At 44.8% G+C, this 126094-nt stretch overlaps 1 protein-coding gene and 1 pseudogene across 6 annotated transcripts; one reads left to right on the top strand and one right to left on the bottom strand.

Moving 5' to 3' along the window:
* Window positions 1-13860: 13860 nt before the first annotated feature.
* Window positions 13861-123271, bottom strand: SLC35D4 (solute carrier family 35 member D4). Of its 6 annotated transcripts, XR_014075065.1 has the most exons (16): window positions 123126-123271; window positions 120793-120839; window positions 115482-115559; window positions 98145-98226; window positions 84665-84742; window positions 81255-81280; window positions 76886-76937; window positions 74418-74466; window positions 73630-73675; window positions 71825-71860; window positions 68196-68230; window positions 61664-61733; window positions 56701-56794; window positions 31672-31768; window positions 27141-27205; window positions 13861-16372 (listed from the first exon to the last, which is right to left on the bottom strand). XR_014075065.1 is itself a non-coding variant. In XM_081563282.1 (15 exons), exons 1-15 carry the CDS (start codon window positions 123195-123197, stop codon window positions 16312-16314), a joined length of 891 nt encoding a protein of 296 aa, XP_081419408.1. In that variant the 5' UTR covers window positions 123198-123271; the 3' UTR covers window positions 13861-16311. The 6 variants fall into 6 exon arrangements, 4 of the variants coding, with proteins under 4 accessions (XP_081419408.1, XP_081419409.1, XP_081419410.1 ...); XR_014075066.1 differs by lacking the exon at window positions 81255-81280 and having other exon boundaries at window positions 84642-84742; XM_081563282.1 differs by lacking the exon at window positions 31672-31768.
* On the top strand, window positions 96155-97158 carry LOC145534822 (dynein light chain 1, cytoplasmic pseudogene; annotated as a pseudogene).
* Window positions 123272-126094: the final 2823 nt, after the last annotated feature.

Genomic DNA, 126094 nt, shown 5'->3' with positions numbered 1-126094 from the left:
ACTGGAGTGGGCAGCCATTCCTGTCTCCAGGGGATCTTCCCGACCCAGGGATTGAACCTGGGTCTCCTGCAGTAATATGACCAGGGCCCCAAAAATATAAAAATTAAGGGGACTTCTTCAGTGGTCCAATGGTTAAGACTTAACTTTCCAATGCAGGGAGTACGAGTTCCATCCCGAGTTGGGGAGCTAAGATCCCACGTGCCTCGTGGCCAATAGACCAAAACAAAAAACAGAAACAATATTGTGACAAATTTAATAAAGACTTTAAAAATGGCCCACATAAAAAACAATCAAAAAAAGAAAAGAAAAGTAAGCAGGAGATCACTGTGAAGGTAATATGGTCAGGATGGGTGTCCGCCAGCATTCAGCCCATCAGCTTCTCATTGTGCACATGTGTGTGGCTTTTCCACAAGGCAGTACAATTAACACAAATTCTCTTTGCCCCTCTGCTCCACATGTTCCTTGGCTGCTGTCCCTCCAGTCAGTGTGTGGCTAGGAAATGCACATTTGTTTTGCTCTGAGGCGAAGCCAAGTTCACCTCGGGCAGACCGTCAGCTGGCGGCAAGACCCACTTCACAAGGTAGAGCCAAGGAATGGCTTAGGGGTTACGAGCTCTTGGAGACAATTTGTGCCTCAGCCCCCAAGCGTCATGTACAGCACTTGGGCCCTCATCAGAGGTGCAGAGAGGCCCTTTCACAGTCATTAACTATTACTCTAGACCACAGGGATCATGAGGACAGGAATGGTATCTGCCGCCATAGCCCTACGCACCCAGCACAGTACCTGGCACATGCAATTTGCCACGTAAACATTGGTAGCGTCAAATAAACCATCACGAAAGAGTCACCCCCCTGGGCAGGTTGTTCTCAGCATGTGATGATGCTGATGAGTGCTTGCTTAGTTGTGTCCAATTCATTGCAACCTCATGGACTGTAGCCCCCCAGGCTCCTCTGTCCATGGAATTCTCCAGGCCAGAATACTGAAGTTGGGTAGCTGTTCCCTTCTCCAGGAGATCTTCCTAACCCAGGGATCGAACCTGGGTCTCCTGCATTGCAGGTGGATTCTTTACTGTCTGAACCACCAGGGAAGCCCATTGGAAAGAGAGGCAGGAGCAGTTTTCTAGAGGAGATGGGGGCAAGAGATTTTTCTGGGAAGAGCAGCAGCCAGAAACAGGAGGGCCCAGATCAGAAAGGATGACTTGCAGCAGCAGCAGCCCATTGGAAGTCCAGAGGGGGTGAACTTGGGAGAGGAAAGCAGAGAAGCAAAGGAGAAGACTCTGGGGCCAGCAGACCAGGGAACCTCCAGCCAGCCACTGAAGGGTGCTGGCCTGCTAGGGGGCCTTAATAGCTCCCATCAGAGGGGCTCAGGAGGATCAAATGAGATGCTGCAAGAAACACCTGTAGGTGCTCCATAAATGGCCATCATCAATTTTATAACTGAATTTAACTGAGTTAGCAAAAAATATAAAGTTCTGCTCTATAGGGGAAGCTATTGGAGCATAGATATGACATCTAGGACCAGAGAAGGAAGGTATACTGACTCATTTGGGTTCCCAGGGTAGGTGACCCAGCGTCTCCATGGAGGGCACAGCTGTGTGGCTGCACCCTGCCCAGGAGCCCAGCTGAGGAGGTGCTGGGAGGCTGCGATTCAGCCGTAGCTTCACTCACCAAATTGTATCCAAGGCACAAGTGTGGAGAAAGGGACATCTCTCTGACTGTCGTGCTCAGGCAGCTGGGTAAAGGTAGGTCTGCTCCTGACCCTTCAGAGGAGCTGGGTGATGGGAGGGCAGCAGGCAGAGGGTAGGGGTGGAGGGATTCCCAGGGTCCCTATGAGTCCAATGAGATGAGCCCCACCCCATGGGGCAGCTGGCTGCTAGAGCCCTGGGGTGCAGCTGGGTTACATGTCCCTCAGAGGACCAGGAAGCCATGCTATCTATGGTCAGGGGTGTAGAGCGTGGACGAGCTCCCTAGAAATCCAGGGGAAATGGAACAGCTCTGAGCAAGGCGAGCAGGGGCTGGGGCTACAGAGCAGAGACACAGCAAGGACCCACCTGCCTACCTGCCTCGGCCACCAGCCGGGGGGAGAAGAGGGTGGTGGCAAGGCCAGAGCAAGGTGGATATGAAGGAGTACGGCAGGGTGCAGCGCTCAGCTCGCGAACCATCTTTACCTGGTGGAGGCCGGGCAAGTGGTCAGCTCTTGGAAGGCGGTCAGTGTAAGGAGTTTGGAGAAGCCCAGTGACACCTGGGAGTCCTATTTCACCTTGACTTTCATACGCTCTCGTAGCACTTCCCCCTTTCCACACAAGGTCACTTTCCTAAATGCTAAACGAGGGAGAGACAAAAACCTGAAGCCAGCACTTTACCCCCTGAGACTGAGGTGGAGGCACGGATATTGTCAAGGAAGGGCCTTCTGCTCAGTGAACCCCCAAAGCAAAGCATGTGCTGCACTTGGCCACTGGGTCACTTTCACCCAGAGTTCCAGGATCCACTCACCAGCTTTGGCCTGAGTCAGACTAGCCAGGCCCTGGGCTGCAGAGGTGGAGTAAGAGGCAAGGGCTGAGGCCGCCTGCTCTTGCCCACGATGGACCCTAGGCATGAGTTCAGATCTCAGGAGACTGGAAGAGATGACAAGAGTGTCTTTCGGCAACAATGCACCATGTGCTGATTTCATTTCCTGCTCCCAGCCGATCTGTTTCGTTCCAGCCGGAAGTGTCCTCCTGATTCCCATGGCATTTCACTCACTGACTCTCCCCCACTCACCCCCAGAGAGTCGCTCCTTTCTTGTCCCCACTGCTGGGCAGGCGCTGGTGCTGACTGCCCTTTGGGGACCCAGGACCTGGGAGAGGCGGCAGATGGGCGCTAGGTGCTTTGCTGCTTCTTTAAACCCAAATTACCCACAAGCGCTGAGCTCCGGTACTGGATGGAGAGATGATGAGGCCTCTGCGGCATCCAGGCTTGGCTCAGTGAGTCCTGCTTCCCAAGGCAGGTTGCAGGAATGAGTAGGAGGGGAGGAAGTGGCATCAGCAGGCAGAGAAGAGGTTTTTTTGTTTGTTTCTTGGTTTTCGTTTGTTTGTTTGTTTGTTTGTTTTGAGAAGTGGAGTCATGAACAGGAGGAAGGAGCTAGGGCTGAAGTTTGAGGCTGAGAACCAAACCTTCTACCTGCACTCAGCCTGGACAGAGGGAAGTGAAACCACACCTTACTGCCTGAAGTCACAAGTCACAAGATGGGGCCCTTCCACTGTCTGTATTAGCATTTCTTTACTCTTAGGGGACTGTCCTCCCAAGCAAAGTGTTTCCTATGGAAACCTCCCCCACCGAAGACAGCTGGTCTGTGAAAAGGCACCTGTTTGTACCTAAAGATTTTTCAAACCCCTCACCTTGCCATTTCCACCCAGACTGGACTGTGGGATTCTGATCCAACATTGCTGTTCAGTGGCTCAGTCGTGTCCGGCTCTTTGAACTGATCAATCATATACCTGATTCTACTCCCCACCTGAGATACCCTCATCAAACCAAACTTGCAACTCTTGGCAAGCTCTGACTTTGTCTTCCTGGTTTTGAACTCCAGGCATTGCTGTTCTCTCCTCCCAGCCAGGGCAGCAGCTGGCACCCTCAACTTTGTCTCATTAGTGGGTGTGTTGGTGATACCAGAGGAGCATGCTGATGACAGTGGGTTAAAGAAAGAAGTCAAGTTCGGCAATTGTTCTGTTCTCCTGTTTTTTTTTTCTGTTGTTGTGTTGAAAGACTTGAGGGTGTTTAAAGCCAGTTGTCAGGGAAAGTATAAATAACCAAGAGAGGGCAGCTCGGCCTTCTGAGGAGGCAGCGGGGGCTGGAATCAAAATGACCAGCGGGGAGGGACTTCTCCACAGGGAAAAGCAAGGGTGAGGCGAGCTCAGGGGAGCAGGTTGGTCCAGAAGAGATTGGGAAGGCAACAGTTCTCATCTGAAAGTTTCCATTTTCCCTTTAAATAAGAGGTGGGTGTTGTGTTAAGTCTCCCAGTCGTGTCCGACTCTTTGCGACCCCATGGGCTGTAGCCCGCCAGACTCCTCTGTCCGTGGGATTCTCCAGGCTAGAATACTGGATACTGGAGTGGGCTGCCATTTCCTTCTCCAGGACATCTTCCCGACCCAGGGATTGAACCTGGGTCTCCTGCATTGTGGGCAGATTCTTTACCATCTGAGCCACCAGGGAAGCCCAAAAGACTGAAACTGTTTGCAAAAGTTGGAAACATGAACCAGCCTGAGCATCCATGGTTTCCATGGTACAGACAGCCATCTGAGACTGGTGCTCGTGAACGTGTAGAGAATGTAATCCACCCTGTTCTATGACTTCCTGAAGGAATGAATGAATGAATGAAGGTTTCTAGGGAACTGCCTCCTCCACACTCACTTGGATATGTGAGTGCTAAGAAATTTTAAAGTCACTTTACCTCGTTGTCACTCTCCATTTACTCGGACGCCCTGCACAGAATGCCAACCACTAGGGAAAGTCCCAGGTGATGATAAGGTTCAATAGTAACATTTATGGCTTACGACGTGCTGGGTGCCATGCTAAGCCTCATACATTCACAGATGGTCTATACATGGTACACGTACATATACATACATACATACATATGTGGTGAATGTATGTTTACACATACTTATCATACACGCACATATAACTTTTTCCCATTTAAGTATTTCCACAAACCTATGAGGAGACTCGTTTATCCCTCCCGTTTTAAAGAACTGGGGCTCCGTGGGGCTCCTCCACTCCTGCCCGGAACCACCTGTCCAAAAGAGGCAGCCGTGCACCCCCCTAACCAAGGGGGAGGGAAGGCAGGTAGAGAATTCTCAGTATTGAAGAATCAGCTTCAGAATGAAAGTGAAGAAAGAAAATAAATTCCGCGTCTGAGGACAAAGTGGATTTACTGTCTGGTCTCCTACTGGGGGCAAAGTTGATGGAAGGCCACCAAAGAGTTCCCGGGGCGGGGTTGGGGGGGCTGGACACACAACAACAAGCTGCCAGCCCTTCCCTTCCCCCACTCCTCCCTTCCCCCACACCCCCTCAGCAAAGCACAGGCCCTCAAGCCCCTTGAGGCTGCCTCCTCACCTCAAGGGCCACCGCAGCCCCTGCCCACAGGCCCCCAGGGACTGTCCCCAGTGTGCTGAAGGGCCAGAGCAGCACTGTACCCTCTAGGAAGTTGCGAAAAACTCCCTCTCTCCCTCTCAGGGTCACCTTTGATCCCACTGTTCATGGCCCCCAGGGTCTTCTAGAACACATTTTTGATTAATAGCTGGAGCAAACCTCTCACCTCAGGCCTTAAAAACATAAGTCCCTGAAGCAGGTGTGCATGAGTGTCTGTATGTGAGCAAGTGTGTGTGTTTGTGTGGGTGTTAGGATGAAGGAGGAGAGCAGAGGATGGAAACTTAGCAATATTCTGCCTCTTCCCCAGCATCTCCTTGACCTCACCAACTTGGACAGACAAGGTGCCTACAGGCCTCAGATTCCATCAGGTTGTTCCGGTCCCACAGGGCTGGTCTGATTTCAACTCACCTCAAGTCAGGGCTTCTGCTACCGAAGCTCAACTTACTCTTTGAGCTTTTGACCTCACACTGGGCGGGCCCCTTGGAGCTGCTCAAAGAATGTGGACCCTACTCTCTGGGGGTTGCTGAGACAAACCTGAGGCTCATGGTGCCCTCCATGCTCTCCATCCACCTGCAGCGGGAGCAGCCAGGGCTGCAGAGGGCATGGTGAGAACAGCTGGACTCAAAGGCAGAGAAGAAAATGCAGGGCGGTGTGTCCTCCCAGCCCTGCTCAGCATGACCAAGAAGAGTGACTTGTTTGTTTTGTTTGGGGATTTGATGGGAACAGGGACACCCCAAGGCCAAAGTCATGCAACCCAACTCTTGCAAGCCGAAGGAAGGGGGATGGGTATTAAAGAAAGTACAAGAACTTGCCTGGTGGTCCAGTGGCTAAGACTCTGCAATCGAAATGCCAGGCTCCTGGGTTCAATCCCTGGTCAGGGAACTAGATCCCACATGCAGTAACATGTGGCTGATTCATGTTGATGTATGGCAGAAACCAGCACAATATTGTAAATCAATTAATCCTATTAAAAATTTAAAAAAGAATAAAGTGCTGGAGAGACGCAAAAGGGCAAATATATGATTCCACTCACGTGACATACCTAGAATAGGCAAATCCACAGACACAGAAGGTTGAATAGAGGTTACAGGGGGTTGCTGGGTGCTAGGAGACAGGGAAGGAATAGAGGGAATGGGGAGTTATTATCTAATGGGTACTGAATTTCTACTTCAGATAATAAAAAAAAAATTCTGGAAATGGACATCAGTGATAATTGTACAATCCCTTTTAGTTCAGTTCAGTCACTGAGTCATGTTCGACTCTCTGTGACCCCATGGACTACAGTATGCCAGGCTTCCCTGTCCATCACCAACTCCTGGAGCTTGCTCAAACTCACGTCCATCAAATTGGTGATGCCATCCAACCATCTCATCCTCTGTCATCCCCTTCTCCTCCCACCTTCAATCTTTTCCAGCATCAGGATCTTTTCCAATGAGTCAGTTCTTCCCATCAAATGGCCAAAGTATTGGAGCTTCAGCTTCAGCATCAGGCCTTTCAATGAATATTTAGGATTGATTTCCTTTAGTATTGACTGGTTTGATCTCCTTGAAGCCCAAAGAACTCTCAAGCGTCTTCTGCAACACCACAGTTCAAAAGCATCAATTCTTTGGCACTCAGCTTTCTTTATGGTCCAACTCTCACATCCATACATGACTACTGGAAAAACCATAGCTTTGACTAGATGGGCCTTTGTTGGCAAAGTAATGTCTCTGCTTTTTAATATGCTGTCTAGGTTGGTCATAGCTTTTCTTCCAAGAAGCAAGCGTCTTTTAATTTCATGGCTGCAGTCACCATCTGCAGTGATTTTGGAGCCCAAGAAAATAAAGTCTCTCACTCTTTCCATTGCTTTCCCATCTATTTGCCATGAAGTGATGGGACAGGATGCCGTGATCTTCGTTTTTTGAACACTGTGAATGCACCTAAGTATACACTTACAAATGGTTTAAAATGATAGATTTTATCTTATGTATCTTTTACCACGATTGGCCAAAATAAAAAAGAAGAAAGGGCTGAGGAGGTGAGAGAAGCTGTGGGGAGAACAGTAGGTCCAGGTTGGGGGAGGAACAGACTGGGAGAACATTCAAGGGATGACATCAACCTGAGGCTCTGCTGCTGCTGATGCAGACTTCTTCGTCTGCTATCAACAACTTAGTCCCACTGCCTTCACTTGAAGGGATTTGAAATATAAGACTTGATCGCTTCCCAGCTGGCACATCCCAGGAGGGCAGCCCCAGCGCTAGCCGGTCCCTTCCTGCCCGAGGCACCTCTCTCCCTCCCTTCTCTGTTGTTACCCGGTGGCTGCAATACCCACACAGTCAGTTGCAGCTCTATTCCCTCCTTTCCGGGAACGGCGGCCAAAAACACAGCTTTGCCCCCTCACTAATGCTACAGGAGAAGGCAATGGCAACCCACTCCAGTACTCTTGCCTGGAAAATTCCATGGACGGCAGAGCCTGGTAGGCTGCAGTCCATGGGGTCACTAAGAGTCAGACACGACTGAGCGACTTCACTTTCACTTTTCACTTTCATGCATTGGAGAAGGAAATGGCAACCCACTCCAGTGTTCTTGCCTGGAGAATCCCAGGGATGGGGGAGCCTGGTGGGCTGCCGTCTATGGGGTCACACAAAGTCGGACACGACTGAACTGACTTAGCAGCAGCAATGTTACAGGACCCCTAACACCCTGCAGGATCCACGGTGCTCAGGGCAGAGGCTCTTTCTAAAGGTCCTTCTGCTCTGCTTTTCTTCTCTGTGAAAGTGTTAGTCGCTCAGTCATGTCAGACTCTTTGCAAACCCACGGACTGTAGCCTGCCAGGCTCCTCTTCTGTCCATGGAATTCTCCAAGCAAGAATACTGGAGTGGATTGCCATTCTCTTCTCCAGGGGATCTTCCTGATCCCAGGGATCAAACCCGAGTTCCCTGCGTTGCAGGCAGATTCTTTACCATCTGAGCCATATCGCTGCAAATCAATTCACTGTAAATTATTGCAGGGTGAACTATGGGACATATACTATTTCTCAAGAGCCTCGGGGTCCATCTGATCTTGACCTGGCTTGTTAACGTGACTGCAGTTACCTGAGGGTGGGTGGTCTAGAATGGCCTCAGCTGGGAGGACTTAATTCTGTTCCACGTGGTCTCTCATTCTCCAACAGGTCGTCCGGACTAATTCTCACAGTGGAAGTGGTCAATGAAAATATGCATCGGGGAGAGTTAAACAGGCAAGAAAAACTTAATTTAAGGCTATTGCAATAGGAGTCAAGACAACTGTAACAGGAGATAAAGACTGAATGCAACTCGGAATACAATGGAAGCAGCTAGGGATTTACAGCCAATGGGCAGGGCAAGGGAGTCAGTGGATGGAAAAATACCAAGAGGAAATTCGGTCAGGTACCAAGTAGAGGGAGGGGGCATTCTTGCTAAACTGGCCTGGCAGGATTCTTGCTGAACTGGTCAAGAAAAGGGTTCAGAGGGGAAGTCCAAGAATGCAAGTGGAAATGTCCAAGACTTCTAATAAGGCATTAATTCAAAATGGGCAGGGACACTTCCACTGCATTTATCATCCAGAGCAAGTCACAAGGCTGACTCAGATCTCAGCAGCTGGGAATTGGCTCCATCACATTGCGAATGGCCTGGGCTCTTGGAAAAGTGGGACGCTGGGGCCATCTTTTCTCCTCTCTTCACGGAAGACCCTGTTGGTCCCTGTCCTCTGTCACCTGTGGGCATGAATCTGTTCTGTAGGAAGTGAACCCTCAAATGGCCATGTTGGTTCTCTCCTTCCTCCCGGGAGAGAGCACTTTCCTTAAAGAACACGTGATAAGTAGTCAACACATACAAATATAATGACGAGTTTTACTCCATTGCACCTTCAAGACCTCTGGAGAGAGGAGGACAGTTTTGGGAGCTGAAAGCTTTTCAAAGTGGAGCCACTAGCTGGATAGTGGTGACCCCTCCTCCTCTCCCCTGTCCAGCTTCACCACAAATGGGAGACTCTGGCCCTTTATTCCCCGGAGGACAGCCAATAGCTGGCCGTGATGGGAAACAGACTTTACTGAAGGCCTGAGAATCATAAAGGGCATTGGCTAAAAAATGAACCTTAGATGTGGCCACCGGGCTCTGCAAGAGTGTGGACCACCTCTCTCCTGCTGCCTCTCTGGAGCTCGCTCACCCACCTGCAGATGCCTGGGCAGCCTTCTTCCCACCCCCAGCTTTTCTCCATGTTCAGGACGCCCACCCCACCCGTCCAGGCAGATGCATAGCTACCAGGGAGGGCAGCTTTGATAGGACAGGAATTACTCCCAAACCTGATTCTAACACAAAAGGCCACCTACTGCATAATTCGTGTTCATAAAGAATCTCCAGAAGAGGTAGATCTGTAGAGCTAGAAAGTGGATTACCTGGGTCAGCAGGAGTGAGGGAGGGAGAAAGGAGTGACTATGGGTACAGGGTTTCTTTCGGGGCTAATGGAAATGCTCTAAAATTAGACAGTGGTGGGGCTTCTCTGGTGGTCCAGTGGCTGACACTATGCTCCCAGTGCAGGAGGCTCAGGTAAAATCCCTAGTCAGGGAACTAGATCCCACGTGCTGCAACTAAGACCCACTGCAGCCAAGTAAATAAACCAATTGCTGTCACTCAGTCCTGTCTCTTTGTGGCCCCATGGACTGTAGCCCGCCAGGCTCCTCTGTCCGTGGGAGTTTTCCTAGGCAAGGACACTGGAGTGGGTTGCCATTTCCTCCTCCAGTGGATCCAGGAGATTCCTGACCCAGGATCAAACAAATAAATATTTTTAAAAATAAAAATAAAATTAGATAGCGGTGATGGTTGCAGAATTCTGTGCATATACTAAAACCCACTGAACGGTATGCTTTAAATGAGTATATTTTAGGGCATGTCAATTAATCTCAATAAAGCTGTTATTTTTTTAAATTAAATAAATAGAATTTAAAAAATTTTTACATTTTTAAAAATTTAAATTAAAAAAAAAGTTCAGTCTTAGGGTCTTCTGGTAGACTCGGGGCATCCCTGAGAACAGGGAAGATGTATCTGCTGTAGTTTACAGTCAGGCGGAAGGTCACCAGAGCGCCTCCCTCCAGAACAAGGGAGCTCCTGCCTCCAGGACGACTTACAGCTGCCCCTGTGGGAAGCTGACTCCACCCACAGCCTCACCTGTGTGAAGAGCCAGGCCTCGCCTGCAGCAACAGAGATGGCAGGTCAGCTCTGCTGGAGGACACGGGGTATTCTGGAGACACCTGGAGAGAGCAGAGATGAGTGGCCAGCAGGCATTCAATGGCACTTGATGAACAAAGAGAAGAGGCGATCAATAAAGAATGATCAACAGCACTTGCCGGGGTGGTGAGAAAACAATGGACAGAACCTAGGGGTCTGTCCCCACTAGCTGCCCTTTTCACTCACAGCTCCCTTTAATCCACCATGCAGACCCACGGACCCAGGGAACAGTGCCTGGATTGAATCCCCACATCTCCAAGGTCTCCACTTCTCTCCTGGGGGCTCCCTCAGAGTGACGGGTGTGAGGACAAACGGGCACAGCGGCCTTGCATGCCCCAGCCCGCGGCCTCTTCACACAGTCATCAAAATAAATGACTCAAAAGCTCCTTTTGGCTCAGGTGGTTGTTTAAATGGGATTCCACCCTCCGCAGCCAAGGGAAGGGGAGCTGGGGGGTGGAGCGGGGCGCTGTTCCTTCAGACCCCGGCCCAGTGTGTCCTGGATGGAACTGGATGAAGGCCTGTATGCTGATGTTTGCTTTGCCAAGGGCAAGCCGCTGCTGGTCAGGCCACTGAAAAAACCAGCTCATAGCGGGAGCAAAGGATCCCTCATTTCACCGAGAGCACAGGATAGCCAAGTCTCTGAAAGTCTCCAGAACACAGGGAGCCTTATGCAAGCTCCACTATGGGCTTGGCCTTCCCAGTGGTCCACTGCCCAGGTCAGAGGACCTGGGAGCTGCCGGAAAGACTGCCTGCGTGGGGCCGGGGTGGCCGACGCCCATGGGGGACAGCACTCCCCTCGGCCCTGCAAAAGGGCCGCCAGTGAGGGGGCTTGGCTCCTCTGGTTTGTTCAGACCCCAGTGGTGTGGGGTGGGGCTGAGGTGGGCAGAGCCCATAGACGACCAGTGACACAGGAGGGGCCAGGGCAGAAGGGTCATGAAAGCCGCCTTGGAATCTTGGTTCAGGAGCGGTGAGCAGGCCGAGTTCTCTTGCCCTGTCAGGCTCTCAGAGGTGTCATTTTTAAGTCCAGGGGTATGAAAAGCAGGCAATATAATACAGGGGAACACCTGCACCCCATCTGGAGCATCACTGCTGCTGCTGCTAAGTCGCTTCAGTCGAAACACCTCGGCCTTGGCCCAACCCACCTCCTGGCCTCTTGAGTCTTGGTGCGCCGGCGGCCACTCCCTGAGCGTGGCCAGACTTCCCAGGTCCGTCTCTGCTCCCTCCAGCCCCTTATCACCTGCATGGGGAGCGCAGACTCCGTGGATGCTGAAAGGCAGGGCTGCGAGGTCACATAGGACCCTCCAATCCTCGCAACCCCAACCCCCTGAGGGAGGCGACTTAGCTTCTGCATGTCTGCCTTCTCCTCTGAGAAACGAGGCCAACGGCAGCTCCTCCACCGGCAGCTCCTTTGAGGGTTAGGTGAGAGGCCACAGGAGTTAAGGCCTTCGGGCGACACTCTGAGAGGCCCACAGTGAGTCTCAATGCTGGGGCCCCGCCTTCACTCCTGGGCCTCACAGCTGGACGTCTCCACCCAGCATTGCCTCAGGTTCCTACCAGGTGCGTCATGTCCTCGAAATTGACCACAAAATCCACCTTCAGGTCTGCACATCCCTCCCACACCAGCTGAGAGCGACTCTGAGGCAGGGCCGAGCCTTCCATGGCACCGCTGTCTGCACAAGACCCATCTGGTACCAGTGATCCGGCCTCCACTCAGACTAGTGGGGGCCTTTCCACTATGGGGACAATCGACTATACCCCATGCCCCCAAAGAGGTTCTCACTCCTTTGTTCTTAATCAGAGTCCAACAGAGGCCCAACAGATGGACTTCAGGGAGAATAAATCCCCTGACTACATGGTTAATTGTGTGTGTGTGTCAGTGTGCATGCATATATATGTGTGTGTGTGTCTGTGTGTGCACGCAAGTATGAGAATGCACATTTTGGAAGAGATATCCCTTACTTTTCATAAGATTTTCAGAAGACTGTGCTTCCCATCTGGGCTGTATTTCTTCAAAGCACCTAAGTCTCTCTGAAATTTCATTATTTACTTGTTTCTTATCTCTACCACTAGAAAGTAGGCTTCAAGGCACTCATCTTATTCACAGTCGTATCCACAAGCCCCAAAACAGAGTCCAGCATATAGTGGGCTCTGGGTATCTTTTGAATGAGTGAACATGAGGTTCTTTGATCCAAAGGCACAGATCCTGCTCCGTAACGGGTATCTGGGCAAGCCTCGACAGTCAGCGGGGCCCCCTCCTCAGGCCAGCTCTGGGGTGGAGGGCACCTGGGGCAGACGCTGGTTCTGCAGCAAGAGTCCATTCAGGGGAGGAAATGACAGTGCTCAGACTGGATCCACCTGAGAGGAGGCGACTGCAAGGCTCTCTACTGTGTGATGCATGGGTGTGCATGCTAAGTCGCTTCAGTCATGTCTGACTCTCGGCGAGCCCATGGATGTAGACCACCAAGCTCCTCTGTCCCTGAGATTCTCCAGTCAAGAATGCTGGAGTGGGTTGCCATGCCCTTCTCCAGGGGATCTTCCTGACCCAGGGATCAAACCCACATCCCATGTCTCCTGCATTGGCAGGCTGGTTCTTTACCACTAGGGCACCTGGGAAGCCCCTATTGTGCGATGTTTCCCCAAAACTTAGTGGCTTGAAACAATTCTGCTGTATCACATGATTTTGTGGTCAGGCATTCATGCAGGCTCTGATGTTTCCGCACCACGTGGCACTGACTGAGGTCACTTGATAGCATTCGGCTGGTAGACTGGCTGGGCCCAGAGGGTTCAGGGCAGCTCCCCTCACATGTCTGGGAACCTGTGTGGCAGGGCGGGTAGGCGGTTAGAAGGCTGGGTGCAGCAGGGCTGTCTGTGGGGCTCCTGTTCCTGGTCTCTCCAGCACAGCCGCCTCAGGGGAGTCAGACCTTTACACAGCAGCTCAGGACTCCCAGAGGCTGTTTAAGAAGATCAAGGCTGCTTTTGACTCTGCCTTGGAAGTCTGGCAGCGTTGTTTCTATCACCTCCTACTGGCAGCCAGTATGTCAGAGCCAGCCCAGACTCAAGAGAAAGAGACAGGAACTACAAGGTGTGTAAACACCATTGGTGGATGGGTGGGGGCACCGTCACAGTGCTCAGCAACCACACCTGACTGGTGGTTACCCTACGGGACAGGACAGGTCTACAGGAGGAGCTGGGTGGAACTCACTCTGCAGAGATAAGTGGCCTGGACGCTGGTAGAAGTCTGGGCCTGTGATTTGGCTTTATTATTACTATTGGTGTATTTCGATTTCTTTCTTTCTCTTTCTCTCTTTCTTTTTGGCTATAGGGCATGCAGGATCTCAGCTCCCCGACCAGGGATCAAACCCACGCACCCTGCAGTGGCAGCACAAAGTCTTAACCAGGGGACCACCAGCGAAGTCCCTAGGTCTGTGTTTAAAATGTAAGAACTCACTCCCCCAGGATAACATTTTTTTATACTCTACTCTCCTGTTGACATTGAAGAGAAAGGCAAATTACCAAGAAAATAAATGGTTTATTTTTCTTTATATCCATAGCAGATTTGTAATAATACACCACCAGACAGAACCGTGCCTCTCTTGACAGATATCATATTCATTATTTGGACAAATTAAAAAAAAAAAAAAACTAAAAACACCCTGGCTTTGACTCGCAGCCAGCAAACACATGCCCCAGATAAGTCTTGACCAAATGGATCATTTCAGGTAAAAAAGAGTGCTGTGGTTATCTGTGGATTCCCTGCCTAGGGGCCCAAGGACCCAGAGAGCCACAAAGAATAAGAGCTAGCTAATGAGACAGTAGTCCCTTGATTTACAGAGCTCTAGGCTCATCCTCCTAAAGAAAATCAGTCCTGAATACTCTTTGGAAGGACTGATGCTGAAGCTGAAGCTTCAATACTTTGGCGCCTGAAAAGAACCTGATGCTGGGAAAGACTGAGGGCAGGAGGAGAAGGGGATGACAGAGGATGAGATGGTTGGACGGCATCACCAGCTCGATGGACATGAGTTTGAGCAAGCTCTGGGAGATGGTGAAGGACAAGGAAGCCTGGCATGCTGCAGTCCATGGGGTCTCAAAGAGTTGGACATGACTTAGCAACTGAATAACAACAGGCTCATCCTCAGATCAGAGCTGAGCATGTGAACTTGGGCATAAAAGACGGTGGTTAAAGAAAAAAGCCCACCAAGAAATGGAAGCTAAAGGAAACAGAATGATATATTGAGGAAACACCTATCCTCTGCCTCTTGCTGGTGTCAAACTAAGACCTGAGATTTTAAAAACAATGGAATTCTCAAACACAGTTTTTTAAAAAAATCACACAAACAAAAATCCTTGCTAGAGATTCTTTAAAAAACAAAACAACTTGCTGCAAAAGTTTTTGAGGTCAGCTCCGCTAGAACAGGGGAGGGGGCTTGATAACTGTGCACAGTTCTTTCCAGCCTCGGGAATCTCCATTTGCTCAAAAGACACTTGGAAGGACAGACATAAGATGACGTTTGGACAGATGTCACTTTCTGCAAACAGGGAACCAGACTCAGTAGTACATAGAGGGTTTTACAGGAGCAAAAGAACAAGGAAAATTCTAAACCCAGATTTTCTATGTGATCCTGAGTAGCAACTCTGACATCACAGATTAGGAACAAAAAGCAAAGTGCAACTATATATGTATAAAGGTCACCCTGAACATCTTTACCTTAAATGACAAGCAGAGACCAGGAAAAGACAAGGAAATGAATTTAAGGTACTCAAGGGCCACATATACTAATCCCTTCCTATTTGTTTCATCTGTTTTTTTTTGCAACAGCTTGGAGAAAATGTGTGGGAAGAACGTCCTGATTCAGCTGACCTTAGTCTTCACAAGACCAGGAATGGATAAGGCTTGTTTCCCAGACATTGGTTCGTTTCTGACACGAGTGTCCAATCCTGCAAGGCCTGGATCCTGCCCGGATAGGACTCTGGACTTCACTACCTTCGACATCTCAAAATGACCAAAACTGACACCTAGTAGAGTATAATGTGTTCAGAAAACCTCTTCTGAGCAGGAATATTTACAGTTAGACATTATTTTCTGAAACTATCATCAAGGTTCAGAATCAAATGACCATTCCATGCAAATTTCTTCAGACTCCCATAAAGGCAAGATTTAGAGTTTTAAATTTTTAATCTGGCCTGAAAAATATATTTCAGATTCCAATGATTTGAAACCTCTTCTGAGATGCCAGGGAATTACATGGGTTATGAATAAAAATATGTGTGTGTCTACATACTTATGTTTGTTTCATCCATCAGTGCTTATTCATCAGTGGTAATCATTACCCTTGGGTAATCATCAGTACCAATTTAACCTGATGGTGGGCCCAAAAGGGTGTTCAGAATTCAACACAACACACAACCACAGAAAGTCTTCAGTGCTCCAGAGAAACAGTGTCCTTGCTGGCGTCTTACTTGGCCCAGGACTCCCATTTGCGCCCCCCACTCGGCCCCCAGAGGAAGCCCCCTCTTGGAATTCTCTGTGTGCCCCTAAGTGAGTGAGTGTGAGTTCGAGGCAAGCCAACCTGACAGCAAGGAAAGGGCATCCTCAGAGAAGCCTTCAAGGTTGTGAAATCACAAAACAAAACCGGAAACACGATACAATACCTCCACTGCCCAGCAGTGAAAGCTTGCTTGCTGAAGGATGTTGAATAAGGAGCATGCGCGGCAATCCAGGTGGGCGGAGCCATCCCCACGCAGGTGAAACCCTGCATCTCTCTCTGCACACCTGGGCGCGGGACACAGTCAGCTGGACCTGGGGAGCCTCTCGACACAGTCCATTCCCTGAAGCATCCTAGAGACCCCAGAGAGTTCTCCTTGCTGCAGCGAGCAGCGGCGCCTCTCCGTCCTTTCTTCTTTCTACCACCTGGACAGCGCGGTGTTCTCCACTACAGCCTGGGCGTCCACTTTCCCTGGGTTTAGGAGCCCTTCCGCTCTGAGAAAACCAGCAAGGCCTCTCCAAATCCGCCGAGCAGGAGGCTACGAGAAACAGCAAGAGGTCAGCTTTGCCCTCTCTGGAGCCTAGAGGCTATGGACGTGTGGAGTTGCCTGGTGTCCACCTACCGCAGGGCAAGTGAGGCTCCCTCATCGTGCAGCTGAGCATCCTGTCCCCTGCCCACACTGCCTGACTTCAAGTCAGGTCCTGGACTACCCAGTTGTCCAGGGTAAACCTCAGCCGTCCCTCAGGGAGAAAGGTGATGTGTCCCAACCATCCTGACCAGGTGATGGTGACTGCACTTCCTTACTGCTCTCTGGCACATACATAGAAGGAGGGCTTCCCACTGGTGCATTTTGCTACAGTGATGGATAAGAAACCATGCATGTATCCATAATCCTATGATTACTGACAGTCTCTGAATCCTTTTATTTCATTTAGACTAACAGAACATTTAAAGACAAAATACAAATGGGGACTCATGAATTTCCCACCAGAGCAGAAAGATCTATGGTCAGTGAAAATGAGAATGAAAAATGGCAGAACGGAAGGCTGTGAGAAAGAGGTGGATTTTACATGCCTAAAATGTAACACATTCGAAGGTTTGCACATTTTCTGTTTTAAACTTCTCAGTAGACACTCTCGTATCTGTCTGAAGCCCCCATCATTCTTCCCCCAAAGCACCTCTGAGGCCTGGGCTGGGCCAGGAGTAAAGGCTTGTGACGGGCCTCCCTGAGGATGAAGTGCTGTTGTTCAGAGGTGCCGACAGCCCTTTCGATGCCATCTTCTTCTTCCTTTATTCTCCATTTACCCCCCAGCATCCCACTCCTCATACATACCCACACACAACACACTCATACATGGGTAGTGGTGTCCCCATGGTCCTAACATATGTCTAAGGCATCAAATGTATGAGATACACTTGGGCTGTGTATATTCTGTTCTCAGTGAAAAAAGTCACCTATGGGGGTGACTATGACCCAAAGATGACACCATGAACCACTTCCAATAAAGGCGTGAACTAAGTGGGGACAGGAAAACAATAAGCTGAGTTCAAACTGTGCTCAGGTGTTTCTTGTTTTGGGGGGTTTTCTTTTTGGCTGCACCGCATGGCATGTGGGATGTCGGTTCCCCAATTAGAAGTATTACAAATGGTGACAATAAGTCAACAAATTCTAACACACACTGAATTCATAATAACGTAGCTGAAGTTTGTTACAAACCAAACAAATTTCATAGGACTTTCCTCGATCTATACTCGTCATTTATAGCATTGCTTCTGGGAGAAACTGGGGACCGAGTTCCAAAAGACTGTTTTTTTAAACATGACCCCACTGGGCTTGTCCCTGGTCTAGTTCGGGGACAGACCTAGATGCTGGTGGGTTCTATCACCTCTTCTTTTTGGATGAAGAAGGACCCAGGAAGGGGAAGCCATTTGTTCTGTACACAGTGAGTGTGTGCTGTCATGTCTGAACTCTGCGACCCCATGGACTGTAGTCCACCAGGCTCCTCTGTCCATGGACTTTTCCAGGCAAGAGTACTGAAAATGAAGTGAAATGGCAAAACTGCCATTTCCTCCGCCAGGGAAGATCTTCCTAATCCAGGCATCGAACTTGCATCTCTTGCGTCTCCTGCATTGGCAGGCAGATTCTTTACCACTGAGCCACCTGGGAAGCCCGTTCCGTACACAGGCTCACCTCTAAAGACCCAGTTTTGCCTTCTAAGCCCATCTGCTGTTTCCTTCTGCATTCCTTCAAGAACACACACACCGTCTTCTTAAACCCCTGGACGAGCACAGAGTCACCGTGACCTGACGCTAGATCAGTACAGAACTTCGACTTGGGAAGAGTTTTATTTCTGCAAATGTAACAGAGGGTCAATCATTTCCACTAATCTTCCTTAATCGCTGGGGAGAACAGGGTTTCGGCTGGCTCTTTGCCACCCTCCTTCCCCCAGCCTTAGAACAATGCTGCTGCATAATAACCTTGCGTTGCATCCCCTTGGTTTAGCGATTTAATGGAACACCGAGCGGCTTTAGGGAATGCTGACATGAAAACAAACCTGGTTCCGTTTACTGTTAACAGCGCCAGGGAGGTGAGCTTTGATGCTGTTTTCTAAACAGTGGGAGACGCTGACACGGGGTGCAGGAATCTTAATAGCATTACAGCTGTTTAAGTCAGAGCTTTACTGAACTGTTTGCAAATCTTGTAATCCCCATCATTCCTGAAATGAACAAACTTCATGTAACGAAGGCATAAACATTCAGATTGCAGAGCCAGCCAGAAATAGTCATCACTCAATTCTCTTCCAGGGGGTTATTTATTTTCAGCGTCTCTCCACTCTTTTTCTTCTCTCTTATCAGGAGCCAAAGGACCCATCTCGAACTTACATTTATTATTGTGGTGATTCAATGAATTCCTATGGAACTTTCCAGACTGAGGACAGAGACTGTATCCTTTTCTCAGCTGTAGGCCTAGCACTTAACACAACACCCAATAAATATTTGCTCAATGAGTGATGGAATTCTTATACCTGCTCCCCATTTTCCCATCCGGATTCCAAACTATTTTTTTCTCTCTTTTCCTCACCAAAATGAAGGCACCACTCCCTTGGGGACTTGCTGAGTGACGATTCACAATCAGATTAATTACTCTGTGTGGAAAGGTAATGAGTGTAGTTATTCAGAAGGCTTTTCTCAGCATTTTAAAGAAGAGGTTTCAGATTCTTAATTCAACTGAAAAACTGCAGACACTGTGATCCTAGCTGCACTTTGGGGTATGTTGGAGGAAGTTCTTTCTTCACTCTAAAATTCACTCTTCCTACAGATAGATTTTGGCAGTCTCTAAGCATTCCCCTAAAACTAAAGGCAAATACATCTTTACTCAGAGATGATATAAGACCATTCTCTAAAGATGAGGTTGAGACTAGGATCAAGTTGAAGTAACCACCATGTTTGTAACCCAGGGTCAATGGCAAGCCCAGTGAATGATGGGCAAAAATGAGAAGCTGATCACCAAATCCTACAAACAAAGAGGCTGTGTTTTGGTGATTCCTTCTCTCCTTGTACTTAAACTATTTCACAGGGAAAAGCGACTCTCCTCATGTAAAGAGCATTCAAAGAGGAGGCACCGACAACTATTAATAATTCTACTCGACAGAAACACCACTCACAGTTCAGAATTTTTTTTTTTTTGAATGTGTTGAGTTCCCTTTGTCAAAATTTTGGAATACAGGGAATTCATATTGATACATAACCTGCTGCTGCTGCTGCTGCTGCTAAGTCGCTTCAGTCGTGTCCGACTCTGTGCGACCCCATAGACGGCAGCCCACCAGGCTCCCCCGTCCCTGGGATTCTCCAGGCAAGAACACTGGAGTGGGTTGCCATTTCCTTCTCCAATGCATGAAAGTGAAAAGTGAAAGTGAAGTCGCTCAGTCGTGTCCGACTCTTCGCGACCCCATGGACTGCAGCCTACCAGGCTCCTCTGTCCATGGGATTTTCCAGGCAAGAGTACTGGAGTGGGGTGCTATTGCCTTCTCCAGATACATAACTTAGAATGTTGTTAATTTAAAAACAAATAACTAAATATGAATCTGGATATTTAAATTACTGAGGTTGCAATAGATATTAAAGTGCTGGGCTTTTATTGTTAAAAAGAAGATAAGATAGCAGGACAAGAGCAGTTGCTTTTAATTAAAGGCTTTAAAAGTTGACTGACATTGGGGGTGTGGGTTTATCATTTTTCTTGAGTACAGGACCCATTGATTGAGCTAACAGTGCCAGACAGAGAGACGGAAAGGTGAATGAAACAACCCTTTCCTGGAGGATCTTCAGCCAGCAGGTAGGCAGGAAGTGCACACTTCCTGTGGTACCTGCTGATGGAGGTGCACAGTGGGGGTGGCAGGGGCTGCCAAGGACCTGAGCCTGGAGCTGATCCAAATCTCTAGTGAGGAGATAAGCAAGTTCTTTAAGATCTTGCTGTAATTTCAAATGGCGTTTTCTCCATGAACCACCACAAACCTTTAGATCCGTGATTCCCAAATGTGGTGATTCTGCCAACAAGAGGACCTCTGGCAAAGCCTGGACATGTTTTTTGGTTGTTGGCATTGAGGGAGTGTTACTGCCACCTGGTGAGCTGGGGCTTAGGCTTTGCTGCTAAAAACTCTACCTGGTACAGGACAGCCCCTCACAACAAAGAGGCCAACAGCACTGAGGGCGGAAAACCTTCTTCAGACAAGGAGCTCTTTTGTGCATCTAAGCTGCTGCCCATCCAAGGAGATGGACGATGACACGTACCCTGGTCTCCCAGATGGTGACCTCGCTGGGGTCTTGAACTGTGTCTACAGAACCCAGTAAGCACTTCTGGTAGAATGAATGAACATACAAGCAATGGAGGTGAGGGTGTCAGTGAATACAGGGTCCTCAGCCTCAGCTGGACTGCAGGAGGGTGGCTGTACAGCTTCTACCCACCTCCATCCACTCCCGCAACTGCTGCCATGTGGGTGTGCAGGCCTAACTTAACAGCTGCTCCATATTTTTGAAAAAATCTGGAGATCTGGACTTTCACGGGGAAACCACCTGATTTCTAAATGTTGAATAATTTGAAATTTGAAAATCAAAGGAAAAAAAAAAAGAAACGATAACTATGCAGACAAACACAGTCGGTCCAAACCAAACAGCCTTTTGTGACTTCTGATCAGCCTAGGCTCCCACGGGGCAGAGATGGGCCGTGGATTCCTGCCCAGGATCCGATTAGCCAGTCACCCAGTCACAACTTGAACACACCCAGTCTACGGACAATGCAGACCAGCTCTGTGCAAAAGACAGGAAATCTGAAACACAGTCTGACACTCCTCTTCTGGTGGTTCACTTTGTGGTCGGAAAATTCTTTGAGGCTGAAAACACACCATCCTTAAACTCAAGAGTTCTCAAGAATCAGGAAATTCCAAAGTCAAGGTTCCTTTTGCAATGATCACACATGCTGTTTCCTTGACTTGGGTGCACACTGCCCTTCTTTCCATCGTGTTCAGGGCATAGCATGAAGTCCACAGGATGTGGGACAGCCTGTAGGCACGGCTCCCACAGACAGCTGTGGGAACCTTCAGACTAAGCACGTCCTCCTCACTGCAGAGCATCTCATGCTTATTTCTTAGTTCAACACCTGGGTTTTTTTTTTTAGTTCATTCTGAAATTATGTACAAAATATAGTCAATGAGAATTATTTGAAAAAAAATGCCATGAAGAATTGAGATAGTCACTATAAAGGTTGCTGTTGTTGTTCAGTCACTCAGTTGTGTTCGACTCTTTGTGACTCCGTGGACAGCTGCACACCAAGCTTCCCTGTCCTTCACTACCTCCCAGAGTTTACTCAAACTCATGTCCATTGAATTGGTGATGCCATCTAACCATCTCATTCCTCTGTTGCCCCCTTCTCCTCCTGCCCTCAGTCTTTCCCAGGGTCTTTTCCAATGGGTTGGATCTTCGCATCAGGTGGCCAAAGTATTATAGTTTCAGCATCATCGGTCCTTCCAAGGAATATTCAGGGTTGATTTCCTTTAGGATTGACTGGTTTGATGTCCTTGCTGTCCTAGGGACTCTCAAGAGTCTTCACCAGCACCACAGTTCAAAAGCATCAATTCTTTGGCGCTCAGCCTTCTTTATAGTCCAACTCTCACATCCATACATGACCACTGGAAAATCCATAGCTTTGATGATACGGACCTTTGTCAGCAAAGTGATGTTTCTTCTTTTTAATATGCTGTCTAGGTTGGTCATAGCTTTTCTTCCAAGGAGCAAGCAGCTTTTAATTTCATGCATGCTGTCACCAGGCACAGTAATTTTGGAGCCCAAGAAAATAAAGTCTGTCACTCTATTTTTCCCCATCTATTTGCCACAAAGTGACAGGACCAGATGCCATGATATTAGATGAAGGTTAAGATATAGAAACTGGGGGAACAGTCTCAAGGATGCACCAAGATACCTTGGTGGCTGGGTTTCTGGATGTCCACCTGCCCACCATCTGTGTCCTGCCTTCTCAGGAGGACAGGTGAGGGGAAGGAGGAGGGACTGTAGGGTCAGCTCCTGCCCCCTGCCCCAGCTCTAGTTCCAAATCGCTAAGTCTCGCCATAGGCACCTCCTGCCCCTCTGTTCTTCCCTGTCCTCCCAGGGCCAGAGGGACCAAATCCTCCTCCACCCACAGCCTGGCTAAGCCTCTCCCTTCTGCATCAGGTCCAGTTTCAAGCCCCTCCCTATCACCCCGGCCTCTCTCTCTCCTCTGTTTTTCACACCCACTTTGTTTACAAATACTTATTATCCAAGACTTCCTTGGTGGTCCAACGGCTTAAAAACAAAAAGCAAAACCACCACCACCAACAAAAACTCCACACTCCCAATTCAGGGAGCACAGGTCTGATCCCTGGTTAGGAAAGATCACACACGCTGTGTGGTAGTGGCATGGCCAAAAATATATATATATATATATATTTTTTCAAAAAACAGTTACTATCCTACTTCGGAAATTATCTTTATGACTTCTCCTGAAAACTCCTCAAGGGCTGATGATGTCTTATGCTCCTTAATGACTTCCACATGCTTTGCATACACCAGTCACTCAATACATATTTTTTTGTAAATTCACAGAAATATAACTTATAGTACTAAAAATCTAAGGCAGTGAGATCCTTTTCATAAAAATGTTCCACTGGACATTCCTGGTTCACTGTGTTAGTTTCTGAACAAGAAATAGGGCTGATGTGTCTTGGGTAACGCTCCTTCTGTATTGCTGCCAAATCATCCAGATACTCCTTATAAATGATCAGACTGTTGGGAAGAGAAACATTAGAGGTTGCCTCAGATGGTAAAGAATCCACCTACAATGCAAGAGACCTGGGTTCGATCCCTGGGTTGGGAAGATCCCCTGGAGGAGGAAATGGCTATTTGCTCCAGTATTCTTGCCTGGTGACTCCCGTGGACAAAGAAGCCTGATGCACTACAGTCCATGGGGTTGCAAAGACTCAGACATGACTGAGCAACTAATACGTCCTTTCCTTTCTTTCAATCACCTAGTAGCTCTAAAATCTTGGGGGAAAAAACAGTTAAATGTCTGAACCTCAGCTTCTCCATCTTTAAAACAGGACTAGGGAACTTCCCTGGCAGTCCAGTGGTTAAGACTTCTTGCTTCAAATGCAGGGGGTGTGGGTTTGATCCCTGGTTAGGGAACAGAGATCCCACATGCCATGCAGCACAGCCAAAAATTTTTAAAAAAATTAAAACGGGGGCTAAATTGGAGGGTTGCTGTGAAAGTTAAAGGGATATATAATATTAATATGAAAATGTCTGAAATATAGTAGTTGCTCAATAAATGGTTAGTTATTATTAAAAAGAAGAGAAGAGATTAGGAGGAGGAGGAAGAGGATGGCGTAGAAGTATTTCTTAATTTTTCTTTTCCTTCCATTTTTCTTCTTAGGGCAGGAAGTGCCCCATTAGGGGCCCTTGAGAGAGGCTGAAAACCACTTTCACAGAATGCCATGAGCAAAAAGATTTATTTCTGTCAGTGTGGATGGTTTAGATACAGACCTGCTCCCTGGAGAAGGGAAGGGGATGGCAACCCACTTCAGTATTCTTGCCTTGAGAATCCCATGGACAGCCTGGTGAGCTATAGTCCTTGAGGTCTCAAAAGAGTCAGACATGACTGAGCAACTAACACCAGGCAGGAAGATAAGTAACTACTGACATCCCAGGGGCAGCGACTTTTCACTTTTATCCAAGAGTTGGCCCTGGCACATACTGGGTCCCAGGAAATATTTGTTTATTGAACAAACCCCTTCTAGCCCAAAGCCACAGGAGATGCAAAGTTGCCTCTTGGACTTCCTCATCACGGTGTTCCCAGAGCCTGGTCCTGCCCCTCACGTTCACCCTGCAGGAACCTCACACTGATGTTTAAACCTGACACCATTTGTGTGTGTGTGTGTGTGTGTGAGAGAGAGAGAGAGAGTTGGGGCAGGAGGGCTATGACAGCACAAGATGGGAGATTATTTACAAGTTGTCCTGGGAGACACATGGAACCCAGTGCTGGCCCCCACCAACCTGCACTGTGGCCTTGGAGCAAAAGGTGACAGTTCTGCAGGTCCATTGTGAAAACCAATGCAAAAATCGGGGGAGGAGGTGGAGGAAGCCAACCCTTAGGAATACTCTCACTCCAAGCGGGAGAGGCACTTCCCGTAGCTCAGTGGTAAAGAATCCACCTGCCGATGCAGGAGACACAGGTTCGATCCCTGGGTCAGAAAGATCCCCTGGAGAAGGAAATGGAAACCCATTCCAGTATTCTTGCCTGGAGAATTCCAGGGACAGAGGAGCCTGGGAGGCTACAGTCCATGGGGTTGCAAAAGAGTCAGACATGACTTAGCAATTCAACAACAACAAGCATGAGAAAAAAATACGGCTTTTCTAGGACTATGCCTTATTTCAGCAAAACTAAATAAAATGCTTTTCTTTCTGTCATGCTGGTAAAGAAAGGTAAAAAACCCCCAAAATTTATCTGCAATTCAGTTCTGGAGTGCCATTCTTGGTGCTGGGAGTGGGGGCAGGTATTGCCAAACAATATACTCAAACTGGAAAGGAAATAAGCATTATATAACTTCAAGTGGCCCTAGACTTGTTTTTCTTTTTAAAACAGAGGTTAAGAGACAGTAAGTAGCGAGAACCAACACGAATTATTCTCCTTAAGGTGCTGCATTAGCGATTCAGGCCACATAGCAGGCAGTCGTGGTCACAGGAAAGGAAAGCTGTGGGTCAGCAGGCCAGCGGCTGGCAAGCTGGGTGAAGACTTGGGAAGGACGGACCCATGTCCAGGTCATTGAGAGGCTCGTCAGGCTCGGTTCGACAAGCACCACTCAGCGTGGTTTCACTTTATAGACAATTGAGCCCGCCTCCCTCTGCACAGACTTCCCTGGCCAAACACTGCATTGTCCTCACCATTAGACCAGACTCGTGTGATTTCTGGCAAGTGGAGACCATGGAAACAGAGGATCTATACTTTTTACTGGATGCATTTCTGTATTGTCGTTAATGTCTCCTACTGAATCTTTATTCATTAGGAACTGATCTCTCCCTCAGTTGATGGATTCTGATTCTGAGAATTGACTCGGGTTTGGAAACTGGCCAAGGATCGTCACTTTAAATTAGGTAAATGACCTCTGCCTTCTGCTTATCCATTTTTGATATATTTCTATTATAACTTGTTAAGCAACAGTCTTGATGCCTCTTCATCCTTTTCCTAAGTCAACCCTACACTGACTGCCTTCCAATTTTGCTGCCTATTATAGTAGTTTTGACTACCTTGCTTATGGTGCAAATAGCATACATTACTATATAGATTTAAAATACATAAGTATAGGGACTTCCCTGGTTGGTCTGGAGGTTAAGAAACTGCCTTCCAATACAGGAGATGTGGATTTGACCCCTGGTCCCAGAACTAAGATCCCACATGCCACGGGGCAACTAAATCTGCATACAGCAACCAAAACCCAGCATAGCCAAAAATTATAAAATAAAATACCTAAGTATAAGTGTGCGTGCCAAGTCGCTTCAGTCATGTCCAACTCTTTGCAATCCTATGGAAGATAGCACGCCAGGCTCCTCTGTCCATGGGATTCTCCAGGCAAGAATACTGGAGTGGGTTGCCATGCTCTCCTCCAGGGGATCTTCCCAACCCAGGGATCGAACCCATGTCTCGCAAGTCTCCTGCATTTGGCAGGCAGGTTCTTTACCACTAGCGCCACCTGGGAAGCCCTACCAAAGTACATACCCCCAAAAATAGCATGCCCACTGATTGAGGGGAGCAACAGCAGTCCTAACAGTGTAAACTCACCATCATTCCCCACCTCACTTTCCCCTCCCTGAAGATGACAACCACAATCCTTGGTGATCATCATGTCAGCTGGTTTGAATATTAGTAAGCTGGAGTAGATCAAAGTCTTAACGTGGTCAGTCACCAATCAGCAGTCTGTGTACAGGGTTCAGGGGCAGAACCCTACCACCTTACCTTCCACACAGCAGACCAAGGAACATGATTTTAAAGTAGGAGTGTGTGGCTGCTCTGCTCAAAAATCCTTGGATCACTGCTCCCCGCCTCCACTCATGGTAAAGCCCAGCCCTTATAATGGCCTTTAAGAACCCACATGGTCAACCACCTACTACCTCTCCAGCCTCATCTCCTACCACTCTTGCCCAGCAACCTGCTGCAGTCACGTTGCTCCTTGAGGAAACCAAGCACTCTCCCACCTCAAGTCCTCTGCAATTTCTGTTACCCGCCAGTGTCCCCAGGGCTCACTCCCCCACTTCTTCAGGTCTCGGCTCAAATATGGGAGAGAGAAGCAGTGCTGTCTTTAAGCAAATGGGTGAGTGCATTCTAAACAAGGATCGTTTGGAGCTTGTCTAAGAGAAAAATGAATTGAAGGATCAAAGGGAGAAACAAAAACATAGTTATAGTCACAGTTATAGTTACATATTTATAGACGCAGTTATAGTTATATATACACACGTAATTAGTGGTTCACCCACAGTGATTACTCTTGTGTGGATGAGTGGCTGAAAGGTGTCCTGGTGGGGCTCTGCTTCCTGAATGCTGGCTGTACCAGATATAACATATTCAGTTTGTGAAAATATTCCTGATATAAGCACTCTTCTGAATGTATATTTATATGTCCATAAGACATACACCCCAAACATGCACACTAACATTTGACAGCAAATATTAGTATCCCAAGGAAACCCAAAGAACTTATTTTCCTCTCCTCTCTCTGCTAAAGACTTACCATCCCATGGTTTCCCTGGTCAGAATTATATCAAACAGCAACATCGATAAGCCAGACGTGATCACCTGCAGAAACAATTTCAGCAAAAGGTCATCAGAGCAGCAGGACCTTGGTGACCTTCTCCAAAGCCATTTTTCACACGTTTAGTTGGCGGCAGTTCAGATCCCAGACATCAGCTATGTCTTCCCACTCTGGGTCTTTTCCCCCCACACACTTCCTAGTCCCCCGTGTTTCATGGAAAATGCTAAGTCCCTGTCTATTTTGAGATGAGACTCTTCAAAGAAACATTTAATTTCCAAATTTTTCAAAAGAGGAGGCACACAAATAAGATCACACTCCTCTCTCTCCAGGGCAACGGCAGAGCAAGAATACCTGTTTCCATCTTGTCTCAGCTGCACAACAAGAATCCCCAAGGTCAAAAGTATCCATTCACCCATTCCCAGATCCTCCAGCTAAAAACCGAGCTGCCGACCCACCTTTGCCAACAGCACTGTCTCTCGCCCTGTCCTAATTTCCCTATCTTTCTGGCCCAATGCACACATTCTGAGAAACCAGGTTCTTCCTAAGAGAGGGAGCAATGAAATCATTAATTATTTGCAAACATCTAGGAGGCAGTAAATGGGCTTCCCTGGTGGCTCAGCAGTAGAAGACCCACCTGCAACACAGGAGACACAAGAGATGTGGGTTCGATCCCTGGGTCGGGAAGATCCCCTGGAGGAGGGCATGGCAACCCACTCCAGTATTCTTGCTGGAAAACCCCATGGACAGAGGAGCCTGATGGGCTATGATCCATGGGGTCGCACACAGTCAGACATGACTAAAGCAGTGCCTGAGCAGAACACAGAAGGCAAAGGAGAGAAAAGAGCTACTCCACATTTCTCAGAGCTAGAAATTCCAAAAAAACCTCTTAGAAGTGGCAGTAACGGGACTCAGACTCCCAAGATGCCTCTAAAAAGTCGACACAAAAAGTTTTGAGAACCAAAGACCAACTGTGAAATGCCTGCTCAGGTAAGATTTTTTTTTTTTTCTCCCAGAATTCTGCACTCTGGAATGCAAAGCAGCTTCTGTGAGGAAAGTTACCCTAAGCACTTGCTTCTCTGCAATGAGAAGAAGTAAAAAGCAGGCCGTATCAGGACAGGTCACTCAGGCTGCGTGTCCTCAGAGATATCAACTGCCATCTCACTCAGAGGGATGTCATGTCCTTTTGTGGAGGCCTCTTCAGATCCCAAGATGGGAACAAGGCAGCAAGCAGATGGTCAGAAGGAGGGAGTATGGAGCATGGTGGTCCAGTGTTTAAGAATACACCTTCCAATTCAGGGGACATGGGTTCAATACCTGGCCAGGGAATGAAGGTCCCACGTGTTGTGGGGCAACTAAGCCCGTGCAACCACAATGAATGATCCTGTGCACCACGACTAGAGAAAGACCACGCTGCAAAGAAGACCCAGTGCAGCCAAACGTGTTTTTAAACAATTTAAAAAATAAGAAGGAGGGAGTATGTTTAATGAGTTTCATCTTCACTCATTTACCATCTCAAAAAGAAGTCTGGAAATATAAACCTGGAACTCTCAGTATAGAAACCTTGTGAGATCTTAGAACCTTTGTAATAGTTTGTTCATTTAAGGTCACTTTGTATTTGCTTCCCTTTATCGATTTGCAGCTAAAAACCTTGACAACAAAAAAGAACCTGTGGTGTCTTCAGGAACAAAAATGAAGTGACAACAAAGTCAGAGAGACAGTTGCAAAGCAGAACGCAAAGGACAAGAGGAAATATTTCTCAAAGTGAAAACGGAGTGCTGGCTTTTATCTTAAAGAGCTTTTATCTCAAAGAGCAGCTCTTCTTCCCCCATCCTCCCTTCTTCTTGTTTGACATTTTATTTAGGACTTTTGCATCTATGGTCTTAAATGAAGTGGGCCTAAAATTTTATTATCTTGCAATGTGATTGTCTAGGTTTGGAAACAAGGTTATACAAACCACATAAGTTAATACATCAGCCTCCTTGCTTCTTTTTCTGTAAAGGATAAAGACAGTCTTTACTGGGGTCTCCACTCAGACCTGACGGCCCCTGGACCTGGAGGTTCTAGTTGAAAGTGAAAAGTGAAAGTGTTAGTCACGCAGTCGCGTCCAGCTCTTTGTGACCCAAAAAGCCCATCAGGCTCCTCTGTCTATGGCATTTCCCAGGAATAATACTGGAGCAGGTTGCCATTTCCTTCTCCAGCGGATCTTCCCAACCCAAGGATTAAACCCAGGTCTCCTGCATTGCAGGCAGATTCTTTACATCTGAGTCACCAGGGAAGCCCTAATTGGGGTGGCCTTTAATGGCCACTGTCCTAATCAAATCCTCTCTTTCTCTTGGATTCGTTTGTTATTTTCATCTTTTCCAAAAATAGTTTTCATCTAGGTTTTCCATTCATTAACATTCAGCAGTTTGTAGAAATATTATTCTATCTCATTTGTGCCCATTTTCATCATCTTCCCTTTTATTCTTACTTTTATTGTCATTTTCTCATACTTTTTTTTCTCTTTCCTTCTTTAGTCTCAACCAAAGTTAATCTTAATCTCATCAATCCCTCTTTACTTTTGCAACTTCGTGCACATTTCCTGGGAGAGTGCCAACAGAGATTTATTTCTTGGGATTGCTGAAAAAGCCTCTGTTGTACTGAGGGAGGTTAGCGATGGCAGCTTGGCATTAACGGAACAACTCATGAAATTTCTGAAGCCTTTCTTAACTCTTCACCATTATCTTCATCTCCTTTACCCTTTTTACCAGCTCTTGTCTTTTTTTCCCAACTTTATTGAGGAATAAAGTTGGCAAATGTAACTGTATATATTTCAATTGTACACCATGACTGGGTATACATATACATACATGGCCTTCTCTGATTGGCTTCTCTAATGGCTTTTTTAACGTTCTGGGAGAATAGCATTGAAACATGTATATTATCATATGTGAAACAGAACACCATTCCATGTTCGATGCATGAGACAAGGGCTCAGGGCCGGGGCAATGGGATGACCCAGAGGGATGGGATGGGGAGGGAGGTGGGTGGGGGGTCCAGGAAGGGGAACACGTGTAAACCCATGGCTGATTCACGTCAATGTATGGCAAAAACTATTACAATATTGTAAAGTAATTAGCCCCCAACTAAAATAAATAAATTTATAAAAAAAAAATTTTTATTTATTTGATGGTGCCAGGTCTTAGTTGTGGCATGTCAGATCTAGCTCCCTGACCAGGGATGGAACCGGGGCCCCCTGCCTTGGGAGCTTGCAGTCTTAGCCAATGGACCACCAGGGAAGTCCTTCTGGTGGCTTTTTCCATATGACTTTCAGTCTCCTCTGTGACACTGTCACCTCCCACATGCCCTGCAACAGTCACAGCTGAGGACTTACGTCTCTAGCCCTCTGCAGGTTTCTTTCAGCTCAGAAGGAATCTCGTCTGCCGTGAGATAGACAGCTGGCTTGCTTGTTCCTATTAACTGCACCTTTTGCCAAGAAAAACACCTCTGAAAATTTTCAAACCAGCCCTGACTTGAGAATAAGGTTGGTTTAGTAGCCAGATTGGTGCCTTTCCATCTGCCGCTTCCTGGAAACGTTTGCATGGTCTCCTGCCTTTCTCCTGGGCCCCTCTTTCAAACATCTCTATATTTTCCCCTCTTGTGGAGCAAATTTTCTTCTGGCTGAGACACTCAGTGAAATCTCACAAAGATATCTGTCTTATTTCTGTAGGGAACTTATAGTGACCTTGTTTGTCCTGTAGTGCTTTTGGGGAGTTAGATGGGCCACTTTTTAATCTATTTCCAGAAGGACCCTTAGTTTCTTAGGCTTCTCTGCTTTCTAGGTTTGGTTTTTTTTTTTTTAGATTTTTTTTTTTTTTTTGATGCGAACCATTTTTAAAAAGTCTTTATTGAATCTGTGGGCTTCCCAGCTGGCGCTAGTGATAAAGAACCCACCTGTCAATGCAAGAGATGTAAGAGACATGGGTTCTATCCCTGGGTCAGGAAGATCCCTTGGAGGAGGGCATGGCAACCCACTCCAGTATTCTTGCCAGGAGAATCCCATGGACAAGAGAGCCTGGCGGGCTACTGTCCATGGGGCTGCAAAGAGTTGGACACTACTGAAGCGACAACGTGCTCACATGCACTGAATCTGTGACAATATCGCTTCTGTTTTTTATGATTTTGTTGGCCACAAGGCATCTGGGATCTTAGCTCTTCAACCAGGGATTGAACCCCCACCCCCTGTATTGGAAGGTGAAGTCTTAACCATTGGACGGCCAGGGAGATCCCTTCTCTGCTTTCTCTTTCCATCACCAGCCTCAGTCATCAGCTCTTTTCAAAAACATTTCTCATTCCCCCTGCCCCCCGCCCCATCCTGTGTGTGTGTGTGTGTGTGTGTGTGTGTGTGTGTGTGTGTGTGTGTGTCACCAAAGTTTGACCACTTCACAAAAGTCACTGTATAAGGGATGAATAGTAGCCGGTCACACTTCACTGAGGGGCGGACACTGGGCAGGTGTCCAGCCCAACTTACCCACACACCGACCTCACCCCGTATGAACTTCAAATTCACGCCTCAGCAAATCGACAGATTTCCATATGCCATGGGCCTTCAGGGCTGCTCAAAAACACTGGAAAGTGTGAATGATAAATTTGCTTGTGCCAAGAGTCCACTTCACTTCTAATTCCACTGAGGAACAAATAGAAGTCAGGAATAGCTGACTATGCAGGTCTGGGTACTGAATTTCCCATGCAGGGGAACCTGAGGGCAGAACTTGAGAGGTGCAATTGACTCCCTAAGCTCATAGGTGGGGAAACCGTGACCCAGAGACAGTGTGTGACTTGACTCCAGGGCCTGGCGACTTCATGTCAGGAAGCTGTGGAGCCCAGGCCCTGACTCCCAGGTCAGTTTCCTCTCACAGCCAGAGAGGACCCAAGGGAGCTCCATATAGCCTTTTTGAAAATAAGAATCCACTAAAAGCCAGGAGTCAAATATCTGCAAACCCATGTTTGCAGCAGCGTTATTCACAATAGCTAAAATCTGGAAGCAACCCAAGTGTCCATCAAGGGATGAATGAGTAAGCTAAACACAGTATATACATACAATGGAATATTTTTCAGCCTTAAAGAGAAAGGAAATTTTGACATATGCTACAACATGGGTGAACCTGGAAGACATTAAGCTCAGTGAAATCAACCGACACAGATAAGGACTGTATGATTCCACTTATATGAGGTACTTAGAACAGCTGAACTCATAGAGGTAGAAAGCAGTATGAATTTTACCAGGGTCTGAGAAGGACAGGAGTGGGAAGTTAGCATTTAATGGGTACAGAGTTTCAATTTAGGTTGATGAAAAAATTCTGGAGATGGATGTCAGTAAAAGCATAAACTCTTTTTTTTTTTTAACCTTTAAAATGGCTAAAATATGCTCATGAGAAAGACTCCAAGTTACTCTTGGGACTTGCCATTCAAGAGATGGGAGTAGCAGCCATTACTGCCAATTATTGTTCTTGCGTTCGAACAGCATTTTAAAAAATACAAATGTTTCCCCAAAGAAGAAAAGTCCTGTGGTCTCCGGAATGTCTCCCTTGCGCACATGCAGACCTGAATGACAAACACCAGGACCCGCCACAGTCTGGGCTGCCAACAACAGCATAACTCAATACATTGTGTCAACGGCGGGGCTTTGAACTTCCTGGCTTTGTCAACGGATGTCACAACCTCTGTGTTCTTTAAACAGATTTTGGTATTTAAAGCAGATCAGGTTTGTTTTTTAAACATTCATTTCGATGCAGAGACAAATTTCCTGTTTGTTTAAAGGAAAATAAAGAGGAGCAGTTGTTAGTGGGAACCTGCCAGAGTCAAGGATTTGGAAGAGAATCAGAAATTTAGCTTTATTGTTTATTATTGTTTTGATGTTGTTGTTGTCTGTTGAAATACATATGACTTAAGGAAAATGTGACCAAGGCAACACGTGTATGAGGCCCTTCACCATAACTGCCCCAGTTTCAGCCAGGCACCTCCCACATAAACAGGTTATAGTTTTTCAAACACTGTTGCATCCCATCTCTTGCCTTTGCCCAGCAAGTTCTCTCCACTTGGAATAGTTTCATAGGCTTCCTCAAACAATTCCTACTCATCTTTTGAAAATCCATTTCTAGAAATCTTTTCCTGACCCTGACTGCCATTCACAGATCCGAGTGGATCAGGAGCTTCTAGGGGCTTCCATAACCCCTTATCATTGCACATGCCAAATTCTACTGAAATGGTAGCCTCCCCAACCAGGATGTGAGCTGTTCATCTTCTTATGTTCAGGGCCCAGCAACAGAGACTTGCTTATGGTAAGTGCCTGAAACGTTTTATGCAAATACACTCAATCATCAGAGCTGCTAACATAACCCCAAAGGTCACGATGTTGTTGATGTTCAAATCAATTTTCATACGTTAGGGACCATTGGAACCCAGACCTGAGAACCATGAAGACAAGCCCTTGGTCTCTCATCTGTGCTTCTTTGACTAATATCTCCATTGAGAAGATCTGAGACTAGCTCTCTGGTTCCAAGTTTAAAAATGCCAGAGAAGATTCTGATTGGTCCCTGAACCACCTGACTATGGCCTGGGAAACAGAGTAAGGTAATAATATGGAAGCTCACCCTTGAACTTCACGGTGGGACTGGAGGAAGGGACATTTCTCTGGAGGAAGGTAGGGAAAGTGCTGGGCAGAAAGAAGAACAGCTATCTTCTATACTCTTACCATCAACACCATCTGGGAGCCTGGAGGAAAGGCCGGATCTTGGGCCCCACCCCAGACTGCCTGAGCACCATCTACAAGGGAACAGCCCTTCCTCCCCTGGTGAGACGCATGCACACTAAAATGTGAGGAATTCTGCTCCATGCTGTCCAGCTCCAACACTGTCCAGATGGTGCTGTCCCATCTCCAGAGACGGGCGGACTCCAGCTTTCTCACACGCTGTAGACACATGTGTCAGACCGTCCTGGAGTCCATCTGTGTCACAGATTCACATATGAATGCTACCAACCACACCTGTCTTTTAAGTTCAAGAGTAAATCTAACAAAATGTATAATCTGAGGGCAGGCTCTCTTTTTCGCCTAGGACCAAAGAAACTATTCCAAATCCATTAGACAGAAACCACAGCTAAAGCTGACAACTCTGTTCGTTGTTTTTAAAATACTGAATTAATTTAATATCAATCCTGTGATTTATTCCAGGATCAGTGTAATTATTAATGACAGACAAATCATGCTAAACTCCAGGCACAGCTATTAACAGTGTCTGCTATCACCTCATTAAAGTATACAATTCACCATTATTTTTCCAGGTATCGAAAAACAACACTGGAGATTCCCCTGGTGGTCCAGTGGCTAAGACTCCGAGCTCCCAATGCAGGGGGGCTAGGTGCGATCCCTCGTCAGGGAATTAGATCCCACATACTGCAACTAAAAGTCAGAGCAGCCAAATAAGTAAAAATAAACAAATATAAAGTAAGAATAGAGGAATAGAGTGTTCAGATTATCTAATTTCTCCCCTAAATTTCAGCACTTTAAAGATGTCATTCCATGTCTGTTGGTATTCATAGTTTCAGTTGAAAAGTCAATTACTTGTTAAATTTAAGGTGTCTTTTTCCTCTGGTAAATTTTAAGATTTTCTCTATCTTTGGTTTTCAACAGTTTAACTAGGGTATGCCTACAGATACTTACTTTTCTTTTTTCCTAAGTATTTATTTACATATTTGGTTGTGCGGGGTCTTAGTAGCTGCATGTGGGATCTAGTTCCCCGATCAGGGATCAAACCCAGTCCCCCTGCATTGGGAATGTGGAGTTTTAGCCACTGGACCACCGGGGAAGTCCTGATACTTACTTTTCTTTGTATTTTTTGTTTGGGGTTAGGTGAGATTCTTGAAGCTGTGGGTTGCTGTCTTTCAGCAGTGTTAGACAATTCTCAGCCATTATTCCTTCATACATTGCCTCTCTCGTTATCTTCTAGAACTCCAATTACCTATATATTAGACTTCGAGAATTTCCTTCATGTCTCTTATGCTTTTTTTGTACTTATGAATTTTTTCTCTCTGTACTTCACTAATTCTGTAACACTAAGTCCAATCTGTTCTTAGACCCATCCACTAAGCTATTAATTTGACATGTAGTTTTTCAGTTCAGTAATAACTTTGATTTTTTTTTTACAGATTCCAATTTTGCAATGAAATTCTACCATTTAATTCATATTTTCCTCAAGTTTCTTTAACATATTATTCACAGTCATTTTAAGTTATCACTAGCTCTAAAATCCAGATCCTTTGTGTTTACATGCTCAGTATTTTTTTCACTTATCAGTCAGTGTTCCTGCCTCTTCACATGTCTACAACTTTGATTTTTTATTTATTTTTTGACCATACCAAGCGGCATCCAGAACTTCTCTGACTGGGGATCAAACCTGAGCCCTTGCAGTGGAAGCATGGTATCTTAACCACTGGATCATCAGGGAAGTCCTCTACAACTTTATATGTCAAACACTGTGTATAAAGGAACTATAATCAAGGATTGAGTGAATCAGATGGGCTGTAGCTCTAGTAAGGCTTAGTCCACCTCTTCTTTACCTAGTGCTTCAGGTGTGGCCCTCCGAGACTTACGCTTAAGAGCTTGGTCTGTCTTCCTGTTCCTGTAAGTTCAGCCTTTCAAAAATTTTGACCTTAGCTTTTTAGTTTCTCATCCCATGTAGATTTAAAATCTGGCAACAGTCTTCAGGTGAAGACTCATTATATATTTGCTTCAGGCTCCTCCTTCTAGCAAGATTTTGTCTCTCTTAGAGAAGGAACTTATGGTTGCCAGGGATGAGGGGAAGGGACAATTAGGGAGTTTGGGATGGACATGTGCACTCGGCTATATTTAAAATGAATAACCATCAAGGACCTACTGGATAGCACAGGGAACTCTGCTCAATGTTATGTGACAGCGTGGATGGGAGGGAAGTTTAGGGGAGAACGGATACATGTAGGTGTATGGCTCAGTCCCTTTGCTGTCCACCTGACTATCACAACATTGTTAATTGGCTATACACCAATACAAAATAAAAAGTTAAAAAAAAAAACGGAGTTCGAATGCTGCAAAAAAAAACAAACAAACACAGAATTTGTTTCCTAGTACCCTCAATATTATGAGCTTTTGCTTTGCCTTCCTGGGCAAGCCTGCAACCCCCAGAAATGTTTCAGAGCTCAGCAAACGTCTCGTGGGAATACTGGACTTGCCTTTGGGGCTCCTCTCCTTTCTAACCCATCAAGCCAGTTCCACACGACTGCCAAAATATCTGCTAGCTTCTCCTTCCCACAGAATATTTCCTCTTCTTGGACCAAGTCAGATCCTTAGGCCACACCCAGAATCAACAATTATCCTTCACCCTCCAACCCCACTCTGGGAAAAACAATAGCCTGTGTTACTTAGTGTACCTAGGCAGGGTTCTTCCTTCTCTGGAAATGTATCTAATTTGGTTCTCATTGCCTTCATAGATCTCTGATTTCTTTAAAAATATGATATTTGCAATTGATTTTCCTCCCAGTTGTTTCAGTTGAATGTTGGCCTGTCACAATGCACAACATTCTACTCTGAAGCAGAGGATTTCCCTTTGTTACACAGACGAGAAAACTAAGGTGCAGAGAGACGGTAAGGTAGTGCTTTTCAAACCAGGTTTGGCTGACCACAATTTCCCTAGAGCCACCTAGGATGTCATGGTGGGGCGGGGCGGGGCGGGGGGGTGTGTGTTTAAGAAATAATTTTATTTATTCATTTATTTATGGCTATGCTGGGTCTTCATTGCTGCTCGGGCTTTTCTCTAGTTGGGGTGAGCAGGGGCTACTCTTTAGTTGAAGTATGCAGGCTTCTCACTGCAGTGGCTTCTCTTGTTCCAGAGCACAGGCTCCAGGGCATGCGGGGTTCAACAGTCATGACAAGTGGGCTCAGTAGTTGCAGCTTTCTGGGCTCTAGAGCACAGTTTCAATAGTTGAGGTGCATGGACTTGGTTGCTCCTTGGCATATTGGGTCTTCCCTGATCAGACATCCAACCCCTGTCTCCTACACTGGCAGGCGGATTCTTTAGCAAGGTGGGGTTTGATTTGTTCTGAACACCTTCCTGATCAATAACAATCATATTAACTCATCATTACAATTTTAATTGGCTTTGTCTTTTTATTATAGTCTAGGATCTTGTATGTAACAGCCAGCAACAACAGGACTTTCTCAAAGGCCTGGTCTTCTCTTCAGACACAGAGTCAGATATAACACAACTGACAATAATTAATCGGGCAAACTGGAGGTGAGAGGAACACACAGTTTTCTTTTCTCATGATTCTCTCTGCCTGGACGGAGGAAAATCTTCTGCCTTTCATCCTTTCAATCTCTTCCAAGATCACTCCAGTGGGAAAAATTATTCATCTGATTGTACCCTTGATGAGGCTCATTACGCTAGTTAGTGGGACTCCAGCGCTTTAAAGGCAAGAATCCAAACTCCATATGGTTTATTTCTTCTCTGGAATCCATGGAATAAAATTCTCTTTACCCTCTGTCTCCACCTGTTGGGATGGGAGTGGAGGGTGGAGAGGAAGGCATGCCTCCTATAAGGAACAGAAAGCCTTATGTCTCTAAACCAAGGCTGAGTTTTTCAATTCCACATTGTTTCCCACTTGCCTACTATTCCTTGTCCATACGTTCTCTTTCTTTTTTTATTAATATAATTTATTTATTTATTTTTGGCTGTGCTGGGTCTTTGTTGCTGTGCATGGGCTTTCTTTTTTATTAATTTATTTATTTTATTTGGAGGCTAATTACTTTACAATATTGTAGTGGTTTTTGCCATACATTGATATGAATCAGCCATGGGTTTACATGTGTTTCCCATCCTGAACCCCCCTCCCACCTCCCTCCCCCTCCCATCCCTCTGGGTCATCCCATTGCACCAGCCCTGAGCATTTGTCTCATGCATCGAACCTGGACTGGCGTTCTGTTTCACATATGATAATATACATGTTTCAATGCTATTCTCTCAGATCGTCCCACCCTCACCTTCTCCCACAGAGTCTAAAAGACTGTTCTATGTGCATGGTCTTTCTATAGTTTCAGAGAGCAGACGCTACGTTCTAGTTGCAGTATGCAGGCTTCTCATTGCAGTGGCTTGTCCTGTTGCAGACCACAGGCTTTAGGTGCACAGGCTCAGCAGTTGCGGCACATGCGCTTAGATGCTCCGAGGCATGTGGGATCTTCCTGGATCAGCGATCAAACCCGTGTCTCCTACACTGGCAGGCAGATTCTTTACCACTGAGCCACCAGGGAAGTCTCATATGTTCTCCTAGTCCACATCCCAAGAAGGGAGGACAAATGGACAGAAGAATTCAAATACCAAAACTCTGACATCTTTAACACATGCTGTGTGCTGAAAAGACCTGTGTCTTTTTATACCATTTGGCACTGGTCCTTTGGTTTCACTTTTAGAAATCTATGGACCTTTGGACCTTTTATCTGGGACCTGCAATCTTCCTGGATCAGAAGGGCCAGAAAGTATTGGCTCTCCCTGAGAGCTGGGTGTCAGACTTTTCTCTTGAGTACTCAAACATTGCTCAAGAGGCCATATTCATATCATGTCTGCTGAAGTGGTATTCCTTGGCACATTTGGGGTGGTGCCTTTCATCTGTCTCTGTGGGCATTCCACTTCTGCTTATCCTAAAATACATGATTTTGTTGGTTGCTTTGTTTTCTATAGCATACTATAATTCTTTAAATAAAGGGGCTCTTGGGACTTCCCTGGTGATCCAGTGGTTAGTGGAAGGTGATCCATTTCACCTTCCACTGCAGGGGGTGTGAGTTCAATCCCTGGTCAGGAAGCTAAAATCCCACATGACTCAGGGCCCAAAACCAAAAACATTAAACAGAAGCAGTACTGTAACAAATTCAATAAACACTTTAAAAATTGTCCACATTAAAAAAAAAAATCTAAAAAATAAATAAATAAAGGGGCTACAATTTGCCAAGTATTGCTTCTTTTTTTTCCCCAAGTATTGTTTCTTTGCAAGAAGTATAAAGGGCAAGATGATATACTCAGAACGCCCAACTGTTAAAGACAAAAGAAGAATTTGAGACTACTCTAATTTTCCTTAAAATTCAATTCAGTGACAGCCTGGTATAGACTCGATAGATTCTTCATTCTAGTACTTTTTTTCAACTTTCTCAGTCTCATTCTATTCAGTGTGTTAGTCGCTCCGTCATCTAGGACTCTTTGCAAGCGCATGGACTACAGCCCACCAGGCTCCTCTGTTAATGGAATTCTCCAGACAAGAATACCAGAGTGGGTTGCCATTCCCTTCTCCAGGGGATCTTCCTGACCCAAGGATTGAACACAGGTCTCCTGCATTGCAGGCAGATTCTCTACCATCTGAGCCACCAGGGAAGCCCATTCTATTCAGTAAATGTACTCATCTACTGACAGACTTAATTTTTTAAAGATGGATTTCTGCCAAAGTTATTTTTCAATCTTTTGTCCTATTGATTAAAATGTTGTTCAGTCTCCCAGCTAAGCAGTCACTCTGTGCTTCTGGAAAGAACAGGACCCAAGTCTTTTTATTTTCTAAGTTATTCTGATTCACTCAAAGAATGGATCTAACCGCTGCCATCAAATTTTAGGAATGAAATGAATTTAAGCTCAAATGAGCTTTAAATAAAAATACCATAATTATACTTACTCCAAAGCCATGAGGATTTTTTTCAATCTCCATTTAATTTAACAATAACTTCACATTATTGTTATACTTACTACTTGGGCTTCCCTTGTGACTCAGATGGTAAAGAATCTGCCTGCAATGCGGGAGACCTGGGTTTGATCCCTGGGTTGGGAACATCGTCTGGAAAAGGGAAAGGCTACCCACTCCAGTATTCTGGCCTGGAGAACTCCACGGACTGCATAGTCCATGGGGTAGCAAAGAGTCGGACACAACTGAGTGACTTTCACTTTCATAGTGTTATACTTAGAAATAATGGAAGTGAAAGAATAGATTTGCCAAAAGATACACAGCAAGACCCGCTTGCAGGGAATTCCCTGGCAGTCCAGTGGTTAAGACTCCATGGTTCCACTGCAAGGGGCATGGTTTCAATCCCTGGTTGGGGAACTAAGCTCTCGCATGCCAGGTAGTGCAGCCAGAAAAAAAAAAAGAGAGAGAGAAAGGAAAAAAAGAGAAAAAATCTGCTTACAATGTTTCTAGATAAGAAATGTGGTACTCACTTGGTAAAAAACCTTTTTGCTACTTTTAACCTGCCTCTTTTCTTTTCTTTTTTTTCCCCCTCTTTTCTTAATCCCAACAATTCCTGAAGGAGGATCAGTTGGGAGAAGGGAGTCCATGATGTCAAGGGCTGTACGCCAGATCCAGGTCTGATCACACCCAGTTTCACATGACCAGAGTGAGAACGCCTTAGAAACAGACAAAGCTTGCACAAGACTCACTCCACCAGCTCAGCTCCACCTGAAGGATTTCTGTAAACCCTTTCTAGCTCTTGCCACCCAACTCTTGGCACTCACTGCAAAATGTCAGCTGGTCACCCATGCACTCTTGGCACTCACTGAAAAATGTCAGTGGGTCACCCGTGTACTCTTTGCCTATGAATTAAATTGTGTGCCTGTCTTCTACCCTAAATTCATGTTGAAACCCTACCTTCCAATGTTAAGGTATTTGGAGATGGGGCCCTTGGAAGGTAATTAGGGTTAGACAAGCTCATGAAGGTGGGGTCCTCGTGATGGGCTTAGTGACCTCATAAGAAAAGATCAGAGAGCTCGTGCCCTCTCTCTGCCATGTGAAGATGTAGACAGAAGACCACCACCTGCAACCCGAGGAGGGAGCTCCCACCAGAGACCGACCCTGCTGGCACCTTGATCTTGGACTTCTCAGCCTCTCAAACTGTAAGAAATAAATGTCTGTTGTTCAAGCCTCCCAATCTATGACATTTTGTTATGGCAGCCAGAGCTAAGACATTACTCCTTGCTCTTTTGGAGAGTTTGAAAAAGGAAAGCTAAAAAAACAACAAACTGCTTCAGAAGAAGCTTTCACTGAACTAGAAAGGAAAGAGGAAAAGGGCTTTGAATTATTGCTGGAATGAAGCTAAGGTCAAATTCCCTTGGCTAGGAACTAAAGAGATAAAAAGGAAAGGTAAGCAACTGCCCCTAGCACCCCTGTTCTAGGTTAGCCATTTCCGGAGGGTACTAAGAAAATGCTTTCTATATCCTATGATAAGTGCTAAGACATGGGCATGGGATTCCCAGGTGGTGCCGTGGTAAAGAATCTGCCTGCCCATGCAGAAGGCTAGGGTTCGATCCCTGGGTCGGGAAGATCCCCTGGAGGAGGAATTGGCAACCCACTCCAGTGTTCTTGCCTCAGAAATCCCACGGACAGAGGAGCCTGGCGGACTACAGTCGCAAAGAGTTGGATACAACTGAGTGACTGAGCACACACTCACACCAAGACATGGGGGTACCCAATTATGGGAACAAGTCCCACATTGAGATTATTCCTGAGCTGATGCTGAAAGACAGTTAAGAATTACCAGGTGAGGAAAGGTGGAAAGGGCTTTCTACATAGAAGGAACAGTATGAACAAGCTCACAAACTCGAAGCCACTAGGTATTAGTATTAACGGAAATGGAAAGTGTGAGGTGGGTGGAGGCCACCATTAAAGCCAAAGAAAACCTGAAGAAAGAGAAAAAAACCAATGGCTGGAAACCCCCTTTTCCTTGCAAGGTATTGAAAGCAAAAATTCCATGAGAATTCTATTCACTTAAAGACCATGGGCAGGAACCTCCCTAGCAGTTCAGTGGTTAGGACTCTGTACTTCCAATGCAGGGGTGAGGGTTTGATCCCTAGTCAGGGAACTAGGATCCCACAAGCTGCACAGTGTGGCCAAAAACACACCAAAAATCCCCAAAACCATGGGCAGGCAGGACCAGGACCAGGACAACGGGGCGTGTAGTTTCATCACATGTCTGGACTTGGACTTCAGAAGAGCTCACCTTAATCGGTTCTTGTGCCACGTCTATGAGACGGCCTCAGGAATCCGAGAGTCCCTGGTGTTCCCTTGTTGCACCACAAACTCACTGACTAACCTCAGGTGAGCCATTCCCCCCTCGGGATTTCAGTTTCCCCAGCCCTAAGACAAAGGAATCACCTATAAAGCATTTCTCAGGGACTGCACTTTACTCTTTCACTTAGAACTTTTTTTGAAAGGGACAGGGGGAATTTGATTTACTCCTTGACTTGCTCCAGTGAGAATTTTCAAGAAGCCTAAGAAGACAGTGTTACAGACTCGATATGTCTGTAGGAAGTAGATAAGAGAGATGAAGGGAGCAGGAAAACAAAGATAGGGAGGCAGAGATGAGGCTATTACACCAAATCCATGCCAGATGCATCTACCTTCGTGGTGGGGAGGGGGCTGCACACAGCAGAGGAGGCGGCGGCTCAGGAGTTTCACTGCAGCCGAAGCCAAAAAGGTCCGTGATCAGACATACAATGTGTGTCCCCAAGAGGCAGGCAGATCGACTGCATGAGAGAAGCCACTCAATGTTAGTCAGCTTTTTTTTTTGTAATTGGAGTATAGCTACTTTACAATGCTGTGTTAGTTTCTGCTGTACAATGAAGTGAATCAGCTACATGTATACATATATCCGCTCCCTTCTGGACCTCACTCCCCACCCTCCACCCCACCTATCTAAGTCACTGCAGAGCACCAAGCTGAGCTCTCTGCCCTCAGGTTCCCACTAGCCATCTATTTTACACATGTCAGTGTACACAAGTCAATCCCAATCTCCCAGGCCATCTCCCCGCCCCGTGTCCATACATCCATTCCCCATGTCAGCATCTCTATTCCTGCCTGGCAAATAGGTTCATCTGTACCATTTTTCTAGATTTCACACATATGCGTTAATAGACGATATTTGTTTTTCTCTTTCTGACCTACTTTACTGTGTATGATACTCTATGAGTCCATCTATGTCTCTACAAATGACCCAGTTTCATTCCTTTTTAAGGCTGAGTAATATCCCTAACCAGTCAATCACAAAGGAAATCAACCCTAAATATTCATTGGAAGGACTGATGCTGAAGCCAAAGCTCCAAAACTTTGGCTACCTGATGCAAAGAACTGACTCATTGGAAGACCCTGATGCCGGGAGAGATTGAAGGCAGGAGGAGAAGGGGATGACAGAGGATGAGATGGTTGAAGGGCATCACTGAGTCGATGGGCATGAGTTTGAGCAAGCTCCGGGAGTTGGTGATAGACAGGGAAGCCTGGCGTGCTGCAGTCCACGGGGTCGTGAAGAGTCAGACATGACTTGGTGACTGAACAACAACAACAAAATATCCCTAATGTTAGCCTGTCTCTGAAGTTTAAACTGTAAACATAGTTACATACATTCATATATATATATAGATATATACATACTTTTTTTCCCCCAAAAAATTCAGAGATCAGTTAACTTAGAAAACCTGGGCAGCTGGCTAGAGTGAGGCAGTCCCCATGTGATTTACAAGGAGTATCCCCTGAACAATTTAGAAAGCTAAGAACAGAGCAATATGCACTGTGGTCCTGCCTGGGTTCCATCAAAGAAACCAGGAAGCCTGAGTGCAGGGAGTGATCGTGGACCCACCTTCCTCCAGGTATGGCCAGGAGCCCATCGAGTGCCCCCCTCCATCAAGGAGAGCGGGTTCAGCGGAGGCTACTACTCACTGAAGAAACACTGATGCCCGTGGGGCAGAGGCAGAACAATAAATATTTCTGCAATGCTACCAGAAAGCCTGAGCTCACTTTCTTTGCCTTGGCACTGAGCTGAATATTGATTAGAAATCCTCTCCAACCGTGACATTCAAGAGAACTGGTGGCCAGGGCCCAGATCAGCAAGGCACCAGCCTGTGGGCTCTTCTCTTTCTCCAGTAAGTGAAACCCCAGGCCATCTGCAGTATAAAGACAGGGTCAAGGTCAGAGCCAGGAAGGTCTGCTGGCCCCAACACCTGGGTTTCCCAGGGACCAGCTGGAGAGGCCGCTCAGCTGTGTTTTCTAAGGACCGTACCCTTGCAGCACCCACATTAGACTTGTAAAAATCGAATTATAACACAAATACAGTAAAGTGCAGGACGAGCTTAAATTTTAAGTGTGGGGCTTGTTGTTTACATCTTTAAATACCCATGTAGCCATCGCCAGATAGAAAACAAACCCTTTCAGCATCTCACAAGGTTCTTTCCCAATCAATACATCCAAATCACTTTTGTGGCTATCAGCTCTTTAATCGCAGTGTAGTGGTCCATTGTATGGCTAGGCCAAAACTTATTTCTCGTTGACTGATGTATGGACTACTTCCTCCAGGTTGAGGCTGTTATGAGTAAAACAACTGTGGATATTCCTATTATGGATTTTGTAAAAAATAAGTCTTACTGACATAGAATGTACAGATTATAAAATTCACCCTGTTAAAACCATACCATTCAACAGTCGTTTACTATGGGAAATTCCGTGGAGGTCCAATGATTAGGACTCAGTGCTTTCACTGCCATGGCATGCATTCAGTCCCTAACTGGGGAACTAAGATTCCACAAGCTGCATGGTGTGGCAAAACAAAAAAGAAAGTTTTTTACTCTATTCACAGAGCTGTGGGACCATCACATCTAATTCCCTACCACTGCACGTGCCTTGCTGCGGGTATATGTCTTCATGTCTCGTGGGTATAAACCAAGAGCGAGGCTGCCTAGTCACAACAAATCTTGTTGAGCTTCAGTGTTTTCTAAACCAGGCATTATTTCAAATCCTCACCCACACTTGGTATTGTCAGTCTCTTTAATTTTAGCCATTCTGGTGGGTGTGTGGTTCTACATCAGATTTAAAACCGCTTCTGTCTCAAATCCCCATTCTCTGACAACCGAACTAGCACAGACTGAAAGCTGCATTTCCCTACTGAAGGCTCATCCATCACGCTTTAGGACTGCTGCTTCCTCTTTTTCTTTCTTTTTAGAATAGACATCTGTGACTTCCAAAATGTTAGATCAAATGATAAATTAGGTTCCCTGAGTTACTTGAAAAAAGAACTGTAAAACCTATGATGCCACTTGAATCTGGTCATTTTAAATTCCTCTTGACATCAGACTGTCGAACTGGAACAAAGCAGAAGTGAAGGTTTTCTAACGATACAAGACAGAAGCTCTCAAATTGTAGTCAAATACAAAATACAAAGAGTACTTCAAACATTTCTCCATCTGCAAGGGAAAAGCTTATTCCTTTCAATTAATATGAGCAAACTTTAACTGTTCAACATACATTATTTCCAACAAAGGTCCATAGTCAGAGCTATGGTTTTTCCAGTAGTCATGTACGGATATGAGAGTTAGACCAAAAAGAAGGCTGAGTGCCGAAGAATTGATGCTTTCAAATTGTGGTGCTAGAGAAGACTCCTGAGAGTCCCTTGGACTGCAAGGAGATCAAACCAGTCAATCGTAAAGGAAATCAACCCTGAATATTCATTGGAAGGACTGATGCTGAAGCTGAAGCTGTAATACTTTGGCCACCTAATGTGAAGAGCTGACTCATTGGAAAAGACCTTGATGCTGGGAAAGATTGAGGGCGAGAGGAGAAGGAGACAACAGAGGATGAGATGGCTGGATGGCATCACTGACTATGGACATGAGTTTGTGCAAACTTTGGGGGATAGTGAAGGACAAGGAAGCCGGGCATGCTGCAGTCCATGGGGTCGCAAAGAGTCAGACAGGACTAAGTGACTGAGCAACAACAACAGTACATTATTTCATATAACCCCTGTAACATTTCTGTGAAATTTACACAATTATTCCCATTTTACAGATGAGAAAACCGATACATTCAGAGGCTAAGGAATCTTTTCAAAGTCACACTGTTGGAGAGTGGGATTTTTATCCAATCCTCTCTGTCTCCAAAATGCGCGGCTCTTTGTCACTTCTCTCTGCTGTCTCATCTTCTCAGCCTGGACTGTGACAGGTCACTCTATGAATCTCTGTTGAATATATCAACTTCCCACAAAGCAACCTGAAAAATTTTTTTTCAGGGAAAAGAAAACCCTCATAGGAGGTGTGAGTATTGAAATACAGTCATGATTATAGAATTCTCAGAGTGAACAGTCAACTGTCTGAGCATAACTTGAAAATAAGAATAAGCGTGACTGGCTTCACAAAAGATGCATCAGGACTTGACTGGATCTGAGTGGTTCACATGGTGAAGCTCAACTCAGATGTCAGAGCAGGGATACACCAGTAGAAGAAACACCATTTCCCTGGGCTCAGAACTGGGCTGGTTTTTCCCTTCAAGTGAGAGTCAAGAGACATGCTCACCCCCTCAAGGCTTGCATTCCTATCTTATAAACCCTACTGTAAGCAGTGTCGGCACTCCTGTTCCAAACTGCCAAATGTATGCTCCCACCTGACCATGCCAGAGCTTTTTACTTCTCTCTGTGCACCCTGAAAATGTTAGGATTTGGTGGGAGGGAGATTCAAGAGAGAGGGAATAGACATATACATAGAGCTGATTTGTTTTGTTGTATAGCAGAAGCTAACACAACACTGTAAAGCAATTATACTTCAATAAAAAATAATAAATGAAAAAAACTCTGTAAGGGCCTATGGGAAAAGAATCTAAGAAAGAGTGGATACATATGTTAATACAGGCACAACTTATTCACTTTGCTGTACAGCAGAAACTAACACAACACTGTAAATCAACCATATCTACGGGTACATGCTAAGTAGTGTCCGACTCTTTGAGACCCTATGGACTGTAGCCCGCCAGGCTCCTCTGTCCATAGGATTCTCCAGGCAAGAATACTGGAGTGGGCTGCCACGCCCTCCTCCAGGGGATCTTCCTGATTCAGGGATCAAACCTATTTGTCTTGCCTCTCCTGCATTGGCAGACACATTCTTTACCACCAGTGCCACTTGGGAAGCCCTAAATCAACCATACTCTAACAAAAAAAAAATTTTTTTAAGATAAACAATACAGGATTGTTAGGATTTGGGAGCTCAACACTTTTGAGAGGGAATGTTTTGGCAATTATTCCATTTCCCTTTTCGTCGGAATATGCTTGATATGTTCTGTCCTTCACAGATAGCTAGAACCCTCAAGACATTAGAAAAGAAGTTCATTTCAAATAACTGAAGGAGGGGTGTCTCCTTGTATCCCCTGCAACAACCCAGAAATCACATGATAAGAAGACAGATGTAGAAATGTAGCCAGAGACAGCCTGTTTCTCTCATAATCTACTACCCCAAACCCCCAGATGTGCACGGAAACAATCAAATACAATTACACATGTGTTCTAACACATGGTCAAATGTGGTCTAGCTTATATAATATCTGCATCCCAGATGGTGCCAGTGGTAAAGAACCCACCTGCTAATGCAAGAGACGCACGTTCAATCCCTGGGTCAGGAAGATCCCCTGGAGGAGGGCATGGCAACCCACTCCAGTATTCTTGTCTGGAGAATCCCACGGACAGAGGAGCCTGGCGGGCTACAGCCCAGAGCATCGCAAAGAATCGGTCACAAACGAAGCAACTTAGTACATCTTACATAATATCAGGCAATTAACTGTTGATTGTAAAAAACCTTTTCTGCCACACATTTGACTAACAGACTGGCTGTTTTGGTGTCACACAACAGCTTGTGTTCAATACTGAACTGCCTGGCCTTACAGTCTGACACAGTCTACTTAGAGAAAAACAAAAACGACATCAGAAATCTTAACCTAAAGAGCCACTGGGTCACTTTAAAGTGCCGATGGAGAGTCGAGGTGAGGGGGCAGGGCGGGGGAGCAAGTTTGGACTACTTTTTGTAAGGGAGGGCATTTCAACAGGAAAAAAAATGAGCAAATGACTATCTCTGTGGTGTCAGTTGCTCAGCTGTGTTAGTTGCTCTATGCGACCCCATGGACTGTAACCTGTCACGCTTCTCTGTCCATGGAGTTCTCCAGGAAAGAATACTGGAGTGGGTTGCCTTTCCCTTCTGCAAGGGATCTCCCCTGACCTGGGGATCGAATCCGGGTCTCCCACATTGCAGGCAGATTCTTTATCATCTGAGCCACTGGAACTTTAAGCAAATTCCACTTTGGGGGATAAAACAGGAGAACAAGTATGGGGCAAGATCCAGTGGGGTACTTGGGGCCCTCAGGGGGCCAGGTCACCAAGATGTCTCTAAGGCACTGTGGGAGATAGAAGTTATTTTCCCAAAATGGCACCAAGTAGATGGCTACTAAGTTTTTCAAATCCACATGTCATTCCTTTCTATTATCATGTGTCACAACTTAGCTTTCCCAGGACTTCCCTAGTGGTCCATTGGTTAAGACTCCGAGCTCCCAATGCAGCGAGCCTGGGTTTCATCCCTGGTCTCAAGTAAGACCTGGCACAGCCAAATAATTTAAAAAACAAAACAGCAACAAAAAACTTAGCTTTCCCATAATGAAAGTCTGCTCCTTCTGATTTTCCAAAAACAGCTTCATTTTATTAGCTCTGAATGCCAGCTCATTCTCCAATGACACAAGCCTGAAGCTTGCCCTCTGGTTTGGGCACATACAGATGGTGAAGTGCACCCTGCTAATTACCTTGTGTCCAGCCACACCCTGGGGAACTTGGATCTAATGACTGGGACAAAAGATCTTCATAAGGAAAAGTGAACTCAAACAGGATTAATGGCACAGTTAAAGACAGAGGCACATACATTATAAGAGCATAGCTGGGGGCAGTGGAAGGGTGCAGAATTGTATCTTTACTTCTGATCTGAGTGCACAAGCCTGCAAAGATGCATAAAATAAGCATTCACTCAGCCATCATTTATTGTATCCACAATGAACCAAGGAAACAGCAATTCGTCCCCACAGTGGAGGCTTTATAAACTTTCCCAATTAACTGCTCTTTGTATTGCGAATAACTTTAAATTAGGTATTATAAATTATCTTGGATACTGACAGAATTCCTATAAACCTTGTCGTCAGAACATGGGCAGAAATTCCGGGTATTTCCTTTAAAGCAAATTCATTCAGGTCAAAAGTTGAGAAGTCCAGAATCGTTATCACATTTTTGCAGCAGAGAACACTGTGATGATCAATGGCACTCAAAATAGCCCAGAAAAAAATCAGGAGTTCATAATCAGAAACAAGAAAAAACAACAACCTTATCCAAAATAGCAAAATGTCCATTAACATAACTCACTTCCCTAGGAATTATTTTGACAAAAGGAAATGGAATTTAATTTTTTCCCCCTCAGTCCAAAACTGTATTTCCCCTCTCACATGTCCTCTGGGAAAACCTTGCTTATAAATGAATAATTCCCAGATAACCAGCTTCTTGCTGACTGTTTCCATATAGTCAACAAACACAGAGCAGCTTCTGAACTTGCTATTTCATGCTCCAGTCGCCTCAGCGGTGATGTCATGGAAAGACATAGACATGTTATTATTGCCCAGTTAGAGACTGTAAAGGAAATTATGCTGCTGCCTCTAAGTTTCCATTTTCCATGAAAAATTTTTTCTCATTGCCCTAGCCACTTAAGACTGTGAAAAAAAAATGATTTAATTAGGAAACAGTCATAATTAGATTTTGTAAGCACACTCTTTCAACGTAAAAGTTACAACTAAAAAGAAAAAGTAAAAAAAAAAAGCTACAGCTACATTGGGTTGAATCATTTCTTTTCATCAGACCATTCCAGAACACATCAAGGTGCTGAATAACAGCTTGAGGAAGAAAATAAAGAAATATGAAACTGCTACCCAGAAAATAATCTGTTCAAATGAGATTTTAAATGTGACAGGAAGAACGAGTGAGGAGTCTAAAGAAGCTGAGAAAATAGGAAGAAATGCAAATACCAAAGTGAGGGGAAGGGCTTCCTAGGTGCCACAGTGGTTAAAGAATCTGCCTGCCAATGCAGGAGACACAGGAGACTCAAGTTCAGTCCCTGAGTCGTGAAGATCCCCTGGAGTAGGAAATGGCAACCCATTCTAGTATTCTTGCCTGGAGAATCCCATGGACAGAAGAGCCTAGTGGGCTATAGTCCATGGCGTCACAAAGAGTCAGACGTGACTGAGCACACAATACCAATAATAAACTGAGGGGAGTAACTTTCTCTTTGGGGATTACCTTTTACCACCCAGGAAGCAAGGAAAGACAGCAACAGGCTCTCCACACCCAAAAGATGGTGATGAAGACATCTTTATCATCATGATAAAGAAAAAGAAGTAACCGTGCTTGTTTCAGCAGCACGTATACTAAACTAGAATGACATGGAGAAGGATGACATGCAAATTCACAAAGCAAATCTATATTTTTGTAACCATGGGAGGTGAGGGATGTTAACTAAATATATTGTGGTGATCATTTGTATATATGAATATCAAATCACTATGTTGCACATCTTAAACTAATACCATGCTATGTGACAGATATATTTGGATGAAACTGGAAAAAAAAAAAAGTTGCAACAAAGTAGGAAGTAGAAGACAGAGGAGAACTAACACTCTGTTCAGTGTAGACTAGAACTAAAGAGAGCAAAGCGTGATGGGGATCACAGCTGTACTTCCAGGATCTTTCTGCAATCTGTGTGTGTGTGTGTGTGTGTGTATGGGGATCACAACTGTGCTTCCAGGATCTTTCTGCAATCTGTATGTGTGTGTGTGTGTATGGGGATCACAACTGTACTTCCAGGATCTTTCTGCAATCCGTGTGTGTGTGTGTGTGTGTGTGTGTGTGTGTGTGTGTGTGTGTGTGTGTGTGTGTGCATGCACGCATGCGCAAACAAGCATGTATGCACCAGAAACTGAATCTACATCTATTCCAGAACCTGAAGGATTTATTTACTTGTCACTTTCTCAGAAGTTCAAGGTATGACTTCATGTTAAGCTCTGAAACTTTCCTGCAAATACATCAGAAAAAAAATTTGATGGAAAAAAATTATGTTATTTAGAAGTTATGAAATCTGTGTGATTCCATTATAAAAGACACTAGGCTGCTTCTTCTTTTTCTTTTTTGCAGTTCCACCAGAAACAGCAAGCATTTCCTCATGGTCTTGGGAGACATTTGAAAATTCCAAACACCAAACTGTCACATGAGTGTATGCTCCTCAGTTCTGTCTCATCACAACAAAGATTTGGAGTGACGGACATTAGACCCCTCGCGGGTCACAGCTCTCGGGTCTTGGACAGACCGTGTTATAGCTCTTAGATGAATCGGTGTTACAGCTCAGTGTTACAGTTCTATTTTATTTAGATAATAGCAGGAAAATCCATCCTCAAAGCGTGAGGGCATGCCAACTCACACATTACCTCACACGACTCAAAGACGTGAAGAGAACACCCCAGCGCGTGGGAGAAAGAGAGCGCTTTGGCTCCTCTTTTTATGTTTTTTCCTCCCCCTGGGCCTGTCCTATGTAAATTTGGGTTAGCCAGGAGTGTTGTTTGTTCTACCTGGGGTCCTCACTCCGCTCCTTGGACCTTCCTTTGTTCTATTTTCCCGGGCTTTTGCCTTCCTTGTCTTTTAGCCACCGCCATTCTGGACTTCTGTTTCCTATTCTAACTACCTAACATAACCATCACAGCATCTGTTGAGGATATTTTCACAAGTTCATCCTATACTTAAAACATGTTGAAACTCATTTAGCCAAGCTTCCTTCTCAGTTCAATATCTTGGCAATAGGTCAACATGTCATTGGGAAAAAGGAAGATGCCAGGTCATGCTCCCAAGACCTGGCCAAATAACTCAAGCAAGAGGAGGTCAAAACTCAGAGCAATTCCTACCCACTCAAGAGTTCTTCCTAAGGATAAATCAAAAGAAGGCTGCTACTTCCCAGCCCAATCTTAACTCTTTTAAGAGAAACTCCTAAACAGAAAACAGTTCAGGACTGCGGTCCTTTTACTACACAAGGATGTGTTGTTATGGAGACAGCTCTGCAGGCTCCCTTGGCAACCCCAGTGTATAATTAAGTCTGGTGGTCATGGAACAGCCAGAGGTGGTCTCCATGGAGACCAACAAACACACATTTTCACAGGCACAGCAACTGTTCTGAATCAATGACTCTTTATATAGGCAGCAAAACATTGTGAATGATACATCAATTGCATCTTTTGTTAGGCAGTGTCTCATGAAATATGCTGTGAAAGAGTCTATTCTCCTGAGCTTTGATCTCTGAGCAGAGTGTGGAGCAGGCGGTTCCCAACTCAATTCACAATCTAGAACCAGCAAATACAAATGGAAATACAGACTCAGGAAATCACGGGTTCATCTGGTGGAAGAATTAAACCAGGGGTCGACAGAGCCAAGGAAGGCCCGCCAGCTACTCGGCACTCACTATTCCAGGGCTGTCTAAATATTATTCAACCCTCTCCACAAGGTAGACATTATTATTATATTTGTTTACAGATGAGAAAACAAAGCACACACCTAGAAAGGGTGCCCAAGCTGGGGCTCAGAGCTAGTTCATAAATTCAATCTTGGTCAGGGTTTAAGTGATTCTACACCATGCTCTGTGTTTGCATAGCACTCTGCGGTTTACCCTTACATACATTACCTCACAGAGGCTTCTCAGGTGGCGCTAGTGGTAAAGAACCTGCCTGCCAATGCAGGAGATGCTGGAGACGCAGGTTCAATCCCAGGGTTGGGAAGATCCTCTGAAGGAGAGCATGGCAACCCACTCCAGTATTCTTCCCTGGAGAATCCCATGGACAGAGGAGCCTGGTGGGCTACAGTCCATGGGGTCACAAACAGTTGGACATGACTGAGCATGCACTCAACAACAACAAAAAACAATAACAAAGACTCTAAATAAGAACACAATGAACATTCTGGTATAATCTTTATACATACCTTATAGCCTTTATACATAATGTATGTATGTATGGTCTTTATATATAATCTTTTCCAGGAGAAGATGGAATTTGATAATAGAGATGAAGAAAGTCTGATTGCTAAGTGGTTTCCTACTTTATTCTGATTGGTTCTATGAAAGACTTTTAAAATCTGGCACACATTTTACTAAGTAGGCACTGACAATTAATGATATGGTTCCCAGCAGATCTTCATAATAGATAATCCTACAATTGGATGTAGATGCCATCAGCATTTAGTCCCAAATATCAGACAATTAAGGAGAAGGCAATGGCACCCCACTCCAGTACTCTTGCCTAGAAAATCCCATGGACGGAGGGGCCTAGTAGGCTGCAGTCCATGGGGTCGCTAAGAGTCGGACACGACTGAGCGACTTTACTTTCCCTTTTCACTTTCATACATTGGAGAAGGAAATGCCAACCCACTCCAGTGTTCTTGCCTGGAGAATCCCAGGGATGAGGGAGCCTGGTGGGCTGCTGTCTATGGGGTCACACAGAGTCGGACACGACTGAAGTGATTTAGCAGCATCAGACAATTAACCCTGTTAGAATCATGTTTTTTAATTATCTCTATCTTCTGGTCCAGATCCCTTGCTTTATGGACAAAAAACCTGAGAACTAGAGGGGTTCAATGTATCATGATCAAAGTCAGCCTTTCCTTCCCTGAATTCCCAGGAATCCTGGTTCCTCCACCACGTGACTCAGGGAACAGCTTGTCTACCTTCCCATGAGTGCATGTGTGCTCAGCCATGTTTGACTCTTTGCAACCCCATGGACTATAGCCCACCAGGTTCCTCTGTCCATGGGATTTCCCAGACAAGAATACTGGCTTGATTTGTCATTTCCTCCTACAGGGATCTTCCCAACCCAGGGATTGATCCTGCGTCTACAGCATTTCCTGCACTGGCAGGCAGATTCTCTACTACTGAGCTATGTGAGAAGCCCTTAACCTTCGTAAAGCCCAGGAAAAAGGTTTTACGTTACACACACACACACACACACACACACACACACACTCCTTCCACTTCCCTTTGAAACTTATTTTCCAAATTTTCTCCTCATTCTCTAGCATCATGAAATCTCTGTATCAGGGTGTCTCCTTTTCTACTTTCAAGCTTGCCCAAGTCCCTCTTTTCCTAGAAAAGATGTTATCTTCATTAGCTCTGCCCACCACCAGACACAATCTTCTCTCCACATCTTAGGTATTGTTGAGTGTTTATGATCCCCCCTGCCCCACTCCCACTCCTGCCCTTTTCCCGAAACTGTTTCCACAAAGCTTAGCAAAGTGCCTGCTCTAGACTCTTCTCAGTGTGATCACTTTGACCTTTGGGTGGCATTCTGCTTTACTCCTTACAATTCTCCTTTAGACTTCCCTGCTCTGACCTTCTCTGAGTCCCTCTACCTTCCAGCTATGACTTTTCTTTCCTGCTCATTATTGGCCCCTGGCATCTAAGTTTCTCCCAGGCTAAGTCCTAGGACTCTGCTCTGCTCTCCCCCAATCCTTTTGCTCTCCTGGTGAGCTTCTTGATGTGTAGGTTTTCTTGATTTCATTCACTCTCCTGGTGAGCTTCTTGATGTGTAGGTTTTCTTGATTTCATTCACTCTCCTGGTGAGCTTCTTGATGTGTGGGTTTTCTTGATTTCAACTCCATCTTTCTACAGGTAAAGCCCAAATGGACAAATCCCTGAACACTTACCTACATTTCACCCCATGCTTCCAACACAAAAGAGCACCATGTAGATGTTTTATCACCATACACATCTGTCTAAAATGTACATCGCCAGCTTTCTCAAAGGATAATCACCCCCATTTCTGTTTGTTAAGGCTGCAGATCTCCCGTGTCTCTAGCAAAAACCTTGGAGTCACTTGTCACCTTCCACATTCATCCCTGGGCTTCCCCAGTGGCTCAGTGGCAAAGAATCTACCAGTCAATGCAGGAGATGCAGTTTCTATCCCTGGGTTGGAAAGATGGCGAAGGAAATGGCAACCCACTCCAGTACCCTCACCTGGGAAATCCCATGGACAGGGAAGCCTGGTGGGCTCTAGTCAATGGGATCGAAAAGAGTTGGACACAACTTAGTAACTAAACAATAACAGACAACAATATCCATCATTCCTTTGTCCAAACTATCCCCCAAATCTGTTCTAAAATGATCTGAGTCTTTGTTAGCTAATTTTATCATCTCACGTAACAGTTATAGGACAAACTGTATAATTAAAATTTATTTTCCTTCTAATTATAAGTCAGGCTTCCCAGGTGGATGAGTGGTAAAGAATCCGCCTGCCAATGCAGGAGATGCAGGACACTCAGGTTCCATCAAATTGTAAGTCAAGTTTGACCTTTCACCTTTCTTTCTGCTATCTCTACCTTGATTCACCTCTCTTCTAAATGCTTGGAAGTCATTTCCAATCTGTCTTAAGCACTGTCACCTTATTAATCTGCTTAAACCATTACCCTCAGGGGACCTCCCTGGTGGCCTAGTGGTTAGGATTCCAGGCTTTCACTGCCAGGACTCGGGCTCAATCCGTGGTCAGGAAACTAAGATCCCACAAGCCATGAGGTGCAGCAGAAAAAAAAAACCTTTGGTCAGTCTCATTCAAAAGTTCACAATGGTCTCTGTGGCTTGGCTTTTAGGGGCTCCAATAATCTGACCCTTCTGTGCCCAATTTTCTCCTACTCCCCAAAGCCCCTCCCAATCTAGTTAAATGTATCTCTTCCCATACATGCACACCAATGTTCATTGAAGCACAATTTACAATAACCAAGACATGGAAGCAACCTCAATGTCCATCGACAGAGGATGGATAAAGAAGATGAGGTACATATACACAACAGAATATTACTCAGCCATACAAAAAAAAGGGGGAAATAATGCCATTTGCAGCAACATGGACAGACCTAGAGACTGTCATACTAAGTAAAGTCAGACGGAGAAAGACAAATATTATATGATATCACCTGTATGTGTAATCTAAAAAATAATACAGATGAATCTACATACAAAACAGACTCACAGGCATAGAAAACATTATGATTACTGAGGGGGGAAAGGGGAGGGAGGGATAAATTGGAAGATTGGAATTGACACATACACTACTATATACAAAATAGATAACTAGTAAGAACCTACTATATAGCATGCACTGAGAACTCTACTCAATACTCTGTAATGACCTATATGGGAAAATAACAATGTGTGGATAAATGTATAACTCGCTCACTTTGCTATACAGCAGAAACTAACACAACACTGTAAATCAACCATGCGTGTGTGCCTGCTAAGTTGCGTCAGTCTTGTCTGACTCTTTGCAACCCCATGAACTGTAGACCGCCAAAGCTCCTCTGTCCATGGTATTCTCCAGGCAAGAATACTGGAGTGAGCTGCCATGTCCTCCTCTAGGGGATCTTCCTAACCCAGGAATCAAACTTGTGTCTATTGGCAGGAGGATTCTTTACCATCTGAGCCACCAGGGAAGCCTAAAATAGGCGGAAGCCTTCAGAAATTGTTACACAAAGTGAAGGATCAGGTTCAGGGTCAGTAACTAGAGATGAGCCCATGAAGACCAACCTGACACACATGGGCTCTGAGAACACGGGACACAAGAGCTCCTGAGATGGGTTCTCCACCCTCTCCCGCCCTCTTACCTTAGCAAAGAAAATCCAGGCTGCACACTGTCCCGGGGCCATAAGGCTTTTTAGCTTCATGGTGCTGAACATGAGAAAGAATCCTAAAAATCCGCTGCAAGGAGAAAATAGACTTTTTTAAGTTGAGACTTATCTTCCTGTAGCCAGTAGCTATTTTCTGTGACATTTTTTATTTACCTTTACAAACATTAGTCAATTTTTAGTTATTACAGCACCTCTATCTCACTTCTGTTTTCTAGTGATCTCTGGATAAAAACATCAAAAGTTAAAAAAAAATCATTAAGCTCTACTATGCCAAGGAGCTATGATGAGATCATTTCCCTGGAGGTGGGGAGTGGGTATAGAAATCTGGGAGATCTCTGAGTAAATCATGAAAGAAAAAAAAAAAATCTGGAGGACAGTATCTCCTGCTCCCTCCTATAATACTTCTGGAGCTTGGTGTTTGCCCAGGCAGAGCTTCAACTTTTTTTCTTCAAGCAGAACAAACTGTTAGGAAAAGACTTCCAAGGAAACACTCATCATATGAAGTCAGAGAGTGTGGACTGGCCCCTAGGTTCAAGGTAAGAACCGACGGAACTCTGCTCAATGTTAAGTGGCAGCCTAGATGGAAGGGGTGTTTGGGGGAGAATGGATAAATGTATGGCTGAGTCCCTTTGCTGTCCACCTGAAACAATTACAATATTGTTAGTCAGCTATACTCCAATGTAAAATAAGAAGTTTAAACAAAAAAGAATCTAAAGGGGTTGTTGTTGTTCAGTTGCTAAGCTGGACTGCAGCACCCCAGGCCTCCCTGTCCTTCACTATCTCTTGAAGTTTGCTCACACTCATGTCCATTGAGTTGATGATCCCATCCAAACATCTCATCCTCTGTCGTCCCCTTCTCCTCCCGCCTTCAATCTTTCCCAGCATTAGGGTCTTTTCCAATGAGTCAGCTCTTCACATCAGGTGGCCAAAGTATTACAGCTTCAGCTTCAGCATCAGCCTTCCAAATGAATATTCAGGGTTGATTTCCTTTACGATTAACTGGTTTGATCTCCTTGCTGTCCAAGGGGAAGGCTGCATAACAGGAGTCCCCCCAAACAAGGGGATCTACACAGAAGAGATGCATTGGGAGTAATGCCTGAAAGAGCCCTCACTTCCCAAGGGGACCTGAGCCTGGCCTTCTAGGGGTTTGACCTCTATGTACCTCCTCCTTTGTACTTCCAGGGGTGTGGGGTGCCACCCTGTCATCTGACCTCTATTATGGGTGCTAGAGTGTGGCTCCCACCTAGCTCATGAGCCTTGAGAGGGAGGGGTCCCATCTTGGGCGTCTCTGTATTTCCCCAACAGACTCAAACAAGGTGTCTTGGTCTCAGCAGGCATTACATAAGTGTCTTGACAGGTGTACTTAGAAGCAGGTTGAACTGATTAAACACACCTAAGGCCAGATTTCACAGAAATGCGCGCCTTCACTTCATTAGATTCGATGAGCTCACATTCTTGGGGCAGAACCAGAGACGGGGATTAGGTTTCCTCTGTGTACAATCCAGCCCATTTGGCCTCACAACCTGCAAAGTTTGCACAGGTCTGCCTCTGCAGGCATGGGAGCCCAGCCCGCTCTGGATTAAGGCGTTGAGTCACCCCCACAGGAGCCCCTGTGGGGAAGCAGGAGGCTGGGAATCCAGTGACCTGCAATTCTGTTCCTGGCTGTGCTCACTGACCCTTGTAACCTTGACCAAATCCCCATTTTTCCCCCCCTTTTTTTCTTGCCCCAGGTTCGGTTCTGTGTTCTCAAAGCAGGAATAAGGATAGTCATTTCATCCCACCTGAAGGGAATCAGGTCTTCAAAAGAGAAAGGCTCCCCAGCCCCAAGTCTCATTTTATTAACAAGCAAACTAAGGCAGAGACACAATTAGGGTCCAGATTTCCTGGCTCTTTCAAAGCTTTCCGCGGCCCTTCAGACCTCGCTGTGGAAATGTGCTCTCGGCCGGAGAGGCTGAGTGAGACGCTCCGGGTGCCTGTGACCACGAGGCTAGCAGCGGTCAGTGAGGTGGCCGGCCCTCCAGGGTTCCCCTTGGTGGCATCCATGCCCCGCAGCCCCAACATCACAGGTGCCTGGCGCTCACCCGCCGAACTTGGGTCCGCTCGGGGCTCCTCCGGTCCTCTCCTGACGGCACAGTTCCATGTCAACCGTTCCCCTCAGCACAGACTCTGCGAGGACTGAGCTACCCCTGGTCTGTGACCAACATGCTCCTGAAAGTACCCCTGAGTCCTTCCCATCACCTGACTTCCATGTCGGTTAATCATTTCTAAATGATTCACGGGTCCTGCCCTCATCCAGCTTTTCCACTTCCAGCTCGCCTACTCCTCGATGTGGAGGCAGGTCTTAAAAAGCACTGAGCGGACCCCAGGAGTGAGGGAGCCTGGGGTTCCCTGTTAATGGGGCCTCTGACCCCTCAGGCCTCTATGACCCCTCCTGAGCTCCCTTAGGACTTCTGAAGGTGATCGCTTGTAGTCTGAGATACAGTTATGGGGGAGCCATGAGAGGATGTGGGGAAAACTGAGACATTCCTTTTTTAAAATTTTACTATTTTTTTTATTTTTGGCTGTGCTGGGTCTTTGTTGTTGCACACAGGCTTTCTCTAGTTGCAGCGAGTGGCGGGGGGTGGGGAGGCTACTCTCTACTTGTGGAGCATGGGCTATAGGGCATACAGGCTAAGTTGCCCCATGGCATGTGGAATCTTTCCAGACCAGGGATTGAACCCGTGTCCCCTTGCATTGGGAGGTGGATTCTTAACCAGCGGACCACCAGGGAGGTCCCGACACATTGAGAGCTGAAGTGAGTGGTAGAATGTAATGGAGAGTTAAACTAACTCAAGTAAAGATTTCCAAATCTTTTAAATGAAAAAACCTGATTTTTCATGTTGGGTTATGAGACAGATTAAAAGGGACAGAAATGGAGGTAGAAGATCACCCCACAAAGCCATCACCCATGGGCCATGAACTCCGTTGCTCTGATCAAATTAACCAAACCTGGTGCCCTCCCTCCACACCCTGGTCATCCAATGCAGCCAAATAACCAGGCTCAAAGGGAAGCAAGGTCACAGACACTCATACCACAAATCCTAGCTAGCAGGCAAGTGACAAGGCCTGACCAAAGAGTCAGGAACTGAGAAGATGAATTCTGCCAGTGCTTTCCTGAAACTTCTCTGAGGCTGATTTTTATTTTTTTTAAATCATTCTGAGGCTCAGATGCAGCAAAGTGTTAGCACTCAGTCGTGTTCGACTCTTTTGTGACCCCATGGACTGTAGCCCAGCAGGCTCCTCTGTCCATGGGATTCTCCAGGCAAGAATACTGGAGTCGGTAGCCATTCCCTTTTCCAGGGGATCTTCCTGACCCAGGGATCGAAACTGGGTCTCCTGAAACTCCTGCATTGCAGGTAGATTCTTTACCATCTGAGCCACCAGGGAAGCCCCAAATGCAGGAGCATACTCTATAATATTGAGTTTGTGTGTGTGCTTACACACCCCCATCAGAAACAGTACCTAGCCTGCATATCAGCTTTTTAACTCTGTTGAAGAATCACTGCTTCACAAGGCACAGTCTCTATTGTGTGGGAACAAGTGGTCTGGCTTTCATGCAGCAATTTCTCCTCGTCTGTTGACATTCTATTTACAAATAATAATAATAATGCCCACCATTGTTGGGCTGGGCAAGATGCTTAAAACTTTATGTACCTTATTTAATACACACAGTCACCTTGTATTGATATGATCTTTCCATTTTACAGATGTGAAAACTAAACTAAGGTTTGAGAGAACTAGGATAACTTGCCCAAAGACACAAAGGAGCAAACAGCAAGGCTGGAATTCAACCCAAGTGTAGTCATTCAAATATATCAGAATCCATGTTTTTGAGACTTCCCTGGTGGTCCAGAGGCTAAGACTCTGCACTCCCAACGTGGGCAGCCTGGCTTTGATCCCTGGTCAGGGAACTAGATCCCATATGCTGTCACTAAGACCCAGTGCTGCCAAATAAATACATAAGAATGTTTTTAAAAATAATGATTAAAAAAAATAAGAATCCATCCTTTGAGATTGTCCACAGAAGTCTTTCCATTTCTCAGCACAAGAAAGTCAAGTGAAGTGGGGGTCATGCAGGAAAGAAAGTGGGTAGGATGGGATGAACTTCTGGTTATCTGTGATGCTCAGACATTCAGTCGTGTCCAACTCTTTGCAACCCCATGGACTGCATCCAGCCTGGTTCTTCGGTCGATGGGATTCTCTAGGCCAGAATACTGGAGTGGGTTGCCATGCCCTCCTCCAGGGTATCTTCTCGATCCAGGGATTGAACCCGTGTCTCCTGCATTTCCTGCATTGGCAGGCGAATTCTTTATCAGTATCACCATAAATATATCCATCTAATTGGTCCACATCTCTGATACTTCCCAAAACCAAATATTAGGGATCACCTTGTGGTCTCGATAGCTCCTAGCTATTGGTTTCAAAATCTGTTTCAGAGTCTTAGGGTTCAGTCAAGGATTTTTGGAGGTCACCCCTTAGAAACAAGAGAGAAGTCAAGGCAGAAGCTGAAAGGGTGTGAATCTGCACACGAATCTTGCCTTGAACTGAATCAATTTCATCATTTTTACATACTGAGGTTCTGTTTAAGAACTACTTGTGGGGGAGAAAAAAAGTGGGAGAGTTCTCTCTCTCCTGCAATTCTGAAAACCACTGCTCTGGCCAAGAAAATTATTCAGGACAGGGGACCTCGCAGGTCCCAGGCCAGCTCTGAGCATCCAAGAATGTCCTTTAACAACCCTCTGATGGCCGAGGGGGGAACCTTCCTCACTGGCACTGGGCACCATTTTCTTCTGCTGCAAATTCAGACAACGGGCAGTGAGCCTGGGCTTCACAAAGACACAGGTGGTAGTACAGAAACATACAGATCCACAGTGTGAGGGGCTTTACGAGCTGGGATTACCTGGCACAGCAGCCACCGTGGAATCTGTAGAAATACAGGAACGGAAAGTCCAGGACGCTGAAGAGATCACCTGGTGGAAACAGCAAGAGTGAGACACAAAGCCCAAAAGCCCCCAGCTGCCCAGAAATGCACTATATCAGCGAATTCACTCCAGCATTCGAGGGTCTCTATGTCATCAGCACTGTATTAATATATTAATAGTAGTATGGTTTGCTGTGCTGTGCTAAGTCGCTTTAGTCATATCTGACTGTTGGCAACCCCATGGACTGTAGCCCACCAGGCTCCTCTGTCCATGGGATTCAGGCACGAATACTGGAGTGGGTTGCCATGCCCTCCTCCAGGGGATCTTCCCAACCCAGGCATCAAATCTGAGTCTCTTGTGTCTCCTGCACTGGCAGGCAGGTTCTTTACCACTAGAGCCACCTGGGAAGCCCAAGTATGATGACAGTTAACAGCCATTTAGTGCGGAGAAGGCAATGGTACCCCACTCCAGTACTCTTGCCTGGAAAATCCCATGGACGGAGGAGCCTGGTAGGCTACAGTCCATGGGGTCGCTAAGAGTCAGACGACTGAGCGACTTCACTTTCACTTTTCCCTTTCATGCACTGGAGAAGGAAATGGCAACCCACTCCAGTATTCTTGCCTGGAGAATCCCAGGGACGGCGGAGCCTGGTGGGCTGCCGTCTATGGGGTCACACAGGGTCGGACACGACTGAAGCGACTTAGCAGCAGCAGCAGCAGCAGTGAGAGCCTGCCCTGAGCAGGACCCTGTGCTAAAAGCTTTCTGTACATTGTTTTTTTCAATCCTTGTAACAATCTGTGAGGCTTTCTTATCCCCATTTCAACTGGAGCTCAGAGAAGTGAAGTGTCTGAGATTGCACAACTCTTGAACTCTGGAGCCAGAACATGGACCCTGGTCACTCCAAACCCTAAGATCTTTGCTCTTCACCAGGCAGTCACCTCTGCCTCAGCCAGAGTATAGGACAAAAAGAATCTTTTTTTTTTTTAAGATTTTTCTATTATTTTTTTTCTTATATCTAAAAAAGGATCATGAGTGCATGCCTCTGACATCTTTTCTCATTTTTGTGTTTTAATTACCACACAAAGAGAGCAGGGGCCAATGGCCATGCATACTCATTTTAGTTTAAGGTCCAAAGGGTACATTTATTTCTAGTGAAGTAAGTTCATTCTTTTAGTTCCACTTGGTGCAAGAGGAAAATCACACATATTGGCTGCTTCCCTCTCTGGAATTTGAACTTGGTCATAAACAAGAAGTCAGGAGATTAAAAAAGCAGAAAGCCTTCCAAAAATGTCCAGAGAAAAGGAATTAAACATTTCCACAGCAGATAGCCTAATCCTTCCAAATCTCGGATTTCTGAGATTCTGGAGGCACCAGGCTTTCAAGACCCCCAGGCCTGGGTCTGTCTCTCAGTTCTGGATGGCCTGGAGCCAGAAAGGCTGATTTTCCTGAGTATTCACAGCACGGTAGGGTCAGTGGAACATTCTTCACCACTTTTTTCTTCTTTTAATTTTTTAATTAGAGGATGATTGCTTTACAATTACTGTATTGGTTTCTGCCATACACCAACATGAATCAGCCATAGTATACACATGTCCTCTCCCTCCTAAACCTCCTCCTACGTCCCACCCCATCCCACCTCTCTAGGTTGTCACAGAGCACCAGATTTGAGTTCCCAGTGAATTTCCACTGGCTGGTACTAATGAACCTATTTGCAGGACAGCAATGAAGAGGCAGACATAGAGAATAGACTTGTGGACAGCGGGTGGGCGAAGGAGAGGGTGGGATGAATTGAGAGAGTACCATTGAGACATATACATTACCATATGTAAAATTAGATCACTAAGCTTATTAATCAAGAGTTTCAGAACAAAAGACACAGGGCATGCTACACTTCCTCAGCCTTAAATGATCTCAAATGGTCCCCTCGCTGTTCATTTGAAACTATCACAACATTGTTAGTTGGCTATACCCCAATACAAAATGATTTTGGTGTTAAAAAAAATTAAATTTTTTAAATATGATCTCAAATGATTCCACCATCAACTGGGAAAGAAAGGTGTGAATTCCATTTCTCTGGAGGGTTGCTTTTTTTCTACTGTAACTATCATGATTTTGTTTGGTTTGGTTGGTGCATATGTACCTGTGTTTAAAGTGAGAGGGTCTTCAAGAATCTGGTTTTCTTACAGCCCAGCAAAAGGCTAAGAGTTTAGGTTCTCTTTATATTCAGCCCCACTGAACACCTCTGTCGTCTACTTGAGACTTATTTGGGTGGAGGGACTTTGTAACCAACATCAGACCCAGACGTGTAATGCGCATCAAGAGCACCACTGCTTCTGAAGGCCCTTTTCTTCCAGAAGCAACAGCCAGGGTAAGCTTGAGCATCCAGATCCTAGCAGGCAGCCCCAACCCCCTGCCGGGAGGGTGAAAGGATGTTCTCCCAGGCTTTGTTCTGTCTCTTTAGTGGCTGTTGGTTCTTGGCTTTTTACCAACCTCCCTTTCAGAGTGAGGGAAACTGCAGTGCAGTCAGTGTAATCAGGAGAACTAGGCAGAGAGGAATACATTCAACACATGACCTCATGTTTCCTTGGGTGCTACCTCCTCACTCAGGGGAGGTGAACTGGGCTCCTGGTGCCCGGAACAGGGAGGTGGGGGCAAGGGGCAGTCTTGACAGCCCAGCCCAAGCTGTGGAGGGATCTGAAGGGCAGTGGAGTAAGATAAAGCAAAAAATCACCAGCCTAAGGAATTGACCAGTTACATAATAATCCTCACCCAAATCCTAAAAATTGATTGCATAAATTATTGAGAGCAGGAGAGAGCACAGCTGGCTCTTCTCTTTGAGCCATTTCTAAAACCTCTACACCTTTGTCATGTAGTTGATCCCATGACGGTCTCTTCTAGAACCATCCTGTTCTTGACAACAACGATTCTATGATTATTCATCACTTGTATCCACTGTGTTAGGGCCATCTCTGACAAATAACAAATGCTAGTGAACCATGAGTATCCGAGAGACCTCAACACCTCCTGCTTTCCCTACAGAGAATGTTCCAAACACTTTCCACTTGGCTCTGCTGGTCTTCAATCTCAAGTTTTATGTTAGTCGCTCAGTTATGTCCAACTCTTTGTGACTCCATGTAGCCCACCAGGTTGCTCTATCCATGAGATTCTTCAGGAAAGAATACTGGAGTGGGTTGCCATTTCCCTCTCCAGGGGATCTTCCCGATCCAGGGATGAAATCTGGGCATCCTGCATTGCAGGCCGATTCTTTATGGTCTGAGCCACCAGGGAAGCCCAATCAATCTCAAATCAACCCCCGATGCTTCCCCTCCGATGACTTTAGCTGGCCTCTTTTTTTACTTTAACAGAGAGGGTGCACATCAGCTTCTCAATTGTGCTACAAAATTAGCCCTGAAGATCTTGCAGTATGTGGCTGGCTGGACCCAACCACATAAGAAGTAAACCCAGGAGCCTAAAAAAGGTGTAAGGATGCTCAAAAGACAACACTCCTTCACCGCTAGCGCAGAACGCCCACTTTAAGCATAAAGTAAGTGGTCCAAGCATTGTAAACTTGTCTTGTGGCATCAACATGCAGCTTACGCACCAAGGTCTGAGTTAAGCCTTCATCCTTGTACTCCATGGTTAAAATTCTGCTGACTCTCTGAGGGAGTGAATCCCATCTCTCTGAAGGTAATGGAGCATGAAATTGCCACAGTGAAAAGTGTGGCAACGATCTTATTACATCCAAGAACAATTGATATTTGAACAGCAGGAAAATTTCCTGTCACCACATTTTTAGTCCTCAGAATCAGTGGGAAAGCAGAAGGTCAGTTCCAAGTTGTAGTGCGTACTGTTGGCTTTATCTCAGTACTAGCAATAGACACCAGGTGACAAGGTCACTTCTGGTCAGATTCCTGCAAGTCCTCCTGCCCTTCTGGTTCTGTGAAATGTTCTCTCTTGAAAATGCCACCGCAGAGGGACCTCACACAAAGAAGACATGCAAACTTTCAAAGAGAGGAAGAATTTATTTTCCCTACTCTTACCTAAAATAGTCCCAAGGGAAGCAAGGTTCCAAGATTCTTGGAGCTTCCGGAGGCGTTTAATGTATTCCGGAGCGTGCATTTAACGTATTCCTCTCTGCATGAACTGTGACTTTGAAAGGTTAGAAGGAGATGTAGACCCCACTCACCAAGAAGCAAACCAAATGCCTGAAAGGAGAGAAGTATCAGGGTCTGCACCCAGGACACAGAGAACTGTCTACCTGGTCCCTACCTACCACCACGTCCCAGCACCCCCTAAAGGTGTGTGTCTAAGCCACACCATCTGCATCACAGGAAAGCTTATTTTTCTAACTACTCAGGAGTGAGTGAGAAGCACAGCTCAGCCAAAAGCACTACTGAGAGACCATCACCCACCTAGGAGAGCAGCTAACACAAGACAGACAACGCCAAAGGCTGGGGAAGACATGGAGCAACCGGAAGCCTCATGCATTACTGTGTGCGCTTCCATGCTAAGACACTGCAGTCATGTCTGACTCTTTGCAGCCCTAGGGACTGTAGCCCACTAGGCTCCTCTGTTCTAGGGATTCTCCAAGCAAGAATACTGGAGAGGGTTTCCATTCCCCTCCTCCAGGGGACCTTCCCACCCCAGGGATCGAACCTGTATCTGTCTCCTGCATTGGCAGGCAGGTTCTTTACCACTGGCAGTTGGGTGGGAGGTAAAACAGTACAAATGCTTTAGAAAACTGGCACTTTATTTCAAGGGTAAACATATGACTACTCTAAGACCCAGAAATTCTACTCCTAGGTATTTATCCAAGAGGGCTGAAAATGTAAGTCTACAAAAACTCTTTTATGAGAATGTTGATGGCAACTTTATTCATACCAGCCCTAATCTGGAACAATTCATGTACGCATCATCAGGTGAATGGATAAACAAAAGGTTCATACACTTTTCAGCAATAAAGGGAACAGACTAGTGGGACACACAACAACCTAGATGAACCTCAACACTCTGCTGAATGCAAGAGCCAGACGCAAAAGAATACTTCCTATGTGTTTTGATCTGTATGAGACTCTAAAATAGACAGAACTTATGTATGGTAACAGAAATCAGATCAATAGGAGCTTCTGGTGGTTGGTAAGAAGGGAATGACTACGAAGGGACACAAGAAGATTTTCTAGAGTGACAGACGTTTTCTATATCTTGATATAGGTGTGAATTACATGGGTGTGTACCTTTGTCAAAATTGATCAAGCTGTACATTTAAGATATATGCATTTCCTTTGTGTATATCATATTTCAATTTTAAAATGTTTTGAAAGTACTACCAAATAATGAAGATACAAGTAAAAAAAAGAAGAGGTAAGACAAAACCAAAAAGGATAAAGCCCTGTTTCAAAATGTCAGAAATCAACAGAAAGTATTCCCTGGCAGTTCAGTGGTTAGGACTCTGAGCTTCCACTGCAAGCAGCACAGGTTCATTCCCTGGTTAGGGAACTAAGATCCCACAAGTGACACAAAACAGCCAAAAGAAAAAAAAAAGGAAATTAACAGAGCCTTAATAAAAAACAAAAGACTGCACCCATGGGTCCTGACTCTTACTGTATCTTAATTGGTGCAGGTATGGGGAGTCTTGAAAGCACTCTGGCTGACCCACACCCAGTCTGTGAGGTGGTGTTTCACACAGAAAGTGTAATAAGCAAGCGAGAAAGAATGAAATGTCCTTCTGTCTTAAAAATGGGCTGGACTACCCATAGGGCTGGGTCCTATGAGAAACATTGGCAGGAACTGGAGCCGCCCAATCAGGGCGGTCCCTGGATGCTTCTGGAGGAGAGGGAGTTTCCTCCACTGTTTTAGTTGCTAACGTTTTGCAATCAACCTTATGGTCCTATAGAAAACATCACCAGGACCCATCAGAGGGTTTAGGTCAAGTGATCTAGCTTTATAAAAGTGGGAAAAACTGATCTCCAAGGGATCTTCTAGATTCTGAGCTTCTGTAATCTTACACACCAAATTTCTACCTTAATATCTACCTGCCTTAATTATCTACTCTAACAAACCTGTGTGCTTTTTGAAGCAATGGACTGCTGTTTGAGCTGCACAAAGTTGTACATTACACAACTTTGTTCCAAACGACTGCACTGTTTATATAGACCACAGTTTTATTTGTTACCAGTTCACATAAAAGTAGGAGGAAATGGCAATCCACTCCAGTATTCCTGCCGGAAGAATCTCATGGACAGAGGAGCCTGGTGGGGGATACAGTCCCTGGGGTCACAAAGCGCTGGACACCACGGAGTGACTGAGCACATGTATGCGTGCACATGGGCAGTGAATTCCATGATGGAATACTAAGAGCAGCTTCAAGTATGTGGGCCATTCCTGGCCCCTGAATGTGACACCCTGGAAGGCAGCCACTTTCGCTTACAAAATTTCCCTCAGAGATATAAGCAGGGTCAGAGCACTGGGTCAAGCGGGCAATGTAAGACAAACACATAAACAAAATCTTACCTGTGGGGTGAGCTGCTAAAGCCAGGAGCACCGCACTGAAAAAGAAACAGCAGCCTGGAGAAGAAAGCCTCGCCAGCACTGAGAAAACAACATCTATCCTACTTGGAAACAGTGAAAGTTGCCTAAAAGCAAATTATCTACACTGAATGTTCTCATTCTGACAAAATCTAGCTCATCAGGAAAAGCATGAGAATCTCCCGAAATGTCTCAAGCTTTGGCAAAAGGGCTGGATCTCCTGTGATGATTCTGAAGGTCCACACTTGAATGATCACCATAGCCTGCTAATCTAAGAGTGTCCTTGTCAGCAAAACAAAGCAGACTCTAAATTACAAAGAGGCTGCAGCCTAAAAGCTAGCTGTTGAATGTGAGCTAAATCTACTTGTGAGCTAAATCACAAAATTAACTACAGAAGGAGTGTTAGATTTCCAAGAAACTAATCCACAACATGATCCATGCCATCCACCCTGTGCCTGAAAACTACCTGAACCAATCTGTAGTTGATGCTGCAAGGGACGATGCAGGTCATACCTGTTTGGCTCTCTCCAATCTTCCTCTCTGGCAACCTGTTCCATCTCCCAGTGCCTATCTACAAGCACCTTCGTGTGGCCCTAAGCCCACCTTCTATACCCTCTTCCATCAAAACTCATGCTACCAGGCAGCTAGTTTAGTTGGAGGTTAGGAATAAAACTTTGTATTCAAATAGAAGAAAGAATGTTTGTTTGTTTTAATGTTGGATGGCCTCACTCCGATTCTTAACCCTGCAGACACATCTGAATAGCCCAGTATCCTGGCTAGAATCTCTAAGGGAATAGTCTTGACATCCATGGTTTTACTTTGTCATGGCTCCTGGAAGCTATAAAGCACCAGGGCTGAGAACCACTGCCTCGGATCTGCAGTTGGTGACATTACAGAGAAGTAGAAGAGGCCAATTTTACAGGGAAACCAATGTGAGTTCATCAGCCCTCCGCTGCCCTGCTCTTGAGTTACCTCCCAGCACCATTTCTGATTTTCTGATGGCTCCCAGAGGAGCAGCATCACAGAAAGAGGCAAGAAGAGAGGAGGGTCAGGACAAAGGCCATGGAGAATAGCCACATTCTGGCCATTCAGAAGTTGTAGGTTTGTAAGATAAGTGTTTACATGCAGCTGTAAAATACATACACACCATAAACAAGACTGGAGATTTTCTATCCTTCACACAGGCTGTCTGCTTGCTGTCTCTTCTTTCTCCAGAAAACACATACCCTCTACATACCCCACTGTTCTAGCTCATTGGATCCCCTTCCACTTATAACTTCAGCAGTGGAAGTTATTGCTCCTATGGTAGGATACGAGGGACCCCTTTTCCATCCCAAAATATCTCCCAGGGCTGGACATGGCATCCCAAATGCCATCATCAGGATCACCCAAACAGTGACTCTAAAAGAAAAGACTAGCAGGTAAAAATAAATCATTAAATAAAAGAGTTGGTTCTCTAGTCCACGTCTGAAAATTTGTAAATATAATGTCACACCTTCCTAATTCCTACACTGTGATGGCCTTGGGAGCAAGAACCATATTTTATTCATCTTTGGATCTCAAGTATTTAGCAGGGCCAGATACATAGCAGATTCTGTGTTTTCAAACCAGCAGAGAGATCAAACCAGCAGGCAGAGGGCCAGACAGATCCAATCAACTGCAGATCTTTGAGTCTGGATGCTCAGGGCCAGTGGCAAATCGAATCTCAGTACCGGTTCACCTTCTTCACTTGTACTGAAAGGAGACTTAGAAACAGGATCAGCAGCAGTCTGAGGCAGGAAGCCTCGAGCATCAGGCTCCCTGGCAGTGAAACCCTCACACAGAGGGAGAGGCAGAAGAACTAGCGGGTGGGGGTGGTCACAGTGGCTTGATTTTCCATCCCCTTAACCCTCTGCTGCTGCTTGACTTGGCTATAAGTTCTGTGGCGGGGGGAAGAACTGTCTAAAGTGGTGCGATGTCATGGAAACATTTCAAACACCAAGAGTCGTTCTGCATTTTCAGAAACATCTCTTGAAAAGGCAGCTGGTGGGTCTGGGCAGAGTGGAACTAATGACTGTTTTCAGCTGAGTACAAAAGAGGCCACAGCTATGTTTGGGTTGAATCTTGCCTTCAAAATGGCATGTTCATAAATACTCAGATATTCAGGAACTTTATCTGTAGGTGGAGAATATAGCTCATGTCGAACATTTTAAGCTGAGTAACTTCCTACAGCAATCCATGAGGCCAAAACTGATAGCGGCTTCCTCATAGCTCAGTTGGTAAAGAACCCTGCCTGCAATGCAGGAGACCCAGGTTAAATTCCTGGGTCAGGAAGATCCTCTGGAGAAGGAAATGGCAACCCACTCCAGTATTCTTGCCTGGAGAATCCCATGGACAGAGGAGCCTGGTGGTTTACAGTCCATGGGATTGCAAGAGTAGGACACGAGTTAGTGACTAAACCACCAAATGCTGAAAGGTACCTCTGTGAACTCAGTCCTCTGGACAGACTGCTGTTGTATTAGGCAAATTTGAGCTTTGGACAGCAAACCTTGCTGTTTCTCAATTAGGTCCTGCAGGGTGCCCCCAGGGACTCACAGGATTCAAGAATGCTCCCAGGCTATTCTATTGAATGGCTAAGCCCTATTCTATGCCTGTTTTGGGGCAAGGGTACAAAAGGATCCACATATTCAAGGCATCCATGTGTGCTAAGTCACTTTAGTCATGTCCAACTCTTTGTGACCCTATGGACTGTAGCCCGCCAGGCTCCTCTGTCCATGGGATTCTCCAGACAAAAATACTGGAGGTGGGTAGCCATGCCCTTCTCCAGGGCATCATTCCAACACAGGGATTGAACCCTGGTCTCCTACAGCTCCTGCACTATAGGCGGATTCTTTACCACTGAGCTACCGAGAAAGCCCATATATTCAATATTACACTTGATTTATGACATTTAAGTGTAATCTATTCAATACTACACTTAAATGTCATAAACCAAGCCTCAAACTTCATCCTACTTTAACAAAAACACCTTAAAACAACCTGTAAATCCAGATTAAAACAGAATTCTCAGAGTCCCTGGAGCTTCATGTCAGAAGGTGACAATGTGGGGAAGGTCCAGCCTCTGGCTCCCGACCCCCAAAGCACTGTCTTGTCTCCCCAGAACAGACTCTATCCTGCACCCAAAGGACCTCATACATGTGTGATGTGTGTGGGCATCTCAGCCTGCAAGTCCATCCTCCACCCACAACCTTCCCACTAAAATCCTTTCCTTGGATATCCACTGGGTCTAGGAATGGGTTAAGAAGACAGACTTTGGAATCCATTTGGGTAGGAAATTTCAGGGCCCAGTCTAGAAGAAAAGGTGTGGGTTCTTACTAGCCTTACAAACTCCAAAAGCCTTAGGGAGAGGCATAGCCCTCTGAAGTTTGGGGCTGGGAGGAAGCCCTGCTTGTCTGGCCTGAGGGCAGGACCACTATTTAGTTTCCTCAACTCTGATCATCTCACCAATTATTTAGGTTGCCTTCCTGGCAGGCACACTGGCTCAGATCTCCCTAATCAAGACATTATTGAAAATAAAACTCCATTAGCTCTAGAAGAATATGAGTTATTTTTTGAAATTTTAAATTATATTTTACCTGAATAGATAGTTTAAGTACTGCTGGTCAATGTCACTAAGGAATAAGAAAAAAAAAAGATAAAAGATGAAATAATAGATGTGTTTTACATATACAGAATAATAATTTTCCTCTATTAATAAATTATACCTATGTACAAGTTACATTTATAAATTATCAAGAAACAATACAAAGCACTTCATATTCAAAACCATTTCCTGGCTCATTTTTGAAAACCATTTCCTAAGTTAGTACCATCACATGCATTTTCACTTTGGTCGGTTATTTCCTTTGGGTACATCTGCAGTTTTAAAAGCAGTGTTGGGACTTCTGTGGTGGCCCAGTGGTTAAGACTCCACCCTTCCAATGCAGGGGGCGAGGGTTTGATCCCTTGTTGGGGAGCTAAGATCCCACATGCCATCAGGCTTGGCCAAAAAATAAAAAATAAAAGGAGTGTTAGCTCTCTCAGGCCATTGGACTGGCTACTAAGGCTACCATATTTGACAAGTAAAAATACAGCACATCCAAATAAATCTGAATTTTGGGTAAAGAATAATGCTTTAGTATAAATGTGTTCCAAATATTGCATGAAACATACTTCAACTAAAAAAATCATTTGCTGAAATTCAAATTTAACTGGGTATCCTGTATATCATCTTAACAACTCTACTGACTTTTTGCTGCAAAAACACTTTATTCAAAGAAAATATGGTGCCCTAGGACCCATCACACACCCTCAGAGCATATACCGCCTTCTCCTAGGAGTCAGTCCGTTCAGACCTTCCTCTGTGGGCCTCACCCGGCCCCAAAACCCAGCTGATCACTAGGGGGCTTTGACCTGGCAGCTCCAGCCTGACCGAGGCCTGCTCATCTTTTTTATTTACATTCAGCAACTGTGCCACTGACTGCCTTCAACAAAGGCTTCATTTTACCTCAGAACAGAGCTAGTGACAGGAGGGACTTCTGGGTCTAGTTTGGAAGGAGCTGGAGAAACAAGAAGAAAGACTGGCGCTTCTGAGCTGCAAGAAGTGAACTGGGGCCTAAGGAGGCCAGTCACATAATTTTTGACAAAATGTCATCTAAACAGCCACCCTGAGGGAAGAGGAGAGACTTCCAGGCTCTTCGCACATGGCTGGCGGCTGGCACATTTCAGCTCCCGGTGGACCCAGACTGCTGCCCTCCCCCCATCCTGGATTCTCAGAGTCTCTCCGATGGAAGACGCTCACAACCCCATGGGTCTCCCCCTTTCCTTTAGTGAAACATTGACTTGCCAGACTTCAAAAGTTCCCTGGTGGCAGAGTGACTAAGAATTCGCCTGCCAATGCAGCGGACGGGGGTTCAATCTCTGGTCTCAGAAGAGTCTACATGCCATGGAGCAACTAAGCCCTTGAGCCACAACTACTGAGCTGGAGTGCTGCAACTACTGAAGCCCGTGTGCCTAGAGCCTGTGCGCCTCAACATGAAGAGCCACGGCAATGAGAAGCCCGTGTGCTGCAATGAAGAGTAGTTCCCGCTTGCCGCAACTAGAGAAAGCTAGTGAGTAGAACCAAGACCCATTGCAAACAAAAAATTTTTAATTAATTATAAAATATATGTGTGTAAGTCACTCAGTCATGTCCCATTCTGCAACCCTATGGACTGTAGCCCGCCAGGCTCCTCTGTCCATGGAATTCTCCAGATGAGAATACTGGCCATTTCCTTTTCCAGGAGATTCTCCCAATCCAGGGATCGAACCCGGGTCTCCTGCATTGCAGGCAGATTCTTTACCATTTGAGCCACCAGGAAAGCTCCATAAAATATATACATGTATTTTTTTAAAAGTTTACCTTAACTTGCTGGGTTTCTGGGATTTCTGTAGTATCTTATAAGCCCCTGGAGAGGAAGCAACAGGAGTCACTGGCGCAGGGAATTCTGCAGAGGGCACGAAATCCTCAGGGAGAAGGGCCCCTCTTCTCTGCAAGGGTCACCCACAGCCCACAGAGGGTGACCAATGGCACTCTGGAGGACTTCAAGGATGTGCATCTGATAATCCCCCAGATGATGCAGTTCACAGAAGGGGCTGGGCCAGTGAGGCTCATGGTCCACAGGACACAGTTAACAGGAGGCCTGGGTTTCCTCTGATGGTGCCATGAGAAACATCACTGGATTTCTGAACTGTGTGTCACAAAGTCAGGGCACTGTTTTCCCTCTAAGAGAGGAAACACTGGTTTGAAATAAAGTAGATGGTTCTTTTATTACACCCACTTTTTTTTTTTAAGTGTACTGCTGAAAGAGAGTTTTTATGGACACAAACTTCTAGATGTGGAATTCTTCCCACCGTTTTTTAGAGAAGACCAGCTAGCACTCCACAAGTGGATCTGAGGAAATGGAGCCTAGGCCCTGGTGAGTTAGTTAACATTTCTTCATGAGAAAGAGGAGATTCTATGGGAACTGGAACCATTTTGGGAGAACTCCAAAATAGGAAAATCAAACCAGAAAAACATGCCCATTTAATTGTAACCTTGACATCTTGCATTTAATCTTCCTATTGTCTGGGATCATTAAAAAGTAGATACATGATGAGGTCTAAATAATAAGTCTCAATTGTTTAAGTAAGAATTCTTAAAAAACTTACCTACACAGAGTAAGTGAATTACAGCCCAGAAATATCCATCTGGATCAAACTGTAACACAGGGTTTAAAAAAAAAAAAAAGGCTGTAAGTACAGACAAATAGGATCCAGCGTGGCAATTTTAAATGCCAACACACAGCACCAGGCACAGTGCCAGACAGGACTCTGGGACCTTGGGCCAGCCCCTCCTCATTCCTCACCTAGTTGGCCTACACGACATCTTCCTAACAGGGCTCTCTGCCTCCAGCATCTCTTTCCCTACCCCCAACACTCCCCAGCACTGCATCTTTAAAAGGCAGATCCAAGGGGCTTCCCTGGTGACTCAGTGATAAAGAATCTGCCTGCCGATGCAGGAGACACGAGTTCGATACCTGGTCTGGGAAGATCCCACATGCAGCAGAGCAACTAAGCACCTATGCCACAACTATTGAGCCTGTGCTCTAGAGCTCGAGAGCTGCAACTACTGAGGAGATGTGTCGAAACTACTTAAGCCTCTGGGCACCCTAAGCCGTGCTCCACAACAAGAGAAGCCACCGTAATGAGAAGCCCATGCACCACAGATACAGACTAGCCCCTGCTCTCCACAACCAGAGAAAGCCCGGGCAGCGACAAAAACCCAGCACAGCCAAACATAAATAAATAAAAGAATCATCGTCTTTAAAAAAAGGCAGATCAGACGGCGTCACCTATTGCTTAAAATCATCCAGTAGGCCCCCGGTGGCTTCAAGATGGAATCCAAACACAAGGCACCCAAGAATCCCCATGACAAGCCCCTGTCAACCCAACCAGTCCCATCCACTGCCCATCCCCTCTCCAGAGAGAGAGAACTTGCACTTCCCCAGCCAGCTTGGCCAAGGGGCACTCCCTCCTCTTCTTCCCTTCCTTATTTTTTCCATTTATCTCACCTGGCACATTCCATTTAGCGTGTGATCTGCCTCTGTCTCCACCCTCCATGAGATGGTCAACTCAAGAGGGCAGGAATTAGCCCAGGGGCACACACAGGGTAGGTGCTCCATGAAGCTGAGTCACAGAGCACTTAGGACACTTCCACGACTCCATCCACCCCTGCCTTCTTCTCCTGGCTCACTCCTCCTCACCCTTCAAGATTTAGGTCCAGGGACTTCCCTGGTGGCCAGTGGTTAAGAATCCGCCTCCCCATGCAGGGGATGTGGGCTCGATCTCTGGTCAGGGAACTAAGATCCCACATGCCACGGGGCCACTAAGCCCAAGCACCACAGCTACTGAGTCGCGTGCTAGAGCCCACGCCACAGCTAGAGAGAGAACGCCATGAGCCACAGCTAGAGAGAAGCCCCCGTGCGCTGCCATGAAGAGTAGCCAAATAAAGAAAGAAATCCAGCGTCAGAAAGATCTGGGTTAAATTCTAAAATCCCCACTTACTTGTTAGCTGGTGACCTTTTGGGCCTCGCTATTCTTTAACTACAAAATAGAGACAATAATTGCCGCTACCCTTGTGGAATTGTTGTGAGATTAAATAAAATAAGGCACTAAAGCATTGGCCCAGGGCCTGGCACCCAGCAAGCTCAATATAGTCGTCAGCTCTTCCTCCTCTGAGCCTCCAAGTCTTCCCAGGCGCCCGGCAGGATCCCACCCCGCCCGGACAGAGCCCTCCCGAGGTTATAATTATCTGTTCGCCTGCCCCCTCCCCTTTGCTCTGACTAGACTCCGGCTTCTGCCCGGACGATGGCAATTTCTCTTTGTGCCCCCAGAGCCTGGCTTAGTGCCTGACGCTTGATGGGGATTTAATCAATGCTGGGGAAGGAAAGAAGGGAAAAAAGACCCAGAAATGAGATGACTCCTGGAGGTGGGGATGGGTCTTCGGTGCCTACGAAAGAAAAACTCAGGAAAACCAAGTGAAAACCACTGTGTAGATGAGGCCCTTGGGATGTGAAAATGAAAATGTCAGTCGGTCAGTCATGTCCCACTCTTCACAACCCCACGGACGATAGCTCATCAAGCTCCTCTGCCCATGGGATTTTTCCAGGCAAGAATACTGGAATGGGCGGCCATTGCCTCCTCCAGGGGATCATTTCAACCAAAGGATCAAACCTGCGTCTCCTGTGTCTCCTGCACTGGAGGCAGATTCTTTACCTGCTGAGCCACTGGGAAGCCCCCTTGGGATGAGAGGGGAAAATCAATTTTGCCTCGGTGTGTGGGTCATTTGGGCTCGCAGGTCCTTCAAGCTGGTACAGAGGGTGGACTGCCCCCATCACAGCACCCAGAGGTCTGAGCTCTGTGGGCCACCCTGCCACACACAGAGAGAGAAGGCAAAGACCTGAGGGCAGGTGCTGGCCTGGCCAATAGATCCCCGAGGCCCTGCCTGAAAGTTTGCTTTTACACGCCTTTGCATAGGCTGGCGTCATACTGCTTCTCAAAGGATGGACTCGGAAATTCTGCTCATCCAGGCAGGCTCCAGAGAGACCTGAAGGTAAAGTGAGACTGCCTGAACTTACCTGGGAGTCATTGAAGGGCAGACACCCGGCGGCGGCCAGGAGGAAGAGGGCACTGTGGAGCGGAGGTAAAAGACACAGCTTTACTATTCAACACGAAGGGCGTCCCGGAGAGGGTGAAGGTGGAAATACATGGATTGGAGCTTGAGTGAGGCAGAGATCCCGAGAGACCACACCCAGCTGCCCTGTTCATCCTCTGAGCACATTATCTGTCTAGTTTTCAGTTACATGCTCTGCTGACACCAGACAGTTCCTTCTCTGGGGCTCATTGAGCCATCCTCCCAGAGAGAGGCATTTGCAGGACATGTATAAAACCACAGCTGGCTCACTCGAGAACAACAGTATATAGAGGAAATTCCCTGGTGGTCCAGTGGTTAAGAGTCTGTGCTTCCAATGCAGGGAGCACGGGTTGGATGGCCGGTTGAGGAACTAAGATCCCACATGCCACGTGTCGAGGCAAAAAAAAAGAAGTGTACATAAAAGGAGATTTTTTTAAACTATCGATCCCAACAAATACACTAGTGGAAAACTGGCCAGTGAAAGTGTTAGTCGCTCAGATGTGTCCAACTTTTTGCAACCCCACGCACTACAGCCCACCAGGCTCCTCTGTCCAAGGGATTCTCCAGGCAAGGACACTGGAGTGGGTTGCCATGCCCTCCTCCAGGGGATCTTCCCAACCTAGGGATCAAAACCAAGTCTCCCACATTGCAGGAGGATTCTTTACCATCTGAACCACTAGGGAAGGGGAAAATGTGGCCAAGTAGACTACAGTTTTGTTGCTTACCAATAAGAAAACTGTGGAAAGCACATTACAATCTTATCAACTTACTCAAATAACCAAACTTAACATCTCCAGTAGTGGGACAGATCGATATCATGTGTCTCCTGATATGATGTACTGAGAAGGGTACAGTGTCACTCACGTGGTAGTACGCACAACCTAGACTGAATCTCAGGGAAACACTGAGACAAACCCAAATTCAGGGACAGTCCACAAAATCATGGGCTTAGACTATTCGAAAATCTGAAGGCAATGAAAGGCAATAAAACGCCAAGGAACTGTTTCAGATTAAAGGTTAGATATAAAAAATAAAGGTTAGAAAGAGACATGGCATCTTTGGGGGAGGTGAATACTACAAAAGAAAATATCAGGATAACTGACCAAATGTGAACATCGACTCACTATTACGTAATAGTATTGTATGAGACGTTAATTTTCTAAATGTAATCATTGCACTGTGGTTATACAAGAGATTATCATCTTTAGGAGACACATTTTGAAGTATTTAGGGGTATAGTCATAATCCCTGCAACATATCTTCAAATGGTTCAGAAAAAATATGAGTAAGATAATTACATATATTCTTATACATTTTGTGTGATACATATGTTGTTGTTTAGTCGCTAACTTGTGTCCAACTCTTTTGCGAGCCCACGGACTGTAGCGTGCCAAGCTCCTCTATCCATGGAATTCTCCAGGCAAGAATACTGGGAGTGGGTAGCCATTTCCTTTTACAGAGGATTTTCCTGACCCAGGGATTGAACCCGCGTCTCCTGCATTGGCTGAGGCGCTTTACTGTTGAGCCACCATGTGTATACATATATATATATGGAGAGAGAAAGAAAGCAAATACAAAAACTGTTATCAATAAGTGAAACTAAATAAAAGGTATATGGGAGTTCACTGTAATACTCCTGCAACTTTTCTACCAGCTTAAACTTTTTTCCCAAATAAGAGAATTCCTTGGTGGTCAGTGGTTAGGACTCTGACCACTTTTACTGCTGATGACCCAGGTTCAATCCTTGGTCAAGCAACCAAGATCCTGCAAGCCACTGGCACAGCCAAATAGTAACAATAATTAAAAATTTCATTAGAAAAAAATCTCTTACACATACAAAAATATTCATGGATGAAACCCTACAGAGCCTGGGATTTGCTGAAATGAGGCACTGGGTGCAGGCTTAAGTTGAAAACTGTTGAATCTCACTGATGAGTCTATAGAAGTTCATTTTACTATTCTTTTTAATCTTTATATATATTTAGAAATTGCCATTATAAAAGGCTTTTTTAAAAAAAATTCTTGCACAAAAAAGTAACATTGCCAATCACAGATATTTTCAAATTTTATCATTCATTTGAAAGTCGATTTGGAGTTATTTTTTAACTTAGAAATAAATGGTTTTTATATGGTATTTGGGTTTCCTATCCCAAAATACCGTGCCCTCTATCTTGTCCCAGTCATTCTCTCTTCCTAAAGGAAGGCAGAAGAAAATAAAACCCACATGATCACATGCTCTTTTCCCCTCTTTCCATTTATGAGGCAACAACATATTTAGGATTGGGTCCCTTCTGACCACTGCATCAGGTGGCAAACAGCAAAGGATCAAGGACATGTACAGGGGCAATGAATACAGCATTTTCACCATTAGGAGATTTTATCGTGGGACATCTCACACCCATATATATTCTATGCATACTCAGTCACTTCAGTCGTGTCCAACTCTTTGCGACCCCATGGGCTATAACCCACCAGGCTCCTCTGTCCATGGGATTCTCCAGGTAAGACTACTGGAATGGGTTGCCATGCCCTCCTCCAGATTTCCCGACCCAGGGATTGAACCCACATCTCCTGTGTCTCCTTGCATTGCAGGCGGATTCTTTACCCACTGCGCCACCTGGGAAGGCATATATTCTATATATGTATTGAATTCTGTATTACTTACATATATATGTAATACACAACAACGGGCTCTTCATAACTTAAGTACATTGGCAATAGTGATGCTAATCAGTTCTGTCCACACACCGTCCCCCCGAGTCCTCAATGTTGTCATGACACACACGTGTACCCGACAGACTGGCCTGGCCAGCCCAGCCCAGAACAGGAGGATGGGCAAGGGGGAAGCCTCGGAGCTGGGCCTTCAGGGCCTTGGGAAGGGCAGGATGACACAGCAGAGGTTCTCCACTCCGGCCCACCCACTTGTACTGTCTCGCCAACTTTTGAGGCACACACACAAATGGCCTCAAAAAGACTCCCTGGCACCCGACTGCAGAGCAACTCAGAGGCCAGGGTAAGGCGAGGGGAGGGAGGCCCACAGGGAGGGTTCCTGCGACCGCACATGAATAGACAGGTTGCAGGTGGGGGGAGAGGAGGACCCTCATGGCTTCAGTGTCTGCCTGCAGTGGACAGAAGGCTTTGGAGCTCCGGTCCCCATCCTTTTTGGCACGAGGGACCAGTTTCATGGAAGACAATTTTTCCATGGACCAGGGTCAGGGGATGGTTTCGGGATGATTCTAGCACATTTACAGTTACTGTGCGCTTTATTGCTATTATTATTACATCGGTCCCACCTCAGTTCATCAGGCATTAGATCCTGGAGGCTGGGGACCCCTGCTTCAGATGCAGGACACTTCATCATCCACAGGCAATGAGTGTTAGAGCCCTCAAACAGACTGGCTCTTGGGACTGAGGGGAGAAGGGGGTCAGCCAGGTGTGGGACAGCCCAGGTTCCCACCAAACTTGGCCTTGAGCAACACCTGATTCCACCTGATTCCACCCATAAGGCATGGCACGAATGGGTTTTAATGCCTCTCTTTAACACCTGCTAATCTCTTAAACAAGAGGATGAGTCGTGACTGTGGGGTTTTTTTTCTTTTTCAAGTAGCAGCTGGTAATAAAGGCAAAAAAAAAAGGAGATTGGATAAAAGCCCAGAAATAGCTGAAACAAAAAGGCCCAAATCCATGCATCAAAGCATTTCTGCTGATTTTCTATCTACAAGACTGAGCTTCGCAGCTACTGCCGAGGAGACAGGAAGTCATCAGAGAATGAGGCACTCGGACCAGAATTTGCACAACAGGGGGCACAGAGATGGGTTGGGGGGGGTGGTCACTGTTCATGTTTCAACTGGGGACACTGAGAAACAGAGGGGTGTGCAGCCTGTCCACGACCATGGTGCCATGTGGCCCAAGACCACGACTCAGATCCCTGGATGCACAGGTCAGTGCTTTTTCCACCGTGGGAATTCTTAAAAACTCAATAAACTGCAGACCTTATTTTTAAAACTTTAAGTCGTTTCCATTTTTCCATTTTCATTCTTCATCAGTATTGTGCAACTCGGCGAAATTCTGGGCATCAGTGGTTGAAACCTAGCATGGGTTGTTTTCCCCTTGGAAATAAAATATTTCAAAAAAAAAAAAAGGAAGTAAATTTTTGAATAAGACATGAAATAAGGATATACGCATGTTTGTAAGAAATTCCTCTGTCAACTCTCAAATATGAATCATCAACAGACGGTTTCTCATCAGAGTTTAAAATCAGGTTAAATCTTCTATTTTAGAGGTTTGTGGAGTTGTTTTTTTTTTAAACTTACCTACAAATCTTTGCAGGAGAAGTTTTCTGTATGAAAATAAAAAGACTTAGCATTAGTCTTTAAAAAAATTTTTTTTGTTCTCCTTAAAAGAAAATATTTAGATCAAGAGGCACATAAATTATGAGTAAGTTTATTGGGGTCTTAACAAGTTGCCGCACTTCAGTATTTATTGAGGCTTTTTCTGCTTGGACCAAATGAAGGATGACTCAGAGGTCCAGAGGTGAGTCACTTCTGGATGAGTAGTTTTACCACTCTCACCATTAGAACTCTGTTTACCCACAAAAAAGCACAATGCCGCCGCGCCCGAGCCTTCAAATATCTCATGTGCCATGAAAAGGAGACAGAAATCGATGCATCCTGTGCAGGAAAAGAAATTAGGCTCTGGTTCAACTTCTATTCCACTCTGTCTCTTTAAATTTTCCTTTCATTAATCCAGCTCTGACTCTGAGCAGTGCTATAAATTCTCTGGTATGATGTGTAAATTAGGAAATAGAAAAAAAGGAGCAGGGACATTTGATTCCACCCCTAGAGAGAAGGAAAAAAGGGCAGATTGGGGAAATCGGAACTTGGCATTTAAAGCTCCCTGAAATGAAGAAACAAAGAAATTCTAACACAGACTCCACCTTTATTACTTCCTTTTTTATTACTTTAAGGGAATTAGGCCTTGGCACTCGGGAAGAAATCTCTAGCAGGGAGAAGCATAGATTTTCTATATTTGATAAGGAAAATGGCCAGGTAAGAGATTATTTCTGTATGTTTCAGAAGGATTACTTTGATAGTTGAGGACAAACTACAGTTTTGGGGTTTTTTTCTTCCTCTGGCTCAAAGTGTGTAGTATGACCGTATTATCTAAAAGTGAAGCACTGGGCTTCCCTGGTGGTTCCGGAGGTAAAGAATCCATCTGCCAGTGCAGGAGACAAGGGGTTCAATCCCTGATCCGGGAAGATCCAACATACGGGGAGGAACTATTGAGTCTATGCTTTAGAGCCCGGAAGCTGCAACTGCTGAAGCCCTCACATCCTAGGGTCTGTGCTTCCCAACAAGAGAAGGAACCACAATGAGAAGCCCGGGCACTGTAACTAGAGAGTAGCCCTCGCTCTCCACAACTAGAGAAAAGGTCGTGGAGCAAAGAAGACCCAGCACGGCTAAAAAGTAAATAAACAAATAATACTATAAAAGTGATGCACTTAAAAGGTACGAACTTCCATATATTATAAAATGAGCAAGTGCTGACGATGTAATGTACAGCACAGTGCCTGCAGTTAACAACAGTCTATTGCATATTTCAGAAGTTGTTAAGAGAGTAGATCTTAAAATTCTCATCACAAGAAAAAAAAAATGTGTAACTATGCATGGTGACGGATGTTAACTAGAGTTACTGTGATGATCATTTCGAAATATACACATTGAATCATTATACTGAACACCCGAAATGAATATAATTTTATCTTTCAAGTATATCTCGATTTTTTTTTTAAGAAGGTAAAGCACTGGCAAGAGAATTGTGTGGTTTGCTTTGAAGGCTCTCATAAGTTTTCACGTGTGACTAAATCATCCGGTTGGTATTGGTTTAATAAACACGAGATGTCTGTGTACAGAGCAGTGGCTCCCGTGTTCAGATTCTTTGTTACCTCCCATATGGTCTCTCTCCTCTTTGCGGAACCGCCTCAACAGTCCAAAAGGCAAAGCGGACCTTGACTCCACTGCCCCCTGGTGGAGACTCAAATCCCTTCGGTCCTGGAAGGATAACTCGCAGAGGTGACCTGGCTCCCACCTGGATAACTGCCCCCAACCTGGAAAAATGTATCACTAACAGATTCTGAGCTAAACATAGCCAACATCTCCAGAGTTTGGAGGAAGAGTAGGAATGAAGATGAGAATGAAAGGGATGCTCAGGACTTCCCTGGTGGCCCAAAGGTTAAGACTCAGAGCTTCCAATGCAGGGGCGTGCACCCACGTGAACGCTCAGTGGCTCGGTCATGTCCTGAAGAGCAGAAACTGTGCCTCTTGCTCATGACTGTAGACCCAGGGCCTGGCAGGGTGGTCACACACCAGGGATGTACATATATTCACAGAGTGAATGGGGAGGGGGTGTGAGAAGAGGTTTCCTGACAGATCAGAGGAGAGAAACATCAAGATATGGTCTAGGAAAATGGAGAAGTTTGGCTGTGGCTGAAATTTCTAAAGCTGGACAGATGCACAGGGCCCAGGTGGTGAAGGGCTTTGCATGCCTCCAGGTAGGTTCTGGGCAGTCCTGAAGAGCTATATGTGGCAGAACATGATCAGATCTGTGTGTCAGAAAGGTCCCTTGGAGTGTGCAGAGTGGCCTTGGGCACAGGAAGGCTGCCTTTCTTCCCGGCACGCCTAGAAAAACTGTGTTGCCTGGATGACCCACTAGCCTCTCTTGAGTTTAAGAGTTCCAAAATTTTGATGGAAGTCATTTGAAACAGGCAGATATTAGAAAAAAGGAGCTCTCAAAAGAGGTACCAAACTAAAAGCACCACTGGGCATCCCTGGTGGCTCAGTAGTAAAGAATCTGCCTGTCAATGCAGGAGACAGGGATTCAACCCCTGATCCAGGAAGATCACGTGGAGCAACTGAGCCCACGTTCCACAACTATTGATCCTGTGCTCTAGAGCCTGGGAGCCACAACTACTGAAGCCCAAGGGCCTGTGCCCTGCAACAGGAGAAGTCACCGCAATAAGAAGCCTGGGTACCCCAACTAGAGAAAAGCCTGCACAGAAACAAAGACCAGCACAGCCAAAGATAAAAATAAATAAATAAAATTATTTAAAAATAAAAAATAAAACTACCACTCATAACATTAAAAGTCATAGCTCATGAGTACAAAGCATTTACTATGTGCCAGAAAGTGTTGGGAGCACCTAGTAGTTGATAGGGTCCTCCTATGACTCTTGGGTGGGTGACATTTCCCTCTCCTTTGCACAGATGGAGGCCCAGAAGGCGAGGGAAGCTGTTCCAGGTGGTGGAAGGCAGAGCTGGGGTGGGGAAGAAAAGTTTTCCCCAGGGTGGGCTAAAGCTCCCAGAACCCTATGGGAAGCTCGCCATCAATCTCCTCGTGGTGATGGGATGCGGTGGGGTAATGCCCACTCCCCCACCCCCACCCCCAGGCCCACAGGCATCTCTGCCTCAGCCCCCCGAGCCTTGATTCATCGCTGGCCGGGAGGTGAGTTCCGTTCAGACCCACAAGCGTCCCCATGTATGCTGGGTGACCTGAAGGGATGTCGAAACCTTGGTCCTTGAAATTAATCAATGACCACTGTCAGGCAGCCTTGACTGGAAACAGATGGCAGGAAAAAGGCAGGCACTAACCTGGGCCGTACATAAAAAGCACGTCTTTGAAATTTCAAGCAAGGGAAGTGAAACTAGCCTTTTGTGTAATCATTTACCTCTTTCCGAAAACACTTCTGGTGCCCACAGATGATAACTTCGGCTGCATTATGCAAAGTGAGAAACACAGGAATGGCCTGAAAGAAAACAAAGGAATAAGCATGAAAATATTTCTTTGATCTCATAATTACATAATTATTGATATCTGCTTCAAAATAAAAGATCTGTGGGAACTTCTGGCATTCACATAGCTACTCCTCTCCAGCAAAAACCCTTCTGCATGGATCAGCGCTCTTGCTGGTCGGTAGATGTAGAGACTCCCTTCCTATGGATTTTCTCATCACTTATTAAGCACCTACCATGTGTCGAGCACCATGCCAGGTGTAGGGGACACGTCCTGTGAACAGCCGCACACGTGACAGATAGGCTGTCTCTCTAGAGGTGAGAGCTCTGACCAGATGCACAGAAAGGCATAACCAACCCAGCATGGGCAGAGCACGCCTTCTTGGAGGAAATGAAGCCCAAAGTCTAAACAGGAACCGAATGATGAACTAGAATGAGCCCAGCAAAGAGACAAGGTGGGAGAGGGCTGGAGGCAGAGGAGCACATGAGAGCCCAGAGGATCAAGGCAGCCCACCTCCTCGGGGAACTGGGGGGAGTTAAGTGGGGTGGATATAGTGTGGAAGGGAAAAGTAGGGGAGGGGAAGGTGAGGAGATAATCATATCAAGGAGTTAGGACCATCCCAAGGGCCAGAGGAGATGCTGAAGAGTTTAAAGCCCAAGTGACATGACTGCATCTGCATGTTTATAGGAACTTGGGCTGCTGGGTGCAGGAGAAGAGACAGAGATGATTACAGAAGTTTAGCGGTATGGCAGATTGAAAATTGACCCTCAAAACTCTAGCCACAGGACTTCTCTGGTGGTCCAGTGGCTAAGACTCTGTGCTCCCAATGCAGGGGGCCTGGGTTTAACCCCTAGTCAGAGAACCAGATCCCAAGTGGCACAACCAAGGATCCCGCATACTGCAACAAAGACTGAGGAGGCTGTGTGTTCCAACTAAGACCCAGCACAGTTGCATACATACTAATACATATAAATACATACAAACACATATAAACACATAAAAATAAGTATTAAAAATAAAAACTATACCCAAGTCATAATCCCTAGGATTTGTGAAAGCCACCTCGTACTCTAAAAAAGGGCCTTTGCACATGTAATTAAATCAAGAATCTGGAGATGGAGCGAACACCCTGGATGATCTACGTAGGTCCCAAATATAAACACATGTACCCTCCTAAGAGAGAAGCAGAGATGTGACACACACAGAGAAGAGGCAATGTGACCCCAGAGGCAGAGACAGAGGGATGCAGCCACAAGCCAAGGCATGTCAGCAGCCCCCAGAAATCGGAAGAGGCGAGGATCGGATTCTCCCCAAGAGCCTCTGGAGGGAGCACAGCCGTTTCAGAACTCTGGCCTCCAGAACTGGGAGAGAATAAATTTCTTTTGTTTTAAGCCACCCAGGGAAGTAGTAATTTGTCACAGTAGCTACAGGAAACTAACAGAAGGAATCACCAGACGGTGGCCTGAACCTGAGAAAAGTGGACACAGGAGGGAGACATTTAGGAGATTGAAGTCAATAGTGAAATAACTAGGATCAACACTGTACCCCCCAAAAAGGGGGAGAGGGAGAAGATATTTAAAAAATGTAACACTCCAGTGGGACAAACCTAGGTGGCATATTAAAAAGCAGAGACATCACTTTGCCAACAGAGTTCCATATAGTCAAAGCTAGGGTTTTTCCAGTAGTCATGTATGGATGTGAGAGTTGGACCATAAAGACCAAGCACCAAAGAACTGATGCTTTCAAATTGTGGTGCTGGAGAAGACTCTTGAGAGTCTCTTGGACAGCAAGGAGATCAAACCAGTTGATCCTAAAGGCAATCAGTCCTGAATATTCATTGGAAGGACTGATGCTGAAGCTGAAGCTCCAACACTTTGGCCACCTGATGTGAAGAGCCGACTCACTGGAAAAGACCCTGATGTTGGGAAAGATTGAAGGCAAAAGGAGAAGGGGGCAGCAGAGGATGAGATGGTTAGATAGCCTCACAGACTCAATGGACATGAATTTGAGCACACTCTGGGAGATGGTGAAGGACAGGGGAGCCTGGCTTGCTGCAGTCCATGGGGTTGCAAAGAGTTGGACACAACTTAAAGACTGAACAAGGAGTGGGCTGTCAAGATACACAGAGTACCCACTGCACACTGCCTATTGCTGGGCTGTTTGCTAAGAACAGCAGTCTTTCCTAATTTGATAGATGATCTTGACAAGGCCAGGGGAGGGATTGAAGGGCAAGGGATATTTGCTATTATCTTTGTTGTTGCCAATGGTGATGTTTCCTGGAAAGCAGAAGAAAATCAAGAATATGCATGGGTTTTGGCATCAGCCTGGGTTTCAGGCTCCAGCTCCACCATCTGCTCATGGAGCAGGGCACTTATCCAAACAGTTTGCTCCTCTGTAGTATGAGGATAACAATACCTACAACCTGAAGGGAGGAAGGGTGGGAACCACGCAGGAGCCCTTCAGGAAGGCTGTCAGTGTTAACAGGTACCAAGCCTACACTCAGTGGTATCGATCAAGGACATCTAAGAAGACAGAAGAGAAAATCTTCAGGTTAATCCTGTGGTACATGACAGTGAAAATAAAAGGGCCACCTGGATCTTATTTATTTAAAATTAAGACCTGATCCATGGGTCAGGAAGATCCCCTGGAATAGGAAATTGGATCCCACTCCAGTATTCTTGCCTGGGAAATCCCATGGACAGAGGAGTCTGGCAGGCAACAGTCCATGGGGTCACAAAGAGTTAGATAAGACTGAGCGACTGAGCACACATAGCAAGACCTGATTTAAAATGTTTTTGCCTCCTCGACTATAAAATCAGAAAGGAGATGAGGTTTAGGGTTGACTCAAAGAGTCGGACATGACTGAGAGACTTTCACTTTCACTAGACCCTAACTCTAGACCTCAAAGAGATTTTATTTTCTCAATTTTTAAACCGTCGATAGGTTCCTCTATCACCCTAGCAGAATCTGAGCAGATTCTGTAAAAGGATCTATCAAAACATACAGAACTGATCTTAAAGTTTACTAATAATAGGTACCAACAATGTGTTCAGCACAGTGCTAATTATTTTAATTGCATTCTCTTATTTAAATCATCTCTCAACAACTGTATCCACAGATGCTGTTACCCTGATTTACAGACAAGGAAACTGAAGCTCAGGGTGATGGGGCAGCTTGCTGGTGAGCTCACAGCTAGTTCAGGGTGGGACTCCAGGATTCCAAACCAGTAATGGCAAAGCCCACACTCCCAGCCTTGATGTTTATTGTTGTTTAGTCGCTAAGTCACGTCTGACTCTTCTGTGATACCACGGACTATAGCCCACCAGGCTCCTCTGTCCATGGGATTTCCCAGGCAAGAATACTGGAGTGAGTGGTCATTTCCTTCTCCAGGGGATCTTCCCAACCCAGGGATAGAATCCATGTCTCCTGCAGGCAGGTTCTTTACCACTGAGCCACCAGGGAAACCCCATCCTCAAAGTTATAGGATCCATGTTATTGCAAGCTCCCAGTGTAAGCTTCCTGGATCCACACCTATACAAAGTCCAACACAACTGTGTTTTCCAAACTCTGCCAGTCTGCGTCCTCCAGTAATAAAACTGGTGTGATCTAAAACGGATGACCTTGGCGTAAACTCCATGCCACTCTTTAAAGGGACATCATCCATTTCTACTTTAAAATGGTCTAATCTGAACTTCTCAAGCCATTTTTCTTGACTGAGGAGCTAGCAGACTTTAGAAATAGTAACTCTACCATTGACTTTTACAGGCCTCCAAAGAGATCTATCAAGAACAATTATTAAAGCAATCTGCAACTTATAATTACTGACTTTCCCTTGGCCTCCACCTCTGCGTACCAAGCCTTAGTCTGAACTACGTGATTAGTTCAAAAGACCCCAGTGACCAATTATTTCAGAAAACCTACCCTTTACAGACTGAAGTTCAGCAGACTTATCTTTGTGAAATCAGACAAAGGTTGTGAGAAATGAGGACTTCCCTAGTTGTCTAGGGGTTAAGACTCCTCGCTTCCACTGCAGGGGGCATGGGTTTGATTCCTGGTCGGGGAATTAAGGTCCCACAAGCCACATGGCATGGCCAAAAAAAAAGTTCTGAGGAAATTATAATAACAATAATAATAGTCAAGATACCCTGAATGCTTCCTATGTGCCAGACTCCGTTCTAACTGCTTTTACATACTGAATCATCATAACCCTTTGAGAGAAACACTAATAACATCCCTATTATATACAGATGAGGAAAAGGAGGGATATACTTTGATCCTCTTTTTCAACCTGCCTCTTAATAATCTGAAACCACTTTTAGACAATCTAGACACTAGCTTGCTGCTAAAGAGAACAGAAAATCAAGTCTGTTCTTCCACACTGTCAAGGCGCTAGGAACGGCCTCAATAACAAAAGGTCCCACCATCTTTCATTAGGAAAAATAGCCCAAGATCAACTACCATGAAACCCAAATCATTTTTGACATAAAACGTAATTGACCAAATTCAACTACACTGCAGTCCAATTTGTTTCATGACTCAGGGGCACAATTTGCAACTAATTTATTCTTGGAGTCCATTCACTTAAAATTCAACATTTTGTCCATGCACCATTGGAGATTTTTCTCTGGCTGTAAAAAGAAATCAGTAACTTTTACTTCAAATTTTTCATTATTCCCATGCTTCCCAGAGTGGAATTTTCAAGCTTTGATTATTGTTTGTTCAGGTGTTGGGACTGACTTAAAACAGTTTTCTATGGAAAGCCCTGGCCCTGTCCACAGGCACGGCCTCGGGTCCCTCTGCAGGAGCGTGGATGGCTCGCTTAGCCAAGCTGTGGGTTGGCTTCTTAGTTTTGTAGAACATCAATCCTACCTTCAATTTGGGTGTGTGTGACTTCAATCTACAATATATTACAGAAAATTAATTGCCAGGCTCTTGCCAAAGAATATACCTTTGAACATTTGGCTGCCTAGTTTTTTATCAAAATCATGCCTGCAGAAATAAATGTTCCTAAAGGAAAGGAGCCAGATAATTGGAGAGCAGCAGTTTTAACCCCAGAGAACTGTTCCTACTGAACCATGCTGTCATCACACTACCAAAAGGACTAGGAATCCCAGAAACCAGGTTACCATTGGGTTTGTTATAAGGATGCGACCGAAGACCCTACGTGGCCCATCCTACCCTTAATGAAGACTAAGTAACTGAGAGTCTAATGGGTAAAGAATCTGCCTATGATGCAGGAGACACAGGAGATGCGGGTTTGATCCCTGGGTTGGGAAGAGTCCCTGGGGAGGAAACGGTAAGCCACTTCAGTATTCTTGCCTGGGAAATGCCAGGGACAGAGGAGCCTGGTGGGTTATACAGTCCACTGGGTCACAAAGAGTTGGACACAACTGAGCACAGAGCACACAGGAGGAATTGAGAGCAAAGAAGGACACTGCATTTCTTCAGCAATAGCTTGCATTTATCTTACAAGCATGGAGCGTCTTGTAACTTCTTTACTTCACTGCAAAAAGATGAAGAGCTGAAACCAAGGCCCAATTATATTTGTTTCATACGATATTATAACATAAATTTCTATGTGCTAAGTCTGTCAGTGGTCTTCTTCTATTTCCCTTGACCTAGATTTCTTTTATTTTTTCCATTTTAAGATTTTATTTTATTTTCTATATTGGAGTATAATTGCTTTACAATGTTGTGTTAGTTTACAACAAGATGAATCAGCTATATGTATAGATTTCCTTTAAAATCTCTTCATAAGAAATGTTTATCTTATCAATTCTACCCCAATGTAAAATAAAACTTAGGGACTTGCCCCAGCAGTCCAGTGGTTAAGAATCTGCCTTGCAATGCAGGGGATGAGGGTTTGATCCCTGGTCAGGGAACTAAGATCCCAAGTACAGTGGAGTAACTAAGCCTGTAGGCCACAACTAGAGTCCATCTGCTGCATCTAAGACCCCATGCAGCCAAAAACTAAATTAATTAATTTTTTAATAAACTTAAATTTTAAAAAGAAGCACAAACTACTATATATAAAACATACAAGAAACAAGTATATATCATACAGGGGCTTCCCTGGTGGCTCAGTTGGTAAAGAATCTACCTGCAATGCAGGAGATGTGGGTTCGATCCCTGGGTCGGGAAGAATCCCCTGGAGAAGGAAATGACAATATTCTTGCCTGGGAATCCCATGGACAGAGGAGCCTGTTGGGCCACAGTCCATAGGGTCACAAAAGGTCAGACATGACTGAAGCAACCTACCACACACGCACGCACAGAAGGCAGAACAACTACACAGCTCCTCTCCCCTTGTCCCCGCTCCATCCTGATGGGCTCATCTCTTTGGCTTGTTATGATTTAGGGAGGAAAGAGAGTAAGCATTGTACTGCTTTCTTTTTTAAAAATATTTTTATTTATTTATTTGGCCGAACAGGGTCTTAGTTGTGGCATGTAAACTTCTTAGTTGCAGCATGTGGGATCTAGTTCCCTGACCAGGGATCGAACCCCGGTCCATTGCAATCTTAACCACTGAACCACTAGGAAAGTCCGAGGCATTGCAGATGAACCACTATCGCTGGACAGTCTTGAGTCTGCATCTCTGCTTTTTGTAACATCTACCAGTTGGTGACCTTGTCCAAAACTGCATCTCAGTTTCTTCATCTGTAAATGGCAGTAATTAACTCCAACTTCATATATCATGAAAGTTGGCAACAGGAAGTGCCTGGCTCACATATATAACACGAATATTCACAGTGGTTGTTCCCATGGTGAGTTGTGTGTCTCTCATGGATTCTCCTATAAATTCTTCAAGGTCAGGTAAGTGTGTGTGCTCAGACTCTTTGCAACCCTGTGGACTATAGCCCGCCAGGCTCCTCTGTCCATGGGATTCTCCAGGCAAGAATATTGGAGTGGGTTGCCATTTCCTCCTCCAGGGGATCTTTCTGACCCAGGGATTGAACCCGAATCTCTTGCATCTTCTGCATTGGTAGGCGGATTCTTGACCACTAGCGCCACCTGGGAGTCCCCTCAAGGTCAGGAACCAGGTCTTATTCCTCATTAAGCCCCTAGTAGTAGACTCCCCAATAAATATTCACTGAATGGAGAGCCACAAAACTAATCTCCTTGCCTTAATTCTATCATTTGGTTGTGATTTTGAGGTGGAAAAATCAATGAAGAATGTCCCCACCTTGCCTTTGCAGAGTTAAGTCAGCTTCCTCTAAGGAGCTACACATCAGAAGAATGGCTTCAAAGTCTTGTTGGATAAAGGAGGCCTTTATGGAGCAAAGCAACTCCGTAAGTGTTTTGCATAACAACACGCCCACGGATTTTAACTGAGTGCTTTCTCCCCCAGTTCCTCGTGGATCCATGAAACTGACAGCTTGGCACCAGCATGTTGACGCCTGTTTTCCATCTAACACAAGCTGTACAAGTACCACGTGTTTCATCCACTCTGTTGTAGATTTTTAAGCAACTATGTAAAAACAAAAAAATTCAGAAAACAAAGAAAAGATGCTGGGTTGAGTTGTTTCACTAAAAAAGAAAAAAATAAGTGTTTCCTTTCTGTTTTCCTTCTCCTCTAACCAGGTGTATTTGGTTTGGAGTTGTTTCCCTTTGCGTGGTGTTTGAAATGCAGTAGCTTCTTTCTGCCTATGAAAAAATCTGTGTTCTAGGTCAGGGCCATTCAAATGCAGTCCCCTCAGAAGAAAAGGAGCTCCAGGGACTTGCCTGGTGGTCCAGTGGCTCAAGACTCCGCTCTCCCCTTGCAGGGGGCCCGGATCAGGGAACTAGATCCCGTATGCAGCAACTAAGATCGAAGATCTCTCACTTTGCAACTAAGACCCAGCGCAGCCAAATAAATAAATTAATCTTTAAAAAAAGAAGACGATAAGGAGCTCACACACAGAATGTAAGTCAGTGCACTGCTTCCTTCTTCAAAAAGTATGGCTATGAAGAAAAAAAAGTCAGCTCAACTAAACAACGTGTTTAGTGCCAAGCTTGACGACGTTCACTGGCATAGTCTCCTTAGGGCCAGGTAACAAGAGCTCTTGATGAAAGTGAAAGAAGGGAGTGAAAAAGTTGGCTTAAAGCTCAACATTCAGAAAACTAAGATCATGGCATCTGGTCCCATCACTTCATGGCAAACAGATGTGGAAACAGTGGAAACAGTGGCAGACTTTATTTTTTTGGGCTTCAAAATCACTGCAGATGGTGACTGCAGCCATGAAATTAAAAGATGCTTACTCCCTGGAAGAAAAGTTATGACCAACCTAGACAGCATATTAAAAAGCAGAGACATTACTTTGCCAACAAAGGTCCATCCAGTCAAGGCTATGGTTTTTCCAGTAGTCATGTATGGATGTGAGAGTTGGACTATAAAGAAAGCCGAGTGTCAAAGAATTGATGCTTTTGAACTGTGGTGTTGGAGAAAACTCTTGAGAGTCCCTTGGACTGCAAGGAGACCCAACCAGTCCATCCTAGTGGAGATCAGTCCTGGGTGTTCATTGGAAGGACTGATGTTGAAGCTGAAACTCCAATACTTTGGCCACCTCATGCAAAAAGCTGACTCATTGGAAAAGACCCTGATGCTGGGAAAGATTGAAGGCGGGAGAAGAAGGGGAGGACAGAGGATGAGATGGTTGGATGGCATCACTGACTCAATGGATATGAGTTTGGGTAGACTCCAGGAGTTGGTGATGGACAGGGAGGCCTGGCGTGCTGCAGTCCATGGGGTCGCAAAGAGTCGGACACAACTGAGCGACTGAACTGAACAAGAGCTCACAGGCTTGTCACCACCTATACTTCAAGAGGCATTATTCCAGGTTAGAGAGCTCTCCATGTGCCTGAGACGTACAGGACTGACATTTACAATGGACTTTTGAGGGTTTATTGGCTACCTCGTCTCCTGATCCCTTTCTTTGATGAAACACCCCAATATTGAGGATGTGCCTCATTCTTTATCAGTCTATGGGTTTGGGTGGGGATCCTGTGTGACCAGGGCTGGCCAAATAGTGTTCTCGGTCTTTCCAGTCACAGTGAATGGTTCAGGGAAGACACGATCCAGGGCTGGCCAATCAGCACAACTCCATCCTGGTTAGTTTTTAGTTTTTAGACGTGGGATGGACGATGGCCCTAACTGATGCAATCAGAGTGAATCCCAGAAATTATGTAGAAGCTGCAAGGAAGACAGTCTTGTTCCATTAGACTTGAAGTTGTGAGGATGTGAGTCTGGAATTAACAACACTCATGAGGGGAAAGCAGAACTGTGCGATGAAGCAAAGACAGAGCAGAACTGAAAGACAGACAGTATCTGGATTCTGAGTAGGTCATTGGAACCTCTCGATCAGTTCAGTTCAGTTCAGTCGCTCAGTCGTGTCTGACTCTTTGTGACCCCATGAACCGCAGCACGCCAGGCCTCCCTGTCCATCACCAACTCCCGGAGTTTACCCAAACCCATGTCCATCAAGTTGGCGATGCCATCCAGCCATCTCGTCCTCTGTTGTCCCCTTCTCCTCCTGCCCCCCATCCTTCCCAGCATCAGGGTCTTTTCAAATGAGTCAGCCTTCGCATCAGGTGGCCAAAGTATTGGAGTTTCAGCTTCAACATCAGTCCTTCCAATGAACACCCAAGACCCGATCTCCTTTAGGATGGACTGGTTGGATCTCCTTGCAGTCCAAGGGACTCTCAAGAGTCTTCTCCAACACCACAGTTCAAATCTCTCAATCAAGCCATGCCTAAAGCAGTTTCTACCTGATGAGTTTTCATTAATGTAAACCAGGAGATTTCCCCTTTGCTTAGACCAGTTGGTAAGCTTTCTAACATTTGCAATCATAAGAGTCTCAAGTCTATGCAAGACTATTATACCCTGGGCTCATTTGAAAATCCGCATACACTGACCCTAAAAAGACAAATCAGAAAAGGTGAAAGGTGGGGAGTCAGAAGAGCTTCCCATTAGGTGTAGAAAGTCTTGGTAACTTCCCACACCTAGTTCCTTCCTCTGTCAGGTGATTAACATCTGCCTCACCTGTCAGGTGACTGGAAGAACCACACAGAAAGATACAAAGGAAATCACTCCAGAAACATATGAAAAAGCACTGTACAAACAAAAAATCATTATCATTGTTAACACGACACCCTACTTATTCAAGCTTCAAAATTCTGGCATCCATAACTATACAAAGCCTACAAAAAATTTTAAAAGCTTTTGTACAAATATAGATTATATTTTCCCCAATCAAATTCTATACTCTGTGGTTGGAGAAGCAGCTCCCCCTACAGGCCAGAGGGCGTAAGCCGAGGCCACAGACCCGAGGAGCCCGACCGCATCAAGACGGGCAGCGGTGAGCCAACCTGGCCCCTATTCCAGGATCAGCACCCACCAATGCTGTGTGGTGGCTCACTTCTTAGGTCAGTCGGACTGTTCTCTCCCCTATCACACACAACATCCCATTTACTCAAGCTTGTGAATCATGAAAGAAAAATGATGATTTCATTTAGAAATTACCAGTACTGATTCTCAACCACTATTTTGCAACTTCAGAGTTGTCCTAACAACACTATCATTATCCAGAGAGGCAGATTTTGTTTATTTTTGAGAACATCTACCATAACACATTTTCATATCTGACAGCACAACAATAAACTTTACATTAAAAAACAATATTGTTTTGGGACTTCCCTGGTGGTCTAGTGGTTAAGACTCCATGCTTCCAATACAGGCGGGGCGCAGGTTCAACTCCTGGGGGAGGACTAAGATCCCACATGCCATGCAGCACGGCCAAAAAAAACCCACTAAATTATCTGGAGAAGCATCACGGCTTAGGTAGCGACAACCACCCCAAACAAGTCTGAACCTCTTCAGTCTCTCCCCCAGGAGACCATCAGCTGGTCAACCCCCTGATCTTTGGCAGGCTTCCCTAGTAGCTCAGCTGGTAAAGAATCTGCCTGTAATGTAGGAAATTCTGATTCAATTCCTGGGTTGGGAAGATGCCCTGGAGAAGGGATAGGCTACCCACTCCAGTATTCTTGGGCTTCCCTGGTGGCTGGTGGCTCAGATGGTAAAGAAAGTGAAAGTTGCTTAGTCAAGTCCAACTCTTTGTGACCCCATGGATTGTACAGTCCATAGAATTCTCCAGGCCAGAATACTGGAGTAGGTAGCTGTTCCCTTCTCCAGGGGATCTTCCCAACCCAGGGATCAAACTCAGATCTCCTGAATTCCAGACAGATTCTTTACCAGCTGAACCACCAGGGAAGCCCAGGGTTTAATCCCTGGTTTGGGTAGATCCCTTGGAGGAGAATATGGCAACCCACTCCAGTATTCTTGCCTGGAGAATCCCCATGGACAGAGGAGCCTTGTGGGCTACAATCCATAGAGTCGCAAAGAGTTGGACACAACCGAGCGACTAAGCACACACACCGCTCCTTGGTAACCATGCGTGACCAAAAGGCCATGATCAAAAATGCCAATATGGGGACTTCCCTGGTGGTCCAGTGGCTAAGACTCCATGCTCCCAAAGCAGCAGGCCTGAGATCAGGGAGCTAGATTCCACATGCCAAACCTCAGAGTTTGCATGATGGCGATTTAGTTGCTAAGTGGTGTCTGGCTCTTGCAACCTCGTGGAGTGTAGCCCAACAGGCTCCTCTGTCCATGGGATTCTCTAGGCAAGAATACTGCAGTGGGTTGCCATTTTCTTCTCCAGGGGATCTTCCCGACCCAGGGACTGAACTCGAGTCTCCTGCATTGCAGGCAGATTCTTTACCAAATGAACCACCAAAGAAGCCCTAAGAGTTGGCATACCGCAACTAAAGATCCCACATGCTGAAACTAAGACCCTGTACAGCCAAATAAATAAATATTTTTTTTAAATAATAATATTTTAAATGCTGATATGCCAGAGGAGATGCAACAGGACTCGGTGGAGGGTGCTACTCAGGCATTGGAGAAATATAATACAGAGAAGGACATTGCCGCCCACGTCAAGAAGGAGTCTGACAAGAAGTACAACCCCAGCCAGCAGAGCATCATGGGGAGGAACTTTGGCGGTTATGTGACACATGAAACCAAACACTTTATTGACTTCTACCTGGGCCAAGGGGCCATTTTCTTGTTCGAATCTGGTTTAAAGCATGGACTGGGCCACATACCCAGTGATCCATCCAAAAACAAGGACTGCAGCCTAAATTCCAAATACCAGAGACTGAAATTTTCAGTCTTGTTTAAGGGAACACCTCGATCTCTGAACCTTTATTGCGTTGTTTCGTCCAGAACATTCTCTGTACTAGTTTGTTGTGGTTATACTGCAGTTAGCAAAATAGCTTACATCTGTATTTATTTTCTATTCCATACCTCTCTGCCCCATGTTTTTTCTCTTCAAAATCCGCTCCTTTACAGAAATAAATCTGTTGGAGAAGTATGCATTTAAAACAGAAAACTAAATTGTGTCAAAACTTTGCATTTTTCCAACATCAGAATACAATCCTTTTCTGATAGATAAAAACAGTTAGCAATTAGGGGGATTAAAAAGGGAAGAGGTCTTAACACCATTCCTGATTTTTAAGCCACATTCTGACTCTCTGGTCAATAGTGATATTTGTGGGCTCTCTTTTCGTGGCAAAATAAATTTCTGGAGTTCCACATACTATATAATGTAACTGGAAGGAATCTGTTCCTCACAGTAGCCTCCTTTGAGGAGCTCAATTCTGGGGGCTGGGTGGGAGGACAGAATGAACACTTGTTTCACCAGGGTCCACGTGTCGTGGGCATCAGTTTCATGCCAGGCATGTGCACCCACGAGTAAGCCCAGTACGCTCAGGCGGCATTACAGATGGGTGGGGTCACAGTCCCCAGAAGCAGGGAGCAGGCTGAGCCCGCCCTCCCTCCTCCCAAGAGCAGCCTGCATCCACACTGAGCAGGCTCCACAAGTATCCCTACCCTGTCCTTCAGAGTCTCCGCCTGTGTCTCTCTATTCTGTAACATAAGTCTGTCCTCCCTGTTACACGTGTGTGTGTGTGTGTGTGTTAGTCCCTCAGTCCTGTCTGACTCTGCGATCCCATGGACTGTAGCCCGCCAGGCTCCTCTGTCCATGGGATTTCCCAGGCAGGAATACTGGAGTGGGTTGCCATTTCCTTCTCCGGGGGATCTTCCTGACTCTGGGATTGAATCCAGGTCTCCTGCATTGCAGGCAGATTCTTTACCATCTGAGCTATAGGGAAGTCTCTTCCCTGTTATGTGGTTCCCTTCAGTTCAGGAAGAGGGGGTAAAAGGCTCCACATTGGCCTCAGCCCCAAGACTAGTTCTCCAATCTAGCTGTACCATCGTTAAAGCTGATGCTCTATCCACTATTGATCCGAGGTACAACCAGTTAAAAGGTAAAGAGGAAGATGGGAAAAGAACTGTCCCCCTCAAAGCCTTTCACACTTACCAGTCTGGACAGCGCTCTGGAACCGGCATAGATGATACCCACAAATAGCACCGAAGCAGGAAACCATGTCAAAACATCAGATCTGGAAAAGAGGGAAAGAAGCCATAATATTTCTGTCCAAAAGACCTCCCTGGAAGATATGACCCTCCCATACATCAAATACAGCACCTGTGGTTGTCTAAGCATCCCCAGGTGACTGGTGAAGCCTGACACGGTCTGTATAATCAAACAGGATGGAGGCCGAGCAAAGCATTCTGCCTACAGCCCATCACTCAGCCAATGATGTGGCATTACTGGCCCCACAATCAGCCACAGACAAGCTAGAGACAGAAAAAGGCTTCCTGCAGGTTGGGAGACAGAGCAGACCTGATTTTTTTTTAAGGAGCAGTGAACATTATTCTTTGAAATTTAAGTAGCCAGAAGTTTTGAACCCATACCAAATTCCTTTTAAAATTTTTTAAAAGCTATTTACCCAGCAAAGGGCTTCCCCGATAGCTCAGTAAAGAATTTGCCTGCAGTGCACGAGACATAAGAGATGCAGGTTCAGTCCCTGAGTTGGGAAGATCCCCTGGAGGAGGAAAATGGAAATCTGGTCCAGTATTCTTGCTGAAAAATCCCATGGACAGAGAAGCCTGGCAGGCTACAGTCTATAGGGTCTCAAAGAGTCAGACACGACTGAGCTACTAAGCACACACACACTTAGCAAGGTACCAAACAGCTCCATCGAACCATGAAAGGAGCCACAGTGTAAAAGGATGGAATTGAAACCAGTGTTTGAACTTGAGCTGGGTGGCCATGTGCTGAGCCTCAACAGTTAACCTGGGATGCCAGTTCAAGAAATCTCTAAGGACTTCTCGAGGGCACATTTCTTCAATTACATTGTGGCCACACCAAGAACTGCTTTTTCAACTCAGCTCCTTGGAAGGAAGGTTATGACCAACCTAGACAGCATATTTAAAAGCAGAGACATTACTTTGACAACAAAGGTCCGTCTAGTCAAGGCTATGGTTTTTCCAGTGGTCATGTATGGATGTGAGAGTTGGACGGTGAAGAAAGCTGAGCGCTGAAGAATTTATGCTTTTGAACTGTGGTGTTGGAGAAGACTCTTGAAAGTCCCTTGGACTGCAAGGAGATCCAACCAGTCCATCCTAAAGGAGATCAGTCCTGGGTGTTCCTTGGAAGGACTGATGTTGAAGCTGAAACTCCAATACTTTGGCCACCTCATGTGAAGAGTTGACTCACTGGAAAAGACCCTAATGCTGGGAAGGATTGGGGGCAGGAGGAGAAGGGGACGACAGAGGATGACATGGTTGGATGGCACCACCGACTCAATGGACATGAGTTTGGGTAAACTCCAGGAGTTGATGATGCACAGGGAGGCCGGGTGTGCTGCGATTCATGGGGTCGCAAAGAGTCGGACACGACTGAGCGACTGAACTGGACTGAGAGTCTTGCTTTTCTCAAGAAAAGCAAAAACCTAGGCTTTCCATACAGCACACATCACTGAGGGTGCAACTTGCTTCCCTCATTAGTTACAAATGCATTCGGTTAGATAATGCAAGTTCCCAGAGTCATTCTAATAATAAATATGAATTAATGAAAGCATTCCTGCAGGATATAACATAATAATCCCAAGTAACTCAATGAACTGCTCTCCTCGGATGGTGCCTGCTCAAGAAATGTTCTTTGTTAATTGGATTAACATGAGCAGGGACTTTATCTATCATCAGACCTGCTTTTTGCACAACCTCCCAGAGAATGCAGCATGAAAATGCTTTTAGTCTCAAATAAGGCCTTCAAACCCTACCTCCTGTACACATTCATTCAGGCAAAACTCATAGCAACTGACAAGGTGCTCACAGAGGAGTTAATATTACCAGCATCACCACTGACATTGTTTGAGCCCTTCCTACAAACCAGGCCCTGTGCTAAATATTTTCTATGCTGTTATCGTTTTAAAAATCTGCACAACAGGGACTTCCCTGGCGGTCCGTCAGTTGGTAGTCTGCCTTCCAGCGCAGGGTACGTGTGTTCAAACAGTGGCTGAGGAATTATGATCCTACATGCTATGTGATGTGGCCAAAATAAATAAATAAACAAAAACAAAACAGTATTGACTGTTCAGCTTGAAAATACCGCCAACATTTTTTAAATGTGTATTTTTTTTTAAAAAAAAAGAGAAAATTTAGGCAAAATTAGAAGATACGTACAAATAAACATTTTTTTCCCCTGGATAAAAATTGTTAGCAAATTCTGAAAAGCAACTGGGACCTCTGAAAAGCTAAGGTTGTACTGAAAAGTTTTGAAACTCTAAAAGTGAGGGAAAATCTCTCAATTGTAGCAAAGTCTTTACAGCCAAAGACTTGTTATCCCAAGTGAAGCCATCTTAGACTTCTCGACTCCAGAAGTGTAAGATAATAAATTTGTTATTTTTAAGCCAAAAAAAAAAAAATTCTATCTCTGTAAGTACTATCTCTGTAAGTACTGTAAGTATGGAGCATGGCATAGGGTCTGACTAAATTTTCCTCCATATCTTACTACTAGAGTAGAATTTTTTTCTCTCAATAAAACATGTTTCTTTTTGCTGCTAAAAAAAAAGAAGGGGACTTCCCTGGTGGTCAGGTGGTTAAGACTTCGCCATCCAATGCAGGGGGTGCCAGTTAGATCCCTGGTTGGGGAGGTAAGATCCTACATGCCTGTGGACAAAAATCCAAAACACGTACAACAGAAACAATATTGTAAGAAATTCAATAAAGACTTATTAAAATAAAAGAAAGAAAGAACTTCAACCAGAAAAAAATATACACAGGCTGCTTCGGGAATTCGAATTTGGATCTCTGGCTTCCAGAGTTTTCACAGCTGTGAGTGGGGTCTCACAATATGGAGGGGCCAGACCTTTCAACAGCTACTGGGGCAGATAAGATTTAGGACAACTGAACTCTCCATGATCTTTCAGGCAGTGTGGAGACAAGGTGAAGACACAAGCTGCAAGGGTGGTGCTTCTTAGCATTTTTGTCATCTCTTGAAGCAGTTCTTTAAAATCCTTTCTTCAGGAAGAAAGGAGATTATAATTTTGACATCCTAGTTAGCTCAGCTAAAACTGAGGATTCTTTTCTCAGAAGATATAGCAGTAAGAGATGGAAATCGTATCTAGTTCTGGGCACTGGAAACTATAATCTTATAATGTTTACATGGTTGCCCAAATCTTGGAAATTATGATTAGCTTTCTTCACTTCCAAGGACTGTTCCAGCAGTCAGCTAACTTTAACCAACAGCTCTAAGAGACGGACAGATTTCACTCACATCTCTGGGTGAGCTATGCCCTGTCTTCTAGGTCAGGGCATCTAGGGCAGGGGCTACCTAGGGGTCATCGAGGTCACCTAGGGGTGGGGACAGGAAGGATGCACAAATACAGAGCAGGGGGTTGTATGTAGTAGAAAGAATATGGTCAGGCAAACCTTCCTACTTAGCAGGTCTATATCCCAACTCTAAAGCTAGTTGGTTTTTAATCCCAACTCTAAAGCTAGTTTTCAGTGAAAGCTCACTTTTTTCATTTATAAAATAGGGATAATAATGCTCAGAAGGCTACTGAGATGATTAGCTAAGAGAATGAATACGCAGCACTTGGGACAGCGCATGGCACATTAAAAACCATATTCAATAAATTTTCTGCTTCTGGGTTTTCCATATGTTAACTTCATGGACAGATGCCACTAGGAAAGACTGAGAGATCAGCTTATATAAAATGGCCAAAAATATCATAAAGAAAATGAAAAGATGATTAACAAAGCAGGAAAAAATAGGCAACACATAAAACTGGTTGGAGTTTAACATGTTTGATGTAGGATGAGTGTTTATAAATCAATGACAGAAAAACCCAACTTCCCAAAAGAAAAAAGAAAAACAGTCAAATGACAGAAATAGGTAATTTTCTCTCTCCTGTTTCTGTTTGTGTGTCTCTCTCATACCCATATACACATAAGAAATACAAATGGCCAATAAACATATGAAAAATTATTCAACGTCCATTATACTACAAGAATTTTAAAATAAAACAATGATATACTGGACTTTCCTGGTGATACAGTGGACAGGAATCCGCTTGCCAATGCAGGGGACATGGGTTTGATCCCTGGCTCTTAGAGAGCAGCCAAGCCCAGGTGCCGCAACTACTGAGTCGATGTGCTGCAATTAAAGCCCGCCTAGTTAGAGCCTGTGCTCTGCAACAAGAGAAGCACTGCGATGAGAAGCCCATGCGCTGCAAGTAGAGTAGCCTCTGCTCTTTGCAACTAGAGAAAGCCCGAGCGTAGCCACAAAGACCAGCACAGCCAAAAATAAATAAATAAGTAATTTAAAAACCTAAGCCAATCTTTTAAAAAACAATGATATACCAAGTTTTGCCCAGGAAACTAGCAGTTTTTTAAAAAAATGATATGTAATATAGGGGGTCATAAAATTAATGCCTTCACATACGGCTGTGGGATATGCGTGTGTGTTAGTTGCTCAGTTGTGTCCAACTCTTTGCGACCCCATGGACTGTAACCTGCCAGGCTCCTCTGTCCATGGGATGGATTCTCCAGGCAGTAATACTGGAGTGGGTTGCCATTTCCTTCTCCACGGGATCTTCGCAACCCAGGGATTGAACCTGGGTCTCCTGCATTGCAGGCAGATTCTTTACCATCTAAGGCACCAGGGAATCTAAGTTGGTATTCTTCTGGAAGCTGTGTACTTTATAATTTATTATTGCTGTTGATGAAGAACTTAAAGACATCTGTGATGATGTTTCCACTGACAAGTGGAATAAAACTGCATTGACCTCACTGTTAATCATCAAATATTCTTCAGCCTATAGCCCTCACCCTCCAGTTACCTCTATGGTTCACTCTTTCATGTACTCAGATCTCTGCTGAAAAGTCATCTTATCCCTGAATCCTTCTTACCCATGCCATACAAAATGACAACCCTCACCCCATCCACTGGCCCACACTCAGACACACACACGTACACACTATCGACTTATCCAGCTCCACTTTTCTCTACACCTATCACATCATCCATTTACATTTCATTTGTTTCTTGTCTGTCCACCTCCATTAGAATATAGCAAGGATTTTTGTTTGTTCTGTTCCTTGTTTATCCTGTACACCTAAAACAATACCTAGCTTATAGAATAGATGCTCAAATACTTGCTGAATGAATCACCATGAATTATTTTTGTAACTTAAAAAAAAAGTTTTCCCTCCTCTTGCTAGCTTGGTACAAAGCAACACGATACATCAGGAAACTGCAGTCATGACCCTAATTCACATTTCTTCCTCTGCTTTTCTCAAGCCCTTCAGAGAATTTTCTCTGAACAGAATTGTTGGTGCTTACAGCTACTCAGTTTCCAAGGACAGGGATGAAAGCAAAAAATTCCTATATCCTGTCATCTGCCTCTTTAAAATGACCCCAATGGAGGAGCTGTAACAATTTCAAATTCAATAAACATTTACAACAATCATGTTGTAACCTACAACCGTGACAACAAAAAAACTAACTGCATTAAAAAACAAACATGTTTTTCTTCAATAGACAAGAACTTAGAAACTTGGAATAGAGGCAGTTATTTTGTTTCCTATGATAATTGAATCTCTTTTTCTTATTAAAAAATGGTACCTTTCATGTTATAAAATTTTGAAAACACAGATTATCAAGAAAAACATTATAATTACAATCCTACTACCCAAAGATAACCACTGTTAATACCTTGTTTCATCTCTTTCCAAACAGTACCCACATGCACATATACAAACACTTCAACAAAAACTGGATCCAACTATACAGGTTGTTTTTATAACCTGCTTAACATCTTCCCATATCAAAAGGTCACCCCCAACTTATTAATAATTATATCCTACGCTGGCGGCCTACAGTCCATAGGGTTGCAAAGAGTCAGACACACCTGAGGGACAGAGCACACACGCATATCCCATGCTACAGCTGAACATGTAAGTTCAGCCTAGGTTTTTACTATTCTAATGCAGTAATGATCATCCTTGACTATATTCTCCTCTTGTATTCATGATGTTCACAATATTCAGAATACATTTCCTGAAGTAGAATTGCTGTTCAAAGATACACCTTAAGTTTGCAACTGGTTACATAATTGCCTTCCAAGGACCTATACTGATTCATTCTCTGCTATGAACTGCATGTTAATGTCCTCCCAAAATTCATATGTTGAAACTCTAATATGCCAGCAAATTTGGAAAACTCAGCAGTGGCCACAACACTGGAAAAGGTCAGTTTTCATTCCAATCCCAAAGAAAGGCAATGCCAAAGAATGCTCAAACTACCACACAATTGCACTCATCTCACACGCTAGTAAAGTAATGCTCAAAATTCTCCACGCCAGGCTTCAGCAATACGTGAACCGTGAACTTCCAGATGTTCAAGCTGGTTTTAGAAAAGGCAGAGGAACCAGAGATCAAATTGCCAACATCTGATGGATCATTAAAAAAGCAAGAGAGTACCAGAAAAACATCTATTTCTGCTTCATTGACTATGCCGAAGCCTTTGACTGTGTGGATCACAATAACCTGTGGAAAATTCTGAAAGAGACAGGAATACCAGACCACCTGACCTGCCTCTTGAGAAACCTGTATGCAGGTCAGGAAGCAACAGTTAGAACTGGACATGGAACAACAGACTGGTTCCAAATAGGAAAAGAAGTACGTCAAGGCTGTATATTGTCACCCTGCTTATTTAACTTTTATGCAGAGTACATCATGAGAAACGCTGGGCTGGAAGAAACACAAGCTGGAATCAAGATTGCTGGGAGAAATACCAATAATCTCAGATATGCAGATGACACCATCCTTATGGCAGAAAGTGAAGAGGAAATAAAAAGCCTGTTGATGAAAGTGAAAGAGGAGAGTGAAAAAGTTGGCTTAAAGCTCAACATTCAGAAAACTAAGATCATGGCATCTGGTCCCATCACTTCATGGGAAATGGATGGGGAAACAGTAGAAACAGTGTCAGACTTTATTTTGGGGGGCTCCAAAATCACTGCAGATGGTGACTGCAGCCATGAAATTGAAAGACGCTTACTCCTTGGAAGGAAAGTTATGACCAACCTAGATAACATATTAAAAAGCAGAGACATTACTTCATCAACAAAGGTCCATCTAGTCAAGGCTATGGTTTTTCCAGTAGTTGTGTATGGATGTGAGAGTTGGACTGTGAGGAAAACTGAGTGCCGAAGAATTGATGCTCTTGAACTGTGGTGTCGGAGAAGACTCTTGAGAGTCCCTTGGACTGCAAGAAGATCCAACCAGTCCATCCTAAAGGAGATCAGTTCTGGGTGTTCATTGAAAGGACTGATGTTGAAGCTGAAACTCCAATACTTTGGCCACCTGATGCGAAGAGCTGACTCATTTGAAAAGACCCTGATGCTGGAAAGGATTGGGGACAGGAGGAGAAGGGGACAACAGAGGATGAGATGGCTGGATGGCATCACTGACTCGATGGACATGAGTTTGGGTAAACTCCGGGAGTTGGTGATGGACAGGGAGGCCTGGTGTGCTGCGGTTCATGGGCTCACAAAGAATCGGACATGACTGAGCGACTGAACTGAACTGAACTAACCCTTAGTGTGATGGGAGGAGGCAGGGCCCTTGGGAGGTAATCAGATCATCAGGGTGTGGCCCTCATGATAGAATTAGTGTCCCTGTAAGAAGAGACAGCAGAGCATGCCTCCTCTATTCTCTCTGCTTCGTCAAGCTCTCTCTCTTTCTGTTTCCTACACACACCACCACCATGTAAAGATACAGCAAGACAGAGTCCATGCATGCACGCATGCTCAGTTGCTAAGTTGTGTTCGACTCTTTGTGACCCTATGTGCCGGGAGCCAGCTCACGAGATCCCCAAGAGGACTGATTGAGCACGGCTTCTCAGGCCTCAGGGATTCTCGGAAGGCTGCCTCAGCGCTCACCTTAAAGATATCTGTCTCTCTGATGTTTACTATAATAAACCTCTTCCTATTTTCTGTGACTTAGGCAAAAGGCCTTTCCTGATTCCCTTCTAAAATAGATCATTCTGAAACCTCAAATCAACAAGGCCCCTGTACGGTAGCACCCTAAATAAAGTTATCTGAGATATAGAGTATGCTGATCTAAATTCCTTTTGCTAACATATTGGTTTGTTTAATAAATGTACCTGTGCCTTTGGAGCTAATGTGCATAACTGCTCCCTAGTAATAAAACAGCATTGAGAGCCTCCCCACAGAAAGCCCCTATGGGCACAAAACTCTTCGCAGGGAAAAAGGCTTGTTAGGAAATACAAAAAATAGTGCTTTGTGGAACTGTTACTTAATCTATATTTACTCACTATGTTTTTACTCTTAACGTATTTAGCCTATATAATAAAAGCATAATAGTTAGAGATTTATATAAGTAGAAGTTTAGCTTTAATGCAAATAATAAGACAATTGTTGATTTAACTGATGATTCTTACTTAAAGCTGAACTTCAGCTTGCTGTTCTTTGACTTTATGGAACTACATTCTTTTCTGTTAAGCTCAAGGCGTAAATTACCAAAAACAGGTTTTACCTTGAAACTTCCTGTTGATGAATTCTTTCCTGATGTGTCCTATACAAAAGTATTCTGATTGATCAACCTTTATCAATAGAGAGTCACAAGGTGTTAGCAGGCCACCAGGCCAGAAGATGATGTAAACAAAATGAGGCTTTTTTGTAACTAAAGACATGCAAACAGCTTTGATGAGGGTCGAAGCTGCTGGCCCATTGAGATAACTTGATAGGCCCATTAAGATATACCCATTAAGCTGAATTGGTATGACTCTATACCTTACATTTGTTTCTATATACCACTAAAAATACAAAAGCTGTCTTAAAAAACAATAAAGTTGGGAGACACTTGGAAACGCCGAGACTCGCTGTGTCTTCTCATTCGCATCGCCGACGCTGTCCATCCTGAGGGAACCCCTGGACCTGCTGGAGCTGGACTTCGGCACCTATGGACTGAAGCCTGCCAGATTCCTTTGTCCATGGTATTTCCCAGGCAAGAATACTGGAGTGGGTTGTCATTCCTCCTCCAGGGGATCTTCCCAACCCAGGGATTGAACCCGTGTCTCCTCCACTAGCAGGCAGATTCTTTACAACTCAGCCACCAGGGCAGCCCAGCAAGAAAGCAGACATCTATAAACCCAGAAGATGCCTTCCCCAGAAACCAACCACACTGGCACCTTGATCCTGGACATCCCAGCCTCCAGAACTATGAGAGATAAATGTCTAATGTCTGTTGTTTAAGCCCACGGTCTTTTGTGCCAGCAGCCTGAGCTGATGGAGATGCTCTTTGGCAGCCCCAACACTGCGTGATTCCGAGACACTCAACAGCCTGTCTATTAGGAACAAAGGAGTACCTCCTCTCCACCTGATTTAATTCATAAGGTGGCACCATCTAGGCTTCTTATGCTGGTTTACACTTGCATTGTTCTATCAAAGGAGGCAAGACAGGATTAAATCCTGAGAAGATACTGGCAGAATCTGAAGTGTCTGTGGTTGGAGGGCCTCTGGGGAGCTGTTGAACCAGAAAGTGCATGCATGTGTGTGTGTGTGTGTGTGTGTGTGTGTGTGTGTGTGCGAGTGCGTGTGTATGTGTGTGTGTGTGTTTAGGAGGGATCTCATAGCAACTCCTTTTGAGAGAGACTGTAGACTGTACTCTGTTGAAGGACTACTTGCTATGGGGTCTGCTTTAAAAAGAGTGGTGACATGCAATTTTTCCTACATGATTTATTAGCACAAATGTTGCATCTTGTTTGCATCGTGTACTTTTTGTTTTCTGCTTCTGCACACTTTACTGTCTCTAAGAACCCTGGTGAATAAAGCATTTTGCAAGAAGCTAACAATAGTCTGTTGGCATGAATCTTAAAACTGCTGTTATTGAGATGAAGGCTAATTAAATTAAATCACTTGTTTTTCAAATAGAGCATGCATTATTGAAGGAACATCTGCTCTCTGAAAACACTCAGTTTATCTGTTCATGGGAGCCTGGCAGGATCCTTGAGCTGAATTCTTGAAAACTCTGTGTTATACTGACACCTAGTGACCCAAAAGCTGTTTCCAAACTTGAAAATAGCCCTTGACCAAGATATCAGGGAGCTTTCCTGGTAGCTCAGAGGTAAAGAATCTGCCTGTCAATGCAGGAGACACAGGTTTGATCCCTGGGTCAGGAAGATCCCTTGCAGTAGGAAATGGCAACGCACTCCAATATTCTTACCTGGAGAATTCCATGGACAGAGGAGCCTGATGGGCTACAGTCCATGGGGTCGAAAAGAGTTGGACATGACTGAGCACTATGGACAGAGGTCCATATTAAGTGAGGCAGGATAGAAGAGGTACATATCTCATCTCTAATAGATGCGAGAAAGAAAACAAGCACTTTGCTCACGCACAGGGTCCAGGGGGCTGCAAATCCAAGATAATGTACAAGACATAACAGCTTAGGGATGTTTACATTTCATACCAAGGACTTACGAGGTCAGAAAGGGCCATGTGGACTGGGAGTGACAGTGCCACATGGTGAGTCTATCATAAAAGAGTTCAGCAGATTCCTTTGCACTGAGTGTTGTGGGCATGGTCTGTAGTGTCAAAGGTAAGAAAATCCCATCCAGAGAAAGACCAATACTGCATGGTATCACTTATATGGGGAACCTTTTTTTAGCAAGTCAAACTTAATAGCCACTGAGTAGAAAAGTAGTTGTGGTGGCTAGGGAGTTAGGGGGGAACAGCTCCGTTTGATAAAAGGACACAAACTTTCAGCTACAAGATGAATAATGTATATTGATTATTCGCAAACAATGAACAATGTATTCTACGAGGATCTAATGTATCATATGGTGACTACAATTGCTTACATTGTACACTATAACTGAAATTTGCTAATAAACCTAACTGTTCTCACCAAATAAATAAAGAAGTGAGGTGATGGATGCCTTTATTAACTGCAAGGTGGGAATCTTTCACAATGTATATATATATATATATATATAATCATATCCCCACACTGTATACTTTGTGCATATGCACGCTCAGTCGCTCAGTCATGTCCAACTCTGCGACCCCATGGACTGTAGCCCACCAGGCTCCTCTGTCCATGGGATTCTCCAAGCAAGAATACTGGAGCAGGTTGCCATCTCCGACTCCAGGGGATGTTCCCCACCTAGGGGTTGAACCCATATCTCCTGTGTCTCTTATATTGGCAGGTGAATTCTTAACCCATTGAGCCACCTGAGAAGCCCCACTGTATACTGAATAACTTTAAATTGTATTTGTGAAGGATACATCAAAAAACGCTGATACTTCAGGAGGACTTCCCTGGTGGTCCAGTGGTTAAGAATCCACCTGCCAATGCAGAAGACACTGGTTCAATCCCTGGTCCGGGAAGATTTCACATGATGCGGGGCAACTGAGCCCATGTGCCACAACTTCTGAAACCTGAGGGCCCCAGAGTCCGTGCTCGGCAACAAGAGAAGCCACCACAATGAGACGCCCACGCGCCACAGCTAGAGAAAGCCCACGTGCAGTAATGAAGACCAAAATAAGCCAAAAAAAACTGATGCTTAAAAAATTTTGTCCTTTTACTATCACTCACCTCCTGGACTCCCCCCAGGTACCACCCCAATCACCAGACCAATACCCATCAGATTTTATTCCCTATTTTAGCCTTTTGGTGGTTCTTAGCATATTTCCTGAGGAAGTTTTGAAAGCTGGCTTTATTATTCCCCCAAAGTAATTCCAACATATGCATATGTGTAAAGTATTCCTCTGGAGCAAAAACAACAGGGAAGAATATCAAAAACACATGAATTTGAGTGCTAACTTTCCTCCATGAGCAAAGATCACTTTTTAGAAAACGATGAGTCACTCAAAATGAAATGTCAATACATTACAACACTATTTGGGAAAGTTGGACCACCAGTAGCTTTGACAAAGATGGGCTAGCTCACTGAAAAACCATAAATAATCAATAATTAAAAAGAAATACAATCTCAACCCTCGCTGGTTGTCTCGTTGTTCATTTCTTTAGGGACAGGGCTGAGTTAATTTGCACATTTTATCAAAGATATTTGTTAAGGTTCTCCAGCAAAGACTCTCAGTGGAAAATTAAGGGGTGGGGGCTTCTTCATCTATTAGAAATCTCTGGTCACAAAGGTATTATGACACAGGTTGGTGTTTTTCTAATGTAGAATTTCGCATAACTGATAACCTTGAGAGTCAAAGTTTTTTCCCATATATATAGTGGACAAAAAGTGACAAGTAGGCTAAAGGTTCCTCTCAAAATATTTTTATTTAAACATACAGCCTGGTAACACAGGAGCCAGGAGATGATATCTAAAGTCTCCAGTGAGAGACTTCCCTGATGGTCCAGTGGTTAAGAAAGTGCACATCCATCACAGGGGGCATGGGTTCAATCTCTGGTCAGGGAACTAAGATTCTGTACCCCAAGGTACAGCCAAAATAAATAAATAATTTTTAAATAAAATAAAGTCTCCAGTGAATTTACAACTGAGTCTGTCCTCAGCAGTGGTTCTAGAATCTAACAGAAGGACATTGTCTCACTGTGCTACAACATTGGCAGCTGAAACAGGTGACAATGTTCATTCAGGATCACATTTTGTAAATACAGAAAGCTCACGCTCAGGCCTTCCAACATCTGCTAGAAAAATCACTGCAATGTTCTGCAAAGGTTTGACAACAGCAGGAGCCACTGCAGAATGACAAGCATCTGACTGAAAACCAGTGCTATCATTCCCAAGATAGAGCCTCCCAGGGTATCATCCAGCACCTGGTGATAACAACTGGGTGCTGGGCAAACATCGTGGGAGGAGAACGATTCCATCGGGTCAGTTGGTGGAGTCAGTACCTGATGTGGCCAGAGGCTGACCCACACAGCAGTCATGGCCTCTCTGCAATGGAATAAGTGTGGTGCTAGGTTCTGTGACTTGTTTGAGAGGGAATCTGGGATTCTCCTGTGTCCCCGGCTACAAGGACAGTTTAAATGAACTCTCAAAGGCATAGACTATTAAAGACCAATTTGGAGAGGGTGGGACGAATTGAGAGAGTAGCACTGAAATATATACACATGGTGCGTGCATGCTAAGTCGCTTCAGTCGTGTCTGTCTCTTTGTGACCCTGTAGACTGTAGACCAACAGGCTCCTCCGTCCATGGGATTCTCCAGGCAAGAATATTGGAGTGGGTTGCCATGCCCTCCTCCAGGGGATCTTCCTGATCCAGGGATTGAACCTGCGTCTTTTATGTCTTCTGCACTGACAGGCAGGTTCTTTACCACTAGCGCCACCTGGGAAGCCCATATACATGGTAAATATGTATATTTACTATGCATAAAATAGATAGCTAGTGGTAAGTTGCTATATAACAGGGAGTTCAGCGCAGTGCTCTATGACAGCCTAGAAAGGTAAGAGGGAGGGGTGGGAGGCAGGCTCAAGAGGGAGGGGATAATATGTATACTCAAGGCTGATTCCCACTGTTGTACAGCAGAAGCCAACACAACACTGTAAAGCAATTATCCTCCAATTAAAAAAAAAAAAAAGGACAAATTTGGGGCCCACTCTCCATGCGTGAGGGGCTTGCCTTGTGCCTCAGATGGTAAAGAATCCACCTGCAATGTGGGTGACCTGGGTTCGATCCCTGGGTTGGGAAGGTCCCTGGAGAAGAGAAAGGCTACCCACTCCAGTATTCTGGCCTGGAGAATTCCATGGACTATATACTCCATGGGGTCGCAAAGTCGGACACGACTAAGCGACTTTCACTTTCACTCCATGGGTGATGGGGGTGTCCATGATGTCACTGGGAACTCCAAACTGTCTTCCTGGGGTTGTTTCCTTTCTGAGTCAAGCCCAGCCTCCACTATCTCTGCACAAGTCCACAGTCACACAGAGAACAAGTCCAGGCACACAGCACAGCTGGACTTTGGTTCTCTACTGACATCATCAGAAAGCCAAGCCTGGTAGGAAACAGCAGCCACAGCAAACACAAACCCAGTACCGCCAAGCCCACGAAGGAGCCCTGGGCCTGGGTCCCTGGGTCACTTGCTACCTGGTAACACCCCTCTGCCCAGGGCCTAGGGTGACTGGAAATTCTGAGCTGTGACACCCGTTATCAACCACAAGATCCACTACAAACTAAGACACTAGAATCTTCACCAAGAAGCTTAACTGGGCTGATATTTTGTATGTGGCTGTGAAACCACCAAAGAAGTCCAGGGGATAAAACTGAAAAAAGTCTCTGGGAGCTTTAGCAAGGGGACTAAAAAGAAATATGATGAAGGCTCTTCTGAGATGGGTAACATCTAGCATCATGTGTGTTCAAGGGACAACAGTGTCTCGTGGGTCTCAAACTTCTCTGTTGAGAACCACTTCTTTCAGGGAAAGCATCTTGAGTATCTTTGACTTCACCAAGTTCTACTAGTCATTTTCCCCTTCCCCTCTCCAAAAAAAAAGCAATAAAAATATGAAGAAATCCATCGACAGATGAATGGATACACCAAATGCAGTACACAGTGTGGTATATAGACAGAATATGGTCTGTATACACACAGCTTCCCTGGTGGCTCAGACGGTAAAGCATCTGCCTACAAGGTGGGAGACCTGGGTTCAATCCCTGGGTCGGGAAGATCTCCTGGAGAAGGAAATGGCAACCCACTCCGGTATTCTTGCCTGGAAAATCCCAGGGACAGAGGAACCTGGTAGGCTACAGTCCATGGGGTCGCAAAGAGTCAGACACGACTGAGCGACTTCACTCACTCACTCACTCATACACAACGAAAAGCCTTAACAAGGAAGGAAATGTTGACACAATCTTCACCATAGATGAAGCTTATAGGCATTGTGCCAAGTGAAGTAAACCAGTCACAAAAGGACAAATACTACATATCTCTATTTAAAGGAGGTACCCAGAGTAGGTAAATTCATAGAGACAGAAAATATAACAGCTTTACTAGGGGTTGGGGTGGGTAGAGAGAGAGGGGAGCTATTATCTATTTACTTATTTTTTATTTTGCCAGTCTTCAAGGTATGTGGGATCTTGGTTTCCTCACCAGGGATCAAAGGCATGCCCCCCACGGTGGAACCGTGGAGTCTTAATTAGCAGATCACGAGGGAAGTCCTGTAGCTGTATTTTTTTAAGATTCTTTTTTTAATGCCAGAGTTATCATGTAATGGGTACTGAGTTTCTGTTTGGAATGATAAAAAGTTCTGGAAATGGATGGTGGTAATGGTTGCACAAAATTGTGAACGTACTTAATGCCACTGAACTGTATACTTTAAAACTATTTTAAAACAGTAAATGTTATGTTATGTATCTTTTACATACCAAAAAATGTTTAAGTATGAACAATGGCATTGCTTTTAAGCAAATACGAGTAACGTAATGTTTCCAGTCCTGCGCTCTGTCGCATCCGACTCTGCAACCATGGACTGTAGCAGGCCAGATTCCTCTGTCCATGGGATTCTCCAGGCAAGAACACTGGCGTGGGTTGCCATTTCCTTCCCCAGGGGATCTTCCCAATCCAGGGATTGAACCCGAGTCTCTTAGGTTTCCTGCACTGGCAGGCTGATTCTTTACCACTAGCACCACCTGGGAATCCCTAACGTAATGTTTAAATGAACATTATGAACAAGTCACTAATTCTCATCAGAAACTACAAGCTAATTATAGTCAGGAACGCTGTAAGAGCGGAAGACCCATGTTGATCAACTCTGGTAGACCCTAGTCCAAAATCTGACAGCCAACTCTCTTGCTTCTGTGGAGGAACACATTCAACTATTCAGAGTCCAAATGCTTTATTAACTAACTAAATCAGAGAACTATCACAGGCTTTGTGAATTCAGGGCCCACATTTGTTTAAATGGAGACCCAGTTCTCACTAAACTATCCACCATAATAACGGAGTATAAGACATGTGCTCAATATCACCTATGAAATCCCAGAAGTCTCTGTATTTTATCAAGTAGAGAACACTCTACCATGGAGATGCAAGAGTATGACTTAATGAGCTATTTCTTCAGATTAGTTAAGCATCTCATGTGGGATATTCTTTCAGAATATGAACTATGATGTAATAGGGTCAGGGAAATTAATCCACACCCAAGTTCCCAGGGCCCCACCCTTGTCAAACCTCTTCAGACTAGTATTTTGCTCTCCAGTTATATGTTTTCAGGAGAAGCCAAAATTAATATTTATACTGGTCTCATTCTCAAAGCTTCTCCAGTATGCTAAGCCAAGGGATGACTTAGCAAGGAAGCAGTTTATCTTCATGGAGAAGTTGGGCAGATAACTCAAACCACAAGGCAAATGACTTGGCCTGATCATTCAACTGGGATGTTTACCTTATTTATGTAAATCTTAACTTCATTTTCTTTTCATTTTCTATACCATTTCAGGTGAGGCATGATGTTCTCAAAGAATCATGAGGATTTACCTATGTGAGGATTTATGTATGATTCACATAGCCAATTCAGATGATCATTTTGGCTGAAAAATGTCATGGTCTCTGACATTTCTTTTAAATCTATTTGAAAAGTGGTCTTAATAGAATCATAACAACAATGTGTGACTGAACTGGACCCTGGATCAGAATTTTTGTGGAGAGGGTTATAAAGAATATTATTAAGGAAACTGGCAAAATAAATATTGGTCTACAGATGAGATAATAGTATTGTATCAGTGTTAATTTCCTCATTTTGATAACTACTGAAGTCATGTAAAAGAAAGTCTTTGCTCTTAAAAAATACACACTCAGCAATTTAGAAGTAAAGAAAATCTGCTATTTACTTTCAAATAATTCAGAAAAAAATTACTGTATACATATATATATCAAGAAAAAATGATAATGGAAGCAAGGTAAAATAATAATTGGAAAATCTGAATAAAGAGTATGGGACCTCTTTATACTGCTTTTAATTGTTTTGTAAGCAGGAAATAATTTCAAAATAAAAAATTTACCCCCCAAATTTAAAGTTGATTTAATAACTTACTCATAGTGATCCTGTAATCTAAAGCAAAGTCAAATTAATATGGCATTATAATGTTTATATCTCAATTTATTTTAACATTACATTAGAGGCATTAACCAGGAAAACTCTACTTGAGTTCTATTTGATTATAAAGCCATTGAATCTCAAGATTACAAGGGAATTAAGAGATCAAACAACTCAAATAAACATGAGTGTTTCCCAATGTAACACCATGTAATACAAATAACATACAAGGAAGCAGGGTATGAATCATGAATGAAGCACAGAAGAGGCAGTTCTACCTTGAACGGATGTTGATCTCCACCCAGCCCAGTTTCCATGACACATGAAGCAAGAGTCCACCAACCAGTGTCTGCCACCTGAAAAGGAAAAGGGCCAAGGTGAATTTAAGAGTGCCATGGTTCGATGCATGATACAGGGTGCTCGGGGCTGGTGCACCAGGATGACCCAGAGGGATGGGATGGGGAGGGAGGCGGGAGGGGGGTTCTGGAAGGGGAAAACAGGTACATCCATGGTGGATTCATGTCAATGTATGGCAAAACAAATACAATATTGTAAAGTTAAAAAATAAATTAATTAATTTAAAAAATAAATAAAGAAAATCCATATGCATATCAAAATAAATAAATAAGAGTGCCATGGTCTCATGGTTCATCCCCGCAGATGTGTTGGCTGACAAATATACATATGTGAGCCTTCTTACAACTCTTTTCTACCACTTTCTCCTAATCTTCACCCCAGCTCTAGACCTGTCCTTCTCGACCTCTATTCTCCTGAGTCCAGCTGTACCATTCCCTGCTAACACTGACCATCTCCTCTTCTTATTCTAAACTTTTCCTGAACAATCTCACCCACAGTCAGCACGTCTCCATGACCTTGCACTGGTGAGTCCCAAACCCCTCTTCTCACAGGATACAGCCACCCTGACTCATACCCCAAGCTCCTGATGATAAAACATAACCTGGAATTTCCTTTCCCCATCCTGGTCATCCTCCTACTATTCCTAATCAGCCAAACCAGAAACCTAGATGTCATCTTAGCTCTCCTCTGCCATCACCTCCCTCATTTACTTACAAAATCCTACTGACTTTATCCCCATAACAGCTCTGAAACCCGAAGCCTTCCCTTTCATCCCTCTGCCTAATTCAGCCTCCCATCATTCTGCATCTAGACCACAGCATCAGTTCCTTAACAGGTTCCCTTTCTCTCCAGGGTTGCCCTGCACTGTCCATTTTCCATGCTGCAGCCAAAGGATTTGTTCTAAAATGTAAACCTAATTGTGCTCCTCACTTGTTTTAAGAACAGTTGATTCCTCCCGATGCCATAGGCAGCAGCTCTCAGCCGCCTTGCTATGCCAACACACCTGCGGTCACGAAGTTCTCAGGAAACACATTTTCTCAAGTGCAAAGTTCAGGTGGGGGGCACAGGTGACAAAATAAACACCTCCCAGTACAGATAGCACAGCAAAACACCAAATGAATGATGGGTATTATAGGGTCTTCCCTGGTGGCTCAGACAGTAAGGAAGCTGCCTGCAATGCTGGAGACCCAGGTTTAATCCCTAGGTCGGGAAGATCCCCTGGAGAAGGGAATAGCAATCCACTCCAGCATTCTTGCCTGGAGAATTCCATGGACAGAGGAAGCTGGCTGGCTACAGTCCATGGGATCGCAGAGTCAGACGCAACTGAACGCCAAATGAGTGACAGGTACTATAGGCACAACTTTATCCTGTTCTGCAATAACTGCTTTTACTCTATTTTTGGTGAGTCATTCATAGATTTCAAAACCTTATTTTTAGTTATGACTAGAGATACCTCACCTCCAGAGGTGATTACAACACATCCACACACTGGGACGTGACAGTGGAGAACCCCTGGGCTAAAGAAAAAAGTCACTTGCACGGGACACACAAGCCTCCCAGGACCTGCAGCCGCCCCTCCCCAGGGTCAGCTCCTGTTCTTCTGCCAGTAGCAGCCACATTCTAGCTACACTGAACTGGCCACAGCCTCGGCAATGTGCCAGGTTATTTCACACTTCTTAGAGTCTGCACATGTGGTCCTCTTGACCCATAACGTCTTCCCATTTCCTCTGTGTTGGTGGTCACCTGCCCATCTTATAAGATCCAGGTTTTATTGTCTGCCTTGTGGAGCCTTCAATGACTCTGCCAGGCAGCGTGCACATACATGGGGTCGTGTCCTCCAACAGCTTGGTCTAGAGCAGTGGATCTCTATCGTGTGGATCTTTCCCCCAGGGGACACTTGGCAGTATCTGGAGACATTTTTGGTTGTCACAGCTGGGGGTGGGAGAAGCATTACTACTGGCATATGGTAAGTAGAAGCCAGGATGCTGCCAAACACCTTGTAACATGTTGGACAGCCTCCCACAAGAGTTAGCCAGGTCAAAACATCAATATGCTGAACCCGAGAAACCCAGTGTAGTGGGAAATAAGCGAATGAATCAGTAAATACAATAAGGTGTGATAAAGCCCTAAGGGGAAGAGTTCCAAGTAGCACAAAACACCCTAGCGGGGAGCAATTAATCTAGTCTAGGGAGCTGGGTAAGTTTTCCTAGAGGAAGTATTGGGTTAGCCGAAAACTTCATTCAGGTTTCCCCATACAATGGTACGAAAACCGCAACGGACTGTTTGGCCAACCCAATAAACCTGAGCAGACACCTATTCAAAGCAGGAGGCCCAGAATGGACAATGGCTCACAGGTAGATTCCCAGAAGTGGAATTGCTGGATTGAAGGATTCAAACCATTGCCGTATTGCTATATTCTACCAAAATGCCAATCACTGACATAGTGCCCATTATCAACAGCGACAGTTTTCCACCTATAATCAATGTATGAGAGCATGAGAGTACCTGCTTTTTTGATTGTTTGTTTTGCTGTGGACCATTTTTAAAGTCTTTACTAAATCTGTTACAATATTGCTTCTGTTTTTTCAGGTTTTGGCTTTTTGGCCAAGAGGCATATAGAATCTTATCTCCCCAACCAGGGGTCAAACCCACACCTCCTGCATAGGAAGGCGAAGTCTTAACCACTGGAAATCCTAGAGCACCTATCTGCTTTCTACATCCTCATCAATACTATCTTATCAAATTTAAAATTTTTCTTTTTCAAATACTAGTAAAAATATATCTCAACACAGTATAAAATTATATTTTCTCATGAATGAAGAATATCTTTTTATATGTTCAAGAGCCCTTTGTAGGTAAGACTTTTGTTTTTGAGGTAAAGATCTTGTTTTACTGCACTGCTGTTGCTGCTGCTGCTAAGTCGTGTCAGTCGTGTCCGACTCTGTGTGACCCCATAGACGGCAGCCCACCAGCCTCCACCGCCCCTGGGATTCTCCAGGCAAGAATACTGGGGTGGGTTGCCATTTCCTCCTCCAATGCATGAAAGTGAAAAGTGAAAGTGAAGTTGCTCAGTCATGTCCGACTCTTCGTGACCCCATGGGCTGCAGTCTACTGCACTGGGATTGTATAATTGCAACTCTTTTGGAAATAATTGATGTTTTATTCATGGTGAATATTCTATGGGCATTTTAAAAGAGAGCATAATCTCTATTTTCAAGATACTGAGTCTGATATTTATTAATTGCACTATTTATGAAATTTTTTTTCTAGTTTTTTGTTTGTCCAATTGATCTGTCATGGAAAAAAATAGTAGTAGGTTTGTCTCCTATTAGTAGTATGTTTCTATTTATCCCTGATCTTCTTGTCATTTTTATTTGACAAAAGATGATGCTCTGTTGTTTGGTTGACAGATATTCATCCCTATTTCATTTGCATTTTGAACTCCATGCTCTAGTGTTACAATGTGTCTTCACTTTGAACTGCATTGCTTAGCATTGTAACACATACGTCTTTGTTTGCTTAATGCTTTTTGTCCTGAATTCAACCTTGACTGATATTAAGATGTCTATCCCTGCTTTTCTGTATCCATTTGTAATACTTAAAAAAAAAAAAAAAAGGAAGAGGAGAATGAGGGATGGTGTGCTCTACCACATATTTAAATGCTATAACAATGAAAACAATTTAGCACTAGCCCCTTTTCATAAAAGCTGACCAAAAGCACTCAAAAATAGACCCTAGGAAAATGACCTCACATATGATAGTAACAACCTAAAAGCAAAATGAAGGATTATACAACAAAATATAATAAATGGGGCTAGCATAAATAAAAACCATGGTGGGGGGATGATTTCTTCACACTGAACCATACACTAAAATAAACAGATAGTAATTAAGAACTGAAAAAAGTTTTAGTGACATATAGGTATACATGTGTGTTAGTCACTCAGTCGTGTCTGACACTTTGTGACCCCATGGACTGTAGCCCACCAGGCTCCTCTGTCCATGGGATTTCCCAAGCAAGAATACTGGAATGGGTTGCTATGCTCTCCTCCAGGGGAATCTTCCTGACCAAGGGATCAAACCTGTATCTCTATGTCTCCTGCATTGGCAGGCAGGTTCTTTACCACTAGTGTCACCTGGGAAGCCCCTAAAAGCAATGGTAGCTATCACAAAAGAAACAATCAATATAAAAATATAAAAATAAAATATCTTTTTAAAAAGCTGGAGGAGGGCAGGTGATTAAAGTAAAAGGGGGAAATGTGAGCACCCGAGCACTCCATGCTGTCACTACAGTATCTACTCTGTTGACCTGACTCTATACCATTCTCTGTCTTCTTTCTAATAACAGCGTCCCTCAGTTTACAAGACCACATTCTGGATTCATCTGTGTTTCTCTCTGCTGCTTCATTCCTATGTTCAAACAATGAATTGTCTATAATGTCACTTAAAAAGCTCAAATAATCAAAATAATTATAAACAAAATGAAATGGCAAAGAATAAATTGAAAAAAGAAAGAAATTTCAATAAATGACAAAAAAGTTGTTGACATCCTTAAAATATGAAGAATTCATTAAATTAATAAGAAAATACTAAAACTCGAGTAAAAATAAAAGGGTAATAAGAGGATAAGAAATCAATGCAATACTGTAAAGCAATTATCCTTCAATTTAAAATGAATAAATCATAAAAATAAAAAGATAAAAGGCACAAAAACACAATTCACTGAAAAAAGAGCTACAAGTGGATAACATAAGAAAAGCATCCAACTTCACGAATAATCTAAGAAATGGTAAGACAAAGCAATGTGCTATTATTTTTTGCTCACGAAATTAGCAGAGAGAGGAAAAAAATGAGCCATACTCTGAGCACAACTCAAAATGTCATAGAAACTTTCACACACAGGCTGGGTTACAATGTAAATTGATAAAACAATTCTGAAAAAGAAATTTTTAATATTCGAGCAGACGACTAAAGAAGTTCATGTTCTTTAATCTAAATTTCTTATACAGGAATTTAGTCCAAAGAAATAGAAATTTGGCAGATTTGAATGCAAAAAAAAGTCTGATAATATTGTTGTTTATACCCCCCAAAGGGGGCACCATTTAAATGCCATGAATAGAACGACTAAATAAATTACAGTATGTCTATCTAATGAAAAATCCATGCAGTCATTAAAAATATTTTAATGATGTTAGTTGACATTTCCTACAAATGTATATAAAAGATACTCACCCTTGGAATAATGTAGGGTAGGTAAATTTCAAGACAGACAGGACATACTGAAAAACAAATACCAAATTAATGGACATTTTCAAATTATAGAGAATTGATAGACCATATAATCAAGGAAATTCCTACTAAAGAAACATAAATACACTCAAGTTTCAAAAAGGCCTTTTTTATTCCTCCCCAAAGAAATCACACAGTGGGGAAAAACAATGACCTTCCAATTTATACCAAAGAGAGGGGCTAAGTGAAGTCAGACAGAGAGACAAGTATCATATGCTATCACTCATATGTGGAATGTAATTTTTTTAATGACAAATGAACTTATAAAACAGAAACAGACTTACAGATATTGAAAAGAGAAACCTGTGGAAGAGAGATAAATCAGGGCTTGGGTTTAACATATACACACACATGAAACAGGCAACCAGTAAGGACCTACTGTAGAGCACAGGAACTCTACTCTGTGATAACCTATATGAAAAACGAAGCTGAAAAAGAATGAGTATACGTATAACTCAATCACTTCACTGTACAACTGAGCCTAATACAACACTGTAAAACAACTATACTCCAGTAAAATTTTTTACAAAGGGGGTGAGGGGAACTGCTTTCCCCAGGGTCACCAGAAGCATGACCGCCTCTCAGCTGGGGATGGAACAGAGTGGAACACACAGCAGCTGGGCCAGGTACTGTGGACAGCTGACCCCTCTCAGCATTCCCAGACCTTGGAAGCGCCATGCTATAACTGCGGCAACTCCAGAGAAAACTGGGAAAACCTCCAGACACAGTCAGCTTTCTCGGAGCATCCACTTTATCTATTGCCCAGTTTACCTAAAAATTCACTGCCTTCTGTGTTTGTCATCCTATTCATTCTTTGCTTTGTTTTCCTTCTACTTTTGTTTCTACCTAACACGTTAGGTGTGTTTTTTAAGGTTGTTTTTTTTTTTTTTAAGCCAATTCAACTAAGATCAACTTGTATTTCTATTATGTCTTTTAACCAAATTTACAGCACATTATGAACCGGAGAACTGTATTTTGTGTTTCTGGGTATCTTTTTCTATTTTTTCTATGACAGAACACTTTAAGAATTTTTTAAAAGCCTAAAGACCATTAAATGGCTTTAAGCAAGGACTCCACTGGTTCTTCACATGATCTGAAAAGCGCAACAGACTGGTATTATGCAAGATTACATTTCTATTTTCTTCCCCCATGGATTAATCAACCTGTAATTCCCCTTGTATGAATTCCTAAATGTCACAGGTATAGTTACCTGCCTGTGCCCTGGTGTATATATCCTAGAGATGGACCTTCATTCTTCTTTGAAGCCTGTTTACTCACGTTAAGTCCATATGTTCCTCTCCACTTTCCTCTGATATTTTATTTGTAACATTCAGACAGGGGAAGGATTATGTTAGCATCTGGACCACGTCTTGCATCATCCTGAACAACCTTCATGAAGACAATAAATGCTCATTCATTGCTATTTGCTAGTAGTTTTTTTCCATAGAGAGAGGGGTTTTGGTTTGCTTTTTTTTTTCTCAAGGGGGAGTGGAAAAAGAGTAGTAGAGACCCTGCGGTGGGAAAAGGTGTTCCTGAGCCCCTTATCATCACTTTGGCTTGGCATCTATCCCAGAGTCCAGGACAAGGGGTGGTAACCCACCCTAGCTCACAGGGACCTAACATTTCTCTACATGGTACTAAACCCAAGGCTCCCTCCTAACAAAACAAAAACATGGTACCACTGCTTTTCTGACTTTTCATCAAAAGGGTTTTATGACATTAAACAAAATTAAGTTTACGTTTTTTTAATAATTTCATGAAAAACTCTTAAATATGTTCGAAATGCCTGGGATGGAGCCACAAGAAAAATAGGTTTGAGAATCAATGGTGTGAGGCAGAGATGGCGATGGACTGATATCTTCTACTTAAAGGCTTCTGGAACCTTGGTGGTTCTGGGGCAGGGGTATGTTTAGAAGAGAGAGAGAAACGTGCATGATTTCTTCTCCTACTCTTCCTCTTAGAGGGAACGGGAGCCAACAGCTTTTCCTTTTCCGAAAAAGTAGTCCACATATCCAAAAAATGAAGTCCCTGGGAATTCACCAGTCAAAAATCCAGTTTCCCAGTAGATGTAAAGGACGTATTACAGGACGAGAAACGGGGACAGTACCGTTCAACAAATCTTACTTCTAAAAGAGCATCGTGCAGTCGTTTTCTTCTCCATCACCATCAGGAACAAATCAGATAAAAAGCGTGAGGCAGTATTTGGTCCACACACGATTTGGGGACTCAGATCCCCCACGGGCAAGCATCACCACCCCGCCCCCGCCCCTCCTCACCTTGTTCGTGAGGTAAGAAGCCAGGTAGCAGGTACAAAACGTGAGGCCGACCAGACACTTCTTCATGCACATCTGTTAATTTGCGCCCCTTCCCAGGGACACCCCAGAAGCCCCACTGCCGCCACCAGAGCCGGGCCACAGGCCCTGCTGCCAGGACCGCCACGTGGCTGCGAGCTCCGCCAATCGGCGCAGCGACCGCCCCCGGTGCCTGCCTCTTAAAGGGGCCGCGCCTCCTCAAGAACTCCTAGGCTGGCGGTGGGCGGGGTGGCGGCCAGCTCCCCAGGATGTAGAGGGAGGAATAAGGTTCACTACGGCTGTGACCACCTGTAGAGCAAGAGCGGGTAGTCCTTGTAAAAAGGTAGAAAATGGTATAAGAGGGGAGAAAAGCAGCTGACGGAACAATTCACAACAGTCTATTAGCACTGAAAGAAAAATGTTCAGAGCTAGCCCACTGAATCCTGAGCAAACGAAATGAAAAGAAATCCACTCAGATATGTTTACATATTAAAATTCACATTTTTTATTGTATTAAAAATATCAACATAAAATTTGCTATAACCATTTTAAGCATTTTTAAGTGTATAGTAGTGTTAATTACATGCACACTGTTGTGCAACAGATTTCTAGAACTTTTGCATCCTGCTAAATTGAAACTCTACACCCAGGGGGAACAACTTCCCCCCACCCCTCCCTGCTCCCCCAGGCCCCTGGGAACCACCATTCTACTTTCTTTCTACTACTTTGGATACCTTATCTGAATGCAATCAAGAATATATATTAAAAAATTATTCTTTTATTTATATTTTATGGTCAGAACATTCAGTTCAGTTCAGTCATGTCTGACTCTTTATATCAATTTAAAAACTGTGCAGTAAAGGGAAAAAAACAAAATATCTGTTGCTAGAAAATGGCAACCAGCAATTCCCTAGCAGTCTAGTGGTTTGGACTCCAGGCTTTCGCTGCCAAGGGCCCAGGTTCAGTCCCTGGTAGGGGAACTAATCCCCCAAGCCACATGGTGCAGCCAAAAAAAAAAAGGAAAATGGCAATGGGTTGCATAGGGTTCAAATATAACTGTGTCCCAGTTGAACCTAACTGACCTATATCCATACCACCCCACTCTAGAAAACTTAGGAAAATAGTCATCACTAAACATATACCTTATACCTAGTTGTATACTGTTCATTCCAGCTAAACTAGCTTTATAGCTTCTCTCCAAACTGGTTGTCTAATTTGGGAGCACCTCCTCCGTGCAGCCTTTCCAGATTTCTCCAACCTTCAATGAATACTGAAACATTCACTGTCTATAGCTGTCATGCAGCAATTAATCATGCACTCTTGAGACAGAAGTGTTTATTGTCATTCAATGTTTTCATGTGAATATGTTATCTCTCCAACTATATCTCCTAGTTTTCTTCTTCTCCAACAGGACTTAAGGAATGTTGTAAGTAGTTACTGAATATTTGTTGATTGCTTGAAACAGATACTTTCAAAATTGACAACTAATTTCAATAATCAAGACTAAAGAATTTTAATTCTGTTCCCTTTAGAAACGGAAGACTCTGCTGATTCCATGTGCTTAGGGAGTACAAATTCTAGACTAGTTCATCTCAGCTGAGCACCAGTGAGTTTATCAGCAGAGATGATAGGAGTAAAAACTGAAACTAAATCTTTCAAATACTGTACTTATTCCACTTCACAGCAAAATGGCCATTACCCCATTCAAGAGCTCACTATTTAATAATATAGGACTAAACAAACAAAAACACAAGTAACAGACAACAACATGCTGTTGTTGGTAAACCACATTTTTCCTATGAATAATATTTGTAAATGTAAGTTGTAAGTATTGTAAATTTCTATCTTCCCTTTTAAGGAGCACATAGTTGATGGCATCAAGTATATACCTTAACTGTTGAGACACAACCACTAAGATTGTTAACTCACAAACTCTGTTTTAACCTGGAATTCCAACTCAGGATAAAGAAACTTCCCTTGTCCCCACAGCCTGCCCTCTCTCTTCCCTGTCTGAAGTAAAGCCTGAATGTCCTCTGAGACTATTCATTTCTGTCTGGTGTGCAAGGCAGGGGAGCCAGCTGGCACGCCTTGATTTGTCCAGCGCAGCTACCAAAACGTGACTCCTGCTGCCTCAGGAAGAAGGCTGTCCTCTGACATCTCTCTCTGTCTCTAAGATTCCGGAGCAGAGCATCTACCGACCTTTCTGGGTTACAATCTGCACATCTTCTGAAGACCAGCACCTACTCACACTCTTCCATTCCACCCCAAGCCCTGCCGTCTTGCTGGGTAATTTCAAGGTCCACGTGGATCACCCATCTAGCATCCTGGCGTTTTACCCTGCTGCCTTAAGCTTCCCTACCTCGGCCTCACCATTGTTTCACTGTGGTTTCCTCTGATCCAAGAATAGCCAGTATCTGCTCTACCCCTAAAACACTTAAACGGTTCATTCACACACTCTTTCTCTGACATAAAGTGTAATCATTTCAGTGGCATTGAACAGATTCACAATGCTGTCCAACTATCAACGATAACAAGTTCCAAAACCGCTTCATCACCCAAAAGAAAACCCTTTACCCATTAGCCAATCACTCCTCGTTTGCCTCCTCCCAACCCTGTTCCCTGGCAACCACCAGTCTGATTTCTGTCTTCATAGATTTACATTCCGGATTTTTCCGGTCACGTTATGAAAAGCTGAATCAAAACGTTTATTACGCAGTCCTATTTTTGCTCCATGTTACATAACACATTTTACAAAATTTCACACTCCTCGCCCCGCCTCCTAGCGACAACTGCAATAAAAACAAAATCCGACCGTTTTCTTCAACCTCCCTTCTCTAAACCTGCAATTTTGTCTCCCATCTCATCTCAGTTTAGAATTCATCCGGGAAATAATGAATAAACAGAGTCTGTTCTGCTTATTTACAGTCCACGCACTCTGATTCTGTTTAACTTGA

The sequence above is a fragment of the Giraffa tippelskirchi genome, chromosome 14, assembly GCF_054371585.1.
Source record: "Giraffa tippelskirchi isolate mGirTip1 chromosome 14, T2T-mGirTip1v1.2.pri, whole genome shotgun sequence".
NCBI classification, from domain to species: domain Eukaryota; kingdom Metazoa; phylum Chordata; class Mammalia; order Artiodactyla; family Giraffidae; genus Giraffa; species Giraffa tippelskirchi.
Note: the sequence above shows the minus strand (reverse complement) of the source record. Positions and strands in the feature narration are given on the sequence as shown.

What these genes read in the sequence shown, in the direction of transcription:
- SLC35D4 (XM_081563282.1), bottom strand. Translation starts at nt 123,197, where the DNA reads ATGTGCATGAAGAAGTGTCTGGTCGGCCTCACGTTTTGTACCTGCTAC. An exon ending in CCAGAGCGCTGTCCAGACTG is followed by an intron (nt 84,743 to 98,144) that starts GTAAGTGTGAAA and finishes GTTTTCTTTCAG; the next exon opens with GCCATTCCTGTGTTTCTCAC. An exon ending in CACGGTGGCTGCTGTGCCAG is followed by an intron (nt 56,795 to 61,663) that starts GTAATCCCAGCT and finishes TTCTCCTTGCAG; the next exon opens with CGGATTTTTAGGATTCTTTC.